Below are 144,179 nucleotides of genomic sequence, written 5' to 3'. Positions count from 1 at the left end.
AATGAAGCATCCAGATCTTCAACCTTCTAAGATATAAAGTTTTTAAGAAGTTAGCTAACGCCGCTGCTGTAGCCGCCACCAGATCACTCTCCCTATGTCGAGCTTTCTGCATAAGTCGCAGGCTCGACAAAAACAGCAAGTACCCTTTAATATAGATCTAACAAATAAGATATATTACCAACAAACCTTAAATTTTTGGGCAAATCTCACTTAACGTTTTTCCGATGTCAATAAATCATGTTTTTTTCCTGGAATTTTTACCCTGCTTAAGTCTTGAATAATACATGAAGAAACCTCAATTTGTAACATTTTATAGTTGGTTATGATTGGTATTATTTTATCCCGGACATGCGATCTATATACATTAAAGTGACCGTTGACAGATGATTGGCTCAATCACCCAGAATATTGAGTAACTTAAAATCATAGAGTTTAACATGGTAGAAATTAGAATAGGCCATATATGTCTGATGGCTTTAAAGGTAAAAGTGTTACCAAAAGTTTACTATTATGCAGTTGATGGAATAATTGGGAACAGAGGAAGTTTATATCCTCCATTTTAAGAACCAAGCCTTTTGGAAGTGTCTGAATGATTGTTGGTGCTTTATGCAGGTGTCATCACTATTGACTTTATCCAGGCAGTAAGTTTTTATTGGTGGAGGATGCTGGAGTGTCTGGAGAGATCCAACAACCGTTGACTGGACAACTGTCATTCCTTGACTATTAAGATATGAATCAAGCGCACCCTACATGCTAGTGATACAGTAAATGAACAACTTAGACCACTCTGCCAATAAGGTCCTGCCACCTTTTTGATGTGGATCCAACCAATTTCTTGTGTGTCGAAATAATATACTTGTTTGAACCTTTACCTCAATCTAAAGATCCTGTATTTGTTATGTAAAGTTCCATGTGAGAAATCAAGTTTTGCAAATGGAAAGTGTCCGATACAATGTATATGCATCTCTATTCAGGCAGTATTAACATACTGACAACTCATTTTTTATAATAACTTATATTTTTTGAAAAAAAGTACAACATAATGGTATAAATTAACGTTGAAAAATTCTTAAGTTGCAGTGAAAAAAAAATTGTCTAAAAATCTTTTAAAAAAGAAGGTAAAACAAAAAAGTTTTATAAAAACTTTTCTGTATTGCTTATCAAAAATAACAAATAAATGTAAATACAAAAATATACCCACAATGCTGCAAAAAGGCATTGAATGGCAGATTTGTATATAAATGGGGTCAACAAAAAAAGTATATTAAATGCCAAGCTTACAATAATAACAACTGCAGATTTAACTATTTCAAGGGCTCTACATTTCATCAACACATCAAAACTGACAAATTCATCGTGGTATATTTTTAATTCATTATTAAGATATTTTGTAAAATAACCATTTGATGGTTACTATGAACACATTTAACATATTATTTTAACTAATTTATGCCTGTAGCAATAGTCCCATGTCATTCGACTAATCAAAATTTTCAATAAAATTACAAAAAGAAAAAAAATAATGTTAAAAATTGTCCCATTATTACTATTTAAATTTTTTCTTGCTTATATATATAGATACTAATTAATACAGGTCTTCAGTAACTGAAACCTTTAAGTGAGGATCTTTCAATTATATATAAAAAAAAATCTGTTTCAACAATTTTAACAAGAACTTACAAATACCCTAACTGAAAAATTAAAATGTTTACTTAATATAATACATAAATAGCTACAAAGTCTTCATCAGATCTATATAAACTGAGCATTGGACTTGCATTTGTAATTACAATAGTCCTTTACTAGAGTCAGCATGTTCAGTATCTTGGTCCATATGGCTGGCCTGTATGAGGTGCCACTCTGACACCAGGCATTCCTGCGTAGGCGTTCGTTAACGACGGGTTGGGATAACCCATTCCTGGGACTGCACCTCCTGCTGGGTATCCGTGTGGCATGCCTGGTACTGACGCAGAAGACATGCCTGGATGCATCATTGGATTGCTGCCTATTGGATAGCCGGCCTGTTTAGCCGCCTGTTCAGACAGGTAAGCTGACGACAACTGATGCTGTCGGTGACTTGCAGGATAACCACTCTGTGTTTGCTGTATTGACGGTATATGTGGCACGGCTGGAACTGATGGTAGAGATGCCACGGAGGGTATAGAAGGTGTTGCTTGGGGAATTGGCTGTAGAGTAGAATAGGGTAAAGCTGACATGTGTGGTGTAGAATAGAATGCTCCCATGCTGGTCAAGCCTGCAGAACCATTCATTGCTGAAGGATATCCTTGGGGTATAGAATATCCTGTTGTTGTGTAGATGGACTGTCCTGGCGCCATTCCTGTATAACCTGTGTAAGAATGAGATGATACAGGTGTTCCATATGATGGAACAGTGGTTTGCTGTCCATGACCTGGAGCCAGACCGGGATGCTGTGCTAGTCCAGGGGTCATACCAGCTGCTTGTGGATGCCCATGAGCTAAAGCAGCTTGCTGTTGTAGTCCATAGCTAGCACCAGGATAATAACCGCCTGGAGGGATACCATTCTTTTCTGCTCCTGGACCACCATAGTAGTTCATCGTTATCTGAAAAAATTACAACAATTCACATAAAACTTATTAGTTCATGTTAGAAAGGAAAAGGTGAAATAAAACCAGTAGTGGCCCCAAATTAAGTCCTTTTTTTATAATTTACCATTCATGCTATTAATTTAACCATATAACCATGCTAACATGACAGGTGGTAAAAGTGTTTCTGAAAACTTTTCATTATAAATTTTTTTCATTATTTCACATTTGTTGAGTCAGCATTACAAAACAAACCACAGCCAATTTTGTAAAAATCCTTTTATGTTTCATTTCGTAATTTTTACTACTTTTGAGTAATATTGCTAGATTTTAGGTAAACAACAAATTTAAATGTTGAACAAAGAACATATGTATCTATTGGCATGCATGCAGATAATGACAAAACCATGAAATCAAATATATTCACTTAAATAAAAGAATCCCCATCAAATAGCTATATAAAGATCTTTAAAATAAATATTTTGTAAGTACATGTAAGCATTAGATCTCATTATTTTTCTTCATTTTTGGGTAAATCTTTTTTTCTTCAGCATGTTAATTATAAGGTTTCAACTCACACAGGCAAATAATGTTTGGGCCAAGTTATCAGATTGGTCCAAATTGTGGTTCAAAATTAAACTTTTAAAATTTTAAAATTTTTATTGACCTTAATTAGATATTTCTGACTATTATTCATAGGTATTTTAAAGTCATTTAGCTTTCCATTGTTTTGGTTTTTATACATCCTTGACTAACAGATATTTGACATTGAGTGTTCCTGATATATGTTTATCCAGAAAAAAGCTTGTCCAGATGCATGAAAGTGTTGATTTCATTTTAAACATGTTGTATTACTATATTTAGATTTTGGTGTCATTTGGTCTCTTGTAGAAAGTTCTCATTGGCAATAATACCACATCTTAAGCTTCCTATTTTCATATTGTTGACTGCCATGTTTATTATTATTAATTTAATAACCAGGTGCTTTGCAGGGCGCAGCTTTATACGACCGCAAAGGTCGAACCCTGAACAGTTGGGGCAAGTATGGACACAACATTCAAGCTGGATACAGCTCTGAATTTGGATTGTTATCAAATTTTTTAAATAATATGAGTTTCTGACACAAAACAAATGTCAAGATCTTACAAATCTATTATGCAATATTTTGCAATTAAAGATTTCTTGTTCAAACTTTCAAAAATTTGGACTTTATATAGACATTAAAATTTATAAGAGATCCATTCACTAAAGCTAAAAGTTATTGTCAGGACCGCAGAGTTCGAACCCTGAACATTGGGGCAAGTATGGACACAACATTCAAGCTTGATACAGCTCTGAATTTGGCTTGTGATTAAATAGTTGACACAACACAGGTTTCTGACACATAATGAATGTGGTCTAAGAACTTAAAATTAAAAACTTTAAATTTTAAATTGGACATTACCTATTATGGTCCAATATCCAAAATCTAAATACATAGTTAGATTCAGCATATCAAAGAACCCAAAGAATTCAATTTTTGATGAAATCAAATAAAGTTCAATTTTGGACCCTTTAGACCTCAATGTGGACCCATCTGATAACTGGGCCCAAACATCACAAATCTAAATACATGGTTAGATTAACATGATTAAGCATATATCAAAGAACCCCATATATACAATTTTTGTTGAAATCAAACAAAGTTTAATTTTGAACCACAATTTGGACCAACTGGGCCTATAATCAACAAGAGGCTGTCACAACGACAGCAAACCGGATTTATTTACATTTATTTGTGTCCTGGCAATATCACAAGAACCATTACTGATGAATGGTGAAAGTGAAAATCATCAATATCAAATTTGACCTCCATTTTGTTATCAGTATCAACATTTTGAAATAATAATATTTGAAAAGCTTAGATTGAATGGTTCATGAGTAAATGCAACAACGTGAATGGAAACGCCATTTTACGATCTTTCAAGAACCATAACTCCTGAACAGTAAAAATCAAAATCGTCATTATGAAACTTGACCTCTATTTTGTCATCAGTAACAACATATTAAAATTTCAAAAGCTTTTGTTGAATGGTTCATTAGAAAATGCACGGACACGACGGGAAACACCATTTTTCAATCTTTCAAGAACCATAACTCCTGAACGGTAAAAGTCAAAATCGTCATTATTGAACTTGACCTCCATTTTGTCATCAGTAACAGCATATTAAAATTTCGGAAGCTTTGCTAGAACAGTTCATGCATAAATGCACGGACACGACTGGAAACTCCATTTTTCAATCTTTCAAGAACCATAACTCCTGAACGGTTAAGGTCAAAATCGTCATTATTGAACTTGACCTCCATTCTGTCATCAGTAACAACATATTAAAATTTGGGAAGCTTTAGTAGAACAGTTCATGAGTAAATGCACGGACACGACTGAAAACTCCATTTTTCAATCTTTCAAGAACCATAACTCCTGAACGGTAAAAGTCAAAATATTCATTATTGAACTTGACCTTTGTATAGTTGTCAGTAATAACATATTAAAATTTTAAAAGCTTTAGTTGAACGGTTCATGAGTTAATGCACGGACAACATTTGATTGCCGCCTTTCAAGAACCATAACTCCTGAACGGAAAAAGTCAAAATCGCCATTATTGAACTTGACCTTCGTATAGTTGTCAGTAATAACATATTAAAATTTTAAAAGCTTTGGTTGAACGGTTCATGAGTTAATGCACGGACAACATTTGATTGCCGCCCGCCCGCCGTACATCCCCAAATCAATAACCGACATTTTTGTAACAAAAATCCGGTTAAAAATCTAAATACAGGTTTAGATTCAGCATACATGTATCAAAGAACCCAAGGATTCAATTTTTGTTGATATCAAACAAAGTTTAATTTTGGACCCTTTGGACCTTAATATAGACCAATTTGAAAATGGGACCAAAAATTAAGAATCTACATATACAGTTATATTCGGCATATCAAAGAACCCCAATTATTAAACAAAGTTTAATTTTGGACCCTTTGGCCCCTTATTCCTAAACTGTTGGGACCAAAACTCTCAAAATCAATCCCAACCTTCTTTTTTTATGGTCATAAACCTTGTGTTTAAATTTCATAGATTTCTATTCACTTATACTTAGTTATAGTGCGAAAATCAAAAGTCTTTGGACGCCGCTGACGACGAGGACGCCAATGTTTACCAATATCTACCAAAAAATTTTCAATTTTTGCAGTCGTATAAAAAGTGGTTGCAGTCGTATAAAAATCATAGTGCTATCTCCTGATCAGTGTGTCAACACTTTATAAACTGTACTTATATCTAATCTGAATGTGTGTGATGAATATATGTACATGTATTTAATTTTACAATTGACTATATATTTAGTTTTGTATATGCATATGGTATTTAAATAAAACATTGTTTAATCAACTCACCAGAAAATATCACAAATTACTTGATTTGTTCTGAAAAATAAATAAAAATAGATACAAGTAGTCATTAATATAAACAAAATACATTATAAATTGTTCAAACAATTTACAAAACCGAATACTTTAAAAAACAAAGGATATTATACCTTTGGAAAATTATTACCATAGCTTTATTTGGTAAAAATTTAAACCTTCATTTTATAATTTTGGGTCCTTCAACTTCATACTTTAATTGGTATTTTTAATATTTTATTCAAGCATCACCGAAGAACACTGGATAACCTTATTTGCTCAGCTTAAAAAATCTTCAACAATATTAAAATTGATCATGAGTAGCTAACATTTTGCCGATATTTTATATTGCAAAAAAAGTCAAGTGAAATATTCTGTTTGCACTCCAAATTTCCATGACATGTAAAATGAACATGTATTAAACCATACAACAAGAATAAACATTAATTTCATGTAAAGTATTAAATAACACTACTACAAATGGTACCCTAAAAATTAAAGCTTCTTATGCTTGACTCCAGTTCTGAATGCTTACCTTTCACTTATGTCATGGGTAACTTGAAAACTATGGTATCCTGCAAAATAAAAAACTGTATTGTTAATCATATATCAGATGAAATATCTATATACGGAAATTAAGGTTAAAATAACACTTGAACATGTTGAAAAAATGAAATCCATATTGTTTCATTAATTAAATATATATCTCTTTCAACTTTACATGTAATTATATCAAACATTACTTTTTTGTTATGGATATCATATGGAAGAAACCCTATATACATGTATATAATGACATGTACTTTTTAGTTATGCCTAATGACTTGAACCAGTGTTCTCCCCAGAAATTTTGGATAGCATCACATTTTGCGCAAAAAAAATAACTGTATTTTTTTTAATGTCATTTGTCGCGTCGCGTTGTTGCTCTATTTCCTTTATATGTTTTAGTTTATATTGTTCAATTCATAACTGAGAATACAATTAAACTATAACAACAAAAACAGTTGTTTCAGTTTATGTTTTCTTTAATCATTTTTAGTTACAGAACTATTTTTTTCCTCTTGTGCCAAATAAAAATAAATATGTGCTTTCAGTTAACAATAAGTCAAATGAATGAATGGTTCATTATAGTGCAACCTGTATATATACAAAACTAAATATCTATTACACAAAATTAACTATTTTTTTTATATTAGGCCACTTTTTTTTTATTAGTTGGTTTACGGGATTCTTCTTAAAAAAGGAAGGGTAGGAGGTCGAAAAAAAAATGAAAATAAAAATAATGAAAAAATATAGGGTAGGAGGTCGAAAAAAAAAAAAAAAAAAAAATTGGAATTAATGCTGGTTTTTTTTAACCAAAAATGGAGAGAAACAACAAACAATGACATTACTCTATATAATAGTGTATTATACTAACAATGTATGCAGATCGTTTCATAATTTGGTATTAATTCTTGCTGTTTTATTTTAAATTAAATGTGTTACAAGGAGTCAAATGTCAATGTAGATTGATGAAAGAAGATATATATATTAAATGTCCCTGATGAAAGGGAAGTGTCTTTTCCAATTGCATTTCTCTTTGTTCTGTGTATTTATTTATCAAATTTAGATCAGGGAGTGACAAAATTCCTCATAACACAATACAATTTTATTGAGGAAATACCATATGCGCTCTGCAGGTCATATGCCTTCATATGTGGTACATGAAAACATGTCCTTTTTAGGCTTTTTATGCTATTTTACACTGCTATAAGTATTAGCTTATATCTCGAAGTGTCCTGTGATTGTCCCTTTTTATAAATGTTGAAGTGATTTTAATTGTCCTGCATTCTATGACAGTAATACATGTTCTGATTTTGTGTTGGGATATTGTTCACCATACCCCATCTCTGTTCCATTAAATCTTAATGGGTACCGTGGGAAGGTATTTATATAATAAGGCCAATTAATGACACCCATCCCTGGCAGCAAGTTAAAAGATCCTTCCCTTTAGTGACGTCTGGCAAGGCTATTTAAAAACAAATCTGGGATGCCAGGAAGCCTTGCCAGACGTCATAATTATTTGGACTAGTACCTGTAATGGAACTAAAACAGCCCCTTTCAACGGGTCACAGACTTTCTGATCAACACTTGAACCAAAGTTGACCCGCCGTCAACCTCACTGACTGTCTGAAACAGGGATTCAAACACGGGCACTTGTTTCTATCCATAGGAAGGTCGACTATCCATATAAATAGAACTTCTAGAAACAAGTGCCTGTGGGTTCAAACTAGTCCAAATAATTATGACGTCTGGTAAGGCTATTTTTAATTTTTTTCTGGGATAGCCTTGCCAGATGTCATTGGACAATTATTTGGACTAGGTTCAAACTAGCGATGGTCCGACCTTTTAAACCAAAATACCCAAACGATCTCAAAAATAATTTTCATTTTTATTATTCATGACTGCGATGTTCAATTTGTTCAACCGCTAGATTTACACCGAAAATCTCCAACAATTAATGGGTAAATCTAAGTACGTATTGTAAAATCGTATTTCAACTGGTTCCTTTTCACCGCATTAGATCATGATGAAACGTTGACTGAACAGGGAACCGCCTTTCAACTGGTTCCTTTTCACCACATTAGATCATGATGAAACGTTGACTGAACAGGGAACCGCACGGGATTTTCGAATCCACTCCGAGGGTATTCTGACTGGAAGAAGAAAGACCGATCTTTTTTTTATCGTGTTTTTATTTTTATTTGTACTTCTTCAAACAGAAAAGGGTCGGCGGAATTAAAAAAAATCTTCAAAATCGTTTTTATTTTTATTTCAATATCGTGAAATACAGGGTCGGCGGATCCGTAAACCAACTAATAAAAAAAAAGTGGCCTTATATTAAGTAAAGATAAAGTAGCAAAAGTAGCAAAAAAAACATCAATTTAAAAACTTTTTTTTATCATGTTTATGAAATTCATTGTTTCATGGCACTCAATGAATTAGTCCTTGTTGTTTCTTATCTTTACATCAAAATGATATGTATGTTTAACAAAGTTATCTAACAAATAGTCTATTAATGCGTAGTTTTCTCTATTGGTATATTTTTTCTGTCTGCTGTCCGTCTGTTGTCATTATCGTGAAAATGCGGATTTTTGTCATATCTGGTCCGGTTCCGATCCGTAGTTTACACAAAAATGTGCAATGGCGGCCATGGAAAAATTTACGAAAATGAGTCCGAGAATAAACATTGTTTGACAAGAGATTGTGAATGAATAAGACGCTTTTAATGCATTAAACATAAGGGTGGAATCAGAAAAAATGAAGCAAAAGTGTGACATGGGGGGTCCAATTTCAAACTTAATATTTTGTATTTCTTTTTGTCTTGCCCTATTACCAATACTTTAAATTTTATAATTCCAAAGTTTCAGGCCGAACGAAACAGACACATTGAATAATCTTAAATTTTAATAGCATACATCTCAAAAATATTTAACAGAAACCATACTACTTAAAAACAAGTTTGGTAATAAAACAGTCAAGAAAACATTGCTCAGACCTTTTCCAAATGAAAGTCAATATAAAAAGGAAAATTTTAAAACCAAAATTTCCATCTTTTCTGCTAAATCATATAATAACAATCAAATTGAATAGCTTAATTTGAAAAAAATAATAGTAACTAGTGATTGAAGTTTTTGCCAATAAAAAGAATCTTAATATATTTCAGTTACAATAGTAAACTTTGAAAGCCCTGAGATTTTGTGATCATTTGCAAAAAACAAAATGTCATTTCATTGTACCGTTTTAATGTAATTGTATGTAGAAAAAGCCTTCTATTTTCAGTATTTTGTCACACTCCTGACATATTTTATAAAGATTGAAAAATGCTTTAAACTTTCACAAAAAATCACTAAACACATTGCTATATCATTGATTTCAATTTCTGATATCTTTACCCATAGAACAGGACTTTCTTTTTAGGACCATTTAAAAAAAACACAAAGAGAGGCACCCCAAAATGTCAGGAGTGTGACAACTGTCTTTAAACATCTACCAAAGAATACAAAGGACTTAAATGTTTTATTTTTTTTTATTTTTCAGAAGTGGCTATTCCAAAGAGAAGAAAAAAAATCATTACCACTGTGATATGTTTATATCATAGATGTGGGAGTGCATTATATATGTCAGGAGTGTGACGCTTTTTTAAGGCATTTTCTGTCAATTCATAATTTCACAAGAACAAGTTCCACAAGTTTCTTTGTGTAAGAAATGTTAAAACCAAGTAATATTCATATCATTTACCTCTTAAATGTGTTATTTATCATGATTGTTTTGGCACAATCAGTTTTAATTAGTCATTTTTCTATTTTTTGTGCACTGAGTAATGCAAATTTATCAAAGGAAATAAGTGTGTACAACTATAATATCATATAGGAAAGTGAGGAAATGAATTTTGTACAAAATAGAACAATTATTTTGATTTAAAATGGTATATTTAAAGATGTTTCAAGGATTAACCATTCAGATGTAATTAGTCACACTCCTGACATGAATTTAACAATTTAAGAAAAATATGAAAATTAGCTTTATTTTTAGGACAGATAATTGAAAGACAGCTAGTAAAATGAAGAAACTTTTGGTAAACCTTCCATTCCTTAAAACATCTACCAGATTTGCTGAAATAAGCAGGGCAAAATTTTCTAGAAGAAATGATTCAAAGAAAGAGACTTCGAATGAGAGAACTCGCAAATACTGGCTGAATCTGAAATTAAAAATTGATCAGCGGAAGTTGGACAATCTTAAAATAAAAACCTATGAAACCAAGCTAACAAAAAAAAGCTTAAAGAAAGAAGAACTTCAAATTCCAAATTTTATAAACAATATAAAGAATAACAAAGGCAGTGGCAGAGAAACAGTAGAAAAAAAGGAAGAAAGATAAAAAAGAAGTTGGGTTGAATAAGGACTTAGAATCGAACAAAAACAGCTCAAAAATTAAAATGAGAACAGATCTGTGACTGTGTCAGATTCCAGATCTACAGTGAGAAAACCTGCACAACAAACAAGAAAACAATTGCCACAAAACAAAAATGCTTATAAATGATCCCTTCTAGAAGGCCCTTCTGGGTGTAGCATTTTTTATGATGTGTTTCAAAGAACTCGTCCAAGCATTTGGGTTTTGTGGCAGTTGTTTTCTTGTGTGTTGTGTAGGTTTTCTCACTGTAGATCTGGAATCTGACACAGTTACAGATCTGTTCTCATTTGAATTTTTGAGCTGTTTTTGTTTTCGATTCTAAGTCCTTATTCAACCCAACTTCTTTTTTATCTTTCTTCCTTTTTTTCTACTGTTTTTCTGCTACTGCCTTTGTTTTTCTTTATATTGTTTATCAAATTTGGAATTCAAAGTTCTTCTTTCTTTAAGCCTTTTTTTGTTAGCATGGTTTTGTAGTTTTTTATTTTGTTTAAGATTGTCCAACTTCCTCTGATAATTTTTTTATTTTATATTCAACCAATATTTGCGGGTTTTCTCTTTCCAAGTCTCTTTCTTTGAATCATTTCTTCCAGATAATTTTGCCTGGCTTATGTCAGCAAGTCTAGTGGATGTTTTAAGGAATGGAAGATTTACCAAAAGTTTCTAAATTACTAGCTGTCTTTCAACTATCTGTCCTAAAAATAAAGCTAATTTTCATATTTTTCTTAAATTGTTAAATTCATGTCAGGAGTGTGACGAATTACATCTGAATGGTTAATCCTTGAAACATCTTTAAATATACCATTTAAATTCAAAATGATTGTTCTATTTTGTACAAAATTCATTTCCTCACTTTCCTATATGATTTTATAGTTGTACACACTTATTTCCTTTGATAAATTTGCATTACTGTGCACAAAAAATAGAAAAATGACTAATTAAAACTTATTGTGTCAAAACAATCATGATAAATAACACATTTAAGAGGTAAATGATAGGAATATAACTTTGTTTTAACATTTCTAACACAAAGAAACCTGTTGAACTTGTCCTTGTGAAATTATGAATTGACAGAAAATGCCTTAAAAAAAGCGTCACACTCCTGACATATATAATGCACTCCCACATCTATGATATAAACATATCACAGTTGTAATAAATTTTTTTCTTCTCTTTGGAATAGCCACTTCTGAAAAATAAAGAAGAAGAACATATTTAAGTCCTATGTATTCTTTGGTACATGTTTAAAGGAATGTAGGAAAAAAAGTCATGGAAAAAAAGTCACAGGAAAAAAGGTCACAGGAAAAAAAGTCACAGGAAAAAAAGTCACAATATATAATTTTTGTATGAAATAGTCATATGGTCTGCACATACATGTATTAATAGGAGAAACTTTCCAAATATTTTTTTTTATGGAAATGGTCATATGGTCGCACATACATGACATATATATAAATATATTGGAAAACATTCCCAATAAATATTTTGTATGGAAATGGACATTTTTTAATTCATTTTATACGACTGGCTTTGGAAATTTAGATATAAATCGCAAAACATTAAAATGAAACGTGTACATGCTGGTGTACTATTGATACATGCATGTTTTCAAGGATTTGTTATCTACGATAGTAGAGGGGCATTATGTTTTCTGGTATGTGCGTCCGCTCGTTCGTATGTCTGTCTGTCCGTTCGTTCGTCCGTCCGTCCGTCGTACCGTTCGTTCGTCCGTCTGTCCCGCTTCAGGTTAAAGTTTTTGGTCAAGGTAGTTTTTGATGAAGCTGAAGTCCAATCAACTTGACACTTAGTACACATGTTCCTTTTGATATGATATTTCTAATTTTAAAGCCAAATTAGACTTTTGACCCCAATTATACGGTCCACTGAACATAGAAAACGAAAGTGTTAGTTTCAGGTTAAAGTTTTTGGTCAAGGTAGTTTTTGATGATGTTGAAGTCCAATCAACTTGAAACTTAGTAAACATGTTCCCTATGGTATGATCTTTCTAATTTTAATGCCACATTAGACTTTTTACCCAATTTCACGGTCCATTGAACATGGAAAATTATAGTGCGAGTGGGGCATCCGTGTACTTTGGACACATTCTTGTTGTAATTATTTTTGTTTTATATCTCTTATGAAATGAAAGAGATGTGAGTTAAACAGCAACAATATTGTGACTTTTTTTCCTGTGACTTTTTTTCTTGTGACTTTTTTTCCTGTGACTTTTTTTCCTAGTAATTTTGTGACTTTTTTTCCCGTGACTTTTTTTCCTGTGACTTTTTTTCCGTTTACCGTTTAAAGACAGTTGTCACACTCCTGACATTTTTGGGTGCTTGTATAAAGTTAATCCAATATGTGAATTATGCACCTCAGGATGTCTGTATAGCCTTTTATGGATAGCTTATACATGTATACAATAAATACTTACCAGTTTTACACACAAATACTCCTTTAAAATACAACCATAACACTTTAATTTAGAAATTATCAAATTTTGCCAATATTAATTTTTGGTACATACCTTTTCACAATGTATATTTATTTACATAATATTTGTGCAATGATAACACCAATCTATAATCTACAAAACCTAGTATTGAAGAATGATTATAAACCATCTTCATATACATGCATTCATCATAATAATTTTTACTCAACATGTAAATTATTTTTAAAAAATCCTGTCACACAAAAAGCGTCACACTCCTGACAAATTTGACATGTTTTTTTAATAAAACTTTTGGCTAGTACAAGATATCTAAATGAAATTTGGCTGCAAGTTAGCTGGTATTGAACTTGTTGGTTTGACATTTAATTTACTTTCCTAAATATAATGTGGAAAACAATATGCCCCAATATGTTAAAATCTTCATTTTTTCTGATTCCACCCATAAACTTAAGCCAATTATGATCACTTTTTAAAGAAGTATAAAACTTATTTTAGCTCAAAACCAAAATTCCCGCTCTCGTATTACCGGAAGAGAAAGAAAGTATTTTTTGGAGAGAGTTGCACAAATAAACGACCTTTTTAAAAAAAATTTGTTTTAATCTTTGAAATTTCGTAATACAAAACATAGATTTCGAATTGTTTTTGTGATTACATTTTTCCATGTCGAAATTGGTGATTGCAAACACGTGGTATTAGTCATGTCACGAGTGTCAGCTTGGGATATTCGCATCCAAACAGTTATCACCCTGAGGGCAATTAACACCTGGCTATTTAATCTCTTAATTGCCTTTGGTGTCCAACTTAAAGGGATTACAATTAAGTTCAAAATTGAGGACAAGTAAAATAGCATCTTCAAAATAATTATAGCGTCGCGGGAATTATTATAGCATCACGGTGAAAAAATATAGCGTCGCGGTACCGCGACGCTAAAACGGCCTGGGGAGAACACTGACTTCATCTTTTACATTGTTCAAACCAGCTTCACAATTTTGTGATTATCATGATGATCATGTTGTACATGGTTTACAAAGGTTTAAAAAGTTGCTATTGTTTGGTAATTCTTCAATAATTTTGTCACATACATTTTTACATGTAAAATACTTCAAATATAAGTACTGTCAATATCAAACAATTATCAAATGATTTGTAACCTATTTCTGTCAGTAGTATCCCTTCAAGAACAAATATTCTTTATGTATACATAAATCACTACAAATTTCAAACAATGAATATATATAATTGTATGATCTAAATGTTAAAACAACTAACCGTTACAGGTTATTGCTTTTAATTAATATCACATCGTAAGTTTTTAAAATGATAACCATTCAATTTCTATTGATAGTAATTTGAGAAAACTTCAAAACATCCCCCAACCTACATGTATAATTGTTGTATCAAATATTCTAATTTCTATCTACTTAATTAAAAAAATGTACATGTGAGCATGTATGAAATGTGTATTTAAGTACATGTTACAATAATATGTTTTGCAAAAGAAAAATATGTAAAAAATAATGTTTACTTATCCATGTACATGATATATGCACGATATACCTTGAAGAAAAGGGTAAAAGCAAGCTAAATACTAGGTTATTCTAAATAGGTGCTTATTAGAGTGTGATAAGACTTTTCTGAAAGTGTTTAACTGACCAGGTGCCAATTTGACTTAAGCCACTTTTAACCTGACCATGTGCCAATTAGACTAATGCCACTTTTAACCTGACCATGTGCCAATTTGACTTATGCCACTTTTAACCTGACCAGGTGAAGATTTGCAGTCTTCACGTTGAACTTCTAAATCTACAGGCCCACGGCTAAATTTTTAAAAATTTTTAGTTAGATTCTGTTGGCCTGTAGGTCTGATTTTTACAGGCCTGAGAGCAATTTTACCAGCCTGGGCTGCCACTCGTCTTGAAGACTGGATTTGATTTGTGCCCTTTCCAGAATTGGTACACTTGCACCAGCAGTGGCGTAGCTGGGTCATTTTTACGTGTACGCCCGAAACTTGGCAAGGGATATGAGGGGTGCCAATCGTTCAATGTTAAAGCACCTGCTGGTAGTTGGTTCGAAAGGGACGAAGCTCCCGAAAGCTATCGAGAATGAGATACCATAATGAAGCCTGTCAGTAAAAAATTATTGATAGCAACATACTTTTGAATCTAAATTGTTTGTTTGTTTTGGTTAAATCTTGTAATATGTTAACTTATTCATCGTGTTAAACTGGAAGCTATCCTAATGGTCATTGGTTTTAGAGAAAACGTCCAAACCAATATTACTTTTAAATAAGTTTAAATGGTGCCGTGAGTGAGCATACAATCCACAAAAGCACCTTTTAATGAACACCAAAAAAATATTTCTAAGAGGTGCAATATAAAATTATTCTGGAACACCTAGGATTTCTCCCCACAAAAAGTGAATCAATTTATCGTTCCTTTAAAGGGGTTTAAAAAAAATCTAAAATTTTCTTCTGATATTTTTTTCTTGATCTGGAATATTTCACGACAATCTATGAAGGTTTATAAATTGAGCAGGTAAAACAATTAACTGCGTAAAGAAGTGTCCGGCTATCCGGCTGTCTATCAGAACAGAACAGAAAATGAACGAAAAAAAAATGCTTTCAAAATTTTAGCTTTAGACATAAGTAATAGAAAAAGCTTCTTCGGCATTTTCATAAAATTCGATGAAGGTTCGACAAGTGTTTCATGTAATTGAGAAATAACAAAATGTACGCCCAAACTGCAACCACTTATCAATTGCAGAAAGAAATACATTGTGTCCTTAAAATGTGGTAAATAATTGCATTATTATATTGCTCTGAATATTCTTTTGATTATAAACAGTTTCTGTCCAACTTCAAAAGACTTTATCCACATTCGGAACCTAAATGTTGACGCCGCTTTGTGTCGCTTTTTAGACGTAAATCACTGGCTCGAGACAAAAATACAAACAGCATATCGAATCTGAGCAGATAGTGAATTGCTTTAAATATAAGAAAAGTTCGTAGAATTCATAGTACTAGATTCAGACTTTTACAAAAGATTCGATCAAATATATTAAATGATCTATTTGAGTAAATTTAGTCCCTTTTTATTCAAAATTACTATCCATTGAAAAAAAGAAGCACAAGGCTGATGTGCTTTTGACCAGTTTTTCTTATTCTATGTCGAATATTTGTTTTATTTTCAAAATTCAAGTGTACGCCCGGGCGTTTTGACGTAAACGTAGCTACGCGCATGACCAGGTAAGACTAAGAGTAGAATGGAATTAATATTTGGGATTTGAGTGTGTGGAACTTAAAAGTCGCCCTTTTAAGACAGTTGGATTTGTGAATTAACACTCCTAGTGCTTTGATGTACTAAAAGAGCTTAATTGCTTTTGTGTTTGAACTTTGAGTACTTGGTCTGGTTCTATGATTGGTATGACCAAATAGTGGCAAACAGACGGGATAGTAGATAAGGTTTTCGACAAACATAAAAAGAACCATCACCATTGGAAAATATATGAAAAGAATCCCACGTTTTAGTCTTAATTTTATGTAAGGTGAATGCTCTTCGGTTTTTCTTACAAGATTAGTCTTAGACACTTCTATCTACTTTTCTGGTTATAGAATGATCAATCAACTTGGAACAAAGAATGCCGACTATCGGAAAGGAAGTGCCTATATGTCCGGGAAGTTAGAAAATAAAGATCTTTACCAAGATCATAGAAAAGTAGTCTTCTTTCTTTACCAAACAGATATCAAAACTTCACAATGGATGGTCGCAGGTTCGTACTGAATACCCGGATTAAATTTCATTGGATGAAATTAATCGGACACCTGCTGGGGAAACAACGAGGCAAGACCGACAACTCAGTTAAAAAATATAGGTAAAAAAGATAAAAAAAAATAATAACATTGACAAAGACGACATATTAAACAATATATGTCTCTAATATTAAAAGAACGAAGAAAACTTTGGATATGAAACGCACGATGCACAAGACAGTTTTCTTTCAAAATAGAGAAAACCACCCAACCAGGAAAAAATGACTCCCCAAAAAATATAGCGAAGACCGCATGCAGGGACTTTCTAAGACTCATACATTATAGTATCCGATATTGATAGTGAGGAAAATAATGAGCTAATATTAAAATCGAATGGATGAAATTGGGGGGGGGGGGGGGGGGGGTATGATTTTTTTCTGAGTCAGAAAATTTTTTTCGCGCTAATTTTTCTGATTAATTTTTTTCATTACGGAATCAGAATTTTTTTTTGAAATTAAATGGTCGTTCTCTTATTTCATTCTGAAACAAAATTACGTTATTTGCATCTAATTATTTATGGTGAAGGACATTGCACAGACTTTCATTGGTATAAAGGAAAGTCTCAGAAAGTATTGTTTCTCTGTTATATTCTACCGAGTTTTTCTTCTACATAAATCCGAACTGCCTGAAATGAAAATAATTTGGAATGCTACCATTTATATCCGTATTTACGCTTCTTATTATTAACAAGCAAAGCGTATGCACTTTGAGAGATAATCATGCAATTGATTAAAATGTATTTTGACAGTTTGTGTTTTATATTCTAGGGGACAGTATAGGGTGCAATTATTGCAAATAAACTGGTTTTGGTTTTAGTTTAAGGTTTTGAACTGGTTAAATTTAAATTATTCCACTATAATACCAGAGGCGGGTCTGACGGGGATGGGGTAGGGGTGGCGGAGGGCAGTTGGCCGTCCCGGCCTTGTTCAGACTTATGAAAATTTCTGGATTCGCCACTGTATACAAACCGCCAAAATATCACCAGCATCGAAGGTTGTAGTCATGTAGGGGGGGGGGGGGGGGGGGGGGGCAAATGGTGTAGAAGAACATGAAGATCCTTCAATTCCTTTCTATTGTAATAAGTCAATTTGGATAGACATTTACACAAATATGAGTACACATTTTGGAAAGGGGGTCTGCGGAACCCTATGTGTCGGTCAGGCGCTTAGTGCTGTCCGACCAAGGAGCGGGGGGGGGGGGGGGGGGGGGGGGGGGTCCAACTATATCATCCATTCAAATGCATTGATCGGCATTTACACAAATATGAGTACACATATCACGGTGTCGGTCAGGCGCTTAGTGCTGTCCGGCACTGTAAAAGTGTAGTTTGGCTTACAAAAATTAATGGATGTGGTTGTTGTTTTTTTTTTTTAGAAAAATACAAAATTAATGAAATCTAACTTTTCGCCTTGCGTGCTTTTTCTTGATCTTGAAGATTAGATCCGGTCCAAGTTTCAGTATAAAACAATAAGATTTAGACATTTACTAAATGCTTTCATAGATAAACGATTTGGTTTGTAAGTTTGGAACACGCTATTCCTTTGAAATTAAAAGCAGGATGATATATCACATCATACAATTTTCGTTGATGATAGTTTTAAGATGATACAATCCAGGGGCGGATCCAGCCATTTTAAAAAGGGGGTGGGGGTTCCCAACCGACGACAAAGGGGGGTTCCAACTATATGTCACCATTCAAATGCATTGATCGGCCAAAAAAAGACCGGGGAACCCCCCCCCCCCCCTGGATCCGCCAATGCAATCCGTGTAACATGTGTAACATGTAAACTCATAGATTCTTTGAAGAAACTTATGCATAGAGATCAATTCAACACCTTTATTTCAAAATTGGTTTTTTTTGTTACTAACCGTGATTGATCATTTGTTTTTGAAAATTAAAACTTAGTCAACAAATTGAACAAATTGAGGCCCGATTTATATTGATTCCAGGCCGTCTGTTGGTCCCAGATGCAACGAAGTTAGGCATCCATTTTGGACAGGCAAATATCTACTTTTTGATAATATGAGACGAGCTCTGGCCTTGCGGTCATAAAACTTTCGAGCACGATATTTGTACTCAGATTCGAGAATCAACCAATAAAAATGTTTGATTTCATGTTTCGAGCATGATTTTTGTACTTCGAGCACTGAGCAAAGTTTTACGACTTCAACTCCAGACGTGCAACGACCCAATCTTGTCTGGCGGAACAGCCGTTGGACGTCATAGTAATCTCGGACTATCATAATCCTACATCCTATCAATAATGTTTACTTATATTTTGGCATTATACATGATGATGTTTTTTTAATATTTTATGGCGTCTTTACACTAAATCCGTTGGATTTGTACTGATTGAAACTTTAGTCTGGGATAACACGATTTATTTATTAGTTGTATTTTGCTTTAAACTAGCTTGCAGTACTGATCACAACTATTCTCCTATATCGGTGCTTTGTGTCTATTGTTTTAATGTCACCAGGTAGTTTCTCTGTAGCTATCTGACAGTGGCGTATCCAGAGGGGGCGTAGAGGGCGTACGCCCCCCCCCCCCCCTTTTGCTCGGACTTTTTTTTGTTTTTGTTTGGTAAAATGATTAATCAGACTTTGCCATTTTCCGTGTACCTTAGTACTCTAGCATTTAATTTTTATGCGACAATTCTTTACTTAGAAAGATATATTTTGCTGAAATTTACTGATTATCAAAGTCATGTGATTGGCTACGGTGGAGTTGACCAGTGCGTCGCTCTGTCAAATTACAGTAACACAATGCTTAGGCCGAGTGAGGATGACAATCATGACACCTTTATAGCAACAAAGTATTGACTTATATTTCACTATACCACCAAACAGAAAGTAATACTCTATAGACTCTCAATCCACAGCAAAGGAGTCATCGAACTACGAATAAACAGCTGCGCCATGAGCGCATGATACGCCCGACGTCTTGTGTGGAAGTTTAATGCAATAATCATCAATAGTTTCTGAGAAAGTTTTAAGCAATAACCATTTATTGTTTTTGAGACATGGCGGGACATGTGAACCCCACCCCCCTTCCCACCCTGTTTAAAAAAAACCAACTAAATATCACTAAAATAAAATTTGAATCAAACCAAAAAGTATACAGATCTTTAGATTGATATAACAAAGAAGTGTGTACAGTTTCAAGCAATAATCATAAATTGTTTTAGAGATACGGCGCGACATGTAAAAAAAAATTCCCTTTTTACAAAATACTCAATAACTAAAAAATAAAATTTTGAGTCATCACCAAAAAGTATAAAGATCTTTGGATTAAAATAACAAAGAAGTGTGTAAAGTTTTAAGCAATAATCAAAAATCGTTTTTGAGATACGGCACGACATGTAAAAAACCCCTCCCCCTTTTTTACAAAATACTCAAAAACTCAAAAATGAAATTTTAAATCAACACCAAAAAGTATACAGATCTTTAGAGTAATATAACAAAGAAGTGTGTAAAGTTTTAAGCAATAATCATAAATCATTTTTGAGATACAGCGCGACATGTAAAAAAACCCTCCCCCTTTTTTACAAAATACTCAAAAACTCAAAAAAGAAGTTTTGAATCATCACCAAAAAGTATACAGATATTAAGATTAATATAACTAAGAAGTGTGTAAAATTTTAAGCAATAATCAAGAATCGTTTTTGAGATACGGTGCGACATGTGAAAAAAAAACCCACCCCTGTTTTACTTACAAAGTGCCGTAACTCAAAAAGTTTAAATCTTATTTTCACCAAAAAGTATCATTTGACTATTATAAGAAACAACTAAATTAAGTTTCATGAAATTTGGATAAGTCGGTGTGACATGTTTACGCCGGGCAGACAGACGGACAGACAGACAGACACCGGACATTTGTATACCATAATGCGTCCCGTCAAAATTTTGATGGGCGTATAAAAACCCCAAACGCCCCAGCCTATTTTAAAATAACATAGCTGAATAAAGATCCCTGGGGCAGTGATTTTAAGCTTTAGATAGATTTAAAGTCGTAAGTACGAACCAATGGATTTAAGGAGACAGTCTTAGATAATTGAGAGAAAAAAAATTGACTGATTTTTGCCGTAATGTCTGTTTCGCCGAACTGATATATGGAATACTTTTTTCAAGACCAGACTGCAACCTGCCTGCTGGGTGTGGCCTTTATGAAAAATTCTGGCCGGATCTGGATTGAAAAAAAAATCTTGTCCACCTTTTTGCTATTAGAAATGAATATTTCCAACAGAATTGTATGGCATTAAATGATCATGATGAATAAAACGGGCTTATTTTTTTGTGGCAGGGGTTTTAATGTCTGACTGGAATGTTCTTATATGATAGACAAAAAATAGGGAGAATACAGCATTGAAAATGTCCAACCCTATAAACACCTTTACAGCAACTACAAAATATGCCCCACACCAGGAACGGTTTATAAAAAAAAGTGCTATTTTACTTTATTTTATGTTTTTAGCCCCAAAAAGGGCCCATAAAAAATTTCGCCCCCTTTTCCAAAATCCTGGATCCGCCTCTGATCTGTTCAGTTGCACCATTAACAACTGATTTTTACAGTTTGTTCTTATGTTGTAATGTTACAGGGCCCCAGGTTAGGGTCACCGTGTGTTTACTGCATGCTCATAAACCTGTTTATAACACTTAAACCAACATTTTGTGAGCATAACCAGTCAGGAGCATTGGCCCCCAAGGGTGACTGGGGTGTAGAAATATGATCACTTGGTCTTCTACCGACCGGCAGTAAAACGCTTACCGAAGTGGGGCGTCCATTTGGCTGGGCGGGATGTATCAAGTTCGCAGTCACGTAGGTTCAGAAGGGGGACGTTAAATCCGATGCCTCGTGTAAAGAGAGTGCCACGCTCTTTGCACGTTAAGAATCCTTGTAACAACTCTTCGAGCGGTCTGTAGGTGGCCTGTTGCAAGTCAAAATTTCTGTCCCTATCCAATATACCCTCATTTTCCAGTGGCAGTCTAAATTTCCCCGACCATCATCCCAGATGGCCTCTATTGTATCAACTTACCTACTGTATTTATTGTGAACTTGTTCTTGTTCTGAATATGCATGAAATATTTGCCACTGGACGTTAAGCAACCAACAATCAATCAATCAGTCAGGAGCATATAATGATGTGGTTGATTTTGTTTTTTTGCACACTTTGTTGTTAAATATAAGTCAATAGAATTGTTTCATATTTTTTCATGTTGAGGCCATGATAGTTTTTTCAATTCAAAGTTTTATTGCCATATAAACTTTACAGTTTGTGACATATAACAACAACAAAAACAAATAAAGACAATAACTAAGTAACTCAATATATATACACAAATTCAGGTAAATATTAAAGGGTCCCCTGTCCTCAGTTCCATTGACTTTTTTATAAAGGATCCTAGTTTATTCACTTGTGTTGGTGTTGATGGGTTAAGTATATATATAACTTTGTCATTGTCAGTGAGATTAGCATAGTGATTTTCTCAAAGTTGAAAGACCCCATGACCTCGTGCTTATATCCATGTCATCTGAACTAAGGTGGACAGAGGTCTTATTGGCAATCATACCACTTCTCCTTATTTTTAGCTCACCTGGCCCGAAGGGCCAAGTGAGCTTTTCTCACCACTTGGCGTCCGTCGTCCGTCGTCGTCGTCGTCCGTCGTCGTCGTCGTTAACAATTTACATTTTGAACTTCTTCTAGAGAACCACTGAATGGAATGGAACCAAACATGGCATGAATGTTCCTTATGAGGTGCTGACTAAGTGTTGTTACTTTGTAGCCGATCCATCATCCAAGATGGCCGCCAGCGGGGGACTTAGTTTAACATAGGACCCTATGGGAAATGCATACAAATGACTTCTTTTAGAGAACCACTGAATGGAATGAAACCAAACATGGCATGAATGTTCCTTATGAGGTACTGACCAAGTGTTGTTACTTTGTTGCCGATCCATCATCCAAGATGGCTGCTAGCCGGGGACTTAGTTTAACATAGGACCCTATGGGAAATGCATACAAATGACTTCTTTTAGAGAACCACTGAATGGAATAAAACCAAACATAGCATGAATGTTCCTTATGGGGTGCTGACCAAGTGTTGTTACTTTGTAGCCGATCCATCATCCAAGATGGCCGCCAGCAGGGGACTTAGTTTAACATAGGACCCTATGGGAAATGCATTCAAATGACTTCTTTTAGAGAACCACTGAATTGAATGAAACCAAACATGGCATGAATGTTCCTTATGAGGTGCTGACCAAGTGTTGTTACTTTGTTGCCGATCCATCATCCAAGATGGCCGCCAGCGGGGGACTTAGTTTAACATAGGACCCTATGGGAAATGCATACAAATGACTTCCTCTAGAGAACCACTGAATGGAATGAAACCAAACATGGCATGAATGTTCCTTATGAGGTGCTGACCAAGTGTTGTTACTTTGTTGCCGATCCATCATCCAAGATGGCCGCCAGCCGGGAACTTAGTTTAACATAGGACCCTATGGGAAATGCATACAAATGACTTCTTTTAGAGAACCACTGAATGGAATAAAACCAAACATGGCATGAATGTTCCTTATGGGGTGCTGACCAAGTGTTGTTACTTTGTAGCCGATCCATCATCCAAGATGGCCGCCAGCGGGGGACTTAGTTTAACATAGGACCCTATGGGAAATGCATACAAATGACTTCTTCTAGAGAACCACTAAATGGAATGAAACCAAACATAGCATGAATGTTCCTTATGGAGTGCTGACCAAGTGTTGTTACTTTGTAGCCGATCCATCATCCAAGATGGCCGCCAGCGGGGGACTTAGTTTAACATAGGACCCTATGGGAAATGCATACAAATGACTTCTTCTAGAGAACCACTAAATGGAATGAAACCAAACATAGCATGAATGTCCCTTATGGAGTGCTGACCAAGTGTTGTTACTTTGTAGCCAATCCATCATCCAAGATGGCCGCCAGCGGGGGACTTAGTTTAACATAGGACCCTATGGGAAATGCATACAAATGACTTCTTTTAGAGAACCACTGAATGGAATGAAATCAAACATGGCATGAATGTTCCTAATGTGGTGCTGACCAAGTGTTGTTACTTTGTAGCCGATCCATTATCCAAGATGGACGCCAGGGGGGGACTTAGTTTAACATAGGACCCTATGGGAAATGCATACAAATGACTTCTTTTAGAGAACAACTGAATGGAATGAAACCAAACATTGCATGAATGTTCCTTATGCCGTGCTGACCATGTGTTGTTTCTTTGTAGCCCATCCATCATCCAAGATGGCCGCCAGCATGGGACTTAGTTTAACATAGGACCCTATGGGAAATGCATACAAATGACTTCTTTTAGAGAACCACTGAATGGAATGAAATCAAACATGGCATGAATGTTCCTAATGTGGTGCTGACCAAGTGTTGTTACTTTGTAGCCGATCCATTATCCAAGATGGCCGCCAGCAGGGACTTAGTTTAACATAGGACCCTATTGGAAATGCATACAAATGACTTCTTTTAGAGAACCACTGAATGGAATGAAATCAAACATGGCATGAATGTTCCTTATGAGGTGCTGACCAAGTGTTGTTACTTTGTAACCGATCCGCCATCCAAGATGGCCGCCAGTGGGGGACTTTTGAATGAAATTAAACATGTTCCTTTCCTTATCAATGAGGTTGTGTTGTCCCTTTTAGCCAAATTTTATATTTTTTCATATGATTTCAAAAACCCAAGTAGAATCAGGTGAGCGATACAGGCTCTTGAGAGCCTCTAGTTATATAATGAGGTCTAACCAGGGAATTTCAATACTTGAGTATAGAAAGTCTCTGGTTTAACAGACCACTACAGCCATGACGACTTTTTTAAAAATTTTATTTGCTGATTATAATTTGCTTTCCGTGTCTCGATATTAGTTTTTTTTAGATATTAGCCCAAATCGCGAAACATAGTAATTTGTCGTCATTTAGGTGGAAAACTCAAGTAAAAAGTTGTGTCTATCACTGTGACAGATGAAAATGAATATTTGAGCGTCTTTCAATCACAATTACCGTATAACTAGTGTTGTACGTTGACTTACTTGTATATCTTATTTGCTTATAAACTCTTATCGTTTTAGACACAAAAATGCATATAGCAGGGGAAATAATCATCATTCAGAGGAAATAACTTCTATAAGTAATGGTTGATAATTTCAACTTAGTTGTAGATCTTATTGTGCTGAACAACTGTTCTTTCACTCTAGTGTTGTACGTTGACTTACTTGTATATCTTATTTGCTTATAAACTCTTATCGTTTTAGACACAAAAATGCATATAGCAGGGGAAATAATCATCATTCAGAGGAAATAACTTCTATAAGTAATGGTTGATAATTTCAACTTAGTTGTAGATCTTATTGTGCTGAACAACTGTTCTTTCTATTATAGTTTGTACAAGAACCTGCAAAAGTTGGGGATAATCATCCTTCATTTGCAATCAATCCTTTCAATAGTCAATTGATAATTTTAACCATGTTGAATTATTTGTAGATCCTAATATCCTTTATAATTTTGCACTCTATCTTTGTTTTACAAAACAAGTCATTAAATAGGTAATTCAGTGGCAATAATGCCATTACGGAATCATTTGCGAGATTTCAGCCATGGTGACCTATTTGTAGATCTAATTTTGTGCTTAACCCTTACCATGCTGAATTGTTTTCAGAAAATGTCTAATTTTCGTTTATTTGCAAAAATATGCAAATTATATGCAAATGAGCTTAGCCCTGTTGCTGTAGCATATTGATTCCTTTAAATCTAAAATAGGTGATCACGGGGTGAGGAGCCGGAAAGTGGGTCATCAGGTGCAAAAAGCGTCAATTTTGCCTATTTTTCGTTCTTTCTCTTGACCAAGAAGACCCAGGGATCATGGCTGGTAAAGGTATCCAGCTGTAGCCTGCATGTAGAGTGGACCCTAGTTAACGAATTGACCCCAGCAGTTGTTAGGTCGGAGTGAATCTGATCTTGGTTCAGCAGTCTACAGAAGGTCATTTGGACCAAAAATACTGAATTTCACGATTTTTGCCGATTTTTGACTTCAAATCGACCCAAAACCGGAAGTAGTTGTTTCCTATGCGTATTTCAATAATAATAACTATCAGTAGTTATATGACCGTGGGTTTGCACTATTTTTGCAAGTTTTATGCCTCTGAACTTCCTGTGTAAGATACAGATGTGAAGCCCACCCCTCCAGAAAACCGAGTTTTAGCCAATTTCAATTTTCCAAGTCCGTATTTGTGCTCGAAATGCTACTTATACATGAGAAACGTGAATATGGATAGCCTCAGGTTGACGGAACATCCATAACTTTTAAAATAAGTATCATAAAGTGGAACTTCTAAAAGTATGGAACGCCATTGGAGCCAAATAACGGTTAATTGGGTACGCCCGTCATATGACGGTCACCGCATGGTAAGGGTTTTAACATCTTTCCTATTTTTTAATATCTATCTCTGCAAAAAAAAAAAAAAAAAAAAAGGACATCTTTCAAGGACAATAACTCCTATGTTGGTAAATTGATAATTTTGGCCTAGTTTACTAATTTGTAGAATTATTTTGTTGAATACTTTGCACTGCAATTTCTCTCAATCTATTAAAGTTTCTACGAAAAACGTAATAAGGTAGTAGGACTATAACTCGTATGATGAACAATTGGTAATTTGGCTGTAGACCAATTTGAAGATCTTATTTTTCTGTCAGAACACTTTTGCATTAACATTTTCTCAGTTTCAGCAAAAAAAACCACCAAAATATTAGTAAAACTAGTCTTTCAAGGGCAATAACTGCTGTAATTGGGTCAAAATTGACAATTCTGGCCAAGTTGAAAAAAATTGTATACATTGTTTTGCTGAACATTTTTGCATTTCAATTTCTATCTATCTATTAAAGTTTCAGCAAAAAACACAAAAAAATAGTAAAATTAGTCTTTCCAGGATATGCAAGACAATAACTCCTATATCAGATCAACTGACAATTTGTCCATATTGACTTATTTGAAAATCATATTTTGTTGAACATTTTTACTTAAGAAGGATTCTATCAACTATTGTTTCTTAAAGAAATACCACAAGTAATAGACCATGACCTGCTGACCAATTATACCCTTTCATATTTGCTCAAATCCACTTACTGATAAAATTTTTAATCAAGCAAAAAACTTTGAAATTTACCAAAAATGTTGTTTCAGGGACATTTAATCTAAAACAGGTTGTCTGTTTTTCTCTAAAAGTTTTTCAAGAGATAATCCTTAACCTGCTGATTGAATTAACTCAATTCTGGATTTTCTCTCACAGCTTTAAAAAATGCTTTAGCTTTCTTCATCAGAGATATTGGCCAAAAAAAGCATGTTCTTCTTTTAGGAACAGCAGGCATGTTTGTAGAATGACCTAATCTCTGGATACAGCTTTTGAACAAGTTACCGCGGGTAAACCAAAGGTAAGGAACATTCTGGTTAAGTTTGGTAACATTTGGCCCAGAAATTTCAGCTGCTGACAAGGATAAACAAACAGAAGGAGAGACAACAGACAATGACAACAGACATTTGTAACTAATTGAAACAGCAAGTTAAATACACTAATGAAACAAACGGACATGTTGGGTCAACTGATCACAATGATTGAGAAGTATCCATGCTATATATAGCAATTTTAAAAAACACAGTTTAGATACCGAATGACAAACAAATTTTTCACAACATCAAAATCTCAATATTATAAAATAAGATAAACTGAAACTGTATATTTAAACTCTTCATGAATCAAGTATTGAAATTAAAAAGCAAAGATCAAATCATTTAATTAACTCCTTTCACACATCTTATACATGTAAAACAAACATTCTATTCTAAATTTCTTTTCCCAACCTATCCCCTAACCAGTTAAAATGTGTGAACTCAGTTTCTCCCTGTCTATAATATCTGTCTGCTCGATATTTCCACCAACAGGCTTCATGAATTTTTCCTTTTGAATAATCATCTCTATATAATAAACCTGAAGGCATTTTCTTCATTTGTCTGTGTCTTGGTTTTAAGGTACATTCAACATATAATCTTCCTTTACGTCTTTCAAAATAGCAGCCATCACATCTTAATTTCAAGACATTCTTTGGTTTGTATGTTCTCACTGATAAAATTGAAGTGGAAGTAGGTAGCAACAACTTAGAAAGTCCATAATTAGGGAACTGTGACCTAGATTCTTGAACTGAAGTCAGTGTTTGTGGTCTGTAAGCACTTATACATGAAAATAATCTTGTAGAGATTGAATCTGTAATAGTTTTAGTTGCCTGTACTGCTGGACTCCCATGATGTACCAGACCTCGGCAAAGTATCCTTGCTAAACTCATTTGTCTCCTTTATTTATGTAATCTGTAAAGAAATTAATAAAATGATTAAAAAATGTCATGAGTTCAAATTTACATATATATATCAGAAATAAGGAGATGTGGTAAACTCCCTTTGTAGTATGGAACCTTGTAGTACAATTTTAGAGAGATCCATACACTTAAAAACAAGTGATTGTCTGGAAACTAGAAAAATGGCACCTTTCTAAATTTTAAAATTGTTGCAAATTACAAAGTTAATATTCTATTACTATAAATATTGGTTTTTTATGAATATGTATTACTTAATACATATTCATAAAAAACCAATATTTATAGTAATAAAGCATCACACAATTTTGAAACCTAGATCTATAAATGCTACATTTCTTTATTATATGTATTACTGCAAACACAGAGGCGGATTTAGGGGGGCCCCACCTTTTTGGGAAAAAAATTGGTTGCTTATATAGGGAATCATTAAAGCTTGACTTAGGTCAGTCAGTGGGCCCCCACTTATGAAAATTTCTTGATCAGCCACTGAAACACTATGTTTTCCTGTCATATCATGCATATTATGATACATGTATTAATTTATACTCGTAATAAGTGTATATAATGTTGTTTGTTTTCTTTTTGTATAATTGTTTTTAATAGTATGGTGTTTTATGCTAAGATATATTGATATATGTTATAGATTTAATATAAATGTATTTTAATCTGTGTTTTTTACAGTCTCTCATATGATAACTCTTTTTAGAGTGGCTCTTTTATAAATTGATCTGTTAATATTATATTGTGTTTTATGTCAAATGTTTTAAAGAGGTGAGACTCTAATAAATTATTTGTTGTTGTTGTTGTGGTATAGAACAATTATATATTCACAGTCTTCACGCTGAGTGGCAGCCCAGGCTTTTAAAATTGCTCTCGGGCCTGTTAAAATCATACCTACAGGCCAACAGAACCTAACTAAAATAAATCAAAAATTGAGCTACGGGCCTGTAGATTTAATAGTTCATCGTGAAGACTGTATTCATCTTAATATAATTTTTTTAACACTCTCTTTGTCATGTTATAACAAATTGGCTGCTAATGTAAAATGCATTATTTGTGCATCATTGTTCAGAAAATACAGACATAATTTGTGAAATACACTGAACTGAAATCATTGCAATCAAAGAAAAAACCGTTTACTTATTAAAATGTAAAAAAAACCAACATCATTCTATTATGTGTATTGCCTCATTAAAAGATCTTTATCATGTGGATGCATAGTTTTAATGTTGATTGAAGATTAAAGATAATTAAAACCAATGTTGAGATTTCAACAGGTTTTCACAATTTACAATTTTTTTTATTTTCTGGCGCGTGTAATTGTATAGTCTGACATGTGTACAGAGTTAAGGTGTTGATTGGAAGTTATTGCAGCAATAAAACGAGGGACATGCGTATCTATTCTCTATTGTCATTTGGTGTTACTCATTGTGTGTACTGTTGTCACCTTACTGTGAAGCCACATCTAATGATTTTCCTATCAAGAACAACGTATTGCACTGCGTATTGCAATGCAATAATCATAAATTGTTTCTGAAAAAGTTTAAAGCAATAACCATATATTGTTTTTGAGACAAGGCGGGACATGTGAAACCCCTACTCTGTTTTTTTTTTTTTTTTAAACTAAATATCATTAAAATAAAATTTTAAATCAAAACCAAAAAGTATACAGATCTTTAGATTAATATAACAAAGAAGTGTGTAAAGTTTTAAGCAAAAATCATAAATTATTTTTGAGATACGGCATGGCATGTCAAATAAACAGCTGCGCCATGAGCGCATGATACGCCCGACGTCTTGTGTGGAAGATTATTCAATAATCATAAATAGTTTCTAAAAAAAGTATTAAGCGATAGCCTTTTATTGTTTTTGAGACACGACGGGAATTGTGAAACCCCCCCCACCTTGTTTTCTTTTTCTCCAAAAAACTAAATATCACTAAAATAAAATTTTGAATTAAACCAAAAAGTATACAGATCTTTAGATTAATATAACAAAGAAGTGTGTACAGTTTCAAGCAATAATCATAAATTGCTTTTGAGATATGGCGTGACATGTAAAAAAAAAAGCATCCCCTTTTTTACAAAATACTCAATAACTCAAAAATAAAATTTTAAGTCATCACCAAAAAGTATACAGATCTTAATATTGAAATAACAAAGAAGTGTGTAAAATTTTAAGCAATAATCATAAATTGTTTTTGAAATATAACTCGACATGTAAAAAAAACCTCCCCCGTTTTTACAAAATACTCAATAACTCAAAAATGAAATTTTGAATCATCACCAAAAAGTATACAGATATTAAGATTATTATAACTAAGAAGTGTGTAAAGTTTTAAGCAATAATCAAGAGAAAAGTTTTTGAGATACGGTGCGACATGTGAAAAAAAACCACACCCCTGTTTTAGTTACAAAGTGCCGTAACTCAAAAAGTTCAAATCTTATTTTCACCAAAAAGTATACAGATCATTTGACCATAATAAGAAACAACTATATTAAGTTTCATGAAATTTGGGTAAGTCGTTTTCAAGTTACGGTGCGACATGTTTACGGCGGACAGACAGACAGACGGACAGACAGACACGGGACATTTGTATACCATAATACGTCCCGTCAAAATTTTGACGGGCGTATAAAAAAAACCTCCCTCTTTTTTACCAAATACTCAATAACTCAAAAATGAAATTTTTAATCATCACCAAAAAGTATACAGATATTAAGATTAATATAACTAAGTGTTTACGCCATACTCAAGAATCGTTTTTGAGATACGGTGCGACATGTGAAAATAAACAGCTGCGCCATGAGCGCATGATACGCCCGACAGGGCCGTAACTGGGGTTCGAATTCAGGGGAGGCAGGGGTTTGGGGGCCGCCGATTGATGCCCCCTAGATAGGGGTTGGGGGGCATAGCCTCTCCCCGATTTTTTTTTCTCTCAGTCAATGGCTTAAAATGACCCGTTTCACTTCGATTTCCTTACTTTAAGAAACGTCAGTTTTGCTTGAACCTGGAAGCAATTTTTATGCACAAACAAGCTGAGATTGCTGTTCGGGGTGAGCCAAGGCTCCGTCTTGAAGGTTTTTTTCTCTTAGTAAAATGGCTAAAAATAACCCGTTTTCCTTCGGTTTCCTGACCGTGACTGTAAGAAACATCAGTATTGCTGGATCCTGGGAGCAATTTTTATGCAAACAATTATTTTCTCTTTTTAAAGATATTTTTGTTAGAAATCAAACTGGTAAGTTAAAAAAACATATAAAGCAAGATTAAAGAACGCAAGATTTTTTTTTTATCGAGGACCTTGAATTTCAATATTGTTGAAAGCTGAACAGACATGTTAATAACTACAACCAGGTACTTTCTATGCTAGTATATACTTAGTATAGAAAGTCCTTGCTACAACAAATGGGAGGCATTGACCATAATGTTCTCGTACGATCGGGACAGCTGATTCAGCCGGTAATGAATTTCCGATATCTTAAAAGATTCACAATACAAAGGTAACTTCCTCTGCTTAATTGAGCCCCTAAATAAATGTGAATAGTTATGTTTTATTCAAAATTGTCGAAAACAAAGTTTCATATATGTTCTCGTACGAATACTGAATAACACTGAGACGGACGGCCACATAAAAAAAAAATAAAATAAATACTGAAACGGTTCACTTTCGATAAAAAATCCGGAAAATGACAGACATATCATGTATCATGATAACAATGTTAAAACTGTAAACTAGTGTTGTTTATAATATAAATTCAAGTTCTTTGTGTATATATTGTCAATATTTCATTTTATTACTTCAAAAAAATTTTGGTGTAGAAAATTCAGGGGAGGCAGTTGCCTCCCCTGCCTCATAGGTAGTTACGGCCCTGCCCGACGTCTTGTGTGGAAGTTTTATGCAATAATCATAAATAGTTTCTGAGAAAATTTTAAGCAATAACCATATATTCTTTTTGAGACAAGGCAGGACATGTGAAACCCAACCCTGTTTTTTTTTTTACAAAAACCTAAATATCATTAAAATAAAATTTTGAATCAAAACCAAAAAGTATACAGATCTTCAGATTAATATAACAAAGAAGTGTGTAAAGTTTTAAGCAATAATCAAAAATTGTTTTTGAGATACGGCACAACATGTAATAAAAAAAAACTCCCTCTTTTTTACCAAATACTCAGTAACTCAAAAATTAAATTTTGAATCATCACCAAAAGAATACAGATCTTTAGATTAATGTAACAAAGACATATGTAAAGTTTTAAGCAATAATCATAGATCGTTTTTGAGATACAGTATGGCGCGACATGTAAAAAACCCCCTCCCCCTTTTTGACAAAATACTAAATTACTCAAAAATGAAATTTTGAATCATCACCAAAAAGTATACAGATCTTTAGATTAATGTAACAAAGACATGTGTAAAGTTTTAAGCAATAATCATAAATTGTTTTTGAGATATGGCGCAACATGTAAAAAAAACCTCCCCCTTTTTTACAAAATACTCAGTTACTCAAAAATGAAACTTTGAATCATCACCAAAAAGTATACAGATATTAAGATTAAAATAACTAAGAAGTGTTTAAAGTTTTAAGCCATAATCAAGAATCTTTTTTGTGATACGGTGCGACATGTGAACCCCCCCCCTGTTTTAGTTGCAAAGTGCTGTAACTCAAAAAGTATTAATCTTATTTTCACCAAAAAGTATACAGATCATTTGACCATCATAAGAAACAACTATATTAAGTTTCATGAAATTTGGATAAGTCGTTCCCAAGATACGGTGTAACATGTTTACGCCCGACAGACGGACGGATGGACACCGGACATTTGTATACCCTAATACAGATCATTTGACCATAATAAGAAACAACTATATTAAGTTTCATGAAATTTGGATAAGTCATTCTCGTTACGGTGGGACATGGGGCAAAAAAATAAGACCATAATTTAGTCCAAAGTTTTTTTGGCTTTGACACCTTTCTGCGATGTAAGGCGTCAAAGAAACAAATATAAAAGCCTTTCAAGAAGTCATAATTATTTGAACTAGGCAGGGCCAGAGGTACTCAGGTAGCACTTGGAAGTTGGAAGAAAAAAAAACACACACATAAACTGATAAATATGTTTACAGAAAAAAATACAATAGAGGTGTGAAACTGCAGATAACAGAGTATAAAAACAAGCCCTTGTTCAGTGATATTCAGGATTAAAGGTTTATGGGTGTAGGTTTTTACCAATGCTTTTTTCCAATGTTCAATCGGTCACATTTATTAGTCGATGTATCTTTTTTTCTTGGATCACATGGACTCTTTGAACGAATTACAAACGCAAAGATAACGTTTTTTTATGATGATGTTTTGTCGGTTGTCGGAAAGGAAATGAATTAGAATCCGAAATTCACCCTATTTTTTTTTAAATCACATTCAAAATATTTTCGTTATTATCATTATACACTATAGCAATATATCATTTTATCAGACCATGGCGCGCGGTGACAGTATTATTTTTTTCAGGGGTTGACCGGAGCCACGTAATCGTTTTTAGTTTCAACTCCAAGGTTATTTATTATAATAATTTTATTTGCAAAATACACCATATGCCCAAACACAAATACAACATTTAATACAGACAGTGAAGAATTACAAATATAAACATAAAAAAAACCCCATAGTTATAAATGGTAATTTTAAATGTAACCTTTGATGGACATGGACCTCATTTTCGCAATTCTAAAGATTGCTTTATAAAGTCACCAATTTCTGTCAAAAGCTCATGAAGATTTAGGATTTAAAAGTTGTTTTAGCTTTAAAAGTGGTTGATAATTTGTAAAATCAGGATTTATATTCTTAATCTTTAAAAATAAGCAATCTCTTAAAGAGGGGGGGGGGGGCAAGGGGGTCCCAACAACAGCAAAACAGCAAATTGATTTGGCTCATAACAGATAACAAGGAATTAAAACGGACAAAAAAAGAAATATTAAAATAACTCGGTCTTTGACAAATCAGTATTTCTTATTACGGATATAATCCTTTGTAATGCATTCCATTTTTTATGACTATGTTTTTAGTATTAATTTATGTATCTAGAATGTGTTTAAATTACTACTCAATATATTATAATATTTTTTATACGGAACGTATTATGGTATACTGTTGTCCGTCTGTTGTCAACATGTCGGACATTAACTCAAAAACTCTTTAACCATTTGCATTAAACTTTGGGAAATTGTTTATATCTATTGACGTGAGCTCCCCCTTTTTTTTTTTTTTTTTTCATAAATTTTAGATTTTAAGTTTCTGGGTAATGGGTTTTTATTCAATAAAATTGATGTTTTTTTTCCATTTGTCTGATAATATCTCAAAAATGCTTTCACAAAGCAAGGAATTTTGGTGAATTGTTTATATCTATTAACATGAGGTAACTTTCAATTTTTATAAATTTTAGATTTTACGTTTCCGAGTTAACGGGTTTTATTAATTTAAAAGGGGTGATTTTCCAGTTTTCAGACATTAACACAAAAATGTTTTCAGCAGTTCTCATGAAACGTTGGTGTATTGTTTATGTATATTGACTGAAGCTCCCTTTGTTGCTAATCAAAAAAGTGACCTAAAAGAGTTTGATATTCTGACTTTTTCTAAATGACCATTTAATGAGGTGTGTGAATTTTTCTTCATAAAACTATGAAGCAAAGTGGTATATAGGGTAGAAAAATCAAAAGCACCAATTACAAGCATGCAATTTATCAAGTACTTCGAACGAATTTTGAAACTCTAAAAGCAATTTATTCCACTATTTTCAAAGGCCTTATTTGAACAATTTTTTATCATCTGAGGTTTTTGATTGTACAAAGTGTACTAGTAAGTAGAATACATGGTTTAGTAGGGAAACAATGGCTTGAAACGAAATAAATCTTTGTTTGTAATGAGTTATGTGCAGCTTCAGACCCAAGTACATGGTTGGAACTTTCATTGTACAATGCATTTGGTTCTGCTTTCAAAAGAATTACAGAGCTGAGTCTATGTACCATATTATATAAAAGGTTAAGTGGTTGTTAGGACCTAGTCCTTAATTGAGATCCTTGTCAGATATTCCTGGTCATATTAAGAATTGTTTTAATTTAATATGTTCGTACGGAAAACAAGGAACATTATTCTCATACAAAAAATTCTAAATACACATTCATGAAAAAAAAATGGAATTTTTTTACAAAGGATAATCATAAGATATACTTGAATTGTCCTGGACCTCACTTCTGTGATGGGTATATGTTAATGGAATCCTTCTCTGAATACGGGACAAACATATTAGTAGTGGTAGACCCCAATGGCCAATGATCTTCAATTTATACCAAATATTGACTGTCAAAAAAAATGCTAACATTCCAATTTTCAATAACAGATAACAAAAAAAAAAATAAAAGCCCAATAACAGCTAACAAAGAATAAGACAATAACAGCTAACAGCAAATATATTTTCAAAATAACAGATAACAAAGAATTAAATTGCCCCATAACAGCATAACAGTTAAACCCCTTGCCACCCTCCTTAAAGTTGAGTTTAGTTTGCAATATAGAAAAAAATGGTATTCATCATCAATTTTATTACAAAGTTTACATAACCTTTGATCTCTGGGTACATTTTTATATCTTCCCATTTCAACTTCTAGGTTATGGTCACTAACCCTTAATTTAGAAATTAATTGTCTGGTTTTAAAATGATATACAAGTCTTGTCCTTGATTTATGTCTCATAAAAAAGGGGGACTTAGAAATTAGAAATAGCTTTACTAAATCATTTTTATTTGTCTTTATTGGGCGAAAAAATGTACGAGAACACTTACATTTAGACTTTTGAAAGCCATGTATTAATTAATATATGAAACTATCTGAAGATAACTCTACCGAAGCGGAATATAATATGTACGAATAAAGAAAAAATACTTTTGTATTGGAATGGAATCGAAAAATTACGAATAGATATTCTTTTCAAGTGTGAAAAACGTCAACCAAATTTATTCATAATCGGGAACGTCCTTATTAAAATCTGAGACTACTATAATAATCGTCGTCTCCCAACGTATATATATACTTAAATAACTATTTGACCAACGATGTTTAAAATTAAAAGACAACGAATTTAATGTTATCATTCCCTATTTTTGAATGTTATTATAAGTCTGTTCAACTTGCAAGAATACCCCTAAAGCGGACAAATATCCGACAAGCAGTTTATTCTTTAAATTGCTGTCATTGAATATCAAGAAAGAAAATAAATCCCGAAATTGATACTCAATAGTTCCTAGAAAATATTCACATCCCTGGGGGATTATTAGTGTACGTCCAGTTGCATATATTTTACATGAATGTTGGAACAATTGTGATGATGACAAATTTCGTCCTTTATTCGAGAACAATCTAATTGATATATAAATCTGTGAGTTTACTATGTTCTTAACTTCGATGAACCAAAGCAAGTTATAAATTGACCTGTATTTAAATCAAATTGTTTCTTTTTTTTTTTCTTCTTCTTTTGGTATACAATAGTCTATCGAATTCGTTGATTACATACTGTTGGCATACGTGGACTAGTCTATAATAATTTACAAAACTTTTACCACAATTTACACAAAATGTATGTTTCTTTCTTATGTTCAATGTATACATGTATACATATTTTAAATTGCGCTACTGACTATAGTTCCGTAACTTTCTACCCAGGCGTATGTATACACGAATCGTCGACAAGTGCGCACATTTTTTTAAATCAATAATTCTGGTATGTTCCAATCTGTCCTAAACTATTGACAATGAGTATATATTACATTTTCCCAAATTAACCCTTGGAAAAATATGTAAATAGGTTTGTATTTCTTCAATTTTTTTTTTTGTATTAATTTTTTTTTATAAATAATATTCTTTACACCAGAAATGTTATTTATAAACAAGCGTATGAGTTCAGTAATGACTAGTATAAATATAACTTTCGGACACGCAAGACAAAAATGTATATTATACATGCACCTGATAGTTCAAAATGGAAAGTTATAAGTAACGGTCGTGTACACTGATCAATACCTACAGAAGTGAAACGATGCATGAACTTGCAAGCCAGCCGGACAGGAAATCGATTGAATACCTGGACGTGTCACCTTACACCCCTTCCAATACCTTTGGGAGTAATACCTTTAGCCATGCTGGTGATCAGATGAGGGAAGATCCGAATTTATTTAAATAAAGTTTATTACTTGAAAGAATTATGAACGAATTAGATTTTCGAAAACAATTTCCACGGAACACTTATTTATGATTTGAACTTTGACTTTTTAACTAATTACAATATTATCAGTTTAAAAATAACAGACTATATGGTTATTTAAAAATATAAGACCATTTTCCGTATCAAGTTAGTCGGTCAGATAAAACAACCGTACGATTGACAAGATATCGACACGCAATTACGACTACATCGTTTACTGTAGTTTTGTTCCTTTGTGGTTTATAGACATATCGGGATTTTTCATCGGAGAAGGTGACAAGATGGCGGAGAGCAGAGAACTGATACTCAAAATTTAAAATCGATGGTGATCTCTTATTTAGCGGAATAAAACTTTAATATCTATAAATTTGAGCATTTTTATACAGAATGGACATAATATCAATTTTTGATTTTTTTGCGAAGTTTCCCTTTAACATATATATTTTATCGAACTGTGTAAATTGATCGTAATGGCTAACATACATCTAAAATTCTTTTTAGCCTGTATCCCGTTTATTAAACAGATGACATTTTCGCGGGAACTTCTTGCATTGTCATCGCATAATTGAACTACCCGCTATTTGGGTAACCGGTTGGTTATTTCATCATGGCACGACCAAGAAAGCAGTCTCAGTTAGACTCTTTTTTAAAAGATAAAGATTATGGTTCAAGTTAGAGGTTAGTTTGTTAATTTGACTCATTATTTAATATCTCTGTGACAATATATGATTCTCACTTGCAACATGTAAATTTTGCCGAAGCATGCATTAACGGTCAAGGCCCAAACCCGTAGGTACTACCGTATTACATGGGATCCCAAGAAAATAAGCACAATGAATATTTTAAGGATCTCATTTTGATTTTAGTGGTTAGCGGCCATTTTTTTTTGTTTTACAGTATGTAAAAAGTCCAGCACGACCTCCGAAAATAGAACAAAAATAAAAACACGTATTATGAATTGACAATTTAAAAATTGTACGGTACCAGTAATAATTTTCGTTTTCAATATCTTATATTGGTCAGATGAGCTATCGTCATTTGCTTCGTCTCACTTTTTTAGATGGAGAATCAGTTTGTGTACTCAGAATTGTTTCTATTCTACTTTTGTTCAGTCCCGTTTTCTGGTAAATATATAGAGGTAGTCAATAAACAGAAACTAATAGATTTTTTGTTAATATGGTTAATGTAGTCATTTAAATTATGCGGTTTTAGATTGAATCTTTAATTTCTCGCTCATTTTACCACAAATGTTTCTCGCCACACTTCGCTTGGCAAGATATCTATCTACATTGCACCCACTCTAGAAGAATATTTCAATAACTTTGATCATTTTAACCTCAAAATTTTTTTTTAATTTTTTTTCTGTACCCCCCCCCCCCCCCCCTAACGTCAAATCCTGTATCCGCCCTTGATTCCATTGATAATTTGACCCAGGTTGGTTTTGCATTTTTTGCGATAACTTTAATAGATAGAAATCAGCTATTCAAAATTCTCCACCTCGATCTTCATGAAAATCTAAATTAAATAAAGTAATGGATTGTTTTTTGCTTTTTTAAATTTTGTAATATTTGCAAAGAAAAACAAGAGTGCACACACTGAAATGTCTCGCCTTCTTTACTTAGCATTGAGTTTATGTTGATGGTCCTAAATATAAAAGCTTTACTACATATATTTTCGGAATCCCAACCCTCCCCTAAAATGGAACAGTGGTGTGAAAGTACAACAAAAACGAACTATAAACGTCAGTTAAAAAAGGCTTAACTTGTGCAAATGTTTTCTGCATCGTGCCATAATCGTACGTGGTGTTATACGGCATTGGTGTCTGTCTGTCTGTCTGTCCGCCCGCTGGAGATACTGTTCGAAAAAAAGGTTGTACACTGTGGGATAGTTTGTCGTTATATTTTCACCTTAACATCCTTTACCGTGAGTTTGACATGTTTTGTATTGCACCAATGACACCTTTTGATCGAACTCAAACCCTCTAAGACAGTTCGACATTAGCCCTTATATAGTTGATAGGCATGTTTCCCGATATTGTGTAATTGACCTCATTTTACCGTCATTTATATTCGATTATTTTAAAGAGGTAATGGGACTATTCTATTTGACCAATTTTTGAAATATCATATCATAATTTCACCTTATGCACTCAACTTAGAGAGGCGTATTTAGGAAAAAGAGGGAGGGGTTCCCGGTTCTCCTTTATGGTTCTACATATATGGTTAATGTATACTTTTTGCCTGTTCAAATAGTAATGACCTTCTTAATACTACACAGTCAGGTTTCAGACCTCAACATTCGTGTACTACTGCACTTACTAAATTAGTAGATGAATGGTTAGCAAATATAGATAATGGAGAGATAAACGGAGTTATATATTTTTAGATTTAAAGAAAGATTTTGATATGGTTAATCATATAATTTGATTGAAAAAACTTATATTATAATGTTCCAAATTGTACACTAGACTGGTTTAAGTCATACTTGTTTGAACGAAGCCAACAAGTTAAGGTCAATAACGTCATGTCTAATACTAAATGCATAAAAACTGATGTACCACAAGGTTCTATCCTGAGCCCTCTGTTATTGTTATTTATTTTATATATCAATGATTTACCACTTAATATAGAACATTCATTAATAGATTTATATGCAGATGATTCTACATTACATTGTTAAGGTAATGATGTATTTCAGTTAACTTCTAACCTTCAAACTGATATTCATGTAATTGAAAACTGGTGTTCGCAAAATTGTATGAAATTAAATGCCAAAAAGTGTAAATCAATGATTATTGGTTCAAAACAAAGGCTTTGTTCAACTGGAAACAGTTTAGATATCAATATTTCAAATGAACAAAAAGAAAATGTACGTTGTGAAAAACTTCTTGGTTTATATATTGACAAAAACCTAAATTGGAATCAGCAAATAGATAAAATGTCATGTACTATATCAAATAGGATCAATTTATTACAAAAGATAAGAAAATATTTACCTATGCATATACGCATTATCTATTTTAATGCTTATATTCTGCCATTATTTGATTATTGTTGCAATATATGGGGAAGTTGTTGTGAAAGTGGAATAAATAAACTTAATAAGTTATTAAAGAAATCTACTAGGGTTATAGTAGAAGCTGACATAATGACATCATCCAGTTTATTGTTTAATAGTTTACACTGGTTAAATGTGGAAAAACGCATTCAATACCAAAAGGCAATACTTGTATTTAAATCATTAAATGGTATGGTTCCTAACTATTTACAAGAAAATTTTCATTTTACTGATAATCAAAATTATAACTTACGTTCAGCTGATGAAAAACGATTAAATCTTCCAAAACCAAAAACAAATTTTTTAAAGAAAACATTTACATATTCAGGTTCTCAAATATGGAACAGTTTACCAAATGAAATAAAAATGAGTAATACACTTGTATCTTTTAAAACAAAATGTTACAAATTTTTCATCAATTGTGCAAATTAATATGCTTTTTTATTATTATTTAAATACAATTGTATAGTGTGTATAATATAACTTTATAATACTCTATGTACTTATAAATATGTTATTATTATTTTGAGGACTCTCAGGAAGATTAGTTTTAACTAATGGGATCATCCTCTTGAAATAAAGATTATTTATTTTTATCTAATAGGTAACGAATAGGTAACAGGGTAATAACCGAGCGCTGATGAAAAACTTCCCAAACCAAAAACAAATTTTCGAAAGAAAACATTTACATATTCAGGCTCTCAAATATGGAACAGTTTACCAAATGAAATAAAAATGAGTAATACACTTTTATCTTTTAAAACCAAAATGTTACAAATTTTTCATCAATTGTGCAAATTAATATGCTTTTTCATTATTATTTAAATACAATTGTATATTGTGTATAATATAACTTTATAATACTCTATATACTTATAAATATGTTATTATTATTTTGAGGACTCTCAGGAAGATAAGTTTTAACTAATAGGATCATCCTCTTGAAATAAAGATTATTTATTTTATTTATTTGATCGTTTGAAAGAAAGTTCTCATACTTGGCAGTATTATTTGCCCCATATGTAATTGAACATATTATACATGTACCATCATTTTGATTTGACAATTTATATAGCAGTTGGATTTTTTTTTACTTTCTCTCCAGTGTAACTTTGTGAACTAAACTCATTTGAAACTGTTCGATACAGATTTTCCATACCACCATTTAGATTGGACTATTTTTGGGGGAGTTATGGGTCTTTGAAGACTATTGTACCATATACACATTGTGAACGAAACTCCTCTGACGATGTTAAACAAAATACTAGGGTTATTTGCCATCATATAGAGTTTACCAGAACTTGCTGACAACTTTATTTTGACCATATTGAAAGGAGATTTGGGATTTTGACAATGAAACCTCAATTGTAACTCCAAAAAAACTGATTTACAGAATCACAAAAAAGCTTTCACATTTCATAGGAGAAACGGAACTTTGACCGTTTGTTTGATTATTTTAATACTATGGCAGCATGTTCTGCATATTGAATAACAGCAACTAAAATACAAAGGCTAAACAAACCTATATTCTTTAACTCTAAACATTGTTAAACTTTCTGTCCTGGCTATAAAGGAAACATGTATGCGTGTCCCTACCAGGTTAGATGAAAATATAACGACAAACCATCCAAACAAAACCCACTTTTATATGCTTCAATTCTTCATATTTGCGGAAATTTTATTCTGATCTGCAGAGTTGTAAAAATTTCTTTTCTGTTCAAATTCTAGTCTAGATTTAGTATGTGTGATATTAATCTCTTCAACAGATTATTCCCTTTATTAAATGTGAACACCTACTATAATGAGTTCAAGTATAAATAAGGTTCTGGTCTTCATTCTGAAACCTCTTTCCTGTATTGCTTTTGGTCTCCTCACAAGTTATTTTCTCGCACTTTATATGACCATGTATCAAAGTTTGTCTCCAATCCCATTGGACATCAGTTATCATGTGGAGACAGTGTTAAATGCATACTTAGCAATTTTTAGTACCAGAGTCCTTGAACTTAAAGACAGGCTGACCAATTTTACCAGAAGCTTCAGAGAGCCTGAATCACTCACCTGTGTTCATCTTTAACAATTGAATCTCTCCCAACATTATTGGCTAGAATACAGTTTGTCTAACAGATGTTTTTTTTTCTTCTGTCTTCTATATTTCACTTTACACAAAAAAAGGTAAAGATAGTAATTTTAAGGGAAATTTTACCACTTTGAAAATAAGAAGGTAATTTTGTTTCTTTCATCATGCTGGCCCATTTGCAGATCTTGTGTGATGATAATTTTTTGCTTTTTGAAGTCTATATAACTATATAGTTTTGATAATGATAATAGACTAACAGAAAACAGAGACCCCCCCCCCTTCCCCCACCCACCCTGAGAGTATTGCATGGCAATAGATAGTCCCCATACAGGTAAAAATTCCTTATACTGGAACAATATGCTAATTTGTTCTAGAACTAGTCATGGTGTAATAAAATAGAAAATATCAAGCCAATATCTTCAAGCATGACTGAAGACAGTGTGGAAAACTGATTAAATAAGTGAATTTTTCAATTCCAAGGACCTTAACTCGGCACAAAATTATCAGACTGATAATTTTATTTGTCATGATAAAACTTTATACCAAATATCAAATCAATATCTTCAAGAACAACGAAAAAAAGTGGAAAACTGATTTGGCCGACTGATGGATGGACAGACAGACAGACGGAGTGCAAACCTTTAGTCCCCTTCGACTTTGTCGGTAGGGGACTAATTAAATTTGTCAACTTTAATTCAAATCTGCTTAAGGCTAAAAGGCAGACTTTTTCTGATCCATAAAAACAAATATACATGTTTAAATTTATCCCCACAAAATTAATTGAGTCCAAGTTATTTAGGGTTTTTATAATTTTTGAAGGTGGAACAGTGAAATTTTTGTTGACATCCTTGTTTCATTGGCAGTCATACCGCATCTGATTTTTTTTCCATATAGTTATGATTTGTACCAAGTTGACTTCGAGTTACAGATTCCAGATTTCAAAGCAAATCTTCTGATGGCAATAACACCCATTGCCCTGCCCCTCTCTATAGCCAGGTGAGCTTTAATAATTTAATTAAAACATAGTTGTACTATATTTATTTATCTGTTCATTTATTACATATTATCATGTTTTTAAACAGCACTAAGTAATATATTAACATTGTACATGCTAGTTTGATTTTAACCTTTTGCTAACAAATGTGAAATTCTTAAAAATTTCAATTTCTTCATAATCAATTTAAAATTTTACTGAAGTTAGTCGATTTCAATATATTAACAATAGTATTCATACAAGTCATATTTGCTAATGCACCTAATTTTTGTATAATTGTCAAATCTGAAATTTTGCCCGTAAATTCATGAACACATTTCGGTATTTGAACACAATTTTAAACTGAAAGTGATCCCACAATTTCTTAGAACACAGTGGTATTTGGTATTTTGTACAAAAATTGGCATTGTCTATTGGCACAGTCTAATCAACTTATTTGTGACTATCAAGAAATCTTCATCTTGTAATTCTTTCAATGCATCCTCAAACATGTCTTTAGTAACAGGCTGCAAATAGAGAGAAGAATGATCATTATAAATACTGAAAAAACAAGTGAAACTGCGAGCTACTGCTCACTGATGATACCCCCGCCGCAAGTGGATAATATTAATAGTGTAAAAATATGCAAGTGTTCGGTAAACAGGAAGTTGTCGAGTGATGAATCTGAAAACGCATCACACAGTATAGCTGACTTATATAAATCCTGAAACCAAATTTCAGAAATCCTTGTATTGTAGTTCCTGAGAAAAATGTGACGAAAATTTTTAACTTGGTTATCATGTGTAAAATCATACAAGTGTTCGGTAAACAGGAAGTTGTCGAGTGATGAATCTGAAAACGCATCACACGGTATAGCTGACTTATATAAATCCTGAAACCAAATTTCAGAAATCCTTGTATTGTAGTTCCTGAGAAAAATGTGACGAAAATTTTTAACTTGGTTATCATGTGTAAAATCATACAAGTGTTCGGTAAACAGGAAGTTGTCGAGTGATGAATCTGAAAACGCATCACACAGTATAGCTGACTTATATAAATCCTGAAACCAAATTTTAGAAATCCTTGTATTGTAGTTCCTGAGAAAAATGTGACGAAAATTTTTAACTTGGTTTATCATGTGTAAAATCATACAAGTGTTCGGTAAACAGGAAGTTGTCGAGTGATGAATCTGAAAACGCATCACACAGTATAGCTGACTTATATAAATCCTGAAACCAAATTTCAGAAATCCTTGTATTGTAGTTCCTGAGAAAAATGTGACGAAAATTTTCAACTTGGCTATCATGTGTAAATTCACACAAGTGTTCGGTAAACAGGAAGTTGTCGAGTGATGAATCTGAAAACGCATCACACGGTATAGCTGACTTATATAAATCCTGAAACCAAATTTCAGAAATCCTTGTATTGTAGTTCCTGAGAAAAATGTGACGAAAATTTTCAACTTGGCTATCATGTGTAAAATCAGACAAGTGTTCGGTAAACAGGAAGTTGTCAAGTGATGAATCTGAAAACGCATCACACGGTATGGCTGACATATATAAATGTTGATACCAAATTACAGAAAGGGTGGATGTGTAGTTCCTGAGAAAAATGTGACGAAAGTTTCATGGGACGGACTGACTGACGGACAGACAGAGGTAAATGTTGATACCAAATTACAGAAAGGGTGGATGTGTAGTTCCTGAGAAAAATGTGACGAAAGTTTCATGGGACGGACTGACTGACGGACAGACAGAGGTAAAACAGTATACCCCCCCTTTTTTAAAGCGGGGGTATAAAAACAACATCTAATACATTGGTCAAGTTGTGCTAAATTGATCACTGAAATCATTTATTTCTATAGTCAGATATTTTTCAAATTGAGACAAGCCTCTTGTTGATTCATCAGTAAATTATCCAGCTATTTTATAAATAATACAATCAGTTGTTTGCTAATTAGTTAATTATTTCGTGGCTTATTTATTAATCTTGTATTGAGGATCATTTTTTGTTGACCGATATGATTTCAATAGACAAACTTCAAACGATATACTCTTAACTATCATTTATTTCAAGTTTGATATTGGTTTTGTAGTTTCAAATTGTCCCAGTAGTTAGAGAAGATTTTAATCTTGTTTACATGATGCCAGTAGTCGAGTGATGGCAAAAGCTTACATTCGTCCTTTGGTCCAGATGAGCCAACGTCATTTTGTTTATGGTTCTTTCCCCTTTCTGAATGTTAATTTTTAAACAAAGCAACGAAGAACTTACAAAGTCTGATCTTTCCTTAAATTCCTCCAGCAGTTTAGGCTGTTTGAGAGTTGGGACTTTCCCTTTCTCTTTGATTAGTTTCTTCAGTGATTGTGTAATTTCTGCCTTTCGTTTACGAGCAGCTCCACTGATACCTGTAGTTAAAATTGTAACGTCTATCTTGCCAGTGGATGGATCCACGGCTGCTTGTTTTAGTGCTTCTTTGTACAGCCTGGAAAAACAAAAAGGTATTAATTTTTTTCTTTATGTAGTAAGAGATTTCTTTCGTAGGATTTTCAGCAAGAATAGTAGCAAAATTGTTATTAATAATGTCACTCACTATTTATTCAATAATAAGAAAGTATTTTAATTTCTAAATGCACTTAATATTTATGTTTATTTCTAGTATGAAACTTTAAACCATTGATTTGGAGCTCTGATCTTTCAAAGAAAAAGACCTGTTGGAATAGCACAGGAATGAACTCTAAGACTTGAATATGTTGCTGTTGACTTTTAAATTATTTGTCTTTAGAATATCCAAATTGACTTGTCAAAGTTGTAAAGAACCTGTTTAGACTATTAAAGGATGTAGGTACTTTCAAATCACATCTTTAAATGCTTCAATGTCAAAATGAATGTTTGTTGATTTATTCTTTTTAACAGATATCACCAGCAGAATAAAACAGATTATAATCATTATTTCTCACAACTATCTGTGTCATTTCTGAGCTGCATCCTTCAATATGATACAGGTCACAATATAACTATCTACCTTTTTGCTTCTTCAACGTCAGCAAGTTCTACTGTAGTACAATATCTCATCCTTGCATGGGCCTCTGCCAATCTAATGAGAGATTCAAGCTGTCGAGGGTAGGCAGATATTTGACCACGCCCACTTCCCACCTTCCTCATCATGACATAAGCCTCTACAAAGGCTTGGCCTGCTTCCTCACTGATTTTAGGGTTAATAAATCTCTTGGCATATGTAATGTAGTCTTTAAGAATGCCCATGTCCTGAAATATTTTTTTGTAATAGAAATATTTAGATTTTTTAAAAATAAAATTATGATAATTTTGTTTCATTGACTCTCTACAATTAGCTTTTTAAAAAATTAACTCAAACCATGCAATTTTCTTTTTAAGACTTCTAATCAGCTGATTGTGTTATCACACTATGGGGAAATCCATAAATATGATGAAATGCTGCTTTGATGCAGTTTCTTTTTTAATAATCATCCCAACATAGAACTTTATCACCAGCCCAGTAGCCAGTACTCGGTACTGGCATGAAAATACGAATTTTTTTGTGTTATTAAAATTTGCTGTTACAAAATGATAGAAATTATTATAAATTAAAGAATGTATCTCCCTCATGCAAAGCTCTGATTCCTTTCACGGATCATTTGGCTATACGTTTTGGAACTTTTGGATTATAGCTCATCTTTTATATAAGCTTTGGATTTCAAATATTTTGGCCACGAGCATCACTGAAGAGACATGTATTGTACAAATGCGCATTTGGTGCAAGAAAATTGGTACCATTAATTTTATTATCATTCACACACCATGTGTATCTGATACTATCTGAAGGCTAGCTTCATTTTGCTTATAGAATATTGTCGAAATTGGAAAATTTAACATTTTATCATTATGGAAAGAAAACTTGCCTGCAGTTTACTCAGAAATAAAATTGTGTAACTCACTAACATACCATTTGATCTTCATGCTCTTCTTCCTCACTTTGAAAGTATAGTGAAACCAAGTGACTGGCCAGACGTCTGTCATACATTTCATCTTGTGGGTCCAATATCAGGAAAATCAGGTCAAATCTACAATAAAACATACCAGAATAAAATTCAGGACAACAAACAATTGTAGTCCAGTGGGTGTGTGTGGTTGGTTATTGTTCTATATTTTTTTCTTGTATAAATTGTTTTATCAATTAGGCTATTAGTTTTCTAGTTTCAATACACCTTATTGCTATTTATCCGCCATTACTGGATATCACACAGGTTCCCGTAAAATTTTGATGTCATAAAACAAAACATCTGACGCCACAATGGAAAAGTGATTGTTGTATGCGTCAAAAGTTCAAGCGGCCGGGTCAGCCGGGATTAGCGATAAGGTGTATTGCTTCACATTTTTCATTAGAAGGCCTTATATTGCCAACTAGACAGCATTTGTTTTTTTCCCCTCATTGTTGAAATCTATTGAAAAAACAAGTATATTAAGTTGGAGCATGCAAGTCTTAGAACCACAAATTAAATTCCCACAATCAAATGGTGTTTTCACAAAATTATGGCAACATGTTTTCAACAAAGCAAATAGTTCCAATGTTTGAACATGGTTTAAAAATAATATCATGGTTATAACAATTTGTGTTTCTTTGGACAATTGTATACAGTGGGAAATCATCTCATTGCATTGGCAATCATATACAATCTCTTGTCTTAATTTGAAAACCAGACATTGATTATTACCTTGACAACAAAGTATGTGGTAGTTGTATGTTTTCATATAGTTACCTTGACAACAAAGTATGTGGTAGTTGTATGTTTTCATATAGTTACCTTGACAACAAAGTATGTGGTAGTTGTATGTTTTCAGATAGTTACCTTGACAACAAAGTATGTGGTAGTTGTATGTTTTCAGATAGTTACCTTGACAACAAAGTATGTGGTAGTTGTATGTTTTCAGATAGTTACCTTGACAACAAAGTATGTGGTAGTTGTATGTTTTCAGTAATGGTTCTATTTTTATTCCACTGAGATTCCACAGGGTTGGCAGCTGCTAAGATTGACGTTCTGGCATTCAGTGAACAGATGATACCTGCTTTGGCAATGGATAACGTTTGTTGTTCCTGAAAAATATCAGTCAATAATTTCATTTTGGATGTAACGCGTCTTCTGATTGGCTGACTTTATTTTGTTATCATACCATAGACATAATTCAGTCAAGTGACCGTGACGTCATCAACGTTTTTTCATGTTTCCAAGGTTTAAAATGGAATTTAGAATTAAATTATAAGAAATGACTAATATTTTTTCTGACTCTTCGAAATAACAAAAAAATGTGGTGCACACTGTTAAATAACCCACTACACGCGTTATTCAGTGTGCACCAAATTTCTTATGTTATTTCTTCATAGAAAGAAAAAATATTACAGTCATTCCTTAACTGTATAATTCCACTGTATAGACATACTACTTATTTCCAAAGCAGAACAGCAGCATTACAATCAAAGGTCTAACTTGGTGCTCACACGCAACAAATTCATTACCCTAACCCATAAAACTAACACAAGAAAACATTCATTTCTGTGCTAAGCAGATCTCCTTTAGTGATTCAAAGTTTATAACACATGCTAACTAAAATTTCTGAAATTTAAAGAATTTAATTGCTAGCAGTTATATCATTATCATAATTTTTCAAATTGGTTGCAATAAAAACAATGATTTCCCAGTACTATAAAAACTGATAATTTCAATCCTCATTGTCTTTATACAGGTTTAAGACAATTGAGAAATTGAAAATAAAATGCCTTTTCTTTCATTTCAGAGCATATATATATTCTTTATTCCAAAAGCAATACTGCTTATAGGTATCAAGTACAATAAATATTACATTAAATATAATAAGCAACAAATATTACAATAAGGTAATTCATTAATATGCAATTAATACAATTGAAAACAAATGTAGGAGCATGATATTAATTATATGCATAAGAGGGAATAAAAATATGTATCTGTACTTGCTCAATAATTACACTGAACTTTGAGATTACTTATATTCTCGTTTATTTAAATTTGAGTATCTCACCATAACTTCATGCAGAACTGATCTGGTGCTATCATTCATTTTGTCAAATTCATCAATACAACAAACCCCATTGTCACTCAGCACAAGGGCACCCCTGCAAAAAATAAGTTAAAGCAAAATAATTTTAAAATATTTGTTTAATCATTTCCTGAAATTGCTAGTATAGTGGATCTCATATTTTTGTCACATGATCAATAATAAATGTCCATAATAATTTCTAAATTGAAATGTGTGCAAGGTCTTGCCACTGAACTTTAGTTTGTTCTGATGTTATGTGGTTAATCCACTGTCCAAGGCTAGGGGGACAATTTTAAAAGTGCTCATATATTTGTTTTGATCTGACACATTCTCCATGTGCATGTAGTAAGTCAGAAGATTGTAGTACCTACTGTGAATTTTGTTGTTGGTTCATGTCTCTTCTGTGGACTCTTATCTGCATTTTTTAAAAAGTTGTTTTATTATAAATTAGGCCATTAGTTTTCTTATTTGAATTGTTTCCCATTTTTCATGTCGGGCCTTGTAAAGCTAAAAATATGATTATGGGTTTTTCCCATTGTTTAAGGCCATACAGTGGCAGCATGTTGTTGCTTAGGCCAAAAAAAAATAATGTATGTCTGTTTAAGGTTACCAAACCGACCCTATTTTGAGCGCCGACCCTAAACCATTTTATTTCCGTCATAAAGTGAAGATAGTGAAAATAGTATTGCCTGATACATCCCAATGTTCATAATTGTGAATATGATAGCTGTTTTAAGGAAATTCACTACTGATGTATTTTTTGAGAAAACTAAAATCCAAGAATTTAAAAACCCACAAACATGTAAATTTGCTCAAACCACAAAAAAAAAATAATTATACCCACTAAAGTACTTTCACAGTATTACAAATTTAACAAAAGTGAATTGATATCTCATTGGCAGTCATACCACATATCCTCTGGGTTTATTCCTTGAATGCCAACATTCTTTGATCTACCAACAATTTACCTATAAAATAATGTTGGCATTCGAGGAATAGGTGTAAGTAGTTATCCAAACAAAAGTCCAATCAATCTTACTAATTTATTATGATCGTAACTCATCGAAATTCTTGTTTCCCTATTAAATGGATTTTCTTAGACTTTGTAAAGTTTCCAGCTTGGAAGTTATCAAATTTACTTGATTTTTAAAGTTTAATTACTAAAAAAAAGTCTTGTTCAATTGAAATCTTCATATAGTTCATATTTAAAATCTCTAATATCGGCTTTTTTTTTAGTTTGAAATAATTGTATTTAACTAAAATGTCGTTGTCTCATTGTCTTACTAAATATTTCCATTCTCAGAATATTTTAATTTTTGTAAATAAAAACTAATAAAAATGTTTTCATTTTCTTTCTTTCTTTAAAATTCATGATAATTTTAACCCAAATATTTACTATTTTTTCTCTTCAAAAAGTGATAAAATGTGAAATTTTATCAAAATTACTAATTATTTAAAACAGTTAAATACTTATAAATACATCTACTGTTATCATATATACATCCAATGAAATATTTTTGTTGGCATTCAAGGAATAGGTAACATATAAAATGTTCACATTAGAGGAAGACACCATCCTCAGCATTATATGATATCTTTTTGAAACCATACCTCAAAGGTCAAGTACTGAATGTTTACTATATATTCAAATGTTTTCTTTTTTCTAAAACAGCAAGAAGATTGTCAACATAAAATTTCCAGAATATTATGCAACTTATTAATAATCAATCACACCAATTACTTACGTTTGCAGTACCAACTGCCTGGTCTCTGGGTCTTTAGTCACATATGCAGTCAGACCTACAGCACTGGATCCCTTTCCTGATGTATATTGTCCTCGGGGCACCAGATGATGAACATATTGTAAAAGCTGAGATTTACTCGTACCTGGATCACCACACAGTAATATATTCATTTCAGATCTGAAAAGTAATCCTGATTTTACAACACAGGGTCCAAACAAAGTTATTTCTACCTGTCATGATCAAAACATATACATAATGACAAACTATTCAAATTTTATTTTCATCACTACAAATGCTTTGACCAACAAATCTTGACAGAGGAGCAAGAATGATGCAATCCTTCCCCTATTGACAGTTAAACATAGAGGAAAATCAGAAAGTTTGGTCAATATTCCAAGTATCTGATTTTCACAATCTACTCCACAAAATCTTTCTTTTAACCAATTTATTTCAGATTATATTAATGATTTTTTTTCAAATTCAAAATAGTAATACATTAAACCTACTAGTGTTTGAAATGTGAGCATCTTATTTCCCCCTTAAAAGTTATGATAAAACAAGGTTTATTAGTTGATATTGGACTTATTAAAGCTTTAAACTAGTCTTCAATAACTGAGTTCTCTTAGATCAGTATTTTTGATCTTTTGTCTATTTTTGGTGCTTAGTAGAGATCTGCGGAGTCCAGCTCTTTTAAACTGTTTATTATTCTTAGTTTGTACTTTTTTCATACTGTCAAGCCACTGTCCCAGATTAGGAGTAGAGTTCTGCTTCCACAGCTTGTTTAGATTTTCGATCCATGTTGTAGTATAAATCCAACATGTGGTATCGTTCAAGTTTTATCATCAAGTGCTTTATATAGTTTCTTCAAGGTTTAAATTTGTTGATTGTGACCTATAATTGTTAACATCTTTATTCTTTAATCGTTTTATCCAGAGGTCTTTCTTTTAAAGGAAACATTCATCCCCAATACCCTTGGGATTATTCTTGTATGTATAACATGCAAAAATTTATATATTAAACACCTTACAAAAGATGCAGACCCAGACCTTTTTTTTTCTGAAACAAATTGAACCACATATTTACCTGAATTTTCCTCTACCTGAGTTTGTGAAGTCTTTTCTGCATCCACCAAAGAGCTGCAGCAATATTCCTTTCTTAATATCTTCATTTTCATATATACTTGGAGCTAGAAAAATGTGTATCTTATTTATATTTAATATATTTATATTTAACTAGCTCTTTCTATTATTTTTCTTTGTACAGAAATTTCATGAAATCTGGGTAAATTCTATTTGTTTAAAAGTTCACATCATACCATACGTGTATTCTTACTTGACAACAATTCTAGGATAAACTAACTTAAACAAAAATTTTACCTTGATAAATTCCCACGATCCCATAACAAGGAAAACACTAATTTAGCCCATATACAATGTATTTAAAATTTCACATCATAATGGAACAAGCGTTTTAAGTCTTAAGTAGATGTGACCACAAATTTATGGTTAACAATCTTCAAACAAATAAGTTAGATATACATGTATACAGTCAGGAACACATTATGCAGCAGGGCAATAAAAAATGTAAACCCACATAAAAATGCTTTCATTTACATCTTCAAGGATCAACTTTTTTTTTTATTTAACCAATATGTTAAGGATGTTCATTTAGCTGTTTCTATTAATGTCAAAGTAAAGAGTTATCATTTTCTCCATGTAAGCTAAGATTCAATCTTCATTTTGTTGAAATTCTTGAACTCAATCTATTATGTATAACTGTTGTATCACAGATCTTATCATCTAACAGCAACTAATATAAACAAAAACTGTCCTTGTTTGGTCACTATGGAACTACTTACCAATTGCTCTAGCCAATCTCTCATATATATCAGACTTTTTAGACAGTTTCTTAAGGAATTCTTCCCTTTCTTCACTCAAATTAGTATCTTTTCTGAAAAGTAGCAGTTCAAATAAAAATATTAAAAAAATTTGTAAGGGTTCCGTGGAACCCAGTGTCTCGCCTAGTTTTGCTGTAAATCGCAGGCTCAACAAAAATGAGGAAAAAAATCAATAAAAATATTCCTCTTGATACAATCTTTTGATTGCAAGAAGCTCCTGTCCAAGTTTGCTAAAAATCCAGGATAGTCTATGAATCTAATAAATGTTTTAAAAACTTTAACTGCAGACTGTATGTAATGTTAACTGGAAGAAAATCTAAGTCCATTTAAGTAAAATACGGAAAAAATGGATTTATTTTTTACAAAATTTACTTCTGGATACTATCTCATGATCATAAACAAGCTTCTGTCCAAGTTTGGTACAAACCCAGGATAGTTTAAGAAAGTTATTAAAATTCTAAAAACTTTAACCACAGAGTGAATTTAATGTTTCTCTGCGCGTAAACTAAGTCCATTTATAAGTAAAATACGGAAAAAATGGAATTTTATTTTTACAAAATTTACTTCTGCATACTATTTTATAATCATAAACAAGCTTCTGTCCAAGTTTGGTAGAAATCCAGTATAGTTTAAGAAAGTTATTAAAATTTCAAAAACTTTAACCACAGAGTGAATATTTGTGGCTGCCGCCGCGGAAATGTAGGATCGCTTAGTCTCACTTTTTCAACTAAGGTCGAAGGCTCGACAAAAAAGATTCACGATGCATTTTAATCACAAGTCTTGAGTAATAGTGACAAGAAATGAACAGTCAATGCTATAGGCAATATAAAAATATTTCTGTCAAAAATTCAATAGAAATATAGACCTTAACAAACTCTGGCTGTGCAAATTTTCCTTTTTAAAACATGTTTGTGCTTTCAAATATAAACAAAACAGCACTTTCAGTAATAATAAGCAAGTTACTGTGAATTTTTAAAATCAATATCAATTTTCTAGAGATATTAAACAAAATTAAGAAGCAAAACTATAGTGCAAGAAGACTACCCAAGAAAATTTACTATATAAAAGTATCTATTTCATAACTAAATACTCCATGGAGACTGAATAGCTTATCTGATAAAATAGTTTGTTTACATAAAAATCAGGATTAAAATAGCTCAATGTTTTATAACACTAATATCTTAATTTGCTGATCTTTTTAGCTGTTGACAGTTTCAGTCTATCTATTGTTTTTTTAAAAGTCCATAGTGGCCATGTTGTTGTCAGAAAGGAATAAAACTTCAACTTATATGCCCCTTCCCCCCCCCCCCCCACCCCCCCTCAATCATGTGCTGTAAGTTTTTATTCAAGTTTTCAAAGTAGATTCAGAGAATTTTTTTATCAAAGATAACAGACACTTGGCAACTGACAGCCATGTGATGGAAAAAAACTCCATGTAACAAGAAGAAATGAAAACAAATTCTTCAAGCTCTCAATCAATATTTGACTGATTCCCTGTTGATTTACTTACTGATCATCATCATCATCATTACTTTCTCTCAATCTCTTGGCATCCAGTTTACGGAAGTGAACTACATCAATGTGTGTCTTGTAAACTGATTTGACATTTCTCATTCTTGGGTTGACACGAAGAGGTGTGGCTCTGTAGATACCTGTGACCTTGACTCTATCACCAGGTTGCACCTTATCAACAAGGTCATTGTGTGCATACAGTATTACTGTGTGAGGTGTCTGTCCAGCTGGCATATCCTCTGAAGAGTAATTAGAATCTTACATTAATAAAATGACACAAAAAGTTTGATGCTTATATAGCATTAAATATCCCATTATACCTGAACTTAACTGCTGCCTATATGCTTGAATTGATAACAATCGGTTACTCTGTTACTGTATATTAAATATTGTAATCCCTGGATATGGCATATCTACTGTATCAGCTTAGTCACTATTTTAACCTACTGGGGTTAGATATATTCATTTCTTAATTTGGCGTATAAATATTCGCATACGCTTATATCAATAATTCGGTTTTCACACATATATACACATGGAAAAAAGTATTGCAACACCTTGATTTTTAAAAATTTGAAAAATCAGCCTCTTTTTTTGGATGAAATATAATAAAATATTTGTATAATATTATTGAAACATAGTTTATGATAACATTGGCATTGAAACAAACAAAAAATGTTTGAAAAAAAAATGATTTATATAACCACAATTTTAATAACAAAATGAAGTGTTTTTTGTACAAAAAAATGTATTTTACAACTTTTACTGTAGTCGAACTTTACAATGTCAGACATTTCAAAATTAATCTTCAGATGACTGTTCACATCATGGTTGATCGTTATACGCCAAATAATTAGTACTTTGTGCGCAGCCTCCATTCAAACGGATAACCGCATCTAAACGTCTCCTGATTCTTGCCAAAAATCGACTTATTTGTTGCTAAGGTAGCAGCAACCATTTCTGATGAAGGGCATCGTTTATTTCATGATGTGTTTGAACTGGGGTGTCCTTTCGCGCACGTTCCGCCCAATAGTGTCCCATATATGCTCGATATGGTTCAAATCCGGGCTACGATCCGTCCAAGGAAGATGAACCGAATTCCATTGGAACAATGGATCTTCCTCCACGATGCTAATTTTCAACTTTAGCGAGCTCTGCACTACATTGGATACGGAAAACTGTGTGTCTGTTCGTAAGCAAATGTCTCCGAAATGGTCTTATCGCACGATAACCAGTAGCGATGAGTCGATCTTTAACAGTTCTTGTTAAAAGGCTCCTGTATGCCCACCACTCTCTTTTTAGAATTGTATTGTATGCAATGGGTTTCCTTCTGACCAACCTTCATTATGCTTGATTTTCCCTAGCAAATGGTATAGGGGGACCTCTTTATCTCGGAAGGTCTTTAACATTGTTTAGTGCCTTATTTTTATTCTCAAAACGACTTATAGTGGAATGGTGATGACCAAAAATACGTGCAGTTGTTTCAGCGACATCCCTGCTTCTCTCATGCTGATAATCTGCCATCTTGCTGCAGTTTAGAGTTGTCGAGGACCCATTACAAGGTGTCAATCACATAACTTTAAAAACTTGGTTAAAGTGTTGAAAACAATGAGGATGAAAACATCTGTTTTGCTGTTTACGGGTACAGTAGCTGCATGTGCAGATAAAAACTTATCGAGTCGATATTTATTGATTAAACTCAGGTGATACTTAAATAATGTTTAATTAGTTCTATTTTACCAAATTATATCACAAAAAAATAAAAAGTGTTTTTTTAATTTCTATTTCAATTTGGTGTTGCAATACTTTTTTCCATGTGTATATATCCAGATTTCGCGCCTTTTCTCTTGTCGAGAAAAACTTACTGATCAGATCGACACGTATATTTTGCATTCATGATATGTAATTGCAGTTATCTCTTTTTCTGATTAAACATTTTTATATTTGTAGATTTCCTACCATTTTTCGGAGATCCAGAGACCATGATTTACATGACCAGAGTTGTCACAATTTATTTTTATTAAACTGATCAGTACAATTTCTCATCCCAAGTTCCTTTTTGTTTTATTTATGTATTATTAAGACAATTTTTATGTTCGTATGAGTATAGCGAAGAAGAACATAAAAATACTTCTGTCAAACTTACATCATTTGAGGGTACTTCTCATAAATAACTTGTTTTGCCTGGTTGAGAAATTGAGCATCAATTGAAAATAACAGTCTTCATTGATTTTATGCATGGATTATAGCCCTATAGGTATCAGCTGATAGGTATATGAATATTTAACATGCGTCCTGGTTCAGATACTTTATTCAAGTAACATCTATGGCTATCTCACATTGTATAGCTATTCCAATACTAACTACCATATTAAAGTCATAATAAATGAGTGACCGGTGAAAAATAATGTTATTCCAATTCTTGAATCAATGCATACAAACACATCATAAACTTAGTCTTCTGTGCACGATTTTATCATTTTTTTTGCATAAATTTCGTATAATTGTCAATTTTTTTTTCAATCGGTCAGTGTTGATGTGAAAATATGGCAGGTAATTAAAATTCAAGTTTTGAAGCCAAAGTGTAACGATTGTCACCTGTTTGTCAACAATCAACAAAAAGCATGGATATTGAACACATGTTTAAAATGTACAATCAGATAATAGTTTATTTTAAGGACATCCATGTGTATTGCAAATTTTTACCGAATTTTTAAGAGATGGGTCACACGGAGGTCACTTTGCATACAGAAAATATGTCAAGCAATTAAAATAAAGTAAACTTCTTAATATGAACAAATTAAAGAATTTTCTTCAGAAAAAAGTATATGTACATAAGCAATGATAAGTTTTATAATGAAAACTATCCATTGAGTTATAAAAAACATATGCATTATCTTTTTTAATTTGAGCTTTCTTATGTCTTTAAATTTTCCAAATCATGGTATTTCTATTTTCTAATGGTCTCCTTGAAACTATATATATACTTCACTTTTTGACTGAAAAGTAATTGATACCATTCATGCTGGGTTTTTTTACCTGGAGATTCCTGAAGTTTTATCATCTGTTTATCTGTAAATTGTGATCGGTTATGTACCAGAGCAAAAGAATGGTTTGTATTACAGTTGGTACAAAGAGTAGGTTCAGCAATCCTGCCCCGGTCAATTTCTACCGATGCTGTGGTTCCACAGACATAACATTTAAAGAAAGCCTCTCTCATCTCAGGGATCAGTGCTGTTGTTCTTATAACCATCCCTCCTATTGTTATCAACTGGTCAATATCTGAAAATACATTGTTTAAATTTTAAATCATTAATGATAGCTATACAGGGCATGGTACTTCAGGGTGTTAAAATATCCATATCTACGGATATGAACGTAGATAACGAATTTATCCCCGGTCTTAGTCCGAATCGGGCGAGTTTTATGGAAATTCGGGTACAAAGTGTAACGCGAAAACAACGTTTTTTTCATTATCTAAAAAAGTTTTATTGAAATTTGGAAATTTTACATATTTTTTACGGGGTGTAGGGTACTACCTTTGGTAGAACCCTACAGGTAGTCAAATATAAGACGTTTTTAATACGGAGACAGAGAAACTGGATTGAGTCAAATTTGGCGCTCAATGTTGTGAGCGTTACGCCATAGATGGTGTGACATCAACGTGGGTAATTTGCATAGCCCACAGTAGTCCCATTCCTTAAAATGTGGCAGTCAAGTGATGTATTTAATGAAATGAGTGTAAATGATCGGCATAATAGGACAAAATCGTTAATGAATTAAATCATTTAATTACAAACATCATGGATAATTTACAGAATTCAATATTTCACAAGGAGCAATCATGGAACTTAGGAAAACTTGCGTGAAGTTCCCCAGGATAATGGTTAGCAACGTCCGGGGATATGGGTTAGCAACACCCAGGGGCTATGGGTTTTGTAACGACGTGCGTTAACCAATCAAAATCCTAGATATATACTAAGCCGGGGATAAAGGGCAATATTCCTTCAACTTTTACTACTATATGAAGGACAGTTAAATCTGAAAAAATGCACTTGGCTTTTCAGTCAAACATCGCCTTTGTATCAATTATGTTATCAGATGTGTTTTTACAGAGCCAAAAGGAAAATAACCACAAAACACAACACATGAAAACTGATGTTTCAATATTCAAAGAATTTGCAACAAAATATCTTCTTAAAGATTTAGGGCATATTTGCAGTGATTGTAAGTGTATACTGCTACCAGTTAGACTTGGCTCTAAGATGTGTATTTATCTATTACTAATTATAATCAATTATCTAGCTAGTTTATCTCAACAAACCATTTAAAAAAAATATTATCACGTTTTCGATTGAACAGTAAGTAACATAATAGGGTTATGTGATTGATTGATCGATGTTTACAACATCCAAACAGTAAATATTACATGCAGATTTAGAATGAGAGCCTGTAAGTTTCATGTGCATATACCATGGTTTGTTGAGTCAAAAGATTTTCATCCTGCTAGTCCTTTTTAGATTTAAACTGCAAGCCTATCAGGCTTTGTTTTAATTTGGAGCTCCTAAATGCAGAAATTATAAATTTCAAAGACTTTGGTATGAGCACTGTGCCATAAGATGACAAGGACATTTTGTATTATCTGCCAAGGTTGACATTGCTTTCCTTGGGGTAGTCTAACATATTATGTATCAAATGTTTCTCTGCTCTGAAAATGCACTGTACTTTGTTTTTGCTTTTTTTTTATTGATTCATAATTTTTATTGATTACATAAAAGTTTGTAAAAATATCTTTCATACTATTTACCAAACTTAAATCCTTATTGTCCTTTCTTATATGACAATAATTTCAAAAGCAATGAAAGTCTTCTGATAAATTTTACCTTCAGGGTTGAGAGATCTCATATTTTTAGTAAGAGCAGCATTATATGGTCTGACTTGAACTTGGTGTTCCAATGCAGTGTCAGGGTATCTGTCGAAGAACATTTCATTTATCGACATATCAAATGTGGGTATCACTTCCTGTGGATAGCAGATTAACTGGCGGTATAGTTCAGCATCAAACTCACGGAGATGTTCACAGTTAAAGTTCAGGAATGGCTCACCAATTACACTAATCTGAAAAGTACATACTAATAAAATGCCTTTCCACTGATTTGTTTAAATATGTAGTCACAAAACAAAATGAAAGTTAGCACTTTAGTAACAGAAACAATGAATTCTCAATAACCTATGGTAAACAAAAACATGTTTAATTGACACCCTTTTATTACACTGTTCAATCATAATGGCAAATTGTTTATTGTAACCTGTTCAATCATAACAGCAATTTGTTTATTGTTACCTGTTCAATCATAACGGCAATTTGTTTATTGTTAGCTGTTCAGTCATAACGACAATTTGTTTATTGTTAGCTGTTCAATCATAATGGCAATTTGTTTATTGTTAGCTGTTCAATCATAACGGCAATTTGTTTATTGATACCTGTTCAATCAAAATGGCAATTTGTTTATTGTTAGCTGTTCAATCATAATGGCAATTTGTTTATTGTTAGCTGTTCAATCATAATGGCAATTTGTTTATTGTTAGCTGTTCAATCATAACGGCAATTTGTTTATTGATACCTGTTCAATCATAATGGCAATTTGTTTATTGTTAGCTGTTCAATCATAATGGCAATTTGTTTATTGTTAGCTGTTCAATCATAATGGCAATTTGTTTATTGATACCTGTTCAATCATAATGGCAATTTGTTTATTGTTAGCTGTTCAATCATAACGGCAATTTGTTTATTGATACCTGTTCAATCATGACAATTTGTTTATTGATACCTGTTCAATCATGACAATTTGTTTATTGATACCTGTCCAATCATAATGACAATTTGTTTATTGATACCTGTTCAATCAAAACGGCAATTTGTTTATTGTTAGCTGTCCAATCATAATGACAATTTGTTTATTGATACCTGTCCAATCATAATGACAATTTGTTTATTGATACCTGTTCAATCAAAATGGCAATTTGTTTATTGATACCTGTCCAATCATAATGACAATTTGTTTATTGTTAGCTGTTCAATCAAAACGGCAATTTGTTTATTGATACCTGTTCAATCATAACGGCAATTTGTTTATTGTTACCTGTTCAATCAAAACGGCAATTTGTTTATTGATACCTGTTCAATCATATAATGACAATTGTAACTCCCTAAAATGTCAAAGGGAGATAACTCCTTTATATACTCAACTGAGCTGTACTGTTTAAATTGGCAAGTAAATTCTGTTCTGTTCATTAACAACTTTACAACTAACCTCCTCAAGCCTCTGTATGTAGTATGGTTCATTGATATCCATTCCATCAAACTGTTCATCACCGGCCATGTTCTTGTCCACATACTTGGTGATGAACCTTCTGAACTTGTCTTTGCACTGACTGACCACAACGTCCGTACCCCAGATGACCAGTTGTGGACCAGCATTCGGATCACTGGTAATATCACTGGTGATCTTTGTTGGTTCCTACAGGAGCAAAAAGATAGTTGAAAGAAGCAAGTATTACATTGACAATAATCAATTTAAATCTGCAGAAGTACCGTAAATTCAGAAATGATAGTGAGGTTTTTATCAATGCGAATAAAGCGACTGAATGAGTATTGCAATAATAAAAACTCTCATTCTGATATCTGATACATACAACTGTAGTCAATTTTTCCTGAAATCACAAAATTTAATTAATCTTGCATTTCAGTCATTTTTTAAAATTTGAATGCACGCAATAATTCTGCATTTACAGTACTCAGTTTATAAAGTTATAAAACACGTTTACATGATAAAACAGGGTTGTTCACCAAAAAAATGTAACTTCCACTTCGCAATATTCCATTTTAACATACCAAAATATTTTAAAGGGACAACAAGAATACTGCACAATACAACCATGACAACAGGCCAGATCAACCACCAACACACGACTTAATTAACAATCTTTAAACAAATTCAATTAAACTTTTTGCAACTAATTTCTTATCATCCAGCACAATTGTAGGCAAATAAATTTAACTTGTCATTTAAGAAACTAATTAAACACCACTGTTGATGGACAGGCACTCATCATTCCTTTATCTCGATTGAAAGTCTTTAGTAGATGAAACATGCAAATAGCATACAAAACAAGCATTCTGTCAGTATTGCATGGCAATACATAGTCCCCTTCCGATTTAAAGTTCATTTTACTGGAACAAAATCCTAACTTGATCTATAACTTGCCATGGTATAAACTATATTACAAATATCAAGTCAATATCTGCAAGCATGACGAAAAAAAATTAATAAACTGATTATTCAAGTGAATTTTCGAGGTCCAAGGACCATAACTTTGCACAAAATCATCAGACCGGAACAAAATTTGAAATTCATCTGTAAAATAGTGCATGCACATTCAAAACAATTGCAAAGAAAAAATACCAACACTTGGATCTGATCCTCCAATTGTGACCTGTCGCAGCTTCCTGTCACTTCGGACATCTGGTCTTGTTCTGATGGGTGTGGCAGCTGCTCCAGGTGTACGGGGACCACCTCTTGATCCTGGTGTTCCATAATTCAGAGGTGAACTCAAATCTATTTCACTGGTAGGAGCTAAAAAAAAAAGAATTATTTTAAATAGGCATTGAATCTTAACATTAATACCTTTCAAGTACTATGCTTATAAATAAAGGGATTGATTGATTGTTGGTTGCTCAACATAGTGGCAAATATTTCATGCATGTTCAGGAGGATAAATAACAGGATTTACAATGATAATGCATTCAAAAACAACCAGGAAAGGTAAACACCTCAGTGGTCTCAGCCTTCACACTTAACCACAAATCCTACAGCCATGGCTTGTAAAATTGCTGTTGGCTTGTGAAATTTTTCTCTACTAGCCAATATATAGAATACAACTAAAAATTTGTTAAAATTGAGCTACAGGCTTGTGGATTCATATGTTCAGCCTGAAGACTGTGGTCTCATTGTGAAACATTTTTTTTTTTTTTTAAACATCTCTTCCCTCTGTCTTGTCTGTGGGATAAACCTTTAAAACATTTATCTCAGGGCTATTCCAGAAAAAAATGTATGGGGGGGTGGGGGGGGGGGGGGTGGGTGGTTGGAAGGCAGTTTTTGTCAGCACCCACCACCCAGACAATTGTAATTGAGTATTATAGTGCATTATAGTGTGAAAAGTTGCTCTGATTTCCATCACCCATGTATTATTAATATAATGTGCCTTCCAACCCCCCCCCCCCCCCCCCCCCCCCCCACCCTACATTTTTTTCTGGAATAGCCCTCATCTAAAAATATAAATATACACAAATTTGAATAAAAACAGATTTTCTGTTGCTTGCTGGAAGAGGATATCTTAATATCTACCATTTAACATACCTGCTCTAGATTGAGGTGGACTGGAAAACAAGGAGGTGTCCTCAGCTTGTGGTCCTGATGGAGGAGACGAAGGCAGAGGTCGAAGGTCAGCACCAGGAGAACTATCCATTCTACGTTTTGATGGGGGTGAGGATGTTTCATCTCTTTCTTTCTCTGGTTTGCTTTTTCTTGCACTTCCTCTTGTTGATGAGGCTAAAAAAGAACCACAAATCAAATGACATACGAACAATAACAAACAGTCAGTATGGGCTTAATTGATTTCCTGGGAATTGGAACTGTCCTTCACATGAAATGACATATCAATCTGCACATTTAGTCATTCTACTCTGACATTTAAGTTGTTCACGCATTTCATAGACTATTTTCACTGTTTAAAAGACAAGTCATTTTTCATTGTACCAGACTTCCCTCCTAGTTTTGGTAGTTTTTTTCTTTTCTTAAAGTTTATGCTTTGAAATTTGGTCTTATTTGTCCATAACTGTCTCTCATTTTAGATGTTTCTTCATTGTGAAATGTCAATTTCTCTCATGTTTGAAAACAATTGCTTTGGTAGGTTTTTTTAGATTTTAGATTTCACTCTAATAGCTATGTATTAGAGTTCAAAAGAACCATATTCAGATTTGCTTAACTACAACAGATTATTTTTTTGGTTAATTAACATATGCAAAAACATTTTTTTCTTGGGACTGCTCTGGATTCACCTTATAAAACTTTTGTCTACGGACAAAAAAAGTCAGACACTAATCCTTTTGGCACATTTTCAAATATGGCCAGCAACAGAAACTCAAACCATCTTAATGATTATGTGTTTTACACTAAACAGTGGATTCTTTTTCTTCATTTTTATGTCCCTGCTTTAACATGTTGAATGCTTTAGAAACAATAGCAGCAAAAAATAATGCGACAATATATACATACGTGTTGTTGCACTGGATCTTGAACTTTTCCTGGTTGCTAAAAATAAACAAAGAAAATCAAAATTAGTGTCGTTAACCAGATGAAGAAAATGTAAGAATGAAGAAAAATTATACTGTTTTCAAACTGTATCTCATATCGTAATTATATTTATTGCAATAAATAGATTGTTTTTTTTATGCAGGTAACATTAAAATAGTTCTGAATACCAATTTCCACAACAGCTTCAGTTAATTTTGTTGTTTCCATCCATTGGAGTGAACACAAAGAGAGCTAAACTTCTGAATGCAATTAATAGCTATTTAGTTATACATGTTCAAATGTTACTCTATTGGTGTCGATCTTGCAACTTGTCTGATCCCTCACTACAGACTAATCATGCTAAATATATAATGAACAGGTAAAAAATTGTCAAACTTCCTGAATTAAAATCCTAAAAAGTTTTATTCATAGAAACAAGTTATTAACAAACTATTTCCAACATAACCGTACGGGTTTTAGCATTTTCATCTGTTGTTGGAGAAGTAGGCTCTGATGTCCTCCCCCGTTTACTTCTACGAGGTGTCAATGGTTCAGACATATTGGGTTGTCAACTGGAAAGTTTTATAATCTACAAGACAAATAAATAGATACATTTGTACAAAAAGGATCAATCTGCAAGACAAATAGATACAGTTGTACAGAAGGGTTGAAATAAGCAGTCATGATATATTGCATATAATTAAACAACAAAAACTATTACTACATTAAAAGAACATCCTCTTCAGAGCTGAAACTCTAAATTTTAAGAAGAAAAAAATAGTAACATACATTGTATATTGTATTTTTGCCTGTTATTTCGGCAAAAATCAATGGAGTGATACATAAACATAATCTTGACCTGTTTCTTGTCATACTGGACTAACATTCTAAAAATTATCTCAACATATTCATGTATGTGAAGGGCCTTCAGTCCAGAAAAAAATGCTAAATCTATTATAGAAATTTTCAGTCAAAAGGCCATAGTTTCAGCAAAAATCAGCAGCACAAAACCAAAAGTAAACTCAATCTTTAAAACATTACAGTAGACTCACAAACACCAAAAAAAGTCCATATCATAAATAATTATTCTTCATGGAATGGTGGAAAAGGGTGAACCTTTACAGCCAGACCACTATGCGGAAGAAGCATTACAATCAAAGATAAGGCAGTGCCTGCACATTCCCGCATGCGGGGACATGAAGCCAATTTAATCTTCATAGGCTATGAGTACCCGCCTCAGGTTTTATAATTTAATGTCATCGGATAGGGAATAAAATGTTAAAAAAGCAACCATGGAAATTATCGCACTTAGTGAAAACAATTGATTACCCTCACAGAGATTTTAAGATTTGAAATGTCAAAATTTCGACTTTGAAAGTTCAATGGCAATTTTATTTTAACTATGTCATTAATACGTTTTCTAGAAATCTCCCTTGTTAGTTTTTTCAATATTTTTCTTTAAATATTGATTATAATTATTGATACATTTTTTTGTATAATAGAATATACAACTTTTTTTTTTTTAATTACAATCAAATTAAAAAGCTCATTTCAAACCAGTGAGAAATGTAATACAAAATCAATGTTCATAAATATCAAATGCATCTTGTTTTTAATAGACATATGGAACACAGGCACAGTCATTACCCTTACCTCCAATACACAAGATTTGTCAATAAATGTTCATGTGACTGTTTTTAGACCACTGCAAGTTTTGTGTTTCTAAATTGGCGTCGGTAGACATGGTAGACGAAATAATTACGATTGACATACTTGGGTAGGACTGCTACGGATGATTCTGACAATAACAGTAGTCGTGTTATACACCATTGTGTAGATAATAAAATTTAGATTTACGATAAAACAAGTTTTCGTGGGGTTGACAAACGAGAAATCAGCATAACTGAATTATGCCACTGACTGACATTTAAAAAAAATGCGAGTAAAGTACCTTGTGTTATAATTAAGGTATATACGCACCTCAAATTTATTTCCAAATATTTTTTTTTTTGTCTTTGTAAATATATATATATATATTATAGGCTACGCTGCGCTCGCAAACAGTAAATAATCTTCAGATCATTGAAGGACTACTGAAAACCTAAAGAAGAAGATATATAGGAAATTTTTTCGGAGACAAGACATTAGTGCCTGTGATAAATACCCACATTTTTGTCAATTTTAAGTCTTTAACTAAATTCTGACAGATACACAAAGTACATCAATAACCTATCAAAACATTATACATGCAGAACTGTGCCGAAACATATATCAATCACATATAAACGTAATCATAAAACAATAAAAGGCAGATAACTGGAAGATAAGTTTTAAAATGCTATTTAATTTATACATTTTTTGCAAAACACCAAAAAATAACCACAATGTCAATGTGATAACATGTAAAAGCTATAATGATAAGTATATGTTAATGCATTTTGAAAATGACATGAGCAACAGAAGCTATTCATAATCATTGTATGCATTTTTAAAGTCAAGTTTGTCAAATACCTGAGATGTGTTTTTCGTTGTTTTGTGATGGGTCGGTGTCACGTGTTGAAATTCGCGGGAAATATTTCCCTTTACTTCCGGTAAAAGAATTTCTTTACTAACTCGAATTTTAGCAAAAATGGTTTAAATGAAAACAGGAATTCACCATTATAGACCAAAAAACAAAAAAAAAATGAATTTTTGAATCCGATTTTTAATGTTTATGATACTAAAGTATTTGTCGTAAAAAGGTGAATCTCATTTTCGGAGTACGACCCATTTCCGATAGCTGATTGTAAACAAGAGCACATGGAGGCCAAATTTTCATCAATTGTCACTCTTATAAGTGATTGATAACTAAGGTGTAGCAACTTACTGAAGACCATGTTCCCATTGTTGTTAAGAGACTCCATTTTCTTTGTCGCACAAAGACAGTTGTTTTCTGATGCAAGGTTTCTAACCAGTTTTCGGACGTTTTGTTCCAAGAAAACAGACGAACAAACAAGTCCATCTTCATCAGTTGACATTGCAAGTGATGCAAGTTATGTACCTAGAAGACATAGGAAACGACAAACCGATTCGTTTCATTCAACACATTCGAGATCTGTTGCAAGGACATCCGATTATGAAAACCAGGGCACACTTGAAGTCAAAGGAATGCTTGATGATATGATTATAAACTCAGATAACGATAAAGGATTTGTAGAGACTTTTTCATCAGATGTTGGTGACAATCAAAAATCAAAAGAACATGAAAAACATTCACAAATAATAAGACCCGAAATTGACCCAGAGACAAAATCATTTACTTTTTTTCCTGGGCAAGGAAGCCAGTTTGTTGGCATGGGTAAACAATTGTTACCCTTTCCAGGTGTCAAAGGACTATATGACCATGCTAGTGAAATACTGAAATATGATTTACTAAAACTATGTCTGTATGGTCCAAAATCAGAACTAGATAAAACTATACATTGTCAGCCTGCTGTTTTTGTGACATCTGTTGCAGCTATTGAGAGATTAAAAGAAGAAAACTTTCAGGTAAACAATAATAAAAAGATTTTTACACATACAAAATGTACAATGTGTTACAACATTACAGTTATAAATATTATAATATTTCTACAGTTATTGTTACATTTGTATATATTCTCTGGGTAAGCAGATCCTGTTCCTCATGTGGCACCTGTCGTGCAAAGGGATATTGATGATTTGAACTTGATCATTTGGAAATTTAATAGCTTCCATGTGCGCAGCAACCCTACATGAAGGGAATCATGATAGGAAATACATTTTGGGGAATATATCGTATCAAGCGGGAGATATACATGTATAGTTCGTATGCAGGCGCTGCTGGTATGTTGCTACCTCATGTACATAGAAATGGAAAGTTCACAATTGGTTAACTTTTGCAGAACTTTTAACATTGCTCTTCAAATCCCAGGAAACTGGAACGAACCTACATTGTATGGGTTAAAAAATTTCAAACACCCCTTCCTGGTTACGCGTAACAAATGGTGGTAGCTGTGCAAATTTGTTGAGCATTTCTATAGAGTAATCTGACTGTCAGACAGGGACATTAAATCTGAGCTCCCATATTCAGGGAGTACCATGCACTATGCACGTTAAAGAACCCTTGCAACAACTCTTATTGAGCATGTTGAGGGGTCTGTAACATGTGTACATTTAAGTGGCCTGTTGTGAGTCAAAATTGTTTTAAACAGATATTTGCCAGCAGAATTTTTCATGTTGATCAGATGACCATTTTAAACAAAATAGAATATTTGTTGCCTGCTATAAGCCTTGGTGTAAAAACAGTTCATGCTGGAAGAATATTTCTTGTGTAGAAGATGAAAATGGGGAAATGAATGAAAGATGTATAGGAAAAATCAATTGATATCATAAGTACATTAATATCATGATTTTGTTGTATTACAGGGTATAGAGAATACCGTTGCTACAGCTGGTTACAGTGTTGGAGAGTTTGCTGCTATGGTGTTTGCTGGAATGATGTCTTTTGAAGATGGTACTTACATATAGCTATATATATATTAGATAGTTTATTTAAATGAGAATCTTAAATAATTGAATTCTATTTTAACAGTTAAAATAGCATGACTCTGACAAAAAACTACTAATAAACCTCCTCATTGCATGACTCTGACACTAAACTACATCATGTAGTGTAGTGTCACAGTCGTGCAATGACGAGATTTACCAGTTAGATTAAATAGAGCACAAAATAATTCAGCTATGAATATATTTACTGTAAACTTTTATTGGGCTTTAGTTCACAGGGCCCATAACAAGCATTTATAACCCTGATTATCACACATTTTCATATCTTTTCTAAGAAAAACTGTCAAATTGATTGTGAACCATGAAAGGGATTTTAGACAATGGTATAGACTTGCTACATGTCCCTTCCTAATTATTATTATTTTTTCAATTTTGCCCCTTTAATAATTTTACTGCTATAACTAGGAGATTACAATTATATTATACCTTTCTCCAAGGGCAATCAGTAGGCTGGCACTTATCAGTAAACATATAAATTAGTAAGAGAGAAATATTAGAAAGGGAATTGTAGCAAGTCTAACAATGGTAATGTGCCATCTTAAAATAGATCACAGGGATCTCTGATTATCAATGACTCAGAAAAAAATGGAAAAACAGGATCTGCTAAAAATTTGAAAATGTTGAATGAAGAAAGAAAAACAAAGTGAGCAATAAGGGCATGGTCAAGATAGCCTGACTTGTTACATGTACTGAAAATTCAGAAACTATTGCTTGCATTTATTATTGCGATTTTGTCATTTTAGATTAAAATGTGATTTTAATTTTTTATGATTTTGAGAAAAATTGTGTTTAATTTATATTAAATATTTCATAATGCAAGTTTAAATTATTGCTTTTACAACTCTCTCGCATTTTTCACAATAATAAAAACCTCACAATAATTTCTTGATTGACTGTACTCTATTAGGGGGAGATAATCTCGTCTAAGTTCACACACATCTCTCACTTACAATGTAGCATCTATACCATAATTTGTAGTGTCCGTTGGTCAGCCTTTAGCTTTATATCTTATATTATATATAGTATATACAATGTATAATATATAGAGATATAAGTCAAGATTGTTTTTTATTACTTCAAGTAAGATAAAATTAAGAATGAAAATCGGCAATGTGTCAAAGAGCAGAAAATAGCACAAAGCCACTAATGGATTTTCAACCCAGGGAGAAATCTGAACACATAGGAGGGCCCCTAAACAAAAATGTGTACTAGTCCATCTTAACATGAGAGAAACAATTTTGTTACCTGATTTCTAACTTATTACTTTGGTTTACTAGTTTTCATTTCATGAATCTCAGATCCCATCTCAGTTGGAAAAAACTTGGATTGAGGTAAAGAAATGTAGCTTGTGTGCCTTGAGTGCAGTAATATACATGCTCGTGATTTATGAGACAGCTATTAATCAAAGAGTGATTCCCTTTATCTCCCAGCTGTCACCCTTATCTATGGTGAATTATTCAGCTCTAGTATATAAGCATGATAAGCAAGTGTAAATTTTTAACTGAATAAAAAAATCAGCAGCTAAAAATGGACATCTTGAGCTGTAGACATAATATTGCCTTAATATAAAGACTGGTGCTGTCTTGCTGAAGTTTCAAAAAGCAAAAAGTTTGTGAACCTTTAAATGTGATGTTGTATTTGCTATTTGTGTAATTAGATTGCTGTCTAATGGATAACCAAGACAAGGCAGTCATTGTCACACGACTTTACTTTGTCAATATTAAAAACAAGTTTCCAGTTCTTATAACAGTAACTATTATCTGTCACTATTTTCAGCCCTCAGTGTGGTCAAAGTAAGAGCTCAGGCAATGCAGAGAGCCTCAGAGGAGACACCTAGCGGAATGATGACAGTGTTTTGTTTCTGGGGAACCAAACTGAATCTAGCTACAGAAGCTGCTAAACAGTATTGCAAGGAGCAACATCATATAGAAGATCCTGTTTGTAGAATAGCCAGCTACCTGTTCCCTGAGGTTAAAGTTATAGCTGGACATGAAGAGGTACAAAGAGGTTCTTACTCTATTTTGAATGAGCTTCATAGTTTCTGTACTGAGACATCAATATTTTCTTACCATTCATTTGTTAAAGTTTTTTCCACTCCTCTGCCTTTTTCATCCATTATTCCTACGTAACTCCTGGCAGTACTTTTTTCAAATCTTTCCATAATGACATCAAACATTTTTTACTGTAAAAAAGAAGATGTGGTATGATTGCCAATGAGACTACTCTCCACAAGAGACCAAATGACACAAAAATTAACGACAGGTCACCGTACAGCCTTCAACAATGAGCAAAGCCCATATTGCATAGTAAGCTATAATGTCCAAGAAATGACAATGTAAAACAATTCAAATGAGAAAAACTAACGGCCTAATTTATGAACAAAAAAAGAAGAAAAACAAATATGAAAAACATCAACAAATGACAACCACTGAATTAACATGTTAGCGAGTCATAAACCTCCCTCTAACCTGGGACAGTGGTGTAACAGTACAACATAAGAACGAACAATAAAAATCAGTTGAAAAAGGCTTAACTCATCAGATGGATACAAATACAAATACTACACAGAGTTGAGGTGACCGGTACTTGTATATCGATTGATATCCCATTAACAAAAAGACACCAAGTACAGATTTGAGAGTACTCTCAGTTACTGACAGCTAGTTCAAAGCCACTAACAAGTAATAAAAAAAATCAGGCATCTTAGACTAAATTATCAATCAGTACACATCCATACTATGTAATATAAATACATTGGAAAGTAAAAGACCTTGAATTATAAGATTGATTGTTATTTTTACCATTGCAATTCATATTTAGCTCACCTGTCCCGAAGGGACAAGTGAGCTTATGCCATCACTTGGCGTCCGTCGTCTGTCGTCGTCTGTCGTCGTCGTAAACTATTTCAAGAATCTTCTCCTCTGAAACTACTGGGCCAAATACTTTCAAACTTTAACTGAATGTTCCTTAGGGTATATAATTTATAAATTGTATCTGAAGTTTTGATCTATCAACAAACATGGTCGCCATTGCTAAAAATAGAACATAGGGGTCAAATGCAGTTTTTGGCTTATAACTCAAAAACCAAAGCATTTAGAGCAAATCTGACATGGGGTAATATTGTTAATCAGGTCAAGATCTATCTGCCCTGAAATTTTCAGATGAATCAGACAACCCGGTGTTGGGTTGCTGCCCCTGAATTGGTAATTTTAAGGAAATTTTGCTGTTTTTGGTTATTATCTTGAATATTATTATAGATAGAGATAAACTGTAAACAGGAATAATGTTCAGCAAAGTAAGATTTACAAATAAGTCAACATGACGGAAATGGTCAGTTGACCCCTTTAGGAGTTATTGCCCTTTATAGTCAATTTTTAACCATTTTTCGTAAATCTTAGTAATCTTTTACAAAAATCTCCTCTGAAACTACTGGGCCAAATACTTCCAAACTTTAATTGAATGTTCCTTAGGGTATCTTGTTTGTAAATTGTATCCGAAGTTATGATCTATCAACAAACATGGTCGCCATTGCTAAAAATAGAACATAGGGGTCAAATGCAGTTTTTGGCTTATAACTCAAAAACCAAAGCATTTAGAGCAAATCTGACATGGGGTAATATTGTTTATCAGGTCAAGATCTATCTGCCTTGAAATTTTCAGATGAATCAGACAACCTGTTGTTGGGTTGCTGCCCCTGAATTGGTAATTTTAAGGAAATTTTGCTGTTTTTGGTTATTATCTTGAATATTATTATAGATAGAGATAAACTGTAAACAGCAATAATGTTCAGCAAAGTAAGATTTACAAATAAGTCAACATGACGGAAATGGTCAGTTGACCCCTTTAGGAGTTATTGCCCTTTATAGTCAATTTTTAACCATTTTTTCGTAAATCTTAGTAATCTTTTACAAAAATCTTCTCCTCTGAAACTACTGGGCCAAATACTTCCAAACTTTAACTGAATGTTCCTTAGGGTATCTAGTTTGTAAATTGTATCCGAAGTTGTGATCTATCAACAAACATGGTCGCCATTGCTAAAAATAGAACATAGGGGTCAAATGCAGTTTTTGGCTTATAACTCAAAAACCAAAGCATTAAGAGCAAATCTGACATGATATAATATTGTTTATCAGGTCAAGATCTATCTGCCTTGAAATATTCAGATGAATCAGACAACCTGTTGTTGGGTTACTGCCCCTGAATTGGTAATTTTAAAGAAATTTTGCTGTTTTTGGTTATTATCTTGAATATTATTATAGATAGAGATAAACTGTAAACAGCAATAATGTTCAGCAAAGTAAGATTTACAAATAAGTCAACATGACGGAAATGGTCAGTTGACCCCTTTAGGAGTTATTGCCCTTTATAGTCAATTTTTAACCATTTTTCGTAAATCTTAGTAATCTTTTACAAAAATCTCCTCTGAAACTACTGGGCCAAATACTTCCAAACTTTAATTGAATGTTCCTTAGGGTATCTTGTTTGTAAATTGTATCCGAAGTTATGATCTATCAACAAACATGGTCGCCATTGCTAAAAATAGAACATAGGGGTCAAATGCAGTTTTTGGCTTATAACTCAAAAACCAAAGCATTTAGAGCAAATCTGACATGGGGTAATATTGTTTATCAGGTCAAGATCTATCTGCCTTGAAATTTTCAGATGAATCAGACAACCTGTTGTTGGGTTGCTGCCCCTGAATTGGTAATTTTAAGGAAATTTTGCTGTTTTTGGTTATTATCTTGAATATTATTATAGATAGAGATAAACTGTAAACAGCAATAATGTTCAGCAAAGTAAGATTTACAAATAAGTCAACATGACGGAAATGGTCAGTTGACCCCTTTAGGAGTTATTGCCCTTTATAGTCAATTTTTAACCATTTTTTCGTAAATCTTAGTAATCTTTTACAAAAATCTTCTCCTCTGAAACTACTGGGCCAAATACTTCCAAACTTTAACTGAATGTTCCTTAGGGTATCTAGTTTGTAAATTGTATCCGAAGTTGTGATCTATCAACAAACATGGTCGCCATTGCTAAAAATAGAACATAGGGGTCAAATGCAGTTTTTGGCTTATAACTCAAAAACCAAAGCATTAAGAGCAAATCTGACATGATATAATATTGTTTATCAGGTCAAGATCTATCTGCCTTGAAATATTCAGATGAATCAGACAACCTGTTGTTGGGTTACTGCCCCTGAATTGGTAATTTTAAAGAAATTTTGCTGTTTTTGGTTATTATCTTGAATATTATTATAGATAGAGATAAACTGTAAACAGCAATAATGTTCAGCAAAGTAAGATTTACAAATAAGTCAACATGACGGAAATGGTCAGTTGACCCCTTTAGGAGTTATTGCCCTTTATAGTCAATTTTTAACCATTTTTCGTAAATCTTAGTAATCTTTTACAAAAATCTTCTTCTCTGAAACTGCTGGGCCAAATACTTCCAAACTTTAACTGAATCTTCCTTAGGGTATCTAGTTTGTAAATTGTATCCGAAGTTATGATCTATCAACAAACATGGTCGCCATTGCTAAAAAATAGAACATAGGGGTCAAATGCAGTTTTTGGCTTATAACTCAAAAACCAAAGCATTTAGAGCAAATATGACGATGGGTAATATTGTTTATCAGGTCAAGATCTATCTGCCCTGAAATTTTCAGATGAATCAGACAACCTGTTGTTGGGTTGCTGCCCCTGAATTGATAATTTTAAGGAAATTCTGCTGTTTTTGTTTATTATCTTGAATATAATTATAGATAGAAATAAACTGTAAACAGCAATAATGTTCAGCAAAGTAAGATCTTCAATTAAGTCAATTGACCAAAATTGTCAATTGACCACTTAAGGAGTTATTGCCCTTTAAAGACTTTTTTTCACAATTTGTTCATCATGTTGACTTACTTTAAAAAATCTTCTCCTTTGAAACTGCTGTATCAATTTCAGCCAAACTTAGGCTAAATGAGTTTCAGAGTATCTAGTATAAATTTTATATTTTATTTCCTTGTATGTCAAGAAACATAGCTCCTATGGCTAAAATAGAACATAGGAGAAAATGATTATTTTTTTTGGCTTTTGAAGAAAATCGGACGATCCAAAAAACATTTAAATAAATTGAAAAGCCAAAATAATCATTGATGAGAGATTTAACCAAAAGAATTAAGGTGAGCGATTCAGGCTCTTGAGAGCCTCTTGTTTTATATTGTAGTTCATTCAAATAAGCATTCATATTTTACAGGCATTAGACTTCATAGAGAAGAATAAAAAAGATTTTGGAATAAGAAGTTGTAAACGTATACCAGTTAGTGGTGCTTTCCACACTCCTTTAATGGACTTAGCAAGGAAACCTGTCAGTAATGCATTGAGAAGGATAGAAATACATCGTCCAAAATTTCCTATATTGTCAAATATGACTTCTAATAGACTGCAGAATAATGCCAATTTCCATAAGACTGTTGTTAATCAACTTGTGAGACCAGTAAAATGGGAACAAATAATGTCAACGCTATTTACAAGAGACAAAAATAAATCAGCATTTCCATATACATATGAATGTGGACCTGGCAATCAGCTGGGAATTTTCTTAGACAAAATGAATAACAAAGCATTTAAAAATTACAGAAATATACAAGTATAATAAAGAATGAAGCCTTTCAAAATGTAACTCTGAGTGAAATATGATTCTGTTAACAAACATTGTAGTCAGCATGATACAGTTTTGGTATTAAATTATTAAAATAATGCTTTTATGTTCAGATAATTTAAGCAAAATATATCAAACAAATCACTTTCTATACATTAAAAAAAAGTTTTGCTTAAATGTACTGGAAACTTTTTAAAACTGAGAATCTCGTAAATCAGTTCAAATACATGTAGGAGTTAATACCAATAATATTAACTCTTTAAAGATTAGAAGATGTCGTATGATTGCCAAAGATATACATATTGACCAGAATTCAAATAAGTGGATATATACAATTTTATATCACCATAAAACCTTCCACAATGTGGAAAACTCATACTGTAAAGTCAGCTTTAAAAGGCTTGACATGAAAAATGTGAAACAATTAAAAAAAAAACTGATAGCCTAATTTCATAACAAAACAGTTAATGAAAAACCAATATGACAAACATGAACTAACGCCAACCAATGAACTACAGTCTCCTGACTTGGGACATGCACATAAAAAAGGTACAGGGTTAAACTTGTTTGTGATTGCTCAACCTTCCCCTTACCTGGTACAGTGGTGTTAAAAAAAACAACATAAGAACACACTAAAAAGTCTTACTCTTAAGATTGATAGGACACAAAATCGATAACATAAAACACATTAAACACAAAACACTAATATATTTTTTCATTTATTTTATGATATTCACATTATTAACTGATGGATATACAGTGTAGTAATTACTAAATAAATGTTGGTTGGAAGGTATTAATTATGTGATATTTGTGACATACAATCTTCAATTATTTCACATTTAATAGATATTGCAGCCAATCTTGCTTGAAACTTTGCTGTTGATTTTCAAACCTAATTTCATTTCGTTAGATATTTTATGGTGCTTTGTCGCTTGAATATTTTGTTGGTTTTTAATCATATCTTTAACTTACTATGCTGGATATGATTTGTGTGCATACTCAAGGAGAGACTTGGAGAATATAATGAAAAGAGAAATATGGTGTATATAATACAAGTATAGCGAAACTTTAAAAAAAAAAATTTCATTTCAAATGCAAAATACACATAAGTAATCAAATGTTACATTACTATGCTAAGTATGTTACGTCTAAATATTTACATAAACATGAAATAATTTTAGGTTTCAGGGAAATTAATGTCTATGAAAACTATTTAAATTTTGAAGTATATTATATACATATATGTTTGCCTTATTTGTCCTCTTTTATATTTGTTGTTTTATTATTAACGAATCAATTTATGGTTAGCATTTAAACAAAGAAGTAACTATTAAAGCAGAAAAAGTACTTATTGTTTAATAAATATGAATTATTGGTAACCAATTTTGGTATTGTCATTTTCTCTTAAAAATTTCTGTTTTCAGTTTCCTTTTCGTTATTTTTTTGCACATGCACATAATGTAGAGGACAAGTGTGAGTGAGCTATTGCCATTAGGGATCACAACCTTAATCTTGTTCAATTGTCATGCAGTAGTCTTGTAACTTTTATGAAAAAATCCTCTGAAACTACTGGGTATGCCCATTGAAACAAAAAATGCCACACTCATCCTCTTGTTTGATAGTTTAAAATATGTGCCCAATGATCCAGAATACATACTTTGGCAAATCTGCCTTTTATGAAAATCAAGCTTTTTATTCATTCCTAAAATAAAAAATCTTTGCTTTAAAAACCACTTGACTAATTGAGACCTTGGCAAGGATGATCCTTTTGCGGTCAGCACCTTTCAGAATTATATTTGACAGCCCACTATCCATCCAAATTGGTCCCTGCTACTTTAATCCATCCTTTTCTTCATACTTCATAAGAAAATTCCAGTACCAAGCCAGCAATATGACAGTTGTTATCCACATGTTTGATGTGTTTGAGCTTTTGATTATGCCATTTTATTAGGAAGTTTTGGTTTTGAATATTCCTGGGATCTGTATTTTGCGATTTTACTTTCTACTAAAAATAGAAATTTCCCTAAATGGCTTTTCACTTTGTTTGTTTAGTTTGAAAGTTGTTTCACATGTGTAATTTCAGTTTAATTTATGGTTAATAATGAGCATTTATTCATCATTCTGTTCCTTTAAACAGATTTTGAATATCCTAAAGGAATTAAATTGTTCAATTTTGTTTAATTGTTTCGATTGATTACCTGAAAAAGAACAGTTACATGTACTTAAGTCAATCATACAGTGCTTATCAATATGATTTAAAAAAAAGTATCCAACTTCGTTTGACGTAGACCTATAACTTCATAACATTTTCATAACATTTTGTAAAACTGGACACATTAAGTTTAGTTTGGACCTATATTAGTCATTATCGGTTGTTTACATGAAAGCTTTACATGGGGATACTGATCCAGCAGTGACGGCGTTTGCTCACTTTTAGAGACTTAATATTACAGAAGGAAGAAGACCTTGATCCTTCATACTTTGTATGTAGATGCCCTATGTTATAAAGTTTTCGTCCATTTATGTCCATTGTCCTTGACCTCATTTTCATGGTTACTTGAAAAAAAGTTAAGATTTTTAGAATTCTTATTTCTCTCTTATGAGTAATCAGAGTTCACCCGACCTTGACCTCATTGTCATGGTTCGTTGATCAATGTCAAGTTCTCTTGTTATTAAAGTTTGTTTCATTGATGTGCAATAGGTCAACAATATTTAAAGGGAATTTGGTGTAATGAATGATTGTAAGGTGTACATGTATTTCCAGTTTGATTTATCTAAGTTGTAGTAAAGCTTTATATTTAGAACTATTAAGATAATGGTAAGTAAAGAAGGCGAGCCATTTCAGCATGTGCACTCTTGTTAATTTTGCTGCGTAAAAAACTTTCACTAAAGCTTTCCCGAAAATCGTTTTTGTGTGAAGTCACTGTATGACAAGTTTGAAAGAAACAACACGACCCTTATCAGCATCATGATTTGTTGGATACATCTGCCTCAAGCTGTTAACATCTGCATCTTGCACCATACTCAAAGTCATCTAGGTCGTCAACATGGTAGAACTCGTTTTGCATCAAATCTTTAAACTGCTGTAGAGTATTATCTGCATTTGGTGTTCCCACCAATATATTGCTGCTAATCTTCATTGTCAGCCGATTGTACTGCGTAGTCATATGTTCACCAGATGACACAGAAAACCTCACAACAAACGGAGAAGTTGCCAATTGATGTTTGTTTTCGCCTCGAATAATTTGATAACGATCTACCAAAGAATGAATCTTCTTGATGACATCAGCTGGAGTTTGCGTTTCAATAGCGCATTCGCTTACGGTAACCTGACCAGATTCTTTTAATCCCGATAAAGGATCAAAAGCTTTAGGAGCATTCACAGTCACAGGCTTCTGAGTGATAGTACATCGCATAATGTTATTCATCAGCAAAGGAATAATATCTGGATTGATTTCGCACGCCCGAACAAAACCTAAACGCACCCATTCATGAGGAATGATTTACCAGCGTGGTCGATTGCCTTCTGGTAAACCGCTTGTATACTCTAAGGTACATATTATGACATCGACTGGACCTACAGGCAACATAGGATATGGATTTATAAATAATTCAAAACTGTGCAATGAACCTGGTTTCCTTTCTCGTTCATTTATATTTCGGTTATATAGTATTGAAATTTTATTCTGTGCTTCCTCCCACGTGACCATGTAACGGTTTTCCGTTAGATAATAGGCATTGTCAGCACGAAGAGTATATGAATAAACAATTCCCAAACCACCAATGTTACCAAGGGCTGCATGAAAAGTATTATCATTCTGAATGAGGACTCGTCCTTTGAACTTCTTTTCAAACGCTGCAGGGTTGGTTATGCCATTTGTTGGTTCAATTTGCTTCTGTACAACTTCACCGATTTTAAATTGTTTACCGTCAATACACAGATCGACAAGACCATTTCTTCACAAATAAACTTTGTGAAACCATTTCCTTGGCCACAATTTGCTATAGTATCACTCAAAGATAAATTGGTGCAACCTGTTTGTTTTGTCAAAACTCTATACTGCTCCGGTTGCTTAGTTTCCCTGAATTCAACCGGCCACAGATATTTTTAACACGTTTTATCGTGGCCCCTGCTTCAAAAGAGAAGAGCATCCCGTCATCGAACTCTCTCTGGAATTCTGTTTTCAGGACTTCTCTTTTGATACGGATGACATCATACAATTGACTGAAATCATAAGTGACAATCGACAGTTTCTATCGTTAATATATGACACATATATATTGTTTTCAATATCAATAATTTGTTGCGTTATTTTTTCTTCACAATTATATACAGTAATACTTGTTTTTGCACCAGCTTCAACATTTTTTTTCAGCATTTATAGCATTTTTAAACAAGTTTATTTTGTATGCAAATCTTACAACAAAATACGATACTGAACGGATTTGGAAAATATAGATGAAACGTGATATCGGAAAAAAAATTTGTATACTGGTATTTCAAAAATCAAAAATCATATTCTTTTTCGAAGGAGATTTTACTGAGCATGCATTAAAATGTCAAATTTAAATCAAAATTCGTTATATTCGATAGTCGTTCACTTAACATCGAATGACAATGTGTTCCTCCATATGCAGCACCAAAACAAATTAACGTAATGCAATTAGTTATCAAAGGTACCAGGATTATGATTTAATACGCCAGACGCGCGTTTCGGCTACATAAGCTCAGATCAAAATAGTTGTAAAGCCAAACACGTACAAAGTTGAAGAGCATTGAGGACCTAAAATTCAAAAACAGTTGTTCCAAACACGGCTAAGGTAATCTATTCCTGGGATAAGAAAATCCTTAGTTTTTCGAAACATTAAAAATTTTGTAAAAGGAAATTTATAAAAATGACCACATAATTGATATGCATGTCAACACCGAAGTGCTGACTACTGGGCTGGTGATACCCTCGGGGACGAAACGTCCACCAGCAGTGGCATCAACCCAGTGGTGTAAATAGTTAGCAATAGTTAGGTTCTGTCAGTGAAGTGTGTCGATCGGGTTGAAGGACAAGAATGTATACTGCTATTATTAAATGAGGGTGTGTTGGATATACATATAGGTGCAGACATGTTTTGCAGTCAACACTTTACATTTGTTGCATATTTCTTTCATATTCTGCCGAATGTCGGATAAGGCTGCTCCCCCACCACTTGAGCCTCATATGAATAAAGAAAAAGTCGTCAAGACGAGGAGTACATTTTGTTTCCATACGAATGACGACTGTCTGCATGATAAAGGCATCGGAAAGAAAAAAAATGTGTTGTCAATAACAATTAAAGTCAGTTTCAAAGATCTTTTCATTCTCTGTTCAATTTATGTTTGGACTACACTGTTACAAACCCTCATTCAAACCAATACAAACTTCAAGCTATAATTTCGGATATTGCAAGTCACAGACTTTTCAAGCCAGTTCGCATTAGAAAAGATGAAAAAGAGAAAAGATCTTTTCTAAATCTTTCCTTTGCCAACAAATGTCTCGATGGCGTCAACCTAGGCAATATCCTTCATCATAAATTAGTTCAATCGAAAATACCTCCTTATTTCAAAGACCAGTCTGTACCAATAATTTCTTATACCTATACCAAACCTATTGCAACTAAAATTTTCAATTACAAACGCGTTTTGCAGAATCTCGATATTGACGACTTCAAGTCTAAACCTCCTGATTGCACTTGTGCTAGTTCCCAATTCACATATAATCCTGCTGGCCACGTTATAATATAAAAGAGGGACGAAAGATACCAAAGGGACAGTCAAACTCATAAATCTAAAACAAACTGACAACGCCATGGCTAAAAATAAAAAAGACAAACAGAAAAACAATAGTACACACGACACAACATAGAAAACTAAAGAATAAACAACACGAACCCCACCAAAAACTAGGGGTGATCTCAGGTGCTCCGGAAGGGTAAGCAGATACTGCTCCACATGTGGCACCCGTCGTGTTGCTTAAGTGATTACAAATCCGGTAAATAGTCTTATTCGGTAGGTCATATTCATGAAAGGGAAGGGGATTGTAGTTACGACGTAAGGAACATATGCGATATCATTTGTGAAACGGTTATTCCATAACGGTCAACCAACTCGTGATGGCGTCCGTAAAATTTACGAAGGGATGATTTCAACTTCACCATTTGGAACTCTTGGTTTAATAACCGGTGACCTTAACATTGTTAATAACACTTCTCTACGAAATGTGTTATCGAAAGGTCCGAAATATCGTGAGCCTAAATCCATCAATTGGAAATACAACTTTAAAATTTTGATGGACTCAGTCGAGGATTATGCCAGGCAATGGGCTAAACGTGTAAAGGAAGACGTAGACACTCTATCCGAATGGATTAAGGCAGTGAGGTCGTTAATACAAATCAGAATTAAGAAACTGAATGGGTTCATCAATGCCCATGCTACGTCAATCTTTAAAGACCCAAATGTTGCTAAACACTTATCCGACCTCCATGATAAATATGTTGTTGTCCCCGCAGACAAAGCCCCAAATAACATCGTTTTTGTCTGTAAAAGTCACTACATTAATTGCTTGATAAACGAATTAGGTATAGAAAATTCACTTGGAAACTCAACATATACCCTCACGACACTTACCAAAGAGGAAATCCTGGATAATCATAGGTCTGTTCTTTGTTCCTTTGGTATTTCAACTTCCAAGTGCTTCACGAAACCTCTTTCTAAATTATTAACATCTATTTTATCAGCAATCAAAGACGGGCTTCAAAGTTATTGTCAAACTGCCTATTCTAGAGGTGGCGTGAATCAGATGTGGATACTTAAAAATTCCAAAGATCTTTTAGAGTACATACAATCTAACTCTCTTTCATCTTGTAACAGTATTAAAACATTTGACTTTTCTACTCTTTACACAAGTATTCCACATTCCAAACTAAAAGACAAATTGAAAGAGTTGGTATTACTTTGCTTCATAAAAAAGAATGGCCAACGTAGATACAAGTAACTTGTCTTGGGGAGGGATAAATCATACTTTGTAAAGAATCAATCTGATTCAAACAAAAAATTCTCTGAAACCGATATTATCAAAATGCTTGATTTCTTGATTGACAACATATTTGTAACGTTCGGAGGACGTGTTTTTCAACAGACTGTCGGCATCCCAATGGGAACAATTTGTGGCCCTCTACTTGCCGACTTGTTTCTTTATTATTATGAGGCTGACTTCATGCAGGAACTTTTTAGGAAGAAAGACAAGAAGTTAGCAATATCCTTTAACTCTACTTTCCGCTATATAGATTACGTTCTTTCACTAAACAATTCAAATTTTGGTGACTATGTGGAACGCATCTATCCCATCGAATTGGAGATAAAGGATACTACAGATACAGTTAAGTCGGCTTACATGTAGAAATTGACAATGAGGGTCGGTTGAAAACAAAACTTTACGACAAAAGAGATGATTTCAGCTTTCCAATTGTGAACTTTCCATTTCTAAGTAGAAAAATTCCAGCAGCACCTGCATACGGGGTATATATCTCCCAATTGATACGATATTCCCGTGCTTGCATTTCCTATCATGATTTTCTTGATAGAGGGTTACTGCTCACAAGGAAGCTATTTTAAAAATCAAGAGTTCCAAATGGTGAAGTTGAAATCATCCCTTCGTAAATTTTACGGACGCCATCACGAGTTGGTTGACCGTTATGGAATAACCGTTTCACAAATGATATCAGATATGTTCCTTACGTCGTAACTACAATCCCCTTCCCTTTCATGAATGTGACCTACCGAATTAGACTATTTACCGGATTTGTAATCACATAAGCAACACAACGGGTGCCACATGTGGAGCAGGATCTGCTTACCCTTCCGGGTGGGGTTCGTGTTGTTTATTCTTTAGTTTTCTATGTTGTGTCATGTGTTCTATTGTTTTTCAGTTTGTCTTTTTCATTTTTAGCCATGGCGTTGTCAGTTTGTTTTAGATTTATGAGTTTGACTGTCCCTTTGGTATCTTTCGTCCCTCTTTTATTAGAATCAGAGTAGGATTTTTCCAAAACATGATTTATCTTTCGTAAAAAAAGTTATTTGTGCTGTTTTTTTTAATGAAACTGAGTTGCTCTAATTCTGTCAATCTTTTTTGAAGACTTACTTTCTACTAGTGTAAGGGATAGAGATTTCGCATGTCCAGATTGTATGTACTCTTACATATCTTTGGAATTTTGTAGTATCTAGATCTGATGCTCCCTTCACAAAGAAGATAGTTTCACAGTAACTCTGATACCTGGTTTCGATTGCCTATATAATCATCATTTATAATTTGGAAAGAGATTTTGTGGAGCCTCGAGTACAACCATCACATACAGTTGTTTGTAAAGACATTATTGTAATTTGGATATCCATTAAACTGAAAGAAGTTCCACTTCTTTGTTGTTTGGTGAAATTCAGCAAGGATTTAAGACAAACGTAAGTTTTTCGAGATCGCTGCTTTTGTACTAGTTGTGGTAGTACATGTATATATGTTTCATGTAAAATGTCAATTAAAGCTTAATTTCTTTATTCGACGGTGTATGATACGTAAAGAAAACGATACTGTTGATGTTTTTTTTCTACAAAAACAACAAAATGTTTGAAATCGAGGTAAATTTCACGAAAAACAAGTGATTACAACATTTGGAGCTGATATACGTCATTAAGTACTGTACTAGCCATAACAATGTTTGATAGTATTCTGATAATTCTACACGAGTACAGATTTGGAAGATTCTACCGGAGAATAGATTTGACATGTTCTGTCCTAGAATATATTTGACATGTTCTGTCCTAGAATATATTCTGATAGTTCTCTCCCCGAACAGTAATTTGAATAATTTGAAACAGCTGCCTTGAACAGGTCTTTGAAAGATTATTAGATAATTTTACAAGAGAACTAATTAATGGCAACTTATTTCGAGACATGCTAGATGTGCAAGTTGGACGGACGGATCGTGGGATTAATTGACAAATACACCATTATGTATCCGTGTTCAATAATGAGAATTATAGTCTGAATTTGAAAATTAAGTGTTGAAACACATAAGGTTTCGTATAGCAGCAATTCATTTATATATTCAATATGAAAAAACGTGTTTTGTTTCGTTTGCTTTAATATGAATTTTGAAAATACAGTCGACTCTCGTTATCTCGAAGTCAGCCGGACCGGAGAAATATTTCGAGATACACATAGTTCGACTCAAACGAAAACCGGAAGTTTGACTGAACAAGGGACACAACTCTTGCTTAGCATGGTAAAGCTAAAATAAATCCGGGTGAATATGGGAAGGGGATCGATATTCTGTTATCAGATCGATGTATTTGTATGTCATGGTCTTTCGTTATTATAATAACATTATTTTTTCTCATTCAATTGTTTCAGTTACAATTGTTTCCTATGGCTTTTATCCGAGAGAGTAATTTCCAATCGATAGTTTCGTTATTCAGGTCGTTTAAAGCTGACAAAATTGTGTATTCTCGGATACAAAAGACTTTAGAAAATTTAGATTCCTCGTCATTTTGTTTTATCTCACTCTTTCTTTTAATAAAGAAAATACAACTAGATTAAAGACGCCGATTGAGTAGTTTTTAGGTGATTATCAACGGAAGTCATAATCCTTACTTTATACACACCCAAGCTCATTAGTGTAAATTTCAATTAATTGTTTTGTAAACATTTTAAATACTTTTTCATAAACATTAACAATGTATCACTAATTAATTATAAAAATTCTATAAAAGATAATCTTACCGAGTGCCAGGTAAACACTCGTGGAAATAGCATGTCATAAATCAATACAGTGGTCAGTGACCGGAAATTTAATTACACGTGTATTGTCAGATTAACTCTTCAATCCATTTAAATGCCGGAGGTCATGTTTTGATATATGTGTATTAGTTCGAGATAAATAATGAATTTTGAATGCTTTTGTTAACCTTGGGATCGTAAATTTAGTTCGACTCAACCGAAATTTCGACACATCCAATTTCGACTCATGAGGAGTCGAATTACATACATTTATATGGAACAAAGTTCGGGACCACGTGAAAACTTCGACTCATCCGAAATTTCGAGTCAACCGAGTTCGAGACAACGAGAGTTAACTGTAATTGAATGTGATTTTAACTTCAAAGTAAAATATAGAATTACCTCATGTCTATTCGAATACCATTCGTTTCTTCTATATCAGTCCATTCTAAAGAATGATTTGTTCTGACAGCTTTAACAGGTTTTCCCTTTTGTGTAGCATTTTTAATTATGTCTATCAAATCAGCCAAACTATCTGGCTTGGAGGTATGTCCTGGATGGGGTGCTGTAACCAAACAAATTTTTATAAATAATTAAAAGAAAAACATGAAGAATTTGCCAAAGGTATGAAGAATTTGCCAAAGGCCTGGTTTGAAAATTAAAAAAAATATCATAAAACAATTAATGTTTACAGACAGGGAAACCCAGCCCTTTACTTAGATCTACAGGGTATATATATATGCTGTGTCCAAGTGATGATTTGGTACAAATTATTATTTGACCAAAACAATTGTACAAATTTCAATCTGTACAAAATTTGACGAAAATTCACTTATAACTTGTACAATAATTTTTAGATTGGATTTTGTTATATAAAAAAAAGCATTCGTACATACTGCAGATTTTTTATTCAATGACCACACAATAAACCTTACTTGCAAAATACAAAAATACTAGTACCCAAATCATCAGTACGCCTGTTCACCGATGACTATTTACTGTACAGAATTATCAAAACAGAGAACGACCACAAAATACTGCAAGAAGACCGAGCAAACCTAGATGACTGAGTAAACAAATGAGTTATGCGTTTCAACGCAAAATAGCTACTTCCTAAGCATCACAAACAAAATCCAGAGATTCTACACACTCAACGGCCACATACACCAACAAGTCTAGAACAGCCCATACATATGAGTGCACATATAAGATGATTTGAAGTGGAGGTACAATGTTGCAAAAAGGCAAATTCAACCCGAAGTCTCCTCAGAAGGAATTTAAGGAACTGCCCAAAGGAGTGTAAGAAAACATCATTTCTATAGTACGTTCAACTATAAAATATGCAACAACAGTATGGGAGCACTACAGTAATGCAGATTCAAAGAAGCTGGAAAGAATACAGAGGCGAGCAGCACGCTTCATAACAGGCGACTTCTTTAACAATAGAAGATGGCTGCGTAACAAACATGCGTACCAAATTAGAACTCCAATATTTACAACACAGATGCACAAGCCAAACACTTTTGCTTTGACATTCCCACTAGTCAATCACCACACCATTTTAATTCATTCTTTGTGTCCACAATAATCAACTGGAACCACCTAGAAGACACAATTGTTCCTACAACAAGTGTAGAGAGCTTAAAATCTGCTCTCACGAATCGTCAATAAATTGGCGGCCGGACTTCCTCCCGTTGAACATAAGCCAGTTACGGTAACTACAACATACCCATATAGATACAAATACCCAGATAAATATTTGTCTCTTAATAACTGCTTTGTGTGGGAAAAAAGGCAAAAAGTCTTTATCAATAATCTAAGAAAAACTTAGATAAAATAACAAATAGATGCGGCTAAAAGTAGCAAATATTTCTGCTTCTACAAGTCACAGATGAATGCAAAAATACATCTTCTTTTGAATAAACCTAAATTTTGATCATGTCAAAGCAAGTGATGATTTTCAAGTCATGACGACATTTGTATTTAAAAAGGTAACATTCCTTCTGTAAACGATTTAAACAATGTTGAAAGTTAAAGAAAAAATGAATGTTTGCCTTAATATGAAAATAATTTACCTTTGCTTTTAAGTCGTTGCAAAAATCATCTAATCAGTTCTGCAAGGTCGAATTACCCTTTGGCACCCACTGTCTTTTTAATGAATATAAATACCTGTTGTTTCTGGAGATTTGGAAGCGTCCGTTTTCTCCATATCATTATCTCTAACTGCTAGTTGTCGGTGACTTCCATCTAAATATTTGAGAGGTATTAAGTGAATTGAATTAATAATTTTATAATTATTTTCGTTGAGTATTGATAATCTATGAAATAGATTTTAACAAACATATTGATAAAGTATTCGTAATATACTATTGGTGACATATTGTATTCAACTCTTTGGGGTTACCTTCAAAAGTAACTGCCTTTTACCACTTTGTGCGATAATATATTATATCTACAGAAAACTGTTACTGTTTTAGACTATCAAATCAAACAACATACAAATAGACCTTGCTTAATTGCAGGTTCTGACTAACAGAATTACTTTACGCAAGCAACACTTCCTCAGATGAAAAAAAGCGAACATGCAATGGGGAACTATAATTTGCAAGATTAAAGGTTTTGACTCGCAATTACATTGTACATGAGAAATGTAATCTTGGAGAATGGAAATGGTAAATAAAAACAATAAAAGACTCATTTTGATTAGTTGATGTCTTGGGTTTTATGCTCTTGAAGTTTGTACTTTATTTGGCCTTTTCAACTATTTTGATCCGAGCACTACTGATAAGTCTTTTGTAGACGAACAATAAAGGTAACAGTTATTTAGTATACCGATGTTTAAAAGTTATAACTCGATTAAGAGATAAATAGAGGTTTCAAACTAAAACCAATGGAAACACATAAACTATAAGAGAATAAACAGCTGCGCCATGAGCGCATGATACGCCCGACGTCTTGTGTGGAAGTTTTATGCAATAATCATAAATAGTTTCAAAGAAAGTTTTGAGCAATAACCATATATTGTTTTTGAGATACGGCGGGACATGTGAACCCCCCCCCCCCCCACTCTGTTTTTTTTTTACAAACAACAAAATATCACTAAAATAAAATTTTGAATCAAAACCAAAAAGTATACAGATCTTTAGATTAATATAACAAAGAAGTGTGTAAAGTTTTAAGCAATAATCATAAATTATTTTTGAGATACGGCGCGACATGTAAAAAAACCCTCCCCTGTTTTACAAGATACTCAATAACTCAAAAACAAAATTTTGAATCATCACCAAAAAGTATACAGATCTTTAGATTAATATGACAAAGAAGGGTGTAAAGTTTTAAGCAATAATCATAAATTATTTTTGAGATAGGCACGACATGTAAAAAACCCTCCCCTGTTTTACAAAAGACTCAATAACTCAAAAAAAAAATTTGAATCATCACCAAAAAGTATACAGATCTTTAGATAAATATAAAAAAGACTTGTGTAAAGTTTTAAGCAATAATCATAAATTGTTTTTGAGATACGGCACAATATGTAAAAAAACCTCCCCCTTTTTTACAAAATACTCAATAACTCAAAAATGAAATTTTGAATCATCACCAAAAAGTATACAGATCTTTAGATTAATATAACAAAGACATGTGTAAATTTTTAAGCAATAATCATAAATCGTTTTTGAGATATGGCGCGACATGTAAAAACCCCCTCCCCCTTTTTTACAAAATACTCAATAATTCAAAAACGAAATTTTGAATCATCACCAAAAAGTATACAGATATTAAGATTAATATAACTAGGAAGTGTTTAAAGTTTTAAGCCATAATCAAGAATCGTTTTTGAGATACAGTGCGACATGTGAAAAAAACACACCTCTGTTTTAGTTACAAAGTGCCGTAATTCAAAAAGTTTTAATCATATTTTCACCAAAAATTATACAGATCATTTGACCATCATAAGAAACAAAAAGTTTCATGAAATTTGGATAAGTCGTTCTCAAGTCACGGTGCGACATGTTTACGCCGGACAGACAGACGGACAAACAGACGGACAGACGGCAGACGGACACTGGACATTTGTATACCATAATACGTCCCGTCAAAATTTTTACGGGCGTATAAAAACAACAGACAAACAGAAACCCTACAGTGCTAAAGCGTACGACATTTTAATCCAGTTGTCTATGGTGCGTTTGTTTATAAGTATAGTAGGTGCATACGATTGAGGTTTTTGTTTACGTCTTTTGGCATTTAAAATTAAGATTACTCGTAATCCATTTATCGTCTATTGTTAGTTCTTGCGTTGACCGAGTTTTTGAAAATTGTAAATCGTCACAAATTTGCACCAAAAGACGGGAAGCGATTGTTTTACATTTTTGTTGTAATTAGGGGGAATTTCAGACATTTTGACGGAGGTGTCTGATATGTTTACAAAGGATTAAATGTTATTAAAAGATTTGAAATACATTCCAAACAGATTCATTTCATTCTTTCAGATAGCCTTTCATTTTAAATGAAAATATAAGTTCCTCTTAATAATTGAGCACACTTCGTTTAAATAGATATCTCACTACAGGGTTAATTCCTGAATCATGAACAGGGTACAATAACCATATTACGACAATTACCTTCAAATCTACAGCAGGCGCGGATCCAGAGGGGGGTTCCGGGGGTTGGAACCCCCCCTTTTTTTGGACGATCAATGCATTTGAATGGGGACATGTAATTGGAACCCCCCTTTGTCCTGGGTTAGGACCCCCCCTTTTTTAAATGGCTGGATCCGCCCCTGTACAGCCTCAAATAAGACCAAACGCATCCAATGCAAGACCTGGTTCCTTCTGGCTTAATTTTGATAGAGTTTCCTTAAATTTGTCAAAGTTGTTTTCATTCTCATATTTCTGTAGTTCTTTAATGGACTCTTCTTCATCGGTTGCTTTACTTCCATGCGTTAATATTAAATTCAGTAATAGCTTCCGTGTGTCCATTCTATAAAATTAGCAATGCTTTAGTCAATAACTATATTATAACCTTTTGACAACACTTACATGCTTACAACGGTAATACTGTTTTACTTTTATTTAATATTTGACTGTAACAGTCTCAGTTTTGTTTAGAACACCAATGCGTTGGTTATTAATTTGGGCATACACATATCTATAATACTAAAATGATGAGGTCCAATTTGTCAGCCGTCATCACGTAAAAACGACGAATCAAAGAATTCAACTTTATATATAACTAATATTGTACAAAGGTGTAGATTACAAATTACACCACTCCAGGCCCTTTTGTTTTCTACGTAATTAATATTGCCAATAATTAAGAAGTTCCGGGTCGAGTCCGATACCGATACGATAGTATATTCACCTGTTACCTATTACCTTATCTGTACGTTCCGCATCTGACAGGCGCATCACCAAACGGTGTATTCAGGATTAATATGCTATATACACGGGTCATAATCACAGGGTTGACACTACTAAATTGTCAAATTGTTACCTATTGTAGTATTTTATTAATCAGTAAGACTTTCTAAGATAACAATACGAATACTATAAAACTGGACTAAAAATAAGGCGTATAAGTACAGTTTTCAATTTGTTAGCGTGCATGACGTAAAACAGCGAATCAAAGAATTCAACTTTATTTATAACTAATAAAGGACAATGCTGTTGATTAAAAAATACTCCATTCCAGGACCTTTTGTTTTCCAAATAATTAATATTACCAATAATTGATAAGTTCCAGTTCGACGGGTTCAAACAGAAAGATTTGAAAGCAGAGAAAACTATGTATCTTATAACCGGCATGACTTTATCAGATGACAATACTAATACTAAAATAAGGCTCGCGCATAGTTATATACTTTAATTCAGTCACGGACCCGCGATATCACGGGTGTGTTCTAGTTTGCGATAATGTCAATAGTAATATATGTAGAACTGTGACTCTGTAAATTGATATTCTTGTTCCAAATTAAAAAAAAAACCAAAACATTTTAACTCGTTGATTAATATAAATTCAAAACAATTGGCCCTATCATTTTGAAGTAAAATAATAACCCCATATATGAGCATATGTAAAGGTAGTCGTTACAATAATTCATTCGTTTGAAGAAACTTTCATTCATCTGGAAACAATGAAAACCCCCAAAAAATTGGTTGGTTTAAGTGTACAGTATCTTAAATTTCTATCTATTCATGAAATTGTGCAAACCACAAGGATTTAATCATCATGTAGAATTTCAATACATGTACCTTAAACCATTCAAAATACAAACGTAACTTGAAGAACATTACTTTCCCTTCAGCATTTTGAAGAATAATACTTTCACGTTAGCAGTTTTACCGTAAAAATATTACCTTCATGAAAATAATACTGTAACAAATAAATACGCTTCAAGTGAATAATATAATTAGTCATCAAAGGTACCAGGATTATAATTTAGTACGCCAGACGCGCGTTTCGTCTACATAAGACTCATCAGTGACGCTCATATCGAAATATTTATAAAGCTAAACAAGAACAAAGTTGAAGAGCATTTAAAATCCAAAATTCCAAAAAGTTGTGCCAAATACGTCTTAGGTAATCTATGCCTGGGATAAGAAAATCCTTAGTTTTTCGAAAAATTCAGTTTTATAAACAGGAAATTTATAAAAATGACCACATTATTGATATTCATGTCAACACCGAAGTGTTGACTACTGGGCTGGTGATATAACTTAGTTTTCATCTATATATATTGATTCCCCCAAAAAAATCGTGGAATCAAAAGCTTGATGCCAAAAATAGTGGACAAAAGACAATTATGATAAGTAATAATACAAGGATCTGATGACTGCAGTTTACGAGGAAAAAGCAAGGCCATTAAAATATATATAGCAGAATTAATTTGTAAGAAGGTATAAAATTTAAATTAAGAACTCGGTCAGTCAAATTAATTATTCTCATAAATTGATCAACGGTAACAGGATATCACAACGATTTTAACATTGTATAAGTTATCATGTTGCATCTATAAAACCCATGTCATAACGTAATCACTACTCGGAGAGATATAAAATTTGATATACAGTATGGGCATAACCTCAACCTGTCAATGAAACATTCAGTAGTACAATAAAGTTATATAATAAAGAATAATTTGTACTTCATACTTCACCAAAACATAAGATCTTTTCACAGGGCGTTTGATACGGTGCTTTTTGTCCGCAATTTGCTTTTTGTCCGCTTTTGCTTTTTGTCCGATAATTTTGCTTTTTGTCCGACACTTTTGCTTTTTGTCCGTTGCTTTTTGTCCGTTTCGCTTTTTGTCCGATATTTTCGCTTTTTGTCCGACACTTTTGCTTTTTGTCCTTTGCTTTTTGTCCGTTTCGCTTTTTGTCCGATCATTTTGCTTTTTGTCCGTCACTTTTGCTTTTTGTCCTTTTTGCCTTTTTAGCTCACCTGGACCAGAGGGTAAAGTGAGTTTTTTTCATCACTTGGCATCCGTCGTCGTCGATAACTTTCAGAAAATCTGAAACTAATGGAAAAATTAAAGCAAATATGGCCACAATCATCCTTAGTTATGTATTTTAAAAAGGTATCCGATGACCCCGCCCAATAAATTAAGATTGGCCGCCATGTCTAAAAATAGAACATTGTGGTAAAATGTAGATTTTAGCTTATATCTCTACAACTAAAGCATTTAGTTCTGGGATAAAAATATTCATCAAGTCATAATCTATATATGCCCGAGATTTTTCAGTTACATTAGACAACGCGTTTTGGGGTCGCTGCCCCTGATATTTTAATTTTAAGGTGAATTAGCATTTTATAGTTTTAATTTGATTGAAGTTTTATTTTAAAGTCATTATAACGAGTAAGCTTACTTGTTATAACGACTTAACTAACAACACAGCTAACTTGTTTTAACGACTTAACTAACTCTTTTAAACCACTTGACTAACTTGTTTACTTAAAAACTACTACACAATTTTTATGTGATGTTTGATAATAATATAATGATTAAATATGTTGCTACTAGATAATAAATAAAATTGAGAATGGAAATGGGAAATGAGTCAAAGCGACAACAACCCGACCATATAGCAGACAACAGCCGAAGGCCACCGAAGGGTCTTCAATGTAGCGAGAAACTCCGGCACCAGGAGTCGTCCTTCAGCTGGCCCCTAAAGAAATATGCATACTAGTTCAGTGATAATGGACGTCATACTAAACTCTGAATTATACAAAAGAAACTAAAATTAAAAAGCATACCAGACTAACAAAGGCCAGGGGCTCCTGACTTGGGAGAGGCGCAAAATTGCGGCGGGGTTAAACATGTTTTTTTAGATCCTACCCTACCCCTATACCTCTAACCAATGTAGAAAACAAACGCACAACAATACGCACAGTAAAACTCAGTTTAAGATCTCCGAGTCCGATGTCAGAATATGAAAGAAAAGAATATAAAAAAATGACAATTATACATAAATAACAACAGACTACTAGCAGTTACTGACATGCCAGCTCCAGACCTCAATTAAACTGATTGAAAGATTATGTCTTCATCATATGAATATCAGGTACAATCCCTTCTGTTAGGGGTTTAGTATTATACCATCATGAAACATATGAGAAGAACATGCCAACAACTGGTTTTAGAATAAATGTGTTTAAATCCGATGCAAAGACCCTATAAGTGAATCAATATTAAAGCCAAAATATGCAATCTTTAATGACCTGACAACAGTATCGTAACTGTATCCCTTCTTAATAAGTCTGTTTCCTTGTACCGATAATAAATTTAGTAAATGTTTTGACTAGTTTGTGATATCGAAAACCCTGGTGTAATAATTTTTCAGTAATACATAAATTTCTCTCGCTAAAATCTAAAACGTCGTTACATACACGAGCGAATCGTGCAAGTTGAGATAAATAAACACCATAAGATGGTTTACAAGGGAACGTAGCCATCTAAAAATGAATAATTAACGATAGGAAATGAAAATTCATCTCTTTTATCATAAATTTTTGCATTAAGCTTCCCGTTAATGATATAGATATCACGATCGAGGAAAGGACATTGGTCATTGTTAGTATAAGCTATATTTAAAGTAAGTTCAACAGGATAATTTTTTTTAGTATACATACTGAAGTCATCATTATTGAGAGCCAATATATCATCCAAAAGTCTAAAAGTATTGTAAAATGTTTGTATCAAATGTTGTTTCGATGGGTATTTGCTGATTTTAGTCATAGTTAGTAACTCGTAACAATACAAAAACAGGTCCGCAATAAGTGGTGCACTGTTAGTCCATTAAAACATATTCACCCTGAGTTCATCTTATAGATTTTCTTGTTAGTTCAGTAATAATTACATATTGTAAACTAAACATAACCACAGAAGGCATGGTATAGGCTGCAATACTTTCAAAAAGAGCATTGAGTACCAAAATTCCTAAACGATTTGCCAATTACAGCTATAGTAATCTATTCCTGAGGTAGAAAAGCCTTGTTTTTTTTTTAAATTCAAAAGTTTTGTAAACAGTTAATATATAAATATGACAAGTAGCATCGACCCAGTGGTTGTAAATAAACTCACTATATATACCAGGATTAAATTTTGTATTTACGCCAGACCCGCGTTTCGTCTACGAAAGACTCATCAATGACGCTGGAATCCAAAAAAGTTAAAAAGACCAAATTAAGTACGAGTTTTAAGAGCATTGAGAACAAAATGAAAAGGCACACGAGTAAGCATACCAAATCTAGATACCAGCAACATCGAGACGAACCGAATTAAAATGTGTGGAAAATAGACGTTGAAGGGTAGCCAACATTTCTGGGAAATCTTTTATGTGATAAATGTATATTTACCGATAAACATTTTAAAACAAACATGTTTCATGAAATTAAAAATTTCCTATTCAACAATTTTAAATACAAAATTATTAAAATTTAATTCCTTCTAATTTATTTTTTTACTTTTCAAAAATGTAACATAATCTAGAAATCTCAGCGCAGAATTGTCTGCTATGACGTCACTAATCATAAACATTCCAAGGTCTTACAAAATGACACTTTACGCGCATTAACAACTTCTTGAAACACATCGAAGTAACATACCTTTTTGCGTTAGGCTCATGTCATTTGATGTTCAAATTCAAAGGTTACAAATTATGTCATATTAAATATTTCCTGATGATTGGTAAAGAATATAGCGCTTTGCAATCAAGCTTAATTTTGTTGTATGCGTTCTGATTTGAGTTAGTGTGAGGTATGCATAATGAAAATAAAAAAGATTCCTTATTACTTTATCCTTAAAAAAATTTACCTTTTTAACGTGTTTAGATTTGGTATTTATTTGATGATGATGGGCTTCACTTTAAGTCTGTTTTATAACTATCATTTTTAAAAGGACTATGGTTATAACCCACATGAACATTTCGCGTTGAAATACGTATCATTATTGTAAGGGTAAACAGCATGATTTTGATAATCTTTCAAAAATAGGAAATACCAAGAAAAAAGGTTGAATGTGGATGAATCATGGTTCTTCCAAGTATTTGTGCTTTTATTTTTAACAGAATTCGACGATGTGTCTCAATAAATATGTTTATTAAAACAAGAATGCGGTTTCCTCTTGGTTCTGGTAACATCAAATTAAATGTATTTCAAATTAAGATATTGTCATTTAATATTATCTATTTGAGTCACATATTTTGTAAACATTTCAAGTCATATGACACATTCAAGGTTCTAAGTATACAAAACTATTTCTACACACTATATTTTCTACCTAATTAGTACCTTATTTGTACCATTGATTAATTATTGGGAATACATAAACTCATCATAGATACCAGGATTGAAATGTTGTACTTGTGCCATACGCGCATTTCGTCTACAAAAGACACTCAAATAAAAAAAAGATAAAAAGGTCAAATAAAGTTTGAAGTTAAGGAGCTTTGAGGAATAAAAATTCCTAAAATACTGTTCGATTGTACGTATTCTGTGGTATCTTTCGCCCTTATTTGATTAAACTCCGTCGAATATAAAACATTTAGCGGATATAAACCTTTCATTTCTCCTTTTATAATTAAATTGGATTAGAAAATCAACAATTACAACTGCATACTTATACATGTTATATGATGCTTTAAAACATTTGAATTTTCAAAATGTAGCTATAAAATAGACAATTTACCTGTTTGTGTATTTATTATGTAGTATTACAAGTAATTTACCATTGTATTTATAGAAATTAGAAAAAAGACGTCAATGAAACATCAATTCGAAGTCAAAAATAAACAACATCAATAATAGAGGACAATATGCAGTTTTTAGGGAGGTCTCAAGTATACAGCTGTCAAAAGCTGTCTATAAGTTTTTGAATAAATCAACAACAATAATCAAGGATCTGCCATCATCTCACCAAGGTGCGTATCAGTAAACAAACAAAAATAGATGGTGGTTATTGACACACTTATGATAGGGACAAAGGGAAACAGTTTTAATTGTATGTTATAGTCTAAAACTTAATCAGGTCCTTTCTAATTGTCGTATTCAATATTATTTTCACCCCAAAAAGTAGGAGATAGGGAAGTTTTTGTCAACCAGCTCCTACTCTCTGCAAATTATTTGAACTAAAATCTTAAGATATGACATAAGGCAACAAATGATAAGGTACACACATTTGTGGTGTAGAAAACAAGAGGCTGACTGGAGACTGTATGGCTCACATAGAATGTCCGACAAAGATGAAAATGAATTGATACTGTAACAGTGCAACAAAACTTTGTGTGTTGGTAGCAAACTTCCGGGACAATAACATGTCTTGCTGATATTTTTGTTTGGACTAGGTTTCTGTATTTCTATCATTTCCGTGATGGTGAGTGATTTTTCATTTTTTTTTTATTCTTATTCTCCCAAATTCCGCTATATAGATGATGTCCTCTCGCTAAATATTGATGACTATAATGCAAGCATCTTTTCCCATTGACCTTGAAAAAAATGATGCAACAGATACAAATAAGTTTGCCTCATATGTTGACTGACATCTAGAAATTGACAGTGAGCGTCGGTTGAAAATACGACAAAAGAGATTTTAGCTAACCAATTAATTCCATTTCTATGTCGCAACATTCCAGCAGCGCCTGCATACGAAGTATATACATAGTACTAGTTGTAACGATATTCCAGAACTTGTATTTCCTATCCTGATTTCTTGATAGAGGGTTGCTGCTTACAAGGAAGTTATTACACAAAGAGTTCAAAGTGGTGAAGTTGAAAATATCCCTTCGAAAATTTTACAAACGCCATCACCAGTTGATTGACCTTTATAGAATATCTGTTTCACAGTTGATGACGGATATTGTCCAATTTTGGAAACCAAGAAACAAGAATGCGGTTTCCTCTTGGTTCTGGTAACATCAAATTAAATGTATTTCAAATTAAGATATTGTCATTTAATATTATCTATTTGAGTCACATATTTTGTAAACATTTCAAGTCATATGACACATTCAAGGTCCTAAGTATACAAAACTATTTCTACACACTATATTTTCTACCTAATTAGTACCTTATTTGTACCATTGATTAATTATTGGGAATACATAAACTCATCATAGATACCAGGATTGAAATGTTGTACTTGTGCCATACGCGCATTTCGTCTACAAAAGACACTCAAATAAAAAAAAGATAAAAAGGTCAAATAAAGTTTGAAGTTAAGGAGCTTTGAGGAATAAAAATTCCTAAAATACTGTTCGATTGTACGTATTCTGTGGTATCTTTCGCCCTTATTTGATTAAACTCCGTCGAATATAAAACATTTAGCGGATATAAACCTTTCATTTCTCCTTTTATAATTAAATTGGATTAGAAAATCAACAATTACAACTGCATACTTATACATGTTATATGATGCTTTAAAACATTTGAATTTTCAAAATGTAGCTATAAAATAGACAATTTACCTGTTTGTGTATTTATTATGTAGTATTACAAGTAATTTACCATTGTATTTATAGAAATTAGAAAAAAGACGTCAATGAAACATCAATTCGAAGTCAAAAATAAACAACATCAATAATAGAGGACAATATGCAGTTTTTAGGGAGGTCTCAAGTATACAGCTGTCAAAAGTGCGGAGTCTATAAGTTTTTGAATAAATCAACAACAATAATCAAGGATCTGCCATCATCTCACCAAGGTGCGTATCAGTAAACAAACAAAAATAGATGGTGTTTATTGACACACTTATGATAGGGACAAAGGGAAACAGTTTTAATTGTATGTTATAGTCTAAAACTTAATCAGGTCATTTCTAATTGTCGTATTCAATATTATTTTCACCCCAAAAAGTAGGAGATAGGGAAGTTTTTGTCAACCAGCTCCTACTCTCTGCAAATTATTTGAACTAAAATCTTAAGATATGACATAAGGCAACAAATGATAAGGTACACACATTTGTGGTGTAGAAAACAAGAGGCTGACTGGAGACTGTATGGCTCACATAGAATGTCCGACAAAGATGAAAATGAATTGATACTGTAACAGTGCAACAAAACTTTGTGTGTTGGTAGCAAACTTCCGGGACAATAACATGTCTTGCTGATATTTTTGTTTGGACTAGGTTTCTGTATTTCTATCATTTCCGTGATGGTGAGTGATTTTTCATTTTTTTTTTATTCTTATTCTCCCAAATTCCGCTATATAGATGATGTCCTCTCGCTAAATATTGATGACTATAATGCAAGCATCTTTTCCCATTGACCTTGAAAAAAATGATGCAACAGATACAAATAAGTTTGCCTCATATGTTGACTGACATCTAGAAATTGACAGTGAGCGTCGGTTGAAAATACGACAAAAGAGATTTTAGCTAACCAATTAATTCCATTTCTATGTCGCAACATTCCAGCAGCGCCTGCATACGAAGTATATACATAGTACTAGTTGTAACGATATTCCAGAGCTTGTATTTCCTATCCTGATTTCTTGATAGAGGGTTGCTGCTTACAAGGAAGTTATTACACAAAGAGTTCAAAGTGGTGAAGTTGAAAATATCCCTTCGAAAATTTTACAAACGCCATCACCAGTTGATTGACCTTTATAGAATATCTGTTTCACAGTTGATGACGGATATTGTCCAATTTTGGAAACCACAATCACGTCCCCTTTTCGTCGAATGTTACCTGTCGAATAAGACTTATCACCGAGTTTGTACTCACATAAGCAACACGACGGGTGTCACTGTATTCACATAAGCAACACGACGGGTGTCCCTGTACTCACATAATCAACACGACGGGTATCACATGTGGAGCAGGATCTGCTTACCTTTCCGGAGCACCTGCGATCACCCCCGTTTTTATGGGGTCAGTGTTGCTTATATAATTAGTTGTTGTGTTTCATATACTATTGTTTGTCTTTTGAACGCTTTTAGTTTTTTGATGTGGCGTTGTCAGTCTGCGTTCGACTAATGAGTTTGTATGCCCCTTTGTTTCCTCGGCACTCTTTTCCTATCAATTAAATTTTAAGGGTTTACCAGGATATATATACACACTTTATATTTTTGTTTAATTGTTAGCGTGCTTTATTGGTTTTTTGTTAGTTTTTAATATACAAACTGGCCCAAAGGGTCAAGTGAGCTTATTTCATCATTTTAACTTTTACAAAAATCTTCTCCTCTGAAAATACTAAGCAAAATTTAACCAAACTTGGCAACAATAATCATTAGAGTGTCTTGTTTTTAAAAACAAATGTGTAAGATTACCCCTCATGGTAACCAACATGGCTAAAAATAGAACATGGGGTTAAAGCAAGTGTTTTCTATTATCTCGAAAACCTCTATGAAGAAGGAAAATCTGATGATTTTAAGACAAATTTAAGTACGTGTTTGCCGACTTGATTTGTTTTCTATACAATTACTCACATATGTTTAAAGAATTTATTTTATAATATGTCAGAATATATAATAGATAAATGCATTATTTTTTTTTCTATTTTTAGATACAGTTTAACGAGCCAAAGTTGTATCCAAATTTTTAACAAAATCTGTGACATAGCCCATTTACTATACCATGACCGTACAGTTCATTTTGTAAACAAAACTTACGAAGAACCATTGACATTTTAGATTTTATCTAGTGGTTGATTAAGTACAAAGTAAATAACAAGAATAAAATTGTAAGTTTACATCATTAAACCGCGATAGTCATGGATAGTTGACATGTAAATGTATATAATCCGAGCATGTAAGAAAGACATGAATGTAACTGATTACCCATGTTGATCTGTCATCTTTTGTCAGCGTCTGAATTGTCTTTTGTTGTAATACCGTTATTTGTTTCCATTAAAGTTGATGGTAAAGATGGTATTTGCTCAAATTTTTTTTTTTAAAGTATATAAATATGTTCAGAATATGTTCGTTATTCTGACGATTCGACTGTTTGGTAAAGACCAATGTTCTCAAGATCTCATCGTTGAATTTTTTTTAACTGAAAATACCACATTGCTGAGGTTGGCATACAATAAAGATACCAATGCAAGTGCCATTAGAAAATCATAAGTCTTATATAAACAGACAACACCATGGATAATAAGAAAAACAAAGAAAACATTCAAACAGACAACAATAACAAAACACTTCAAATAAAACTTTAAAATTGAGAAATATAAACGTTAACCAAAAACCCGTGAGTTGAAGTTCTGTGCTCCGAAAAGGTACGTAGTTATTTTTCCACTAGTGACCTCCGCCGTGTTACATGTACTAATTACAAAAAAACCGATATTAGTCGCATTCGTTCATAGGTCATTTCAGTGTGTGTTACATTTTAATGTTGTGTCGTCAATCTCCTCTTATATTTAATGCGTTTCCCTCGGTTTTGGTTTGTGACCCGGATTTGTTTTTTTCTATCGATTTATGAGTTTTGAACATCGGTATACTACTGTTGCCTTTATTTAGAATCGAGGTTAACAGGATTAGACTGTGGTGACGACAAGTGATATATGTTAACGGTCATATTGACACAGATAATCCACAACGGCCTATGATGGCGCGTCGGTAAAATTTTCAAAGGGATGACTTCAATTTCATCATTTGACACCCTGGATTTGAATGCTTCATTTTAAGCAGTAACTGTATATCCCAAAATGAAAGATATATACTCCATATGCAGGCGCTGCTGGAATGCTACTATACCAAAATTGCAAAATCGCAATAGGAAAAGTAATGTCATCTATTTAGTCTCAACCGACAATCATTGTCAATTTATAGATTTAAATCAAGCTAGGAGAAGATTTATTTTAACTTTGATTTCTTTTTGTCAAGTTTATTGGAAATGATGCGGTCAACAATAATTAAATTATGTAGTGGAAGCACCATCTATATAGCTGAAAGTAAATATAAAGTCTGTATGAATGCTGCGTCATAAGTAAAAGTAGCATATCTCCAAGCAAAGGGGCACAGCTAGTTCCAATAGGAATGCCGATTCTCTGTTGAAAACACGTCCTCCAAACGTAACTTTTATGTTGTCCCAAAAAACGTCCAGCTTTTGCCCGAATCAGAGTGAAGTATTACAAAGTATGAATTGTTTTAATCTTAAGATTATCTTATATGTGGACAGTTTAAGGTCTGACGAGGACAATATGCAAAGATTTCATAAGGTTTCTGAATACATAAATAAAACAAAACGTTTTGAAAGTTGACCTTGTATATATAAGTTTATATTAGATATATATAAATAGATGTCAAATCGAGTGGATTGCCTGTAATCGAATATAATCGGACATGTGTGGTGGTTCCACTGACTGTCTATCAAGAAAGTAAAAGTTTACTGTTTCGTTGGTTTTTTTTCTTATTTGTTAGTTGTATTTTTTGTGTTTTTATTCATATTTATAATATGTGACCTTAAACTGAATATACTGTTGGCACGTCATATTGTTTGTTAAATAGATGTTATTTTTTGGGGGGAGACGTATTTATATAAGTTTTAAAAACTTGTTTCTGAATCCCATATTTGAATTTCATGTAATATTGTAATACTTTATTGTTGTAATTTTTCACTAATAAATACTGTTTAAACTAAAGTATGAATTGTCACATCAAAAACCAAATATTTGTATATGCATTGACCATTCTTGTTTATTAATCAAGTTGGATCAATGTTTTCAATATATTAAATAAGAATATGTGGTATGAGGGCCAATGAGACAACTCTCCATCCGAGTCACAATGTATAAAAAGTTAACAGGATCTGCTTACCCTTCCGGAGCACCTGAGATCACCCCTAGTTTTTGGTGGGGTTCGTGTTGTTTATTCTTTAGTTTTATATGTTGTGTCATGTGTACTATTGTTTTTCTGTTTGTCTTTTTTCATTTTTAGCCATGGCGTTGTCAGTTTGTTTTAGATTTATGAGTTTGACTGTCCCTTTGGTATCTTTCGTCCCTCTTTTTTTAACAATTATAGGTCAAAGTGTCGCCTTCAGCAAGGAGCCTTGGCTCACACCGAACAGCAAGATATAAAGGGCCCCAAAATGACTAGTGTAAAACAATGCAAACAGGAAAACAACGGTCTAATCTATATAAAAAACGAGAAACACCAAACCACACCAACAAACGACAACCACTGAACAACGGGCTCCTGACTAATATGTTTTTAAGTTTAGAGTGAGAAATACTCGTGAAACGAGAGGAGAGATAATTTTCATACCATTGCACTAATAGAGGGACTTAGATTGTAAATATTGTTACAGATGTTTTGACTTTTTTAATATTCACATCTGATTCACATGGCCCCTAGAGTATATCGTTTTACAGTAATTCTGAAGTCCGGTTTTGTTTGCAGATAAAAGAATTTGCATTCCCTATCAGGAATTTTCTTCAGGGACATATAGAAACAGCAACGTCTACTTCGATCTCATAAACTTTTGGAAGGTCGTTCATGACGCAGTGAGAGCATTAAATATGTTCATTCAGTTTCAAAATTAAAAATCAAAGGTAAATGTGGCAAGATGGCTCAATTGATATTTGAAATTGGTACAATAAAATTTTCGATAATCATTGATATACAAGATTCATCTCCATGTTCATAAAGTGGTTGCTAAACGTATGAAGATCGACAACAGTAGAGAATAAAGATTTGTTAAATTCGAATGATAATGGGATACAAGAATAAGGTTACCAGCTGAAATCATCATTAAAATTCCCTAGGCAAATTTGATCAGTCACGCATAAACTTAAGAACTTTCGTTGAATATTTAAGGTTAGCAAATGGATTCAATTCCCTTTTAAATTATATATGTAACATACTACACCATTATACTAGCCACTTGACAAAGTGCGCGTACATAGATGCGAGGTTCAAATGGAAGTCTTCATTCTGGACACCTTCGTCAATAAGACCATATGATTACATTAAAAATACCGCGTACTGACATAATGTAAAGATAAATAATGCTTATATTCATATTTCTACCAATTGAAGAGATGCACAGTAATAACATACATGAAAACATTTGAAAGATTCTTTAGCCAAGACATAATTATTTAAACTTGAACAATTGAGAGGTTTGTATTATTATCCACAACATTGTAACACTGAAACTCATTTTATTAAGCAGACCGCACTTCGCTTATTCTTTTTTTTTCCCTATGGTTGGAGGGGAGTTGGAGTTTCGTCTTAGCTACTTGTATTCAATACGCATTTTGAAACAGATTCCAAGTTTAACCGGATACAATTGTAAATGTTAACATCGCGTGTACTATCGTTCCGAAGAAATAATTCATGTAATACATGTACTTGTATTAACTATTAATTACTTTTACAGAAGTTGATTTCCTTAAAAAAAAGTACATTCTTCAATTCATTTATCTCTTGCATTAAATTTGTTCACATCCCTTTAGACATGTCTGTTTGCTGACATAATCAATATGAACCAAAGAGAAGAAACAGTTCCAGACCTAAGTGAGTTTTGTATTACGGTTCACTGATTTTAGAACTCCCAGGCAGGCGCGTCGGGTCAGAATGGGGACGTTAAATCCGATGCGGCGCGTCGGGTCAGAATGGGGACGTTAAATCCGATGCCTCATGTAGATAGATGTCCATGCTTTCTGTACGATAAGTAATTCTTGTAACTAGTCTTTCTTTTTGGGGTTCTTATGTGGCCTGATGCAAGGTTATATATTACCCTCTCTATCAAATATACCCACATTTCCCTGTAGTACTCCAAATTTCCTGCCTTTTATCCCTTTTCACCCCTATTGTAGGACCTACCTACTGTATTTATTCGAATTTGTTCTCGTCCTGAACACGCATGAAATATTTGCCACTGAACGAAAAGCAAACAACAATAAATTAATCAAATGTACGGTAGCTTATCCTACCCAACATAATGACGAGGACAAGGAATTCCTGCCTAGGTACAACAAATGTACAGACACAAAAAATACATCAATTTTACATGTTTCCTTACATACGCCCTGAATACGTCCGAAGAGGGGAATCGGGGCATTTGTCATACATTGGGTTGTAAGTATTAGTTGCTGGAGTTGGTCTCTTAAAACATGACAATGGAGCAAAACGACATAACATACTTGATAGGGTTAATATTATTCACATTACTAATAAAATTGAGAATGGAAATGGGGAATATGTCAAAGAGACAACAACCCGACCAAAGAGAAGATAACAGCCGAAGGCCACAATGGGTCTTCCACGCAGCGAGAAAATCCCGCATCCGGAGGTGGTCCTCAGCTGGTCCCTAAATAAAAATGTGTACTAGTTCAGTGAAAATGGACGTCATACTAAACTCCAAAACATATAAATAAACTAAAATTAAAAAAAACATACAAGACTAACAAAGGCCTGAGGCTCCGGACTTAGGACAGGCGCAAAAATACGGCGGGGTTAAACATGTTTTGTGAGATCTCAACCCTCCCCCTATACCTCTATCCAATATAGAATAAAGAAACACACAGCTATACGCACAGTAAAACTCAGTTTAAAAGAAGTCCGAGTCCGATATCACAATAGGTAACAAAAAACTAAGCAAAATGACAATGATACATAAATTAACAAAGGACTACTAGCAGTTACTGACATGCCAGCTCCAGACCTCAATTAAACTGATTGAAAGAATATGTCTTCATCATTTGAAAATCAAGCACAATCCCTCACGTTAGGGGTTTAGTATCTTAACTTCATAGAATATATGAGAAGAACATAACCCGTAAGGTTTTTAAACGTGTCCGTAACAAATGCAAATCTTGACATCTAATTGTCAAACGGCATTAGTTAATATGTCAAATCTTATTATCTATTCAGGTCATCCAATTACATCGTTATGTTAGACTGATATGACACTACGTATGTCAAAAATGTACAATAAGGAATAAAAAGCTTTCAAACATTTAAAGTTTATGATGAGGGTCGTGCCTAGTATCTTACTTGCTCCCCCCACCGAAAATAGATTAACGCGGCCATATTATGGTTACAATATTATACACTTGTTCATTAAATCCTTGTCAAAGTAAACACATCTTATAATTGACATTGTATCACAGCATTATGAGCATATCCAAAGCAACCACGCTGAATGTCACACGTTATTCATCAGGATAGCATATACTCCTAACGTCACTATTTCAAGTGATATCAATGCTTGATTATAGAATAACATCTGTCATTAAAATAAAGTATATTGTATGCAAATAACACTAGCTTATACAAGCATTACTCTTTTGTATTTGCTTTCTAGAAATTATTTTTCTAATTAATTTTCCCCTAACAAATTGTAAATCATTTATTCCAGTTTTTGTCACTTTCATAAATGACTATTTCTTAAAAGTTTCATTTGATTCGTCAAAAATGTATGCTTATATTAAACAGCATGTTGTCTGTCAGTCGGTTGGTTGAAGCTTAATCAATAGTTCCTTGTTCAATTGTTTTTTATATATTACAATCTCATCTATATCGTAATGGCATACTAACCATGCTAACGAGGGACGTACTTATCAATGATATACTTCAGTATTTTATCGCCTGTTTTCTAACTGTCTGATACTAGTAGTATAACTATATCAATGAAGAAGCAATGAATACGTTAAAGAACAATACCCAACTTTTTCAGAACGTGAATAATATTCTTAATGTATCTTTAAGGATTTCTTCTAGACAGGTCCCAGAACCGCCTGGATATTTAATTTTCACTGCTACATTATTTTATGTGATTGTTTTTATACTTGGTGTGTTTGGTAATATTATAGTGATCATTGTTATAATAGCAAACAAAAATATGAAAAATATGGTTAATATGTTTCTAATAAACTTATGCGTGGCTGACTTACTGGTTATGCTTATATGTATGCCGCCAACATTACTGGAATTACATACAAAGGAAGTCTGGTATCTCGGCAAATTCATGTGTAAGTATACCCTTTTCATTTATTTAATAGTCTTTTAAAGTTAAAAATCATTTTAAAGTTAATCTTTAACCAAAAACTATATTTCAATAATTATTCATCAAGGCTATTCACAGTATTTATGTATTATTGCATTCACTTGTTTTAAGCTTTTTGATAACTACCTTTCCTTAACTTTTCTCGTCAAGGATATCTTCTGTGGTCAATTATAGGAATTAAATTTAAAAAAAAAAAAAAACAATCATATTAAGCCGTCACCTCAATTTATTTATTTATTTATTTAATTAATTAATTAATTTAAAAACAAAATAGATCAAATATAATGTTGAAAGTCATAATTTTTATGGTCAAACATAATTAATTTTTTTTTAAGATTTATTCGGCATTTGTTAAATTTAGGTCGGTTAACCATTACATTATGCGTTTTTGGATTTAATGGATAATTTTAACTGATTTAGTCATTGAAATGCTCCTGTTCGAGCTTAAATATGAAAAATCTATCAAATATGCCAAAAATGTCACTTTTCAGATGTTTTTTTTGTCAAAAATGAAAGTGGCCGCATCCGTGTTCATCCTCAACCTTTATATATGTTATGTATTATCATCAAATACAACTTACATTTCAATATTAAGAATGAACACAAATGCGGCCACTTTCATTTAAGAAGGAAACCGTCTAAAATTTAACTAAAATGCTAAAATTGTGAAGATTTAAGTAATTGAGCATGACTTAATGATGCTAGTACCCGATATATGGGCTTTCTATTGTCAAAAACAGCCCACATTTATGTAGCAGAAGCATTCTACTTTCCAATAAATAACTAAAAGTTTACACTTTAACAATTTTGTAAAACTGCTATATTTTGAGGCCAAAAAGGGGTCTTACTGGACCTACTCCTTAAGTAACGTAGTGGTAGTATGAAATCTGGACCTATTAACCAACTTTAATTTATACTGGTGCTAAATATAGAATTTTGGCATATAAGTATCATTCATTATTCCGATATCACTTCACATGTTGTGTTGTAATGTTACACGACTCGTGTAGAGAGAGTCCCACGAAATTAGCACATTATAACTATTGCAAAAACTCTTTGAGGGGTCTGTAGGTGGCCTGTTGCAAGGTTTATTTCTATCCTAGCCAATATACCATCATTTTCCGGAGGCATTCCTTATTTCCCACCCATCCCGGTCGACACTCTATTATAGGTGGCACGGTAGTATTTGCATTCCATAATTTAGGTTGCTCTTTTGTGTACCCTACTTAGGTAAATGTATCTAAACAGTGTGATTGGACAAAAAATACAGTATCAACTGAACATACTTTCCCAAACTGAGGGATGAATCAGGTGTAGAAAAATATGAAATTAATTTTACATACAGATGATAATGAATTTTTGAGAATTTTTTTAAATTTTGTATTCACTGCACCATAAAAGACCTAAAATTACTAGTGACCTTAGGTTTCTAAAAATAGCAAAAAAAGTAAACGGTCATGATACATATTCAAATTCATTTCTGAATAGTAAAATGAAAGTACTTCAGTTAAGTGTGAATGTAGATTTTTTTGCAGTGTTAGAAAGTGGTGAAAATTCTAAAAAGGCTATCATTATCCCTATGGGCCAGGAAATACTACCGTGCCACCTATAGGACCTACCTATTGTATTTATTATTAAATTTTTTCGTCCAGAACATGCATGAAATATTTGCCAGTGGTCGTAAAGCGAACAATAATTAATCATATTTTTGTTGTTATCCTCATTGACAGTTATCCCGCACACTACATTCTTTATTTTTACACTTGTCATTACATGTAACATCGCCGGCTTAAACTAATTGTTCCGTTAGTAATTACCCTCCAGGAAAATGGAGCGAGAGCAACAATTTTAAAAATTATTCTAAGTATTTTTTTTTCTCTTTTAAACCTAATTGATTGAGATGGTAATTTGTCTGAAAAAAAAACCCGGGCGTACACGTTGTAACAGCGCAGCATGCTCAAGTACCTAATTAGTAATGTTTGAATTGAATTCTAAAATGTTCTAAAAACATCTTTAATATCAAATGAGTGCATTCCGGGATTTATTGCCGTCTTAATGATAAATAATAGGTTATATAAGGGTTTTGCACCGAGTCTTTTCTTGCGCAAGAATATCAAAATGAAGTAACTGTTAGAAAAAAGTATTTGCATCAAAGTGATTTCTTGAAAAGGTGAAAACAAATTCGTGTCATTAGAAAATAAAATAATATAATAAATATTTAAATATTATATTATAAAGCAGGGTTTTAAGTAAGACCAGTCAATTATTTAAATAGTAACAACGTTTCCAAAATCGTGATGTAATAATGTTTTTTTTTTATAAATCCTCCGTACCTTGAAGCTGGTTGAGGATATTGACCCACATTGAAAACGTTGAATCTTAATTTTCCCAATATTCTTGTATGGTCTCCTTAATTATCTTGGTAATACATTTCTGATGAAATCTATGAATTTTTGTACATTTTTGACAAAATAATATGTTGCTTTATCACTTTAAGACATAATTTGATCTTCATTTTTCAGTAAGTCACGTAAATAAACTGTTATAAACTAAACGTAATTCTAAAACTATTAAATTTGGTATTGCAAAGTTTAAAACTATCTCACAGAGTTAATTATAAGGGCGTCATGCTATATCAAACATTAATAGTCGAGTGGCATTAACCATAAAATTTAATTTTTAATGCCCCCACCTAACATACGGCTAAATCATATACCATTCGAAAGCATTATCATCTGTGCATTCTTTTTTGCCCGGTCGTCAAATATTCGTAAGGTGCAATTTCTATTAAATCACGATGAAAGGTCAAGGACGGACAATCTCTAATTTTACAAGAAGTCATCATTTTTGTATATTCTATCTTTTAAATAATATAATTATGTGTGGGAATATGAACAACATTTAGAACGGACAATATCAGTCAATTATCCAACGAACTATAAGATATTAATCACGTATTTTTCTTTCTTTTCAAGAAATTCCAGTGAAAATGATAAAAATGAGTAAAAACCAAAATATTTGTCAATGATTCAATTTTTAATCACCATAAAACTAAATAGCATATTTCATTTAGTGATAAGGACGTTTTTTACATCATCAAATTACTGCAATCACATTTCCTGCTAATTACACGGCCAATCATAACACCCATTACAGTTGCCCAAAATACCGCAATCAGCAAACAGATAGCTTATTAGCTGTTCTACGTTAAAAATATTGTATGTATTCAATATTAGGTTGAAAAAAACATATTTAAAAAAATGCAAAAATGTTTGCAGGAAAAACACGCGGGATTCATGCTTTTAAAGGGAATTTAGGGAGCTAAACTTTGATATTTCAATACGAAGTTTAAGTGCCAACCTGTTAACAACTCTTCTGTCTTTTTTTGTTATTTTGTTTGTAATTTCGGGATAATTAATTAAAAAATAAATAAACACTTTGTATATAAATATTAAGCTAGCCCCCAAAAAATAAATACATCTATAGATGATTATAAAGTAAGTTAGTTGATTAATAAAAAATTGAATTTCAAAATATTTCTCTTAGATAATTAGAATTTGTTTTTCTTGGTTGCTTCAACAGCATCGCGCAGTGACGAAATAAGTGAAAACTATTATATTCTAAACACTGAATGTGCTCTTTGTGCAGTCCGAAGTAGTATCCCTTATCTAAATACGTAATTGTCTGGTAAAAAAATTGATATGTTGCAGTTACGTGCAGTTGCATGTTGTTTTTGGCAGACCTTTTGAAATTTTAGGTCATCAATGACTTTCAACTTCTTACTTTATTTCGTCTTTTTTACTTTTTAATTCGAGTGTCACTATTGCGTCTTATGTAGCCGAAAACAAGCATTCTGGCATAGCCAATTTAAGTCTGGTGTCTATAATGAATTGTTTTACAACCGTTAGGTCTTCACTGCTGGTGGAGGTTTCCTCCCTGACGGTATCACCAGCTCATTAGTCAGCACTTCTTCGTTGACACTGATATGGTCATAATCATAAATTAACTGTTTGCAAAACAATGCATGTTTCGAAATACTACAAATGTTCTACCCCGGGAATAGACAACCTTAGCTATGTTTGGCAAAATCTTTCGGAATTAGGGGCCTTCAATTCTCCTCAACATCGTGCTTTAATTTGCCTTTTTACAGTTTGTAGACAAAACGAGCGTCTGGCTTAAAAGATTTTAAGCCCGGAACATCTATTTATCTATGAGGATAAAATTGAGAATGGAAACGGGGAATATGTCAGAGACAACAACCCGACCAAAGAGCAGACAACAGCCGAAGGCCACCAATGGGTCTTCAACGCAGCGAGAAAATCCCGCACCAGAGGTGGTCCTCAGAAGTGTTTTTACATCAACTTACAATCTAAATCTTTTTACGTGAACATTCTAACAATTCGCAACAATTATAGTTATAATCAGACTTTCGAAATAGTATAATTGTTACATATAGAATAAAAAGCTAATACAAAAAATTACTGTGTAGGTGTCAGACCAACAATTTAACCAATCATTACAAAGAACGTTTTGTAAAAGTAGACAACCTCTGACAAAACATGGTACTTTTCATATTGCTGCGTTAAGCCCTCAGTTGACCTGGCAGAGTTTGTTTGGCAATTTTCACACTTTATTTTCATACTAGAGAAGAACAAAGTTAATTGTATTCGCGTTATTTTTATAATCATAAAAGTCGGGTTAATACATTGGTTTCCAAAATTAATCGGTTTGAAGTATTGTCTTTATTAAAACCACACCAAAACTACATCATAAAGAAAACCCCTAAAACTTATCCAAGTAGTAACTTGAATAAGTAAAATCTATGAATAAATATGTTTAAACTAACAATTGGTAAATATCAGTAGCAAATGGCTGAACTCAACAGATCGGTACGGAGCACAACGAAACAACTAAGTTAAAAACAATAGACACAATTATCTATATAAGATTATTTGCAGATACTCAAAACTAACTATAACTAATGAATAAATCATGCTGAATATTCATTCATTTCTTTTTGTAGGTAAACTGGTGCCTTTTTTGGAATTCGTAGTTTCTAGCGCTTCAATTTTTACAATATTAGCAATCAGCATAGAACGATACAAAGTAGTGTGCCATCCACTGAGTATAAATAAGGAAAAGGCAAAACAAATCATCGGAACGGTTATCATTGTCTGGATTATAGCAATTTTAACAAGCGCACCAATATTACCAATTACAGTTTTTAAAGATAGTCGTTTAAAGGACGGCACTCCAATTCAAGTTTGTCGAATTCCAGTTCGAAAAGCATGGCATAAAACATATTTTTTCGCCAATGCCATTTTGATATATTTTATACCTTTTATGGTATTAGCTGTTTTATATTTTAAACTCTGTAGAAAACTTGTACCTAGAAAGAATCAAGATAAAACAACCATTGAACTACAAGCTCATACAGATAATGAAAAACTTCGTCTTAGATGGCAAGTTGTTAACATAATAGCGACAATTATATGCGTGTTTTTCATTTGCCATTTGCCTTACAGAGTAGTAAGCATATGGTTAATGTTAGAAAATAAGCAAAAGCTAGCTACTATGGGACTAGAAACTTACCTGAATATAATTTACTTTGCTCGACTTATGTTGTACTTAAACCACGCACTGAATCCTATTTTGTATAATTTTGTATCGACGAAATTTCGTATGGCTTTGAGGTGTTTTCTCTCTTCGAAAAAACGTCCATACAGTTATATTTTGTATGAGAGATGGAGGTCTGTTAATAATTTTAAGCCTAAATCTAATTCAAATAAAAATACTTCTGTGAAATTTAAAAATTTACAAAAAGATGAAATTATTTTTCATGACAACGAATCTAAATCTTCAAGTTCAAAGAGTCGTAGAAAGATGAATGACTTCTCTCCCTTGTATGCAAATGTATGTGACTTAAAAGGTGACGACACAGTTGTAAATGTTAAGGAGATTCAGCAACAAAATACGGAAACGGAAACTATGGACGTCAATGCAGCTTCAGCGCCTACTATTAGAGTTCACCTAGAAACAAAAGAGGGGTATTTGTTAGCCATTACCGATGAAAACTGGAACAAACCAAAAGGTTGAAAGAAACTATTTTAACAATATTTATTTAAAGTTAATACTAAATGTTTTGTCGTCACTCAGTCTCTCATGATAACAACTATACCTTTATCAATAAAGACGTCAGGTTTTATGTACATACACGATATTGCTCAAATTAAGCGAACATGTTTATTATTGTTATTTACTTATATTGTATTATTGAAAAGTAATTAAAATAAATAAATGTATTATTTACAATCTAAACTGTTGTGTTAGAATACATGTATATCGTAAATCAATGACCCAAAACCAAACAAAAAATAAACCACACTTACAATTTTCACAAACGTGTTCAAACCAAAACACAAAAGATTATGTTATGGAGGAAAAATAGGAGCTTTCATTTACATAGTAAAACTTGTGTTTTATATGTAAATAGATGTAAAAAGATGTGGTTTGAGTGCCAATGTGACATCTCTCCATCCAAGTCACAATTTGTAAAAAGTAAACCATTATAGGTCAAAGTATGGCCTTCAAAACGGAGCCGTTGCTCTCACCGAACAGCAAGCTATAAAGGGCCCAAAAAATGACTATACTAAGTGTAAAACCATTCAACAGGAAAAACAATGGTCTAATCTATATAAAAAAAACTAGAAAACTAGAAACGAGAAATACTTATGAACCACATCAACAAACGACAACCACTGAACAACTGGTTCCTGACTTAGGACAGGTGTAAACAAATGCAGCGGGTTTAAACGTTTTAACAGGCGCCAACCTTCAACTAACCTGAATTTAACATCACAACATAGAAAGACACTCTATAAAATATCAATTGAAATGGCTTAAATCAATCAAAAGACATATGAACAAAAACAAGTAAACATACACTGAACGAATAAATTTGATCTATGACACAATGTAAATACAATATTAATAAAAAAGGGGGAGATGTAAAACAATATCAGAAAGACAAATATAACCTTGGACAAAATGACGTTTAATGAAATAACGTACACAGGTAAATATAATAATTTTTTTGTAAAGAGTACATGGAGTACGGAACTATTTTTTACAAAATAAGGCTGTAATTACAGTAAGACTGGAATTCAGTGGTTGTCGTTTGTTGCTGTTTTTCATATTTGTTTTTAGTTTATTGCTTTATACATATAAATTAGGCTTTTGTTTTCGCGTTTGAATTGTTTTACATTTCTCAGTTTGGGGTCTTTTAGAACTTTCAATGCGGTATGGAATTTGCTAATTGTTGAAGCCGTGCGGAAACCTATAGTTGTTAACTTTACATCATTTGGTTTGTGGTGGAAGTTGTCTCACTGGCAATCATACCACATCTTGTTATTTTTATATGTTGTCCAACGTGTCGAAGATATAATTTTGTCCATGTGTTTACCTTGTAGTTTTCTGAAGAAGGTTTTGATTGATTGATTAATAGTGTGTGCTTACTTTCCAGTGGCACATATTTCATGCATAAAAAAGGTTCGACCGTGATGAGGCTGCTTATTTTACTTCAATAGGGATATGTTGGATAGGAGCAGACATTTTGCCTTGCAACAAGCCACCGACTGACCCCTAAACAGTTAGGTTTTTACGTTCAGAGAGCGTGACACTATCAAAGAAACTCTTATCAAATTTAAACCACCACTCTTAAAATAAGTGTTGCATTCAACTTATCCGTCTGTCCTTATTTTTGTTCGTCAGTCCAACAACATTATTCGTAACTCTTGTATCTGAGGGACCACTGAACAGAACGACTTCATATTTGGCCAGCAGCCTTACAGTGATGTGTTGGAACGTGCGTTCACTTTTTGGATCTGTCAAACAGTTTTTCAAAACTTTGTAAAAACAATTATTTTAATATGTTGTATGAACATCAAATTGTTCGTCACACAATTTCCAGTACTACCAAACAAAGCTAATTTATTTTTGGTTATAAGCTTGAATATGCTGAGCTGTAACGTGCACGTTTCTTCATTCTGTGTCACAATTCTTTTTTTTCCAGAATTTTTTTAAAATTTCAAAATATTAAAGGGGAAAAATTATTTTCTTTCCACTTATCTCAAGACTGCTGAACAGTATGACATATATTTGAATGGCAGTATGATAGTGATCAATACTGCATCTTGTGAGTACTTTTTGGGTAATTTTGACATATCCTCTCTGTTTTCCGATACTTTGAATTGCGAGCGTAGGAATGCTTAGCACGACAAAACTTGTATTATTGATTTTTAGGGGTATGGGACTATGGTGAATGCCGAATCGTACCTTGGTTGGGAGTTTACAGGGAACATGGGGTGTAATGATTTATACTTCAGTCTGGGGAGAATATGATTTATTTATTAATTGCAATTGGCTTTGAACTAGCTTTCAGTAGCTGAGAGTACTCTTCTTTCGGTGCTTTGTGTCTGTTGTTTTTATGATAGTAGTGTGTGTGCCTCGTACCGAACTTTTGAGTTAAGCCTATTGCAACAGATTTTGACAGTTAGTTATTATGTTATGCTGTAACACCACAGTCCCAGGCAAGGGGAGCGTTGAGCTCTCACAAACATGCTTAACCCCGCCACATACTTTATGTGCCCGTTTCATTTTATAAAGTAGGCCGTTAGTTTTCTCAATTGAATTGTTTCACATTTTTTATGTCGAGGCCTTTTATAGTCGACTATACGGTATGTGTTTTTTCATTGTTAAAGGCCTTACGGTTGCCTATAATTGCTTACATTCACTTTATTTGAACTTTGGAGGATAGTTGTCCTATTGACAATCATACCACATCTCCTTTTGTCTTAAAATGACTGCACACAGCTCTTTGCTCAAATCTGATCAAGTATCAATTTTAGTTTAGCATGTATCGTATGTAGGAGAAGTTGCGTTCTGAACATCATTGTATCTAACATTTGTCCGATGTGGTAGAGGGGGGATAGGACCTTTATCGAGACTCCGGGATCGGGTGTTTTTAAGCTCGGGATTTTGGGATTGACCCTTTCGATCGGGATCCGGGAATTCTTTTTTGCGATTTTCGGGACCTCGGGATTTTGTGTTTTTAAGCCCGGGATTTCGGGATTTCGATTTTTCAAGCCCGGGATTTCGGGATCAGGACCCCTCCTATCCCCCCTCATGGTAGCATATCTAATCGACGACATGTAGCTGTAATATGCAATCTATATTAGGCATGAAGTATATGATAACACACTATAAAATCTATTTTAATTATTATGTGCTCATTTACCAACTTTCTTTTTCATACGTGAAGCTAGTAACCAAATATTGGAAAGCCGAAGTATCAAAAGTTAAATAAGAATAATATCACATAGGACACATAACCCAGATAAGAAGCAACAGTGGTAGCTTTAGGTGGCACGGTAGTATTTGCATTCAAGAATTTAGGTTGCTCTTTTGTGTACCCTACTTAGGTAAATGTATCTAAACAGTGTGATTAGACAAAAAATACAGTATCAACTGAACATACTTTCCCAAATTGAGGGATGAATCAGGTGTAGAAAAATATGAAATAATTTTACATACAGATGAAAATGAATTTTTGAGAATTTTTTTAATTTTGTATTCACTGCACCATAAAAGACCTAAAAGTACTAGTGGCCTTAGATGTTTGAAAATAGCAAAAAAAGTAAACGGTCATGATACATATTTAAATTAATTTCTGAATAGTAAAATGAAAGTACTTCAGTTAACTGTGAATGTAGAATTTTTTGCAGTGTTAGAAAGTGGTGAAAATTCTAAAAAGGCTATCATTATCCCTTATGGGCCAGGAAATACTACCGTGCCACCTTAAAATGTATATATATGTCATGTAGTGAAGTATGACTGTCCAAACATGCAGTATAATATTTAGGTAAATAAAGAAACGTGAATGATACAACAATGTACATCTGAAGTAATTTCAATCAATAATGACACATATGGTGTTTTTAATTTAGATGAATTTTTGTTACAAAATCACGCTAAATGGCTCGCTTTCTTGTCGCATTTAAATACATGTATTAACCCTATAGGTATGTCTTCGAAACCGGAATTATAGGATTTGTATGAGATGTAATTAATTACCACAATCCTTTGTACTACTTGGATATCAGGTTATATTAATATGTTGTTTAATATCGTTTATCTTTACTACGACAGTATATTGAATAGAAATACTATGTTCTAAGAAGCTGTCGATTAAACACTATAGGAGGAAACAACACTATGCTGAACTATACAAAAGAATATGTGATGCAATGATATATTAAGCTCAACCTCGGTTAATTTTAGGTTAAACTTCATTTTGACTACTGTATCAATTATAAAAATTATGAAAAATGTCAATAACGTTCATACACTAATGCACTCACAATTATACATTTCTGCACTAAAAAAGAGAGAGAAGATACGAAAGGGGCAACCGTAAATCATTAGTCCAATAAAAAAAGACAACATTATAACCAATATTAAAACGACGAAAAGGCAAACAACAATAACAAAACATTACAAAGTTCGAAAGTAAGAATTTTCGAAAGATGCAGACCTAATGATAAAAATTCAAATCGGAAGTATTTCTTATGTAACCTAATCTTTTGCAAAAGAGATTAAAGCTTAGTAAACATACTTATTTGCTTTGATTATTTGGAATATCTACTAATTTTCACTTCTTCGTACTACATTTGTATGAACATCAAGATTATTCTCCTTAAATCTGTACAGGGAAGTTTTAGCTAGCTCTAATTTTATAGTTTTATTGTTGATATTCACCCCAATTTTTATCTAGTGTTAAATTATGTATTTATATGTTTATATGACACTACTTTCTTGATATTCCTAAGTATTGGAAGAATTTTATACACATAAGTAGTATACCTAAAACGACAAAGTTATTTTTCATTTACCTGTAGATATTATTAAAACCGTTTTTTTTTTCAAAAGTGATTATTTTCGAAGGGTTAAATATTTCGCCGTGGTGTCTTGCCATGGCTTTGTTTGGACTTGTTTGTTTGCTTTTTAACCTTGAATGTTTATCCCTAATATCTTATTAACTGTGCATTTGCATTCAGGTATCGCAGATCAAATTTATTCGTTCATAGTGTGTTAAATTACGTTTTTTGATTAAGTTAAGCCTTCCAATTGATATTTTATCCTGTGGTTTTCTATGTTGTGATGTTATGCTATTGTTTCAGAAAAAGGGAGAAGATTTGGGACCATTAAAACGTTTAATCCCGCTGCAAATGTTTGCACCTGTCCTAAGTCAGGAATCTGATGTACAGTAGTTGTCGTTTGTTTATGTAATTTATAAGTGTTTCTCGTTTCTCGTTTTTTATATAGATTAGACCGTTGGGTTTTACACCAGTAATTTTGGGGCCCTTTATAGCTTGTTGTTCGGTGTGAGCCAAGGCTCCGTGTTGAAGGCCGTACATTGACCTATAATGGTTTACTTTTATAAATTGTTATTTGGATGGAGAGTTGTCTCATTGGCACTCACATCACATCTTCCTATATCTATTGTTTGTATAACAGTTAAAATGAATTGTTTATGGTGACCGGTAATTAAGGATGTACTTAGGGGAAATAAAACAAATCAAGAATTTAAATTTGATACTTTAAGTCAGATGAGCATTAGTTAAAAAACAAAAGAGCTAAAAATATTGATAGGTTAGGAAGCTCCTTTTCGAGATATTTAATTTATAAAAAATGGCGGGAAATGGCTGACTCGGACTTTTACCTTATATTTGCATTGGTATTATTTGGGTCTCAAATCGAAAGAAAAGAAATCAAACTTTTTTCATGTCCATTAAATAAACTCATCGTAGATACCAGGATTGAAATTTTGTATTTTCGCCAGACGCGCGTTTCGTCTACAAAAGACTCATCAGTGACGCTCGAATACAAAAAGTTAAAAAAGCCAAATAATCTACGAAGTTGAAGAGCATTGAGGACCAAACATTCCTAAAAGTTTTTCCAATTACAGCTAAGGTAATCTATTTCTGAGGTAGAAAAACCTTAGTATTTCAAATATTCAAAGTTTTGTAAACTGTTAATTTATAATTATGACCATATAAATTATAATTCATGTCAACACAGAAGTGCTGAATACTGGACTAACAGTGTATAGTTTGGTGTTTTTTTCTTCTAGAAAGATAATCGATTAGTAGGAGAGAGACTTGAAGTTAAATAAAGGAAACCAGCTGATTACCAAATCATTTGTTCTGCAGGTTAAAAAAGACTTCCGCTATCCGAGAATACAGTTGAGAAATTTTCTTTTAGACGAAAGAAATATGATTTGTGTGAATTTCTATGCCAATTTAATTAATATTACTGATAGATCATTACTTTAAGTAGAGAGTCAACATATCATGATCATTACCGGCTAAAAACCTTCAGAACACAGCTGGTTTTTAAAACGTGTAAATGTTTTCTATTTTAGATAATACTACCATCTCAAAAAACATATATAAAATGTCGAGTTATACAAAATAAAGTATGACCAACAAATACTACCACCTCAAAAAACATATATAAAATGTCGAGTTATTATACAAAATAAAGTATGACCAACAATACAGAACTACGAGGTAAATTCAAAAGCGAGATGTCCATTAAACCTGACAAAATCGAACGCTCGACTATATCAACCAACGGAACGAATGGAAACCAACTGTCATATTCGTGAATTTGTAAATGGAGTTTTCGCAGAGAAGTGTGTAATTCAAATCCTCCTACTATGTCTAATTAGTTATCAAAAGTACCAGGATTATAATTTAGTACGCCAGACGCGCGTTTCGTCTACACAAGACTCATCAGTGACGCTCATATCAAAATATTTATAAAGCCAAACAAGTACAAAGTTGAAGAGCATTGAGGATCCAAAATTCCAAAAAGTTGTGCCAAATACATCTAAGGTAATCTATGCCTGGGATAAGAAAATCCTTTGTAAACAGGAAATTTATAAAAATGACCACATTATTGATATTCCTGCCTAACTCTATTTCAATATACGGTGTTACTGACTTATTTGTCAGGATTTTTTTGCAATTTACAACAACAACGTTTTAAACACAATTTAACGAATTAATTACCTAGATACTCCAATGGGTGAAATATATTTATGATGTAAATTCGATTTGTTGTTATGCCAAAAAAACTGATACGTAATGGCACTTTTATAGCTAGGAATGATGAAAATATCACTTCGTAATCACTTATATTTATATGGCTTGTGTTTTTAAGGTTTATATAATCCTTAGTCAGATCCCCAGAGAGAACCCAGTCAATTGAATAATCGGTTAACATTTTGATGTTCAATTTATTTGTCTAGACTCGCATTTAGAGTTTTTTTTTATTATACCGTGGACGTTTATATAACATATCGTTGAAAAATGCATGATGTTGTCAAGATGTATAGTCACGTATATATATACAAACAAATGAAATCACAAAAAAAATAACTATTTGGTAAAACAAAATCCAAATGTATTACCTCGAAGACAAACACAGTCGTTATACATTTGTATTATAATCAAATATGATATGTGAACAAAATATTGTCCATCGTATGACTATGATAACAGAACGTAATTAATTAAAAATAGAAACTGCGTTATATTGAATTTTCAAATATACGAAAGTAATACTGACCACTTTCTATTGATTGAAGATGACTTTGTTCCTCATTACTCTCATACAAAAACTTCTGATGAGGAAACTATCATCTTTCAATTGACTGAAACCTTTTAAAAATAAAAATAAATATTGTTTAAACTGTTAAAAGACAAACAAAATTACGTTGACACCGAATGTATATATATAAATTTCTTTGTGATTTACTTTATGGCAGTCGCACCTATATTATCTTTAACCAATATCACGTTCCTTGCATAGTTGTAAGTAGATAGAAAACGTTTTTCAAGATATATACACATAATTGTTCTCACTTGTAGCTTAAAGCTTAATAAGGCAGACGAACTGCTACATTTCACAACTGTAAGGAACTTGATGTTTTGTAAAATGAAAATATAGGATCTGCATAGAGTAACACACATTACACTTTTAATTATGATCGATTGCTACTGGACGTTAAGCAACCAAGAATCAATCAATCATCAATTATATATTACATTTTTAAATTGGCAACCTTTTCGAATAAGTTTATTTTAAATGATATATAAACTTGCTTTTGCTGCCACTAAATGCGTCCATTGCAATACTAGTAGTTCGTGACGTTTAATGTACCAAATTAATTTAAACTAGTGTTCTATCAGATAAAGGAGAATATGTATTTTAAGTTTAACAAAATAACATGGACATTTGTTTGTTTTTTATGTTTGATGTTATATTTGTTATTCTCATAGGATTTTGTCTAATGCTTAGTCCGTTTCTGTGTGTGTTACATTTTAATGTTGTGTCGTTGTTCTCCTCTTATATTTAATGCGTTTCCCTCAGTTTTAGTTTGTTACCCCGATTTTGTTTTTTGTCCAAGGATTTATGAGTTTTTAACAGCGGTATACTACTGTTGCCTTTATTTATGCCGTTTTTTTGGGGATTTTTCCCTTAGCGTTGTAAGTTTATCTTCGATATTAGATAACCCTTTTGAAGCTCCCACCTCTTTTCTGTGACATTCGTGATAGAGTAAGCATAAAGCTGTATCCTTCTATATATGTTTTTGAAATTTGCATTCGTTAGATAACTCGGATCAATTTAGAGCTTGACATCTTGTACGAACATCTGTTTTTTGTTGAATGTATGTTGCCTACTAGATACGTTTCTGTAATTTAAGTTATTGGGTTGCTGTCTCCTTGAAGTATTCCTCACATCTCCTATTTTTCGTTATGCATAATTTTTGTCTTACAATAATGTTGACAGATCTGTAGCAGAGAGAGCATATTTTCCCATCCTTTTTGTAGTTTTACCCACTGACTTATAATTTTTCTTAAATTTCAGTACAAACAGTATGTATAGCTCCGAATACTTTTACAAGGCGGTATTATTAAGATCCGACTTACGTTTTGTATATACCAGCCGGTACTGGGATCTAACTTAACGTATTGAACTCATACGTTAAATATGACCCCCAGTATATCACACGCCGTTTTTATGGGGTTCGTGTTGCTCAGTCATAAGTTTTCTATGTTCGCTTATCTCTTAAAAGAAGGCATATTGGAGAAGGTATATAACGTGTAACATATCTCTTTTGAAATAGCAGTTTAATGATTTCCCGTGAATAAATTTGCATCAACTAATTTATAATTGCGTTTTATTTTCTTACAATAAATCCTTGTTGGTAAATAAAATAAATCATTAGTAAAATGTGTTACTCCTTTGGGGATCGTTCGAATTCTACATGATAGGATTCTAAGGAAGCATTAAGCCAGATACATCAATTTGTATCATTCCCAGAAGAAAACTATTTCAACAAGCCTACGTTTCAAAGGTGAAATATCTATAACATTCTGACATTAATTTGTCGTGATGTCGGTTCAAACTATGTACTTTACTACAAAAGTGGTCGCCATTTCAGAGAAAAAGTATCACGTTGTCTTACGTCAAACACAAGTAAATAAGTAGGTTAGTACTTTATTACTAGACCTTATCACAATTAATTTTCACTGGCGTCGATACAAAATCAAAAAGAACAAATATCCCCAAAAATATTTTGAAAACATCTATACAAATTAAAAAAAAAATTGACAATTTTCCTTGTTTGAGAATTAGATATGTCATGCACTTCTTTTTTTTTCTTTTTTTTTATAATAAAAACGATGACAAGACAGCAATAGAAATTCACAGGTCGAATACAGGTAGACAATACCATAGCTAAAAGACAAAGTGATAAAAAAAAGTGTAAATTTTTAACACAGAAAACTTAATATTAGGCAGCAAAACTAATTTTAAGCCGTGTACTGACTGAGGACTCTCAGGGTGAAAAACAGAATAAATGTTATCATATGTTTTACTACGACAGGGATGAAACAAATATCGATGGACTATAACTTCCCAAGTTTTACAGTGATTTAGTAACATAAGTATTTATAAACTTACACATTATGTCTGTAAATTTCGAGTTTTATAATTAATTTTTGTTATAATTCATGCATTTGCATTGAAACTAAGATTGCAACTTCACATGCCTATGTTGACATTGAACAATATTTGATTGTTTAAATCAATTTGGTTTTTGTGCTCTGAAAAAGTTTCATACTGTTTGCTTTCCAAGAAAGGGTTTTGATCGTATCTGTTGAAGGTTATTCCAGAAACTCGTGTCATACACACACCAATGGTATTCGTGAGTCGCTAATGAGTCGGTTGTAGACCAAACGCGCGTCTCGTGTACATATTTTAATCCTGAAATCTATTATGAGTTATTTTAACCTCACGTTTTTAAACCAGTTGCAAATAAATTCAATAATATAGATTTTTTTACAAAAAACATTTATTATCTATATAATTTAAAGGAATTCTTGGAAAGTACTTTAAACGTTTTGACTTAAAACATACAAATAAGATAATATAAACAGCAATCATACTATTTGTGCATTATAGAAAAGTATTAAGAGGCTGTATAAACGTTTGTTTTACATGTTGTAAATGAGCCTGATATTCGACATTAACAATATATTTTAATAGAATGTCATTGATAACTATATGTTACGCTTTTTTTTTGGAGTAGAATTCCTCATCATGTCTAAAATACACCTGTGTCTGCCGAATTAATTTCCTAATATTTTGATGCATTGTTGTATAAAGGAAATACAAATACATTGCCTGTAATATTCAAATATTGTTTTTAGCATATAAATCGTCAGTATTATTAGTATATTAAAATGGTCTTTTCTATTCCTGAAATGAATACCAGAAATTTATCTAAACAAGGGATTCTGGTTTACGCGCATTGTGTGTATGCCAAGTAACATTAATTACATCCGAATATAAATTCACATGTACAACATATATGTGTAATTCCAAGGCGGATGTCTAAACTTACGGTTTGATATTTTTTTTTGTTTATATATAGCAAATATAGGCTAGGAAATTTCTCATTATGTAGTGAATGACTATTTAAAACATTTGTCCATTTTGGTTTGATTTTAAAATTGTAATACAACAGATCATAATGTTATATGGCAGTTGAAATTATTCATTAAGGTAAAGAGTGTATACATTTATTAGTTACGAGGTATGGAAGCAGTGGAGTCTACCAAGCATGTTTTTTTTAAATTATTATTCAATTGTGCGTCAGGCGTATGTAGTTGTAGTGATGTAGTGTCCATCGGATATGTTTGAGGCAGTATATTTGCTATGATTTTTATCGATTTTTGTGAATACTATGTTTTTTTGCATGTTAACGTTATTTTATTTTTTTCAAACTAAGATTGGTGACAAATTGTGCAATCAAACTTATTTAATCTGGATGTATCGTTTCTTGATTTTTTTATCATTGAAAATCTAAAGGAAGTGTATGCTACATTTTCCATTAATTTTGCAAACTTTACAACCAATTTTTATTTTCAGTCATAACAATCGTGTTGATTTATAGTACATAAATTAAAATCAGGAAGGTAAAGATCATCCAGGCAAGCTTTGGTAATACTTACACGATGGCTTCTGGTGATACTTTTCAATTGGTTACGTAAAACTACCGACAGAAGAATAGGATGTATTCTTTAAAAACTTTATCAATTGTGTCAGCATGAGAAGAATTATTCGTGTAATATTATAAGTTATCTACGTTCATATCCGTAGAAATGGATATTTTAACACCCTGAAGTATCCAAGTACACCCTGAGGCGTGTAGAATGTACAGGGTATTGAAGGGTGTTAAAATTGGTGAGTTTGACATATGTTTCACTAAGTGTAGGGTACTACCTTTGTAGAAATCTACAGGTAGTAAGATAAAAGACGTTTTTAATCCAGAAACAAATAAACTGGTATGGGTCAAATTTGGCGCTCAATGTTGTGAGAGTTACGTTATAGACGGTGTGACCTTAACGTGGGTCTTTTGCATAGCTAGGTCAGTAGTCCCATTCATTGACAATGTGGGAGCCAAGTGATGCATTTACTTAAATGACTGAGTGCAAGTGATCGGCATAATAGGATAAAATCGTTAGTGGATTAAGTATCTAAGTATACAGACATCATGGATAATCTACAGAATTCGATATTTCACAAGGAACAACCATGGAACTATAGAAAACGCGCGTGAAGTTCCCCGATGTAATAGATAGCAATCTCCGGGGATATGGGTAAGCAACACCCAGGGGCTATGGGTTTGGTAACGACGTACGTTAACCAATCAAAATCCTAGAAATATACTAAGCCGGGGATAAATAGTTTTGTATGTAAAACCTTTACATTTAAAAAAAGGTCGTCATCTTTATAAGCCCAATTGAGCAGTTGATTTTTTTTATAAGTTAGTTATAAAATATTAATTTCCTGAACTGCAATGGGTTTGTACTCATTTATTACACAAAAAAAAATAAAACACTTAATTTAATTGCTAGTTACTCAATACGCAGGCACTGTTCGAACGAGGAAAACATCATTTCTTTTGTCGTACAGTTTAGTTCTTAATCGAACCGAACCTATCTTTGATAGTAGTTTTCCATAAAATAAAGAATGATAAAGTTTCTTGATAAGCAAAACTCTCTCGTTCTTATGAAGTTGTATGCATTTTTATCGAGGTTGAACTTTTAACATTTAGAACTTTTCATTATTTACATGAAAAAAGCTAAGTGATGCAGTAAATATCAAGTGAGTTTTAATGGTAATTTTTACATATAAAAATAGTAAAAATACCATAGAAGTCGAGAATTCAGAATATAGCTTTCATATGCCAGAAAGTATTTTCTTTAAAGGTTGCATATTCTCAATATAATACATTTTTAAAAGGTATTTAACAATAATTCTTACTGAATATCTTTATTAGGTATCTTGATGTAATCAGGAGGTCTACAGAGTTTTACGTCGAGGTTGAAAATTCATACACCCTGAGGCACACCAGATAACAAATTTATTTCTTATGAAGCGTTCCTTTACTCATTTATTATATCGGGTTGTTGGTGGGCATTGTCCAATTTTTCTTTTATTACAATTTTCAATTATTGGGGATTTTGGTTAGAACAAAAATTTCGGGGGGAGAATTTTATATTTTTTGGCAATTCAAATTTGTTTTTGTTTTTTTTCATTTTGAACAACTTTTTTTTTTTCGAAATTTGAAAAAAAAAATTATCCCCGGAACTCGAAGGGGTGTCATTTACACTTGTGTAATTAACCAATTAGATTTCAAGATTCTTGCTTCATAGTGTATAATATGTTGTATTCCCATCGGTAACTTTAAATGTTTCATACCTTCCACAATTTTGTCAACTGTAACATAGATTGATTTATGAGTGCTTTATCATTTCTTTTTCTTTAAATTATAGCCAATCCTTAGGGTATATCAAATTTCTTTATGATTTCTTTTTCGCAATTAAAGCATTTTTGTTTTCTTAAATTGAATTTGTTACGCACAATCTATCATTTATTCGATAAAGTTTTTCTTCCTTAATTGTATTGATTGTCAGCTTTAATTGCCATAGAAATTTAGGTCATACCTTATTAGCGGGAAAGTAGAAAAAGAAAGGAAAAGAAGAATAGTTTCTTAACAATTTCATAAAGTTCACATGTTTTCATGATGTTCATAAACAAAACTTTTAGTAGCAACGATGAAAGTTCAAATAGTTATTTACATTTTTGATAAACTCTATATGATATCACTTTTGAATAAAAATAAGAATAAGAACTAGATTTGTAATTGCTAGCAATAACGGATGGCACCCTTCCCCCATTGCCAGGTGAGCGGCAGCCATTTTGAAAATTTCAAAGTCAAAGAGCACTTTTACAAATGTTTATTAACATTGTTGTAAAATTTCATGTCGTTTGGAGCATTTTGAAATTTTTGAAAATTTTGCTGTTTCCATGGTAACAGTTACCATTTCCAAAATTCCAAAGACAGGTGCCACATTGGTACATGCCATGTTACATATCTATTAAGTTTCATTGGGATTGATGCTATATTCTTCAAGAAAATGTAGGTTTTATGTGTTTTCCCATAGGGTCAATGTTAAACTTTCGCCCTGTTTCCATGACAATGGCGGCCATTTTGGAACCTCTTGTGATATTGCATGCACATCTAGGCATATCAAGTGACACTTCCACAAAGTTTCATCCACTTGGGTCTTATAATGAAGAATTTAGAATTTTGAAAATTTTTCACATTTTTGCAGTTTCCATGGAAACGGCAGCCATCTTGAACCATTCCATGGTGACTGCAACTCTTCACCTAAGGGTCCTCAATATAATAGAGTTCCATCAACTTTGGTCCTTTGGATTTCGAGAAATCTCCTGGACAAAATGTGTGGAAGAAAAATAATAAAAATAATAAGAAAAAAAAGAAACGTAGAATAACAATACGTCACCCCAACTCCGTTGAGGGTGCCATAATAAGAATATTTATTGAATCCAATTAAAGGGCCCGTTTCCGAGCATATACATATATATATAGTATTTGTTATACAGTATTTTTTAAGATATATTACATTAAAAATAAATGATTAAATAACTATACTCCATACCAGATGGAGTTTGAAAATAAATATAATGGAATATTAACACTCTCTAATACATAATGTTTTTAAACTACATCACTACTAAATGTATATTAAGTTACTGGAATGCAAATTTTATCTTATTTCAAAACAAGTACTTATGAAATCTTTACACCGACATATTTACATTTTCAAACTCACATGACATCAACCAAATAAATTGTTAAACATGACACCATTGCAATATAAGTATAAGACAGTTACAACTTACGGAGGTCATTGACCAATGCTTTGGGCACATCTCATTGGTATGAGTCTAGATAGTTCGACTTTTTAATTTTTGGGTGGCTTAGTACACTTTTTTCTTGATACAAAGAGTTTATAAACACGGCTTTGTAATTCTTACAATATAATAGAAACCTATGAAAACAATGAATAGTCTAGTCCATATCAATTGTAAGCTTTTATAACATAAAAGAAAACGCATTACAATTTGGCCTTATAATCTTTAGGAAACTAATTTCAACTCATTTGGAATATTGGTTAACGAATTACCAATTAATTTGAATGAAAATTGCTATTTCCTTTAAAGTACATTTTTTAATAAAAAAGCTTTGAAATTTGTAACCAATTAGGCTTAAAATGAAATGCAAACCAATATGTTTAATTTCAACGCACATAGGTTTGTTTAATACTGTAATTGGTTTATAATGTAAGAACGATTTGAGAATAACAAGCAAGTAAATGTGATTGACTTTAAATAACAAATAGATTGGAAAATCGGGGGAAAATAAAACACAAACATAACAGATGGACACTTTTTTCATGAAAAACACTTTAATAATGAGAAGCAATGGGTTCCAAATATTGGACAGGATTTGCTGATCCTTCAGAAACACCCAAGTTTGTCTTCTCATTTCTTTTTTTTGGAAGGGGGTGTAGGATCGTGTTGCTCAGTCTTCAGTTTCCTATTTATTGTTTTGTGGACTTTTTCGTCTTTTTGTAGTTTTTCATATGTTTGCCATGGCATAGTCAGTTTTAAAAATTAACCTATGAGTTTGAATGTCCCCGTATGATCTTTTCTTTACAACAGATATTCGGAGTTTTCTTTTTTTTCAATGTTCTTCAAATTAATAAATCTTTTTGTAAAATCTTTACAACCATTTTACTTTTTTAATGTCTGTTTTGGAGACATTGCTTTTTCTTTGTCGTCTCTCCTTTAACGGATGAATGATATGACTTAATTTGTTATTTAATTAAATCTGTTTAAAAGAGTTGTAACACATTCACTATTGTGGTCCTGCCAAAACAAGCTTAATATATTTCACCATAGTCATTTGTTTCCTATTTATACATACAAATCATTTTCTAGCTGTAATTGACACTTATACAATCATGTTTGCATCTGAGTTAATATGTTTCAACTATGCCCTACTCTGGAGATATACGTAAACGCCTTGTTATGATCGTTTCTATTTAAAGTGTTGCTATCAAATTTTACTTGGTACGAACTAATTCATGTCTTATTAAATAAATAATATTATATCTTTTTTTGTAATTAGTTTTGTGATCTTTTTTATCGCCTTAGGAACTTTTGTCAGATTTAATCAACTGGTAGGAAGAAATAAGGCACGAAGAATAATGTTTAGCTATATAATAATGTTCTTATGTCTTCATAAGGTTGATATATTGTTATGCAAAGCTTTTAGGAACATTTTGTCATTAACATGTTCCCCTTTAACGCTATATGATATCATCAACCATTGACATCTATAAAGCTGAAAAGAAAGTCAAATGTCTGATACCTATTCATAGAAATGAAAAAAAATTGAAGATGACATGGAAGCGACAGTACACTAGATTTGAGACAAAAACGACACTTTGAATCACACAATCATCACAAATTATCACCGGCTACTCATTACCCCTGGGAAAGTCACGCGAGTTTCTAGACGGCGTCTATATTGAAAATGGCAAAGCGGTTTGCTTCCACACTGAGGATGAAATTCTTGACAAAAGGTCTAAAACATTGCGTCATCAACAGATAAAGCAAACAGACGGGCTGGTAATTTACTACATGATTATCTCTCTGAGAAAAACAAAAACACACACTTAGAACAGTATAGTCCTGGTCGGCTAAATGATGTCCTGAAACATTTTTTATCTCAACGCCCGTAAACCTGATGGGAAAATGTATTAAGTCAACTTACTATGTTCATTCCGGTACTCTTTGAAAAGATATCTTGAAGCTTCCCTCTCTTTTTAAGAAATTCAACATTATGAAGCATGAAGACTTTAATAAATCAAATCAAGTATTTAAAACTGCCTTATAAAATTTAAAGCAAAAGAAAACGGAGCGACACAACGCTTTCCAATAATTTTGGAAATTGACAGAATACAATTGTATTTGTCAGCTTTTATGCAACAAAGCTCCCCTACTGGTTTATTAATTAAAGTGCAAGTTGATATAAGAATGTACTTCTTCAAACGTTTCCGTGTCATTAGTTTAAATCTATGCTGTTCAAATGCTATTTTTTAGTCTTACGGTTGATGATTAAATGTGCAATCAAACATATTGATTTACGATTTATCGTTTCTTGAATTTTTATTTTTAGCATTGAAAAGTTAAATGAAGTTAACTCTTCTATTAGTTTTGTTAATTTTTACATCCATTTCACATTTTTAGTCATGACAACAGTTTTCATTCGTCGAACAATTTTTTTAAACAGGATATTAAAGATCATTCAGACAAGCTTGGGTAAAAACTTACCTGGTTATTTCTGAGGATTTTAGCCACTCGCTTAATGACAGACGGCCGACATAATTAAAGGATATAAGTTCACATGGCCAAACATATGAGTATATGTTAAATCTTTCTTTACAAGCAGAAAAGTCACTCTTTGCTCTCTACAGAAAAATAAGGAATTTAAATATTCCTATTGATTTGCAACTAAAATTGTTTGATTCTTTGGTTGAACCCATACTGATTTACTCTTGTGAAATATGGGGTTTCGAAAACATAGATGCTTTAGAAAGAGTTCATTTAAAATTTTTGAAAAGAATTCTTTCATTAAGAAGCAGTCCTCCTAATTATATGGTGTACGGTGAAACTGGCACGTATCCCTTGGAAATTAAAGTACGATTACGAATTTTATCATTCTGGTGAAAATTATTGTTAAACAGCACGAAATTATCAGGATTATTATACCAATTTTTGTATAAGATGCATAATTCTGGAAATATTGTTTCTAAGTGGATTAATTGTATTAGATATACATTAGACAACACAGGTTTAAGCTATGTATGGAACAATCAATGTATTTTAAGAAATGTTGACATCAAAATATATGTTAAGCAAATTTTACAAGATCAGTTTATTCAAAAGTGGTTTAGTGATGCTGAAAACTCTTCTAGAGGTGGATATTATTTACTGTTTAAACACGCTTTTTGTTTAGAAAATTATTTGGTAAGATTAAAAAAAGAAAATAGAATATATATTACCAAACTTAGATGCTCAAATATCAAAATTCCACTAGAAACTGGTCGATGGCATAATATTCCAAAAGAGGAAAGACTATGTACTTTGTGCAAAAATAATTGTATTGGAAATCAGTTTCATTACTTATTTGTATGTCAAAATGACGAGGTTAAAAAATTAACACGTGCATATATCCCAAATTACTATATTGTTAACCCCTCAGAATATAAAATGAAAGGTTTGATGTCTTTATGTAATGTAAAAGTCTTAAATAACTTGTCTATTTTTATAAAAAAAACTTATGAAATATCTATAATTTTAATATATTATCACTTACATGTAATCGACTGGCTATCTCAGATCCCATTATTATAGCTTTAAATAATTATCACGTGTTATGTATGTGTATACTTGTGTACAGAGAATTAGGTATAATGAACTATGTATGTATATTTCTTTCTATCTTGTTCACCATTGTAAATTATTACTTGTATTATTTGTCTGCCTCTTGTTACAGTGTAAACTGTCTAGAGTGTTAATAAAAGTTGAAGTTTAAGCTTTTGTTGAATTTGTCAGTATGAGAAGCATTATTCCTGTACATGGACATTCATGCATGTTAAATATTTTCACGTTAGAACTCGTCAACTAAGGCCAACGGATCAGGTTTTTATCCATTTTTCCTTGTACATTGTATATGCTACATATCAAAATGACATTATACACTGCATTCCAATAGATTTCAACTAATTTTATTTACCAAAACAAATATCAAAACACAATGTTTAGTTGATAGGTTATAAATATATCTTATTGCTATTAGTTCAAATCAAGATAAATTCTGATATTACACAAATCTTTCATGATATCACAAATCAGTTAAAGCAATATAGGGTGTTTTTTAAACAACGTATTGCGCTTACAGCTTTTCAAAAAGACATGTTTAAACCATCTAAAACGCTCCAAACAAACATTTGTTTTACTTTAATTTATCGGTAGTGAATTTTCCTCAGCTTATTACGGATTACCTTTGTTTTGTCGACAATTGGCCTGAATTACGGAAATCATGTTATTAAAATTTGTTATTGAAATCCTTTTGAATTAAGGAATATATCTATATATATATATATTTGTGGAGGTTGAACTTTAAGCATAAAAACAGTTCAGCATTTACAGAAAAAGGCAAAGTGGTGTAGTAAATATCAACTATGCATCATCGGCGGGTCATAAATCTAGTTCATTATGGTTCACTCATCCCAAAACAAAACATTTATACTAAAGAATTCGGGAAATCAGAAAAATTAATATAACGATAGCTTGCATACGCCACAACGATTTTCATTTCAGTCTGCTTCTTATCAATATGATACATAGGGAATGCATCGTAAAACGCATTTAACAATAATATTTACTTACAGTTATTATGTTTTTTTTCCATTTGTAAATAATTTCTGAACTGTGTTGTAAATAATTCAAACCTACCACTATTTTTTTCGGCTGTAAATAAGAATGATTTATAAGTGCTTACTTGGGGTATGTCAATTTGTTTTATGATTTCTTTTTCGAATTTTAAATTATTTTTCTCAAATTGAAATTGTGTTGCACTAACGTATGTCTTACTAAAGATTTTCAATAAAATCACATACATACAAACCTAATTCGATCGATAATTGTCACACTTTGAATTTAGTTAAATACGTAAGTAAAGGTTTCACTAAGTAACTAAGACATATAAACTCATACACTAGAATTTTCGGCCATCTTGAATTATATTTTAGGAATCAAAATACTTAAAAATCATTTATTTTTTTAAATCATGTGATTCTTTGAATTCCCGCCTAATCTTCCAAGCGTTCGAATAAATGATGTGTAAAAAAAACGTAACTAATTCTTATAACATAATGAATATGTCAAGCTAAATAACTAAACCATCACACAAAACCCATAAAAGTTTGTCTAAGAGGCAGACATTTTTAAAAGTTCTTTATGTTTACGTTTATAACTATCCGTCAGAGTAGTTGACCTTCTCTATAGTAGCATAACGGAAAATATATGATTATTATTGAGAAAAAAAATTATAATGGAAAAGAATCGTTAACAATCGCATGAGCATTCCCTTTAACAGATACGCATAAGACCAAAGCCAGAGTTAAACAAACAATAGTTTGTTTCTTATGTTGTGCTGTTACACCACTATCTTTAGGTTATAGGTGCTCTTTGTAAATACAGCTGTTTTCAAAACACGCCTCTTTTGGGGAGATTTTGAATATTCTTAGAAAACTTTGTTTATATACTGGTTCCCAGTTATGCTCTCTGTGTTCCATCTCACAGAGACATAACTTTTTTTTTTTTTTTTTTTTATCTTTTATTTGTTTTTCAATAGTCCGGATTTTACACACCCCATTACACTACCACCTGACAATGGTATCAAGGGGTAAATACATAATATATAAGAAAAAAATATAGCAATGAATATATACAAAATGAATCTCTGACTAATTAATATTTAACAATAAAAATATTTTAGGTTACATATAAATTGTATTCGATTTATCTCTCCTCTCTCTCTCTCTCTCTCTCTCTCTCTCTCTCTCTCTCTCTCTGACTTACTTACATTTTCACTCATCTGTTTTGCTACAATAAGTATCATGACTTACTTTTTAATACAATTTTTTTTAAAGAAATAAATTTGCTCATAATTTATAAATTATTTCTTTTCTCTAAACTAAACATAGATAATATGAAAACAACACTTAGTTAAATATTACATGTAAAGGAGACCAAAATTTTGCACAAACTTGGACTTCTTTGCAATATGATTTTCAAGAAATTGGTATTTCTTTATTTTATTCTTTAACTCGATCATAATTGGTAGACAGAGACATTACTTGGGAATGTTACCAGTAAATAAACATGTGCATATTGTTTACATTGCAATCCGTGGTAACCTTTCATTCGAGGTAGGGGTAGTTAAGAAAATTCGTGTTAGTTTAAACTATGAGAACTTCAGGGCATATAAACTTTGAAAATATGCCGCACAGCCCTATATTTTGACCTTTGAAAAAAATTGTGGTGCATATGAACTTTCAATTCTAGGATAAGATTTTTTTTCAAAACTTCATAGTAAAAGTGGTACAGTTTTAGCCGTAAAAGGAGTTCCTCGCCCTGCTCGTCCGAATTTAAAGCATTTAATCTCTAATTCAATAGGCTATAAACAAGACAAACACAGATATAGGATTAGTTGCTCGCAGTAACATATTATTTTCTGTTGCGATACAATATTTTATTTTACTTTATTGTACATATTTCTTCGATTGAAACAATATATAAACACATGACATATAACATTGTTCCTCTTTCGCATCGTTTCTTTTCCCCCGGCTAATACCTCCAACGCCTGTACGTACAATAAACATAGCAGCAACTGCACATGTACCTATGTGACCAACTTCAATTCGACGTAACTGCGAGCACCTTCGATACTAAAACATTTAAATCCCAAACTTTATATAGTACCTTTAAACCCCACCCATAAAAACCGCCAAAACTTTCCTCGTGCCTCCTGCACATAACATCAAACTTATAAATAGTACATACTGTTACAAAACCAGTATCCGAACTAGTTATACTAGTTCTCATCTATAAATAATACTACAAATAGCAAACGGGAAAAACCCTATTTCAAACGAAATAAAATACATTTAAATTCTCCCTCGCCCTGCTCGTCCAAATTTAAAGCATTTAATCTCTAATTCAATAGGCTATAAACAAGACAAACACAGATATAGGATTAGTTGCTCGCAGTAACATCGAAACAAAGGAAATGAAACAGTTCAGAATAAGATGCCGATATAAAAAGTCTTTTGAGATATTGCTAATTGAAGATAAATCTTTAACCACTAAACTGGACCAATATCAATTTCAAGTCGACAATCGGAACGTCAAATAGGACATATTGAACCGGACGCTTCCGCAATAGATGGTAATGCAGACAAATCTTTTGCAAATCTTGAATCGTTGAATAATTTCTCAAACTGTTTTCATTGATTCTGTAAATAGAAGAAAACAATCAAAACTTCATACATACATGTACATGTATCTTAATCAGATAAACATTAAACTTCTATAGATATACATATTTCATATCTATATACATCGACTTCTAATCACACTGTGATTCTTTATGTTACACAATGCAACATAGCTCATGAAATTCTATACATATAGACATTTCATATCTACAAACGTCAACTTCTAATCACACTGTGTGATTCTTTATGTTATACAATGCAACATAGCTCATGAAAGTCTAAACATATATACATCTCATATCTACATACATCAAATTCTTATCACACTGTGTGATCCTTTATGTTACATTCATAAATATATATATTTTTTTTTATTTTTTTTTTACATATATATATATCTCATATCTATTATATCAACAACAACAATAAACAAAGTCTACAGCTATGTCGGAAGCTCCGACTTTGTACTCATTTTCTTATTATCTTTGTTACATTTTGATTATCGGTGTAAATTAAACAAGTATTCCACTCAATATGTTATGTACCATGTGTACGGACTTTAAAATATTACTGCTTACCGTTTTAAAATCTCTCCAAGTTGAACTCTTGGTACTGTCCGATTTATCTCACATCAAACGGGCTACTTTTTATACCTACACCTGCATATTGTGGCATCCTGGAAATTATTCTTACAGACATAAGGTCTTCAATATGGTACTAAAACTCTGATCGTTTTATAGTAAATGCGACCTGCTGATAAAATAAAAGCAAAACTGTGGTATTTTATGAAAAAACCTATAAAATTGATGATGATTACAAGTCTCATCTTCAAATCAAATGTATACATATATTGAATTATGTGCAAAAGTTAATGCCTTCATATTTAATCTTTTGTTTTCTATATATTAATTTATCTATACAACATCCCATGGTGCACTTTGCAACCAATCACATCGCTCCCAGCGACAACATCCCATGGTGCACTGTGCAATCAATCACATCGCTCCCAGCGACAACATTCCATGGTGCACTGTGCAACCAATCACATCGCTCCCAGCGACAACATTCCATGGTGCACTGTGCAACCAATCACATCGCTCCCAGCGACAACATCCCATGGTGCACTGTGCAACCAATCACATCGCTCCCAGCGACAACATCCCACGGTGCACTGTGCAACCAATCACAACGCTCCCAGCGACAACATCCCATGGTGCACTATGCAACCAATCACATCGCTCCCAGCGACCTAATGAATAATGCCCATACATTACAACAGTTGAAACTCAACTGTCACTCAATTCACCCTGAGTGAATTATTGTCGCACTGGGCGACCAAAACCATCGCTCCCAGCGATCTAATAAAATAAATTTCATACATACCATTTCAAACTCATCTGTAACTCGTATCACTCTACGTGACAAAATCATCTCGCTGCGAGAAGATTAATACATTTCATATGAAATCAACATTAACTAAAATCAACTAACAGTACCAACACGTGACTGTTCATAGGCTGTTTTGCAAAATTACTGTTGTCATGTGACCTAGCCACAAAAAAGTTTTTGGATTTTTTATATTCTCTTAAATCCTTTACAAAATTTTGATCAGTGTCAGTAAAACGATCTACAATCATAGGCCAAAAAATGGACTTCCATTTTTGTTACTACTAAAACACGTTTGGCTTTGCACATCTACATATGATTAATTGTCCGAGAAATTCAATTAACAGGAGGAACTACCAAATTATTAAATTTTGACCAATCATATGCAAATGCGTCTACACCTGGTGTACCTGGAGTAAAAGAAAAAATTGAAAAGAATACAGATAATCTCTTATTTCTGTCATCTGCAAAAGTATCACAAGTAAATGGATGGACCCCATAAATCATTAAAAAAAATTGAAAATATTTGTGAAACACCCCAGTCATCAAAATCAAATATTTTACTGAGCGCATCTGCGCAAGTATTTTCATTCCTAGGTATCCATTCTACCTCTAATACTATATTATTGTTTAAACATATGTTGCTTACATGTCTCAAATCTAGTACAAGTCTTACGAATTCTTTACCTGAACTTTGTACTGAAACAGTAATCAGATTTACTACAAAAGGTGAACACTGTAATATTTAGTGAGCATTTCATCTACCAACTTTTAAATAAAAGTTGCATGCTTAAAAGCTGATTTGATTATCATATTAATGAACTCAACATGGTTCACATGGTTCGGTATTGAATGGAATTATATAAGCAAATTCTGTAGTATTTTAAAATAAAATCACAAACCTGTAAAAAGGTTTTTAAAAAACACAAATATATTGATATTCGCTTTTAACTTAATACTATGATCTCCAGACATGATTTTAGAATGTAAATAAAGTCAACATTATACTCAACTCCGTTCATGTGCATTCATATAAACATGCTCCTCTTTCGCATCGTTTCTTTTCCCCCGGCTAATACCTCCAACGCCTGTACGTAAAATAAACATAGCAGCAACTGCACATATACCTATGTGACCAACTTCAATTCGACGTAACTGCGAGCACCTTCGATACTAAAACATTTAAATCCCAAACTTTATATAGTACCTTTAAACCCCACCCATAAAAACCGCCAAAACTTTCCTCGTGCCTCGTGCCTCCTGCACATAACATCAAACTTATAAATAGTACATACTGTTACAAAACCAGTATCCGAACTAGTTATACTAGTTCTCATCTATAAATAATACTACAAATAGCAAACGGGAAAAACCCTATTTCAAACGAAATAAAATACATTGTCAATATTTACAGAAATGCAACCTATCGGGGGGATTGAGCGCTAACAAAAATGTTTAACCCTGCCACATACTGTAATTGCCTGTCTCAAGTCAGGAGCCTGTAGTTTATTTGTTGTCGTTGGTTCATGTCTGTCATATTTGTTTTTAGTAAAACGTTTTGTTATAAATATGGCCGTTAGTTTTCTCATTGAAATATTTCATATTTTTCATGTCGGGGCCTTTAATGAACGACTATACAGTATGTTTTTTTCATTGTTGAAGGCCTCATGGTTGCCTATAATTGCTTACATCCACTTCATTTGAACTTTGTTTCATAGTTTTCTCATTGGCAATCATGTCACGTCTCCTTATTTTCATATTTTTAAAGACGTCCAGCTGTAACAAGTAACCATGCTGAACGTAATGCGACAGGTTATGAATAGATACGACAAATATATGTCACCAAATTCGTAAATGAAAAATAAAGATGAAGAGCCAGATAACACTGATGAGAATTGGGACTTTTAACATCAACTTAAACATTCATATCATGCAAGCTGAACAAGAATTTTAGTACACCAGAAGAAATTTAACGGATTTATATTAACTTATTTCATTGCATTCATTTTATTGATAACCATTTAAAAGGGGACACCGAATTCTTTTAATAAATCATTGATGTGCATTTGTCATGACTAAGAAACTAAGAGATATCGGAACCAAAAAAAAAAATAGTCCATTTTATGAAATTCTAAATAGATGTGAGATTGATTACAATTACCTGGATTGACTATTCCTATAAGAGGTTGTTGTCAACAATATTAATCATTATCTAATACACGGCCGACACTCGGCCAACCGAGAGATTGGTCGGTTAATCTATATTGAGTATGCGGCTATATGGGCGATTGGTCTGTTAATCGGGTTGGTTATACGTCTGTTAAGAGTAAAACGCTTAATTTAATGTTAAACTCTATTAAATATACAGATTTTTGGCATGTTATAAGAACCAAATCAAAAAAAGCAAAGTGTCTGACAAAATGATATCTATCATAGAACATTTTGCACTTGTAAAAACATTTCTTAGTCTGCGCAGTTTTCAGTAAAACTAAAAGGCGTCGCGCAAGTATGTAGTATTTATGCTTATACGCATAGCAATTTTTTTTAATAAACGGCGAAAACAAACAAATTTAGATATCATTTAAAGGACAAAAAATAGTACTGTGGTTCTAAAAAATAAATTGACATTAGTAAATATTTCATAATTGTAAAATAACGTGAATAATACCACGTTTTAGTGAAAATTATGGGAATAAAATCTGTTAATGGGTTGGATAATTGAAATTGTGTCAGTTAAGAGTTATTTAGCCACGACAATAATTTTGCTAACTTTATATTTTCCCCTTGAAAATCTTAAGAATGAGATGTTCCTGAGTAACAAAAATGACAATACGTTGCCACAGTATCCTAGAAAGAGCATTTTTATTTTGACTTTCTTTGCATTTTATTGAAGAGTGTGTCACTTCAATATAGCGTGATATGGATTGGCCTCTGGAATATGCATGAATTTTCTATTGACATTTTCAATCAGCCTTAATTTTTGTGTCTGTTCGAAGTAGCACGTTCTCAATTCCGACTGAAAGTGTCTTTCTAATACAACACAGGGTACATATAACGTGTTTTCGTTCTCATATAAACATGATATTTGTCACTGGACGTTTAACCCTAATTCGTCAGTTCTTAATCATATGTTGTTTACAAATCATTCTAAAGAAGTAAACGGAAAGGAGCGAATTTAGCTACATTTGGTTATTTTAAGTTTCAATTCATTTTATTTCGTTTAGTTCCTTTCTTCATAAGTGCAGAGGAGAACTACAGTTGTCTATGTTTGCCGGTAAAGTCCATTCGCGTTTTCACGTTTTCTCATTTTCGCCTTTCATATTATATAGGGCGAAAACGCGACATCGAGAAGTGGAAAACGCGAAAACGCGAAATGCGAAGTCGAAAAACGCGAAACCGAAAAAATCGAAATCGGTTTCGCGTTTTCGCGTTTTCGACTTCGCAATTTCGCGTTTTCGCCTTATGGAATATGAAAGGCGAAAACGCAAAATGGCATTAACCTTCCACCATAGTTGTCCGCATGTAAACTTCTAGAATTTGTCACCAATATAAGTACATTGCAATCCGTTACTGTATCAACAGCCAACGGTGTTTCATGTGTGTATTCTTAAACAAGTATTATTTTTCTCTCGTTTTTAGCAATGTATCACTCTCTACTGTCCTTATCTATTATGTTATATTCTGCGTTTCCATCTAGATTCTTGTGTATACCATAAGGGTCCGGATTGGGGGTATTGTTTATTTCTGTATTCTGTCAATTGTTATGTCATTTTTTTCTACATTTTATTTATCTTACTCATTATTCTTTCTTCATTTTTCATATTTTGTCATCCCAATATATTTTACTTACTGATGTTTAGTAACATTACGACCTTTATCTCTGTTTTATATACTGGTTACCAATGTAGATGACAAATTTGTGTCATTCATGACGATTAAACAGAATCAACATGATATATGCGATCATTCTTGGATGAAATTAATATTACTTTAATATTACACTTTTTGAAACCATTTTTATCAATTTTCAATTTCATATGTTGTTTCCGTATATGTTATGTTTCATTGCTCATGTGTTGTTGTGGTATATTTTAGCCGCTCGTCTTGAGCCTACCCATTTGATCCGATAACACCCCATATAGCAATAACATTATACTTGTATTGCTATTCATAACTCTTAACAGACCAATTAACAGACCGGGTTGTATACATCCGACCCATTAACAGACCAGGTTTTAAATAAAGATTGATTTATGTCACCAAAATACAGATTTTCGTGTAGATTTTTCACACAATGATATCAATATGGTTAACAAACATAATGCCTTTCTTTTTTCGGTGTTCAAAATATTGAATGCAAGTTAATCTAACCAATGTGTCATTTTGTGTACATTTCATGTGTGTAAAATATGTATAAATTTATTGATGAGTAACCCGCCCTTTCATTTTATAGATTGTACATCGAAGCTAGAATAATTACACCATTGAATTGTTTTGTTAGACATGAATACTTTTTATGATGACAATATAATTAGAAAGTTATACAATGAAACATGTTGAACTTTCAATGATTTTCTCGATAACACCTGATTAACAGACTTTAGCCAACCCGATTAACAGACCAACCGCCGATATAGCCGCATACTCAATATAGATTAACCGACCAATCTCTCAGTTAGCCGAGGATCGGCTGTGTAATAGCAAAATGTGTAAAGATATATTAAAAAAAATATGTGTGTGTAATGAGCAAACAATTCGTGCATTCTATGTTCCCCTCCGTAATGCAATAGGCTGTGATAAGTATACGCTCAAATAGGTTGGGTAAGACGACTAGTTTGTCATTTTATAACAAATCTCGTTTGATATTTTGATGGATTGGTAGACTTTTTTTCTAATACACTGAGTTTTTAAACACGAATTTGTAATTCTTACATTGTTATAAAAAATATTCAAAACCTCAAGCCGAACCGAACTGCATAGTTCTGTCCTTATCAGTTTTAAACTTTTGTAAGATATCGACTATATATTGGTTGAATTGCAATTTCAACTCAACATTTCATATTTTCTTTGTCAATGTATTGACCTTATTTATATCCGTTGTTGTCTTTGATAATAACAAAAGCTTTCAACATCATTTCAGTCTTTTGAAAGTTTGTTTACTTTTGCGGTAGTCATAACATTGGATTATCTAATTACATCAAATATCCCAATTTGCTGACTACTATATATTACAAAACCCATATTGAATTACACAAAGAAAGATATCTATTTAGGATTTGAAATGTTGTTTAATGGTTTACCAAGTAATTTGAACTGGAAATTGGTGTTTCCTTCAAAGTATCTTTAGTAAACAACAACGCGTATTACTGGGTTTTGACCAATTACATTCAATATGAAATTAAAACCAATATGTTAAAACGCACATAGGTATATGTTATACTTCAATTGGTTTATTCGCTTAGGTCTTTTTAAGAATAACCAGCAAATAAATGGGATTTACTTTATATAACAAGTAGAATGGAAAATGAACATCAAGGGAAATGAAAAAAAAATCACTCATATTTTTTTTTTATCACAGATGGACTCTATACATGAAAAACACTTTTAACTAAATTTCATAATGAGAACAATGCATACTTTCACTGGTACCACACGTGGAGTAGGTGCTGCAGACCATTTTGGAGCACCAAATTTCATTTTTACCGTTGGTGTTGCTCAGTCTTTAGTTTTCCCTCTGGTGTTTTGTGGATTTGTTGTCATTTTTTTTTCTTTGCTACAACGTTGTCAGTTTTTTGTTGAATTTCGAGTTGTGAATGTCGCAATGATATCGTCTGCTTCCTTTTTTTTCCAACCGATGTTTTTATTTTTTGGCTTTACTCTAGATTTCCATCTAATCAATAAAAGATATATATTTCCTGATTAATTTCTTTTTTTTGGACCATTGCTTTTTCTGTGTAGTCTTTTCTTTAGCGGAGAAAATATAAGCCTTAGTTTGTAATTAAAAAAAAATAGGTTCAAAACGTTGTAGCACCGTAGCTATTGTTTTCCTGTCAGAACAAGATTGACAATAGTTTTCATTATACTCATTTGTTTTCTATCTATACATACACATCATTTTTCTGCTTTCCTTAATTGACACAGATACGATAATGCTAACATTTAAGCTAATTTGTTTCAACTAGCTACTAGCTACTAACTACTCTTGGGATATACTAATAACCTTGTAATTTTCTTTCCTTCTTTTAAAGTGTTGTTATTAAATTAAATTTGGTACGAACAAATTAATTTCTAATTATATAGAAGGTATATTCTTTTTATAATTAGATTCGTGATCTTTTATATCGCCTAAGAAACTTTTTGTCCAATTTAATTACATGGAAGGGACAAATAAGATTCGTGATCTTTTATATCGCCTAAGAAACTTTTTGTCAAATTTAATTACATGGAAAGAACAAATAAGTTTTTAGCAATATAATAAGGTCCCTATATCAGTATAAGGTTAATATATTGTTATGTAAAGTTTTTATGAACACTGCGTTATTAATGTGTTTTTCTTTAACGCTGTATGATATCGATAACCATTTACATCTGTAAAGCTGGATAGAAAGTCCAATGTTTGATACTTATTAAAACACATGAATATTTGAAGATGTCATGGAAACGACCGTACACTAGACGTGAGAAAAGACCGACACTTTAAATGACCCAACCTTCAAAATTCATCCCCGACTTAGTATATTTCTTTGATTTTGATTGGTTCATGGATGACGTTAATAACTCCATAGCCCCGGTACAATGTATTCCCAACCCATGTAAACGGACGTTGATACTTATTACCCCTGGGAACATCACGGGCGCTTCTAGACGGCGTCCATATTGAAAATGGCAAAGCGTTTTGCTTCAACACTGATGATGAAATTCCTGACAAAAGGTTTAAAAACATTGCGTCATCATCAGAAAAATCAAACTAAATGGTTGGTAATTTACCACGTGATAATTATCTCTGAGTAAAAGGAAGACACACTTTTTGAGCAGTATAGTCCTGGTCGGCAAAATGATGTCCTGAAACATTTTAATCCGATGCCCGTAAACCTGATTGGGAAAAAAGTCAACTCACTCGATTCATTCCGGTTCGCTCTGAATAGATTCCTGAAGTGTTCCCCCTTTTTTAAAGGAATTTGATATTATGAAATATGAAGACTTTACCAAATCAAATCAAATATTCAAAACCGCCCTAACAGAATTGAAAGCAAACGAGAAAGGAGCCACACAGTACTTTCCAATAGTTACGGAAATTTACAAGACGAAATTGTATTCGTCAGCTTTTATGCAACCAATGCAAGATCCCTAACTGGTTTATTAAAAAACGTGCAATTTGATATAAGAATGTTTTTCTTAAACGTTTTTCGTGTCATTAGTTAAAGTCTATGCTATTAAAATGCTATTTTCAAGTTTTACGATTGATCATTAATTGTATAATCAAACATAATAATTCTGAGTTTATCGTTTATGAAATGTTTATTTTCAGCATTGAAAACTTAAATGAAGTTCACTCTTTTATTAGTTTTATTAATTTTATATTCATTTCACAATTTTAG

General features: G+C 32.6%; 5 protein-coding genes and 1 long non-coding RNA gene across 8 annotated transcripts; 2 read left to right on the top strand and 4 right to left on the bottom strand.

Annotated features, from left to right (window-relative positions):
* Positions 1 to 1,354: 1,354 nt before the first annotated feature.
* Positions 1,355 to 17,223, bottom strand: LOC139523804 (elastin-like). Of its 3 annotated transcripts, none has more exons than XM_071318087.1 (4): positions 17,104 to 17,223; positions 6,541 to 6,580; positions 5,997 to 6,026; positions 1,355 to 2,582 (listed from the first exon to the last, which is right to left on the bottom strand). In XM_071318087.1, the coding sequence occupies exon 4, from the start codon at positions 2,574 to 2,576 to the stop codon at positions 1,818 to 1,820; it is 759 nt and encodes a 252-aa protein (XP_071174188.1). In that variant the 5' UTR covers positions 2,577 to 2,582; positions 5,997 to 6,026; positions 6,541 to 6,580; positions 17,104 to 17,223; the 3' UTR covers positions 1,355 to 1,817. The 3 variants fall into 3 exon arrangements, with proteins under 3 accessions (XP_071174188.1, XP_071174189.1, XP_071174190.1); XM_071318088.1 differs by having other exon boundaries at positions 17,137 to 17,209; XM_071318089.1 differs by having other exon boundaries at positions 16,974 to 17,182.
* A 10,816-nt stretch (positions 17,224 to 28,039) lies between these two features.
* Positions 28,040 to 33,932, bottom strand: LOC139523795 (uncharacterized). The gene is made up of 2 exons (XR_011664693.1): positions 33,861 to 33,932; positions 28,040 to 28,624 (listed from the first exon to the last, which is right to left on the bottom strand). It is a non-coding gene; the product is annotated as an uncharacterized lncRNA (long non-coding RNA).
* Positions 33,933 to 44,037: 10,105 nt separating this feature from the next.
* Positions 44,038 to 67,186, bottom strand: LOC139523791 (DNA replication licensing factor mcm4-A-like). Its single transcript, XM_071318076.1, has 18 exons — positions 67,099 to 67,186; positions 65,059 to 65,176; positions 64,570 to 64,605; positions 63,652 to 63,843; positions 62,702 to 62,868; positions 61,546 to 61,752; positions 60,115 to 60,349; positions 58,271 to 58,513; positions 55,230 to 55,470; positions 53,681 to 53,772; positions 52,906 to 53,008; positions 51,823 to 51,999; positions 50,060 to 50,153; positions 48,943 to 49,097; positions 47,949 to 48,066; positions 47,010 to 47,251; positions 46,259 to 46,469; positions 44,038 to 44,514 (listed from the first exon to the last, which is right to left on the bottom strand). Exons 2-18 carry the CDS (start codon positions 65,144 to 65,146, stop codon positions 44,419 to 44,421), a joined length of 2,697 nt encoding a protein of 898 aa, XP_071174177.1. The 5' UTR covers positions 65,147 to 65,176; positions 67,099 to 67,186; the 3' UTR covers positions 44,038 to 44,418.
* A 134-nt stretch (positions 67,187 to 67,320) lies between these two features.
* Positions 67,321 to 75,899, top strand: LOC139523793 (malonyl-CoA-acyl carrier protein transacylase, mitochondrial-like). The gene is made up of 4 exons (XM_071318078.1): positions 67,321 to 68,115; positions 69,013 to 69,100; positions 70,930 to 71,150; positions 75,397 to 75,899. Exons 1-4 carry the CDS (start codon positions 67,462 to 67,464, stop codon positions 75,793 to 75,795), a joined length of 1,362 nt encoding a protein of 453 aa, XP_071174179.1. The 5' UTR covers positions 67,321 to 67,461; the 3' UTR covers positions 75,796 to 75,899.
* A 3,831-nt stretch (positions 75,900 to 79,730) lies between these two features.
* On the bottom strand, positions 79,731 to 131,546 carry LOC139523794 (uncharacterized). The gene is made up of 7 exons (XM_071318079.1): positions 131,505 to 131,546; positions 120,746 to 120,837; positions 112,646 to 113,083; positions 90,386 to 90,587; positions 87,774 to 87,851; positions 86,007 to 86,169; positions 79,731 to 80,029 (listed from the first exon to the last, which is right to left on the bottom strand). The coding sequence occupies exons 5-7, from the start codon at positions 87,811 to 87,813 to the stop codon at positions 79,852 to 79,854; spliced, it is 381 nt and encodes a 126-aa protein (XP_071174180.1). The 5' UTR covers positions 87,814 to 87,851; positions 90,386 to 90,587; positions 112,646 to 113,083; positions 120,746 to 120,837; positions 131,505 to 131,546; the 3' UTR covers positions 79,731 to 79,851.
* Positions 106,688 to 113,286, top strand: LOC139525115 (QRFP-like peptide receptor). The gene is made up of 2 exons (XM_071320299.1): positions 106,688 to 107,018; positions 112,077 to 113,286. Exons 1-2 carry the CDS (start codon positions 106,688 to 106,690, stop codon positions 113,147 to 113,149), a joined length of 1,404 nt encoding a protein of 467 aa, XP_071176400.1. The 3' UTR covers positions 113,150 to 113,286.
* Positions 131,547 to 144,179: the final 12,633 nt, after the last annotated feature.

This window comes from Mytilus edulis, chromosome 5 (genome assembly GCF_963676685.1).
Source record: "Mytilus edulis chromosome 5, xbMytEdul2.2, whole genome shotgun sequence".
Taxonomy (NCBI): Eukaryota; Metazoa; Mollusca; class Bivalvia; order Mytilida; family Mytilidae; genus Mytilus; species Mytilus edulis.
Note: the sequence above shows the minus strand (reverse complement) of the source record. Positions and strands in the feature narration are given on the sequence as shown.

Excerpts from the sequence above, each read along its gene's own strand:
- LOC139523804 (XM_071318087.1), bottom strand. The coding sequence starts at position 2,576 with ATGAACTACTATGGTGGTCCAGGAGCAGAAAAGAATGGTATCCCTCCA.
- LOC139523791 (XM_071318076.1), bottom strand. The coding sequence starts at position 65,146 with ATGTCTGAACCATTGACACCTCGTAGAAGTAAACGGGGGAGGACATCA. Across the intron at positions 63,844-64,569 it reads AAGATCCAGTGCAACAACAC|CCTCATCAACAAGAGGAAGT; the intron begins GTATGTATATAT and ends GTTCTTTTTTAG. Across the intron at positions 60,350-61,545 it reads ACATACAGAGGCTTGAGGAG|ATTAGTGTAATTGGTGAGCC; the intron begins GTTAGTTGTAAA and ends TGTACTTTTCAG.
- LOC139523793 (XM_071318078.1), top strand. The coding sequence starts at position 67,462 with ATGTTCCCATTGTTGTTAAGAGACTCCATTTTCTTTGTCGCACAAAGA. Across the intron at positions 68,116-69,012 it reads TAAAAGAAGAAAACTTTCAG|GGTATAGAGAATACCGTTGC; the intron begins GTAAACAATAAT and ends GTTGTATTACAG. Across the intron at positions 69,101-70,929 it reads AATGATGTCTTTTGAAGATG|CCCTCAGTGTGGTCAAAGTA; the intron begins GTACTTACATAT and ends CACTATTTTCAG.
- LOC139523794 (XM_071318079.1), bottom strand. The coding sequence starts at position 87,813 with ATGGAGAAAACGGACGCTTCCAAATCTCCAGAAACAACAG. Across the intron at positions 86,170-87,773 it reads CAAATCTCCAGAAACAACAG|CACCCCATCCAGGACATACC; the intron begins GTATTTATATTC and ends GTTTGGTTACAG. Across the intron at positions 80,030-86,006 it reads GGTATTCGAATAGACATGAG|TCAATTGTATGATGTCATCC; the intron begins GTAATTCTATAT and ends TTATGATTTCAG.
- LOC139525115 (XM_071320299.1), top strand. The coding sequence starts at position 106,688 with ATGAATACGTTAAAGAACAATACCCAACTTTTTCAGAACGTGAATAAT. Across the intron at positions 107,019-112,076 it reads GTATCTCGGCAAATTCATGT|GTAAACTGGTGCCTTTTTTG; the intron begins GTAAGTATACCC and ends TTCTTTTTGTAG.